Source organism: Protopterus annectens, chromosome 5.part0, assembly GCF_019279795.1.
Source record: "Protopterus annectens isolate FY-2018-M chromosome 5.part0, PAN1.0, whole genome shotgun sequence".
Classification (NCBI taxonomy): domain Eukaryota; kingdom Metazoa; phylum Chordata; order Ceratodontiformes; family Protopteridae; genus Protopterus; species Protopterus annectens.
In genome coordinates, this window is record NC_056735.1 from 949,185,997 (window position 1) to 949,330,175 (window position 144,179).

Consider the following 144,179-nt stretch of genomic DNA (forward strand, 5'->3'; position numbering starts at 1 on the left):
CATATCAGCATCTTCCATTTGTCCCTGACATAAAAAAATTAAATCCTCAATAAATCTCAGGTATAAAATTACACTTGTTTTGTAAAAACTATGTGGGTATATCTTGTCTCTTTCAAATTTAGCCATAACTAAATTTGCGTAGATGGGGGCAAATGCAGCCCCAATGGCTGCACCTTGTAATTGGTGAAAAATTTCACCATTAAAAGTAAAAAAAAATATTTTTTAAACAGAAAGATACAAATTCAATAAGAAAATGTGACATAGGTGAATCCCCCCAAAAATAAAAGAGAGATTGAATGCCTATTTCATGTTTTATGTTTGTATACAAACTTTTGACATCTAGACATAGCCAGAACATAGAATCATTCCACTGCATAGTTTTAATCCTACTCAAAAAGTCCTGGCTATCCCTAACATAAGAGGGTATCCCCAAAACATACTTTTTCAAATATTCATGTAACAAGTTACTAATAGGCCTCAAAAAATATTTTTCCTGCAGATACAATTGGTCTCCCACTCAGTTTTTTAAACCCTTATGTATCTTGGGAACACAATAAAACACTGCAATTGTACTCTTTTCAACTTGAAACTTCCTAGATATATCATGGGTAATAAAATACCCCAATCTATGTCCTTTATCCAATAACAATGTAGATTTTTCTACAGCCTTATGATAGTCCGAGATATCACACCTTTGATAAACATTTGCATCATTAAGATGGAAATAACAAATGTCCAAATACTGTGTATAATGTAAAATTAGAATTTGATTTCCCTTGTCAGATGTTTTAACTACTATATTTCTATTGGCATAAAATTCTTTAAATTCTAACCACTGATCCTTAGTCAGATTGAAACAAACATCAGACCTATTACTTATACAAGAAGAGTAGAAAATGTCCTAGAGCTGGATTAACACTCAGTTTTCACCTCAGAGCAACCAGTAGTAGAACTGAAACAAAATGACTACAGCTGAGGAACGAAGATAAAACTCCCAATTTAATGAAACAAGATAAAAAGTAGTAAGCGCTTTCACGATCTCTTACTGATCGCTTCTTCAGACTCTGTTACAACACAAGTGAGGTCACCATATTTAAACCTTATTAAAACCAGTCACAGGTAACAATCAAATGGTCTAATTAACCTTTAAAGTAACACATTAAATTCTCCAAAAAGAATACTTATGAAAAAAATTCTATAAAAAACAATTAAAATATGGTTTAATAATAGGTACACATAATTCCATAGGTATTACTAGTATCTAAAACTAAATATAAATTCAATGTTTAAGTAGTCTAGCCTTCAGAAAAAGGTTTAAGTGGCATTGCACTATTTAACCCAGGTGGTTTTTCAGCTTGTAATAATAAAATCCATTTCTGTTCAGCTATCTCCACCCTGTTTTTCATATCACCACCCCTAACATTTTCTTCTAGAACTTCCAAAGCCATAAAACTAAAGGTATGTTGTGTTCTTACTACCTGTACATGTCTTGCCAGGGCACTGGTCTCCTTCACATTTGCTATATCCCTTAGATGCTCTAATATATGTTCCTTGAAACTTCTATTTGCCTTTCCTACATAGAATACATAGCAATTTTTGCAAAAGCAAAAATAAACTAAGTGCTGTGTCCTACAGTCAGCATAAAAATTCACTTCTATATTAAAAGCTTGTGTTGGATGTCTAAAAGCAGAATTAGAATAAATATGATTACATGCCATGTAATTCCTGCATGGAAATGTCCCTTTCCTCTGGGAAGTAATCTTATTCCTGCTAAAACTTGATTTATGACATAGTTGCCTTTTTAGTGACTTCTTGTTCATAAAATAATACTGTGGTTTACTATCTATCACACCATCTAATTCATTTACAGATTTTAATATACCCCAATTTTTCTCAAAAATTCTACAAAAAATTTCTATATTGCTTGAATAGGTGATTGGAAACCTAATCTTGCTCTTCGGATCATTCTGTTCAATACGTGTGTTACTTGTATTTCCAGTGAAGAAAGGTCTGCCTTTCAAGCTACATTCTGCATACATTTCCTTAATATTAGTATCTATATCTTTCTCACTGTAACCTCTTTCACTAAGTTCTCTTTCCAGCATGGAGACTGCATTGTCTAGGCCCTCTTTAGTATTATGTAGGTGACTAATTCTCGTAAATTGTCCCTTAATAACATTCTTATTGACATGCCTTGGATGCATACTAGTTTTGTCCTACTTGGTTTCCTAAAAAGACTGGTAACTATATCCATCTGTGAAGTTCTCTGTAATCTAACATCTAAAAAATCAATTACATCTTTTGAATACTGAAATGTAAATCTTAAGAAATCAGTAGTTGTATGTAGGTATTCAATGAATTGTTCCAATCTATTGTGTGCCCCCCAACAGAAGGAAGACGTCATCGACAAAACGTACATACCATAAAACATCATTTAAAAAGTCATTCCCTTGTAACAAGTATTTTGTTTCCCATGAAATAAGTGCTAGGTTGGCGTAGCTATTGGCACATGCCATGCCCATATCCACCCCAACCTTTTGCAGGTAATAGTGGTCATTAAACACAAATACATCTCCTATGAAACACCATATCGTCAGGATTCCCTTCATTGAAAGATCGCCGCTGTCATGGCTTGTTTCATAATGTTGGTTCCCTAAATGATGTTTGTTTACCTGTTGACTCTTGCAATCTAAAGGAGAAGTTAGAAGGGCTCCTTAAAAATAAACTAGTACCCATATTAATCTGCTGTATTTACATCGTTGTATTGAACTGACTATTGCTCCTAGTGGTCTGAGGGCTTCCAAGTTCCCTGCTACACCTTTCGATGAAGGGAATCCTGATGATATGGTGTTTCATAGGAGATGGATAGAGGCAGCCCAGCAATGCTCTATGGAATGGGTCCGTATCTTAATAGATAGGGACCACCTTAAAAAATGGAAGTTGAAGGCAGAAGTTGTTTCTGTGAGTACTGACTTACAAAAACCCATTTCTTCTGTTAAATTAGATGGTATGGTGCAAAATATTAATATGGGGTTAACTGAGTTGGAAAAAGAATTAACTGAGTATAAAAGCCATAAAATTTCTCGTGATGTCAAATATTACAATTTGGATCAGGAGTTTCTGTGGAAATGCAAAAGTAAAAGGTCACACCCTCAAAGAGGGAGGGACCAAAGTTATAACAGCATTTCAGCTTCTGGCTCAGTTTCTTTTTCAGTTTCAGAAGACATACAGGGAGATATGAATGAGGAAGACAGTAACGAACATTTTCCAACTCTACCCAGGGCACAGAATTCAGAAGATTTTGAGAAGCGTTTTCGGAATGAGGGACATGCAAACGCCAATAACAACAATACCAGGAACAGCAAGGGAGCCTTTTCAAACTATGGCAAATGCAGTCAAAACAACTGGGGACAAGAGGAAAAACTCTGGTAGGAATTTTAAAGGACAATATAATAAAAGAACTCGTTGGACTTAATGTATATATTTCTGATAATAATTTTGTGCTTAATGTTTCTAACTGTGATATTTCAAATACAGTATTGTCTGTTCTTAACTTGGGACTTAAGTATATTCCTACAGCCCTACCAAGATTGCATGTATTAAAAACAGAATTTTTTCTGCTTAGTAGAAAGCTACGTTTAATTGATTATTTTTTTTTAAAATGAGAATGCTTTAGGTAAAAATAATATTGTGGATGATAGCACTGATTCAGATGAATCATTTTTTTCATGTTCATCTATGTTGAATATGTCTAATGAACAAGTTTATAATGCATATGATAATTTTGATACAAGTGCTATTACAGCAAAAAGTTATTTCATCTCTCCATTTACAAATAGTAATATACAAGGATACATTTCTCTTGTTAATTATGAAATTGAGCAACTATATAAGGCATGTATAAGTAATAGGTCTGATGTTTGTTTCAGTCTGACTAAGGATCAGTGGTTAGAATTTAAAGAATTTTGTGCCAATAGAAATATAGTAGTTAAATCCATCTGACAAGGGAAATCAAATTGTAATTTTACATTATACACAGTATTTGGACATTTGTTATTTCCATCTTAATGATGCAGATGTTTATCAAAGGTGTGATATCTCGGTAGATTTATTTATTTTATTTTATTTTATTTTACATTTGTTGACCGGGCTAGTCCAACTGGATATATTTCCATTTTCAGCAGAGGCCCGGGGAGAAAAGCTCCGCATTTAGACAAAAGGAGATACATCATGAGCACAAATGTCATAATACACATTATTACCTATATCTAAAACCAGGAAAAGAAAGTGTTAGAACATGGAAAAAGAAATGAAATAAGTTATCAAAAGAAAGAAAAGGACTTAACTTCCTAGAGAATCTAAGTAACATCATGTTGAACATACTAACATGTTTCAATACCAAGAAGAGAGAGTATAAGATCAAGGAAAGAGAAGCAGCAATAGAGAGAGAGCAGATATAAATAGACAAATACTTGTTAGAAGGAGAGTCAGAGCCATAAGGATGAAAGATGAGGAGGAGGAGTCTATAAAGGTAGAGAAAGAAAGGTAAGGGAGGAAGCAGGAGGGACAGAAGAGTAGAGAGAGAAAAGACAGATTCATTGATGGAAATTACTTTAGTCAGGATTGGAGCAGGGACACATCCAATGGCTTTTAAGGTAAATTCTGAGTTTTTGTTTAAACAGAACAGTAGATGCAATGGAAGTAAATTCAGTAGGAAGTTGATTCCAGTGTTTTCCAATGGTATTTGAGAAAAGGGAATCACCTGCTAGGTTTTTAGATTTGGTTAAGTTAACTAGCAGTTTGCTTGATGAACGGAGGGAGTTTAGATTAGAGTAGGGGGTTAAGAGGTTGGAGAGTATAGGTGTGTTGTGAGGTTGGTAGAATGCTCTTTGGACAAATGTGAGTTGGGAAAGAAGCAACATGTTTGATAGTTCAAGCCAGTTAAGTTGCTGCAGATTCAGACAGTGGTGCATTCTGAATGGTTTACCAGTAACAAATCTAGCTATATTATTGTACGTGGTAGATAGTTTAGAGAGAATGTTTTTCTTGAGGTTAGTATAGATTGGTGAAGCGTAGAGAAGAGTAGAAATAAGATAAGAGTGGGCAAGGGTAGCTTTGGCTGGAGAGGTTAAGAAAGTTTTAATTCTATAGAGAGAGCCGAGTTTTCTGTTTACAGATTTAATGGTATTATTGATATGACAATCAAAGGTAAGGTTGTTGTCAATCGTGACACCTAGTAGTTTGGTAGTAAGGTCAGGTGATATAGTAGTTCCATTGTTAGATAGGATAGTAAAGTCTAATGTAGGGGATCTGGTAGTAGGCTTAAAGAGTAAGAGTTTGTTTTTTTTAGCATTTAGGAGTAGGCATCGTTTTGAGAACCAAGTTTCAACTTTGGAGAAAACAGCTTGAGTATTAATTTGAAGTTCAGAGATGGATTTAGCAGAGCAAATTAATGTGGAGTCGTCAGCGTATTGTATACAAGTAGCCTGGGGAATAGCTGCTTGTAAGTCATTTATAAAGAGGGAGAAAAGAAGTGGTCCAAGAATAGAGCCTTGGGGGACCCCAAGTGAGATTGGGAGAAGGGATGAGAGTTTGTTATCCCAGAGAACAGCTTGTTTCCTGTTTGTAAGATAGGAACTAAACCAGTGGACAGCCTTAGATTCTAAGGAGAGAGATTCAAGAATTTTCAAGAGAATGGAGTGGTTAACCATATCAAAGGCCTTAGACAGGTCAATAAAGAGAGCTGGACAGGATGTTGTTATTACGATTCTTGTTAATAAGGTCTGTAAAGGTGAGGAGAGCGGTGGTTGTGCTATGAAAAGGCCTAAATCCATGTTGACAGTTAGTGAGAATGTTGTTCTTTATTAAGTGGTCCATTAACTGATGATGAACACATTTTTCCATGATCTTTGCTAGTGGGGACAAGAGAGCTATGGGCCTATAATTGGAGTATTCATAGGAGTTACCTCCTTCGTGTAAGGGTATGATGTGAGAGATTTTCCAGATGTCAGGTATGGTTTCTTCATTTACAGTTCTGTTAATAAGAATAGATATGGGATAGGCAATTTCAGAGGCTGCTTTTTGAAGGAATTCAGATGGGAGTTGGTCAGCCGGGGGGGTGCAAGGTTTAAGTTTGTGGATACATTTTTTTTATAAAGGCAGTGGAGATGGGTTGTAGCCTAAAGGTTGGTAGTCTGGAGGATGCAGGGTCGGGGATACTAGTATAGTCACTAGAGAGGTGAGAAGCCAAAGAATTAATAGTATCAATAAAGAAAGAGTTGAAAGTGTTGGCAGTATCAAGGGTGGAATTCTTTTCAGATCCGGTAGGGGATGGAGTAGTAGTCTGTCCACGGTGTAGAAGCCTGTTTAGGGTTGACCAGAATTTTTGAGGGTTATTGTGATTAGCTTGCTGGAGATTACTATAATAACTTCTTTTATCAGAGAAGATAGCTTTTTTGGTACTGTTTCTTAGGTGTCTAAAGGTCTGTTGGTCTACAGAAGATTTGCTAGCTCGCCATTTTATCCAAGCTTTGTTTCTAAGTAACATTTTTTGTCTTGTATCTTTAGATAGCCAGGGGGCAGGTTTAGATTTAATTCGGATAGAGCGTGATGGTGCATGATTATCTAGAATAGTTAGGAATGTGGTATTGAAGTATAGCACAGCTTCTTCAAGAGGAAGTGTCTTTAGAGAGTTCCAGTTGCAAGCACTTAATTCAGTTCTAAATTGAATAGGGTTGAAACATTTGAGATTACATAGGGTCCTATAGGTAGGTGTATTGTTAGAGGCATTTCTTTGTCTAATAATATAGGTTAGATTGTGATCACTAAAGTCATCTGGTACTGTTACAGACTGATATTTAAGTAGAGGTTTATTAACGAGAATCCAATCTAGAATGCTTTCTTTGTTGTTAGATTTGTTAGTCCTAGTAGAGGTGTTTATTATTTGAGTAAAGCCATGGAGGTTAATATGAGAAGCTGGGTTATTAGTAATTAAAGAGGACTAGTCCAGGTTGAAGTCTCCGAGAATTATGGTTTCTTGTGGATAGGAGGAGGAGAGCCAACTAAGGTTATTTTCAATAGTAGTGGAATTATTTCCAGGAGGTAGATATATACAGATAATATAGATGGACTTTTTAGGGTTTAGTTGCAGCTTTGAGATGAGAAGTTCAGTCTTGTTACTGTCTAGGTTATCGTAGGGTATTAATGTTACACTAAGTTCTGTTTTGAATAGTAGTGCAACTCCTCCGCCTTTTTTAGTTTTGCGGTCAAGTCTCAAGATGTTATAACCTGGAGGTAAGATTTCATTATCTTTAGTAAAGGGTTTTAACCAGGTTTCAGTTAAACAGAGAATATCAAAGGAGTGGTGTTGAAGAAGGGAGTGGAGATGGGTGATTTTATTATTGACACTTCGTATATTAAGGTGACCTATGAGTAGAGTGTTTGTATTAGAGGTTGGTAGTAGTAGGGAAGAGTATAGTGAAGTGGTTGCCTCACCAGATGGAGTGGTTAAGGGCCCTGGGTTGGGGTGGATGTCCCCGTCTACCAAGGTAGAGTGGCTATGTTCGAGGTAAGCTTTGATGGGGGAGTACAGTAAATATTTTGGTTTCTTAATCAAGAGATTTAGAATTTTAATGTGGGACAGTCTATGATATCTGGCAAGGAGGTAGCTAGGGATAGATGTAATGTTTAAATGAGTAAGTTTTAGGCTTATGAAATCAGAGGCTGTATGTTTGGGAGAGTAGTTAAAGTGGCAATTGGGATTTGATTCATAACAGGTTAGGAAGTAGGGTAGTGTGAGGGCAAGAGAAATAATAAGTAGAAGTGTTAGCTTTTTCAGAGTAGTTCCTGTTACAGGGGTCTTGGATATTGGTTTGTAAGTTTTGGTAGACATGTTAAGGTGAGAGAGAAAGGAATAGAGTGGATATAGGCTAAGAGTATAGAGTGAGTAAATGAAACCAGGTGGATATCAAGGTATGTGTGTAGTTTTGGGAGGGGAGGGGAGAAAGGAGAGGTAATTGAGGGAGGTATAATAAGGAGGGCGGTGCAAGTGAGGTAGGAGCTTAGGGTAGGTGTAGATATAGAGGAGGTGTGGTATGTAGGAGGCTAGGATAGGTGGAGACAAGGAGGGGGTGTGGTATGTCAGGTATAAGGCTAAGGGTACGTGGGGTGGGTGGGATAAGGGGGTAGGGAGGGGAGCGAAGCAGGGCAGAAACAGCCAGAGAGGAGAGCGAAGTCTATCAGCTAAGCAGAGTAGCTGAAACACTACTGTTTCATATGCTACATAGCTTAGCAATATGTAAAGGAGAGTTTGTTAAAGAAAGATGAAAAGGCAGGCAGTAGTTTGCAATAATATAACAGGCACAAGGTAAAATAGTTAGCAGAGGGACAGTGATAGGGGTATTGGAAAGTAGGCAAGTAGAGATATTCAAAATACAGTCAATTGATGAAGGATAGGAAGGAATAAGAGAGAAAAGAAGTGCAACAGGTCAGGAAAGTAAAATAGAGACAGTAAGGAAGCAGAAAAGGCAAGGCAAGTGGGATATTACTGCCATAGTAAGGCTGGCAGATGAGGAAAAGTTAGACAACCAGGGGCAGGGGGGAGTAGCAATAAAAGAGGAAAGGTGTTAGGGGTAACTATCAGAAAGCAGGTGAGGGAAAAACCTTAGATTGTAGAAGAATATACATTGTTATTGGAGAAAGGACATAGATTGGGGTGTTTTATTACCCATGATATATCTAGGAAGTTTCAAGCTGAAAAGAGTACAATTTCAGTGTGTTATTGCGTTCCCAAGACACATAAGGGTTTAGAAAACTTGAATGGGAGACCAGTTGTATCTGCAGAAAAATATTCTTTGAGGCCTATTAGTAACGTGTTACATGTATATTTGAAAAAGTATGTTTTGGGGATCCCCTCTTATGTTAGGGATAGCCAGGGCTTTTTGAGAAGGATTAAAACTATGCAGTGGAATGATTCTATGTTCTGGCTATGCCTAGATGTTAAAAGTTTGTATACAAACATAAAACATGAAATAGGCATTCAGTCTCTCTCTTATTTTTTGGGGGATTCACCTATATCACATTTTCTTATTGAATTGGTATATTTCTGTTTAAATATATATTTTTTTACCTTTAATGCTGAAATGTTTCACCAATTACAGGGTACAGCATGGGGGCTGCATTTGCCCCCATGTACGCAAATTTAGTTATGGATAAATTTGAAAGAGACAATATATACCCACATAGTTTTTTACAAAACAAGTCTAATTTTATACTTGAGATTTATTGATGATTTAATTTTTTATGTCAGGAACAAATTGAAGATGCTGATATGTTTGTAAAAGATTTACAAGTTAACTCAAAGGGCCTAAGATTTGATGGAATAAAATTGGGTTATTGTGTGAATTTTTTGGATATTAAGTTGGATAGACTGAATACGGGTCTATATAATAAATTCACACATATAAATCAGTTTCTGTATGGAAGCAGTTGTCATCCTGGACATTTGTTAGCTGTTTTGCCCTATAATTAATTTTTGAGAATCAATAGATTGTGTAGTACAGAAGAAGTTTTTAGGTCAGAAATAAATATTGCTGAACGAATGTTCCTCAACAGAGGTTATGATGAGCAACAGGTAGTGGAGGCTAAAGTTAAAATTCTTAAACTAAAAGATGGACAAGAGAAAAAAGGCTGATAGATCTTTATTTAGAAATAGGGGAAATTTATATAGTTGAAAATAATGATAATATAATTTTGGGCAGACAAATACATAAGGAAATATATTTTGTTACTAGCTTTAATATACTTACAAATAGAGTTGTACAGTGTGTAAAATAGTTTTGGCCTATGTTATTAAGAGACAAGGAATTATGTTATTTGCTACTTAAGCAAATTAAAATCTCTTATAAGAGGGCCAGAAATTTGAAAGATATGGTAGTACATAATCACTTTTGTCTTCCATATAGTAACATAAATATAGGTGGAATAAAAGAAAAGGGAACTTTTCCTTATAATAGGTGCTCTATTTGTAAATATTTGGTACCCTATTTTACATATATTAATAGAATGCAGTTCACTCCTAGATGCCATTGCATCTGCTGCACAGAGGGAGTTGTTTATGTACTAAAGTGTACTTGCAATTTGTATTACATAGGAGAGACTTATATAAGTTTTATAGTACGTGTACAGGAACATGTTAGGGACATCAAAAATAAGAGATTAGAAAGTCCTTTAGGTGCCCATTTTTTTAATTATCATAATTCTAATACTGATGATTTGAGAGGTTGTGTTTTAGAGAAGGTTGAGGTTTTACTTGGGGAACACAGAAATGTTAAGAATAAATTGCTACAGAAGGAAACATTTCTTATCTTAAAATATGGCACACTGGAGCCCTTTGGGCTTAACAGAGAGTGTAATTGGAAATATGTGATTTAAATAATTGATTGTTTTATTGAGTTGATTACTAATTAGGGTATTTAGTGGATGTATTTAAGTTCATGTATTAGGATTTTTTTACTCCTAGAAGGCACTTTATGCCGAGGTGCTAAGTGAATATTAAATTTTCCTACTTTTGTATCTGTGGTGGTCATTTTCATAGTATTTGGTCCATAATGATATCCTATATTTATGAAAAAATCAAATAAGGAGGCTTAGAACATAGGTTTTGAAATTCTGAGACTCTTCTAGCAGAGGACATGGCTACTGTAAAGATAGTTTTCCAGATCAAAAATTTTAGTTCAACCTTCGCTGATGGTTCAAATGGAGATTGAGTCAAAGCTTGTAAAACTAAATTCAAATCCCACAGTGGAGTTAAATCTGTGAAAGGGAGTTTAAGAAGAAAGGTTCCTTTTATAAAGGGCTTATAAAATCTTGAAGAAGCTAAGGTGGAATTGTTTACTTCTATGTGAAAATTAGAAATGGCAACTAGTTGTACTTTAACAGTCAAAGTGCTAGCCCCTTCATTAAAAATTGTCGCCAAAAAAAAAAATCAAGAACTTTAGGTACTGGTGCTGAAAAAGAGTCAATGTCTTTCTACTGTGCCCAAAAACAAATATTTTCCATTTACTTTGGTAAATCTTCCTAGTGGAAGTTTTATGGGAAGACAAAAGAATGAGACGGACAGGGGAGGACATCCTGGGTTGTCTAGCTATCAATGGAAGTGGAGAAACCATGCAGTCAACTTTAGGCCTAAAATGTCCAGGTGAATCATGTCTGTCAGGTGAAACAGGAAGTCTGGAATTGGATCCAGAATCCATGGTGGGAGAACTAGATGAGGCCAAAGAAAGGGGAACTAAATCTGACAAGGCTAATATACGACACTGAGGATAACTTTGCTCTTCAATCGAGATGTTTTCTGGAGAAATTTGGGGATTAGATAGGTTAGCAGTAAGTGTAGAGTGGAAGGTAAGTGTAGAGGACAGGAGACTGGTGGCCAATCGTGTAGGAGAGTGTCTCTCTGATTCCTCTGGTGGGGGGGATTAGGGCAAAGGACCTGTTGCAATTGTTGTTGGGAGATGCAAAGAGGTCATGGCAAGTTTGGCCCCATTGATGGAAAAATCCTTTCTGCCACTTTCATGTTGAGTGACCACCTGTGAGGCAGTAGAATGGACCTGTTTAACTTGTCTGCTATCACATTGAATTTCCCTGGAATTTGCATTGCTATTAAAATCGATTAGATGAGATTGCCCACTGCCATACTCTCAGAGCTTCTTGACACAGGGGATAAGACTTAGTTCCTCCTTCTTTGTTGATATACCAAACTACTGACATATTGCTTGTTTGAGTCACAATGGTTCCAGAAGGGAGAGTGTCTTGGAAGGCCTTTAATGCTAGGAGGACTGCCCTCATCACCAAGACATTGATATGCATATTGGCCTCTTTGTGGGAACCCTGTGCCTTGGACTGTCTTTCCCAAGAAGTGCCCCCTCACCCAATCTGGGAAGCATCCTTGGTAACTATGGCCTTGGCCAGAGGGAAAATGAAGGGGCAACCTTGCATTATCTGATCAGAGTGAATCCACCAAAGGAGGTAGTTGTTGCAAGCCTGAGTTATCTTGATTTGGGTGGATAAGGGTTGATGGAGAATGGCCACTGAGTCACTAGGATCCACTGAAGGATTCTCATGTGGTATCTTGCTAGTGACACTAAAACTATCACAGCAGACATTGACCCCAAAGCTTGAAGAATCAATTAAGCTGAGAGAGAGAGCAATTTTGAATGATCTTTTTGACCTGGAATAGTATGGTTTGTACCCTTGGTAATGGAAGGGAAGCTGTCAAGGAAACTGTGTTGAACAAAGCTCCGATAAACTCTAATATCTGAGATGGTTCTAACTGAGATTTGCCGAGATTGATAATAATTCCCAGATAGGAGCATAACTGGAGTACATAATCTCATGCTTTGATCAGATGATGCCTAGTCAGTGCGGTTATGAGACAGTCGTCCAAGTACAGAAATACCCAAAATCCCTGCAGTCTCAAGTGTGCTGCTATTACTGCCATGCATCCATTGAATACCACTGGGGCTGTGGTGAGGCCAAAGGACAAACCTCTCAATTGGTAATGACTGGCCCACAGCCAGAAGCATGGGTATCTTCTGTATCATCTGTTCATGTTTATATGAAGTACACATTCTGAAGATCTATTGAACACATCTAGTCATCCTTGTGCAGGAAAAGCAAATTGGACTGAACCATGACCATCTGGAATTTTGTGTACTGAACTGATTTGTTCAGATTGCTGAGATCAAGAATTGTTCTCCAGTCCAATTTCCTTCGGCACTAAAAAGAATCTTGAGTAAGTTCCAAACTCTTTCTGGTCTGGGGGAACCTTTTGGATGACTTTTTTTTCTAGCAGCTTTTTTATTTCTAGTGCTGCTGCTTTTCTCTGACTAGGTGGAACATCAGGAATATTGTTTACTAATAAAGGGGGGTATTATATAACCCTTGGAAATAATACTCTACACCCATATATCTTTAGTAATGTCTAGTCAGGCTCTCTGGTGAAGGGATAAATGACCACTGACTGCCTTCAGAGGTGGACAATCAGGCCTCCTTTCAGGAGCACTGTAGGATCTGTCATAGAATGTGCCCCTAGATCATTGCTTCTGCTGGACTCCTCTGCCACTCGGGCAGCCTCTTCCATTAGAGTTTCCCCCTCTACCCCTGGGGGAACTATCTCCATGTGGATCATGAAACATACCCTGAGACTTTCTGAACCACATTTTTCAACCACCTCATTGATTCCTAGAGAAGGTTCCTTGAGGAGTCGAAAAATGTATGCCCACTGCAAACAGGGTATTACTATCCTCCTCACAACTGGATACTGTGTCTTTAAGCTTGGGGCCAAACAAAGAGGTTTGTCAAAGGGAGTATGGGCAAAGGAAGACTTGAAGGGCTCTGCAGAATCACACAGGCGCATCCAGGCATGCCTTCTAATGGAAATGCCTGAACCTGCTGCCCTTGAGATGCCTTCTGCTGTATGGGACATGAGCCTGTTGTACGAGTTTGAAATAGATTGTAGGGTAGCCAACTGTGAGGCAATCAAGCTTTCTGCCTCTGAGGTAATGGTTCCAGAAAGGGATTTGGTAAGTTCCTTAATCAAATACCTCTGAAGTCTAGTGAAGTGTGCCAAATAATTCAGTGACCAAAGTGCAAAGGTTGCTGAAACATATACATGCTTCCCAAATCTGTCTAGCCCCCTAGACTCCCTGTTAGGGGGATGGGGATGAACAGACCTTTGTTCTGCAAGTTCCTTCTATATGGCCACCGCTATGTCCATGGCATCAACTTGTACTCCCTTGCTCCAGAATTCCCTGTCCTTGGATGGTGCCAAGACTCTGTCTGGTTTCTTGGGAATCAGCTCAATGGAATCAGGTTCCTTCCATGCCCATCCAGAGATCAAATCAATCAGCTCCTTGGCAGGTAGAGTCAACCAGGTGGTAGATGGGCCAGCTCCAAAGGCTTCCAGGAATACTGACCCCTCTTGGGAAGGCTTGTCGGTAGACCAGCCACCCCTTTGCTTTAGGATATCCAGGATATTCTGCAAAAAAAAAATCATCAGGTGGTGATCTTGGGGACCCTTCCTCTCATCAAAATCAGTATCTTTCATGACTGACTCTTGGGAAGAGTCTGTCTCCTTTCTTTTGCACTTTCTCTTCTTAGAGACTTCTTCAGCGGGATATTCCAGAGAAGTATCAGAAGATATGAGTATACCCTGGTTGGGAGCCTGGATATTTTGGACTGGCTGTTCCTCTGGAAAAGAATGTTAAGGCTTAAGACACAAAGACAAATGGGTTTGGGAAGAAGGATCCAAGGAGGGGCATCCTTCCTCTAGAAGCAGAGGAAAACTACCTCAAAAGCAGAATTCCCCAGAAAGAAAGAGGTTGATGGTTCCAAGAAGACTTTTTTCTGGACCATCAACTCCTTCCAACCCAAAGGCAGACCACTCAAGGCAGGGTTCAGAGCCAAGCTTTACAATGCTGGGGCTCCGAGGGGCAGAGATGGCTCTGAAAATTTTGGAGTTGATTCCAAAAACTCGTATCCGGTAAGCACACTATGGCTCCAAGAGTCATCCAGCTCCAACACACACAGAACCGATCCACTCAGAGAAGGTATCAGAGTGGATGACACAATGAACTTTGGATCGGACATGAATGGCTCGGGGATTCTCAGATCCAGACCCAATAGGGTAGGAGCTGGGAGAGCTCCCATTTGAATTTGTGTCAAGAGAAATTTTCTCATTATCCTAGCCACATCTGCTTTGGTCAGACTTCTGGATGAATGAGAAGAGGAAGCAACTGATGAGGTCCTGGAACAGTGACACCTCTCTAGGAAAGGAGACAGAAGGCGGGAGGGTACATGATCCAGAGATGAAGTATATTGGGTCCGAGGGAGCTTCTTCATATCTGAGTGCGTCAGGTCCAATGACACAGATTTGGCATCAGAAGCTATTTAATCTGAGAGTTTCACTTCCAGATCCGATGAAGTTGGATTCAATAATCAAGATGACTTAGGAGTGTGTTCTACACTAGGAGTTGAGCTTGTGCAGAAGATCTGGAAGGGTCAGAAGGACACTTCTTGGCCTTTTTTTTTCTCTATTTTCTTGGAGGTTTGAGCCCCAGATATTGTCTCAGAAAAAAATGGTAAGAAGTAAACCTTTTAAAATAAGTTTATTTTTACACTCCACCAGGGCCCAAGGATTAAAGGCCTTATATCTCACAAAACACATTCAAATGGGCCAGGCCTAGACAGTAAACACAGGAATCCTGTAGTCTGATAAAGGTATTTTTTGGCCACAGACCTTATATTTCTTAAAATCTAGTGGTTTTTTAGCCATTCCAGGATAAGAAAGAGAAAAACTTTTTTTTTTTTGAAAAAGAAAAGAAGAAAGTTAAAATGGAAAGTTACCAACGACGGTTACTGAAAGAGCTACCGCAAGGGTATAAGAAAAGAAGAGAGAATACCAACAATGGTAACAGTAACTTACACCAAAAGGTGTAGAAAGGGTAAGAGAGGACTATTAAAGAGTACAAAAGAAAAGGCTAGATTAACTAACACCAAAGCTCCAGAGCTAACAGCGACCATGTCCACAAGTGAAGGTGGTGAACAAAATCTGAGGTATGGTAAGTGACTAGGGCAATAAGGCTAAGGGAGGAGCTCAAGAGTTTTCAGTATCCACAAGGAGTAAAAAAGCAGCCAAGTCATATCCGAGGGTCGGAATAGAACCCATTTGTTGAGGAATAAATGAAAATTGACAACGTCAGGTTGGAGTAATAACTAACAAGAAGGACAGAATTTTTTAGGCTTTGCTAACATGGTAGTAGTTGTTTGATATAGACTTTACTAATGAGGAAAGATATTGGATATTTATAAATACAGCATGCATGATGATGAAAGAAACTCCTGGAAAACTCAGTAGTCCATTAGAATACTTAGTCCACTAAGATTAGACTTAAGGAAGAAAATAATTACCTTTGAAATTCTGCAAGGTAAGAGCAGCATCAGAAAAATGTTAGTGAGCTTAGAGAAAGGATGGAAGGATGCTTTGCTTAACTGAAAATCAGCACACTTCTGTGCCATTCATAGCAGGGACAGCTTACTCATGAAGCTCTATAGTACTTTTCTTAAATTAATGTTATCTTACATGTTAAAAGGCTTAAATAAAGTCAAATTGCAACTCAACTAATATGATAAGTTTGCTTTCTGTCCTGATTACTCCCATGTTTGTATCCTCTGATGCTGAATGAATTTATACCTGATGTGTGTTTCCTGCTATGGCAACCCAAAAAAAAATCTTCAGTGCAGGTGCACCAGCCCTTACTGTAGCACTTACCAAAGTGCACAGTCATTAAGAACACTCCTGAAACTTCCTTGTAAAGTAAGGACTATAAGAAGTGATCAAAAATAAAATGTTGAGTTCAGTTATGTCTCTCTCTGAGGACCATGTCTTGAAGAACTAGCTGCAATCAAATAATTACTGAGTGCCCTTAGATCTGAGATTTGTAATGTTGCGCATGCAGTAAGAGATCTCAGGAAAGAGGTCCAAGACATAAATATTAAAATACCCACTAGTGACTACTGAATCACAAAATAAGAAGAACAAAATAGACTTCAGTCTAGAGTCAGGAAACTGGAATGTAAAACTGAAAATATAAGTGTTATCCTTCTTGAATTATGGCAAAAAATGCAGGACCCCATCAGACGTTTCTACATAATAAATAAAAAGCTTCATTGCTCCCTGGAAAAACACAACCATTCAAAATTAAATTTCTTAATGTCAGAGATAGTCAAGATGTCTTGGATAAGGGCAAATAACAGCAGGTGCATTTCTCACGTAAACTTTCCCTATATATTTAGAAAGCTTGGAATAAGTTCTCTGTGGAGGTAATGCCCTCGTTTGGGTGAGAATATATCTGCAAGCTTGATGTGTGATCATTTATTGAGTATGCAACAGGGGTTTGAACCTCCTCATAACCTTGCCTCTTTGTTCTTGCCTAAACATGTTTGCCTGATGTTATTTTTGCTTAGAAACAGAAATAGCTTCAAATGTATGTGACTGTATTAGCCTTATTTTCAAAGTGATTATTGCAGAAACTTATGACTTCCTCAGCTACACAGTAAACTGGATATCCAGATGTAGTCACTGTACTTTATTTGATAATTATTTGTTCAGTTTAAATGTATCAATGGTCACTGAATGCAGTCATTGTATTCCTAGTTAGATCACAAGAAGGGGTGAATGATGTTGCCACCTATAACCTTCCATCCAATTCTTCATCCTTGCTAATCATTAGGCAACTTTATGGTTACTAGTTTGACTGAGAAATATCCCCTTTGCTTTGCTTTCTTTCTTTTCTGACCTAATTTCATTATCAGTTTTGATCTATCTTCCTGGTACCTATCATATACTAATTTGGTTATTGCAAATTCTAATTGTCTGTTGTTGCAATTCTAATTGTTCATAAAGTCTTCTCAGAATCTTTTACTACCTTTTAATTACCTGTAATTGGAGAGAAGCTTTGGTGGTTGTCATGGGCTATTTCCTCTTCACAACTTTCATGCAGTATGATAGGCTTTGTTACCTCTGTACTGCCACAACTGTGAATCTCTGTTTTGTTCTTATACATGGCACTGTATTGCTTAGTCTCCAGTTATCTGGAATATGCCTGTCTCTCCCTACCACTATGAGTAGCCTTAAGAGTCATTTCCCTCCAACACTGTTAGCATTTTGATCGCATCTGCTGTGGCTTTATATGAGCCTGCTGTGGCTTTATATGAGCCTTCCAGTTTCACTGGCCTGGTTCCTTTTCCTTGGTGCACTTCATATTTATTCTAAAGTGGGTTATTCTTCCTCTTTCATCATAGTCTGTGCAGTACCTTTGGGGTTTTCTTCCGTCAGAAGCTTCTTGAAGTAGTCCTTGCATCTGTTGTTATTGCCCTCTGAACCAGTGAGCAGATTGTTGCTGGCATCCCTTATGTATGGTATCTGATGACTGTCTTCGTTATCTTTCTGTTCTTGCCTTGTGACATGATAATAGTTCTTCATGTCCTCTGACTCTCTTTCTAAAAGTTGTAAGTTTCTGTTATGCCTTGTTCTTTGCCAGTATGACTGTTCCAGTAACCTCTTTATTAGCTAGCCAGTATTCCTTCTTAGCCTGATCCATCATTTCTGCCACCCACCTCTCCCTGCACTCCTTTTTTCTTTTGATAACATCCTGGACTTCTTCATTCTATCACACTGACTTTCCTTATATACCTTATTGCCATACTTGGCACGGCTGAATACCTGTTCTGTTGTCACACCGCCTGAAAGTGCTGAGGGGTGTGTGATAAATAAATATATGCAGCATTAGGAAGAAATATGAGCAGTTCAGATTCAAATCAGGATATGGTACAGCCACCCAGATGCTTGTACTGAAACAGCTAATGGAAAAAAGATGGATCTGAGGAGAGCAGGGTTCAGGCTGCTAGGGGGCAGATATTTCTTTATGATACATTTAGTTAAGGACGCATGGCTAAAGTGAAATTCAGCAGCCAAGGCATATAGCTGTTGTTAAGTTACCTGGGAGAAAAAGAAGCATGCAATTTCAGGCTTCAATAGCCAAGTGCATAAGTGGACAATTATGTCCATGGCCCCCATATCACCTAGGGACAGCAGGTACTATGTCAGGCATCAACAGCAGGATGTCCAGTGGGCATGTCAGTGCCAGTGAAAATGCAATGTACAATAGGCAGCGCATTTATAGTGTGTGTGTGTGTGTGTGTGTGTGTGTGTGTGTGTGTGTGTGTGTGTGTGTGTGTGTGTGTGTGTGTGTGTGTGATCTACAACACCTGAGGTGTCTCCAGAAAAACAAATTGTAGTCTATTTTTTGCATATCTCTTTTAACACATCTCCATCCTCATTATTCACCCCTTTCTTTCCCTGCTCCCTTATGTGTCAGTAAAACACCTTATCTTACTTCATTGAAAGGTGTCTTTCCTTAGTCTAGGCCTTTGGATTGTTAACTGTTCTCCCCAATTTTTCTTTTATAAGTGATATTGTTCTCAGTCTTGCTCATTCTAATTGTTTTTTTTTTATTCAGTGTTTCATTTATGGTAAAGGTTCTCTTCCCTGTAATGTTCTTATTTTTTACATTTCACAAAAATAAAGACTTGTTGTTTCACTGACGCAAGACTGGATGCATGTCCAGTTTTCCCTCATATCACCACCCCTCTGCTCCTAAAGTATTGCCTGATTTGATCTCCCTGCAGTCCATAGTGCTTTCAGTCAAATACCATGGCTCCAAGGCATTCACTATCTAGTTCACATCCTTATATATAGTCCAACTCTCATAGTGATAGGTTATTAATGGAAACACCACAGTTTGATTATACAGACCTGTGCTGACAATGTGATGTATTTACTTTGGCTCATTACTGTAATTCTGAGACCTGTAATTGCAAGACATGGAATTACGAAAATTAAAAAAAAAAACTAAAAGAAAACAACAGATGCTGACAGTCTTGCAGCCCACTGTTGGGGTCTGTACCACCCTACACCTACACTACACATATATATATAAAACAAACTTCAAACTATCAGTCTTCGAAGAAAACAAAATATTCCAAGAAAATGATGTCAGGCTTAGTATTCGGACATCCCCACTTTTACATACTCAGTCTTGCAAATCTGGGATTTGAATTATGATCGTCAAAATTTAAAACTGTTAATATCTTATTTAAGATTTACCATAGATTTCCTTCTAAGAAGCAAGCATGTTTTACTGATTGTAGTCTCCATCTGCACAGATCTTTGAGCTCAAGAAACTAAAATCTGCCACTGCTTCCACTTTTTTGCCGTTTATTTATTTGCAAAGTATTGATAGAGCTAACTAACATAACCCTTTTGATACTGAAGGCAAGCCAGCTTTTGTACATTGTACTTTCCCATTCGTTATCGGGCTTTTGGACTTCTTGTTTTTAACCATCAGTGTGGTATCATGTACATATCTGTGATTGTTAATATCTCTCCTGGAAAGTTTGATACAATCGTCTGATTCATTTAACCCAGCATTCTGCATGATATAGTCAGCATGTAAATTAATTATGTAGGGTGACAATACACAGCCTTGTCGCACTCGCTTCCCAATCTTAAAATAATGAGTTATTCTGCATGTGGGTCATCTGCATACAGATTCCTGAGAAGAGAAGAAGGTGACCCTGCATCCCCATTTTTCTATGAACTTGTCACAATTTGTTATGGTCCAAACAGTCAAGAGTATTTAGAAGAACCAAAATGGTAAAAATAAATGTGTTTTTTGAACTCCCTTAGTTTCACTTCTATCCATCAAATGTTCACAATTTGATCTCTGCATCTGTCTCTTCTAAAACCAGTTTGTGCATTAGCCTGTTCTCAATCGATATTTTGCTGGAATCTAGCTTACAGGACCTTAAGCGTTACCTTGCTAGCATACGAACAAGTGCAGTGTGATAACTTGAGCAATCTTTAGTATTACTCTTTTGGGACTGGAATTTACATTTTCCAGTATAATTTTGTAAGATAAAAAAAACAATTGGAATGCCATCATTTCTTGTAATCTTAATTTGGCAAGGCTTTCCAGGGCCCATTTAACCTCATTTTCCAGGCTGTAATGCTCTAAATCAGAGAACTTGCCATGGTATATATCAGTGATGTTGGAGTCCTTCTTTATAGTTTTTCTGTATATTCCTGCCAACTCTGCTAGCTCCCTGTCAACTTTGTCTTTTATCATATCTATTTTAACGTAGGTTCATAGGTGTATACTAGGCAAAAGATCACTGGGGTATTTACAAGTCTAGTTATGCAACCCAAATGCCTCCCATGATTTACTGTGTTTTAGAAGTTATTTTAAGGAGAATATGTTAGCTAGGGTACAATTTAACTACTGCCTCTATCAGAGACACAGATCAGGTGTGAATTTCTGGATTCCCATCCACTGTACCAGGTTTTACATGAGTAGTGTTACAAAAGAGCTTTGCTTCACATGGACGGGAAGCCTATTCCAGAGAATGGAAATTCTCTGAGATACATACCTGTCCCCCAACATGTGAATTTACTAAGCTATTGGCCCTGAGGCCCTTACAAGCCTAGCCAACAATTTAGCCCATGTTCCAACAAGTCAGCACCCTATGCCACTGTCAAGCAGGGGCACAGGTGGAATCCCAGGGGTGTATTTTCTGTTCCCCATCCAGTTATCCAGGTCGTACTTTAAAAAGGTTTAATGAGGTACTCTGCTTTATGTGGAGATGGAGTCTATTCCACAAATGGGGGGAGTCTCTGGGACACAAATCTGTCCTGCCAATAAGTCCTATTAATGTCTCAGACTAGGTTAAGGTCACATTTGCGAGTTACTCGAGTGGAGCTTAACTTGCGGATTTGTAAGCAAAATTTAAATCCTTGAATCTAGTAGTTCTGATGCTGTTCATTTTGTGAATATGCAAACGTCCATCAGACTGGAGTCCAAGGATACCTTGTATGTCAGGCACAGATCACATCTCAACATCTGTAGGAAACAGAGTACAAAGTTAGGGCTTTGAGACAATCTGCCTAGGATATTTTGTTTATGTCCTGTATTCTTTTTGGGATGAACGTCTGTGGATGTTCCAGTTGTTACATGTGTCTGGTCAAGTACATATCAAAGGGGGAAATATGCTCAGTAATGGGTCTGATGAGGGCTGAATAAAGTGGCATGATGACATCCCATGCTGATTGAAAGCCAGAAAACTATATACATGTGACCCCAAGTCTCTGATTACTAGGTCTACTCTTCAGGATGTTTTATTGATGAAGTAGTTTCCTGGGGTGGCTGACTTCCCAAAAGGTATTATTATGCATTCCATGGCATTGAGTCTTAAGTCATGGCTTTGACATCAGTCATTTTTCTGTGGTACACCTTCTTGGTTTGTTTGTGTCTTGGGGGATTCAATCATGGCTCCTAATCTGCAATCATCTGCAAAGTTGGTCTGTCAGAGGCCCATGACATTGGCTTTGACTTCCAAGAAGTAGATGCCAAAGAGGATAGGACCTAGCATGGAGCCCTGAGGGACTCAGTGACAGGCCTCTTAGTGGAAGTGATCTCCGTATCCTAACTGGATCCTATCTATAAGCCACTTGGCTATCCAGGGCATTACATATAGGTTTATGCCTAATTCCATGAGTTTATTAGCAATACCCAAGTGGAGTATTGTATCAAATGATTAGCCAGGTCAAGATAGGCAGTGTGCACCATTTTGCCCTCATCCATTACCTTGGTGACCTTCTCAAAGTCCACCTAGTTGAGTAAGCATGACCTGCCCGCCCTTGATAAAACCAGACTAGTTGGATCCAGTGTCTGAAGTTTTCCTGTGTTATGATCAATCATTTGCATGATAATTCTTTCCAGGGCTTTGCAGATAAGACTAGTCAGACAAATAGGTCTGTAGTTCCCAGGATCCATGGATAGTCCACCCTTGTGCATATGGATAACTGTTGCAGTCCTCCATTTGCATGGCACAAAACCTGTTTGGAGGTTATGGATGAAAAGTAACTCTCCTGATAGGCCATACTCCAGACTGTTTAGGTGGCATATTGGGAGATTACTGTAGCCCATTGAGGCTTTGTTTATGGCCTTAGAGAGCACATTTAGGACCTGCTCTCTATTGATACCTGCCGAGGTTATGTTTGGTGGTATTTCCAGGGGACAGTTGGGGTGGGGGGGTGGAATAGAATCTGTTAGCCAGTAGATTTGCTATCTCTTCTGGCTCTGTGAATATGACTCCATTTGCAATCAGTTCAACTTACTGTTGTGTGTTGTCTTTAAGGTTTCAGACATGGCTAAATAAGCCTCATGGGTGTCCTTGGCCAGGGAAGCTATCTTAACCTCAACATTGGCTTTATTGGTCTAAATTTGTCCTCGTGGTTGTCTACTCAGCTTGATGAGGGAGGTTTTTTTTATCTTTTTGAGTGTTGCACTTCCAAAGTTTAGCCTTGAGGTATTCTTTGTTATTTATGTAGCTTGAGACACCTCCACTTTTGGTCACTGCCTGGGCAATTGCTGGTTTAAATGTGTGGAAGGCATTGAAGTCTTGCACCACTGGAGTACTGTCCTCAGCTTTAAACCATGTCTTGGTAACTGCACAGACGTCTGCATTTTCCAAGGTGAGGCGAGCTTGGAAGGAATGGAGCTTCTTGTTTAGACTCCTGCCATTAAGCAGTAACACCCTTAGATTGTTTTGGATAGATTTTGCTATGTTGGAAGGTTTTTCAGTTTGTCTTTGCCTAAAAACGGCTCAGTAGGGAAGACTATGTTTTTGTCAATATTCAAAAGCCTAGAGGAGACAGGTGTAGACATTCCTTGACAAAGCAACATGGTCTGTTGACAATATCCTTCCATGCTAACAAATATTGTATCCCCCCCTAGAATGACACCAAAAACTAAGCCAATTATTCAAGTCAGTCATCTTCTGTTCACATTGTGGCATCATCCTTCCTGAAGGTAGAATGCTACTCAATGCTAGGCACATACCAGCTTGTGACACATACTCCAAGAGCTCCATAATGTGTCTCTTCATATAGTCTAGGGAGGTACATTTCAGGTCATTTACACCTACATGGACTATCACTGAATCATACTGGTACATGTGGTCCAGTGACTTGAGTATGCGTGTAACTTGTTGCATCCAGGTTCCTGATAGGCAAATGACCGTTATTTTCTTCTTATTCAGCCTGGTGGGGGGTATCAGTATGTTGCAAATGGAATCCCCTAAGATGAGAGTTCTAGGTAATGGTTGGCTTGCTTTATGAACTTAGTAAATGAGGCTCCACTTGGTATGGCTGTATCTATAGGGTTGGGTGTTATTTTGGTAGAGGGCTTGTCTGGGAGGTGTTTAAACTTTGGGAAGATTGCAATTAAGTGTCTCAGCATATGCTAGTCTATGTGTGGGGTGCATATTATGTGAGGTGGATGTAGCATGTGTGTTTCTGACAACCTGGGTGTTATTATGACTGCCTGCATGTGAGAGTTTTGCCTCCAGTGACAATGTGCATGTACATCTATCACACACTGTCTTTTCTTTAAGGATTAAATGGCTGTCAGTGAACATGAGACAATTGTTACATTGTTACAGGATGCCAATATCTACCAAACTGGCTACAGAGAAATTGGGAAAGTGCATCTCCATTATGACAGGTCCTTCATTATTTGAGCTACAACCATGCTATCACTTACTGCCAGTAGATGGACAATTCTCAGTCTTTATAATGTAAAAACACAGAAAAGAGCTTGCTGGAGTGTAAAGATATACTAATTTATCCAACAACTAGCTAGGTAATGAATTCAGAAGAATGGACAATTTCAGGCAAAATTAACTTTTTTTTCAAACTAGGCACAAGGGAAGGAAATAAATAATTTTAGATATTAACAGTAGTGTACTTTAAACAGCTTATTGAAGTGTCATTATTCAATAAAAGTGCTTAGCTTTTTCTGGATGGCACCAGGTGTAAGACAAATGCTTCTGAGGCACAAGTGAGGACACCAACTATTGCTGAGCTCTGTGGAAATGAGCCAACAGCTGAGCAAATTTGCTAAATTTATATATTCACTAAAAACAGGGTAAGCTGCCTTTACTGAAAAGGCTCACCCAGACTCTACTGCACTTTGCTGTGAGGGAAAGGTTGGTTTGCTTTTTATTTGTTGTATTCTGTATTGCTTTATTGCCTTTTTCTATTTTGTATACTGTGCTTTGTTTTATTTACACTGTGTTTTACTTGTATTCTGCTTTTAACTGCATATTAAAACTTGAAAAGACACCACGGCTCTCCACCCTCTCACCTGGTTACTTTTGTGTTCTTAAACAGCACTGTCTTTCTAGTTGCCTGCCCCTTAGGTTAATTTGACTATATATCTCATTTCCTCTCTGATTTCACTGGTCGGTGTGAGTAAGCACAAAATTATTATTTTGTGAAATCACTTCCCTTCAACTATTTAAATTCATTGGCCATCCTACTGTATTCCATAGTACCAGAATAAAAAAGTGGCCACCCCCTTTCAATCTATCTAGCTGTTTTAAAAATAGTGACTCTCCACTAAAACTTAACTTTTTAGATAGGTAAAACTTAAGTTACCTATGTTCACATCTAACTCCTCTAGTGCACACTGCAGTGTTTAGGATAAACCATTTTTTTTCATCTTACCTTTAAGCATCTATTGCAAGAACACCAGTTATTGGAGAGCCCACATTCTGCCTCTCAGTAGTCATCTTGGGGTTAGTGCTTCTGTTTACTCCTGGTGAGAGAAGGAGTACAGGGACATTATTTCCTGGAAACTGCTGATCACCAGAAAGCTTAATAGTTGCTTTATAGGTGACAGCTTGGAATCTGTGCTTATATTCTGATCCTGGTGAGAGTAGGAGCAGAGTGCATTGATTCCTGACTCTTCTGGTTGGAGAGTGAGTGTCTGTGCTTAACGTACCTGATTGGTCTGGTTGCTATTCGAGGCATCTACCAGAAAAAGACTACAAGCCTGCAGACCCTTGCAACATCTGGAACAAGACTGTGGATCACCAAACAGGCCGTGGCCTGCTTCTCTTCTTGGGATTGGTGCTAACATTTTGCTTCTGGTGAGAGAAGAAGCAAAGGAGTATTGTATCCCAACAGAGTGAAGCTGTGCTGAAACCAGCATTAGTAGTAGCCAGGCAGTAGCCATTCATGCGACTCCCCTCTTTTCATCATTCTTGACAAGCTAATTCTTTATTTTCAGTAAGTACTGCTTGATTTCTTCCTAACTTTAGAATATCTGCCTAAATACTTCATCATTAAATTTTCAGGGTCTATGTATTAGTTTCCTCTCGAGTGTTTGGCAGTGCTCTGTACAGACTCAGACACTTTGAGTGACATTTTTCCTGTAAAAGGCTTCAGTACTTAATATATTGAGCTCATATCCAGGCATGTCTAAAGGTCAGTTCCCTGTGATTTTTCCTGTTAACCTGGTGAACTTGGGCATCCTAAGGCAATGTAGTAACTGCCTCATGTACACAGACAACCCTCTCCTCTTACCTCCCAACACTATGACTTGTGAGAGATGCACATATATAGCCAAACTGGAAGCCAAGCACTCTCCAGCCATGACTGGATTAGCCAGTCAAGAGGAGAAGGTTAACACCTGCACCACACCACATTCAACACACAGCCCTCCAGAAGTTACACCACCACAGCCCTCACATAGTAACACAAAACACACACCTGCTTTTGCTGAGGTTCCCAATAAAAATCTGCCCAAATAACAGAGACGTCTGAGGCAGAAACGCAAACAACCACCACATCCCAGCACAAACCATGAGACACATATCTCACATAAACAGTGTGCCACTCAGCCAAAGCCCATAAAGCAAAACAACTTACCCAATACACTTGTCATAGGTGACTGAATAGTAAAACACACTGATGTCCCACTCACTAGGCTGAATAAGGAGAAAGTTATGGTCAGCTGCCTGTCAGGTGCCAGGATCCACCACATAATGCATGCACTTAGGTCACTCCACAATAGGTACAAATATGACTCTATCATTCTCCAAGTTGGTGTGAATGACCTGAGATGTACCTCCCTGGACTGCATGAAAAGAGACATAGAGGAGCTCTCAGATCTTGTAGCCCAGGCAGGTATGACCCTAGCTCTGAGTAGCATCCTACAGTCACCCAGAATTATACCACAGTACAAGCAGAAAATGATTGACTACAACAATTGGCTAAGTTTCTGGTGTCATTCTAAGGGGATCCAGTATCTGTCTGCCTGGGATAACATAATTGACAGACCTTGATGCTTCACCAGAGATGGCCTGCACCTGTCACCCCAGGGATTCCAGATACTGGCTAAGGCTCTCGCCACCCCTATAGTGATTTTTTAGGCAATGTCTTGAAGGCAAAATTACCACCATAACAGCTACAAGCAAATGAAATCTGAGGGTTATGCTACTCAATGCTAGAAGTCTAAATCTCAAAATGCACTCGCTCGAAGCTCTCCTTAAAATGGTGCAGTGACCGAGACCTGGTTCAAGGCTCTGGAGAGCATCCCGGCACTACCAGGCTATAATTCATACCACACCTTTCAGCCCCTAAACCTGGTCCGAAGCACCAAAGGAGGTGGTGTCTCCATATTCATAAATGATATGCACACCTCCAGACTAATAGCCCAACATAACGCATCAGAGATACTTCAGGTACAACTAACACTGGGTAAAACTGCAATCCAGGTTGTAGCCTGCTATAGATCCCCTACCATGTCCCAAGACTCCCACTCCACATTCCTAAACACACTGGAAAATATTAGAGTACAACCCAATACCCTTATACTGAGAGACTATAATTACACCCCCCCCCCCCATTAACTGAGAAAATTACTCATGTACCAACACAATTGCTCAACATTTTCTGGAATGCATTAATTCTAGTGCTCTGGACCAACTCATTCTTACACCCACCAAGGTTAGAAACATCCTTGACCTGGTCATTGCTAACTTGGGTGACCATTGCTCTACACCAGTAATCAACTCCTCCCTGGTCAGATCTGACCACAAGCTAATCACCATGGATATCCACATCCCACCCTCATCCTCCCCCCAAAAGAAACCATCGTAAAAAACTTCTCCAAAGCCAGTTTTGGGCTTCTAAAAACAGAGGTGGCTAACTTCACGACACCCATGCAAATGGAAAATAGGTGCATGACTGCTAAATCATACACCAATGCACTGTATGAACACATACACAAGTGCATGGAATGGGCCATACCAAACAGAACCAAGATGCTCTCCTCCAAAAAAAGGAAGCCAATCTGGTAGTCCCCCACCATAAACAAACTCTACAACAGAAGGAAAAACTGTTGCAGAAAAGGGTGAATTCCCAAGACTGGAAAAACTCGCTTGTTAGCCTCAGCAAAAAACTGCGATCCATCATCAAATCCTCTAAAGCTAGCCACAAAAACATAATTGCTGCAGATTCTAAAGATAACCACAAGGCATTCTATAGTTATAAAAGTAGAAAATGTCTCCGCTCCCAACCTGTCTAAGCAATATAGAAATCAGATAAAGAAAATTTCACGACATCAAAGCGAGAATTCAAAGAATATATTTAAACAAAAAGAGTTACATCGATAAAAAACAACGCTATTTCATTTCATCGCGCTTATAAAATGAATTAAAACCAATAGCAAATTAAAATGCACAGCCCAATTTAAAATGCATTACCAAGGCAGGCGTAATAAATCAATCGTTTTTTTAATCAATTGTGTTGCCGCCCCTGGACCTCGTATATTGCAACATAAAAATGTAGAGCTGTTGCAATGTATGTTGCAATATAAAATGTTAAAAAGTAGAATTATTAAAAAAATAAAAATTAAACAATCAATCACGTTTCACGTTTCTACAGTATTTACTACATTTATTATCATTGCTATTTTTAATTCATTTTAAAAGCTTTATGGCATTGAATGAGATCTGATGAATGCTGCGTCGTTTTGCACGAGCGAAATGGCTTATCTTTTTATTGTTTTTATGTTCTTTGAATAAAATAGATTTATATCTTCTCGTGGTGTGTCCTGAGGTTTTTCTACGTCATTCTATAGTTATGTCAGGAATCTACATGGCAATACTCAGATCTGCTCTGAGTTACAGCACAATGGCAATATATGTACAGAACCAACTGATATTTCCAACATGTTGGCTGACAAGTTCAGTGCGAACTTTACCCCCCTTTCACCCCCTAAAGGGCCTATAACAATACCTGAGGAATGCCAAGTCCCTATTATCACAGCTACACAGGTAAAAAACCGCACTGTACAAAGCCAAGAATACAGCTTCCATGGGACCTGATAATATCCCTGGCTGTGTTCTAAATGAATTACAAAGTGAACTGGCACCACACCTGAGTACCCTGTTCAATCACAGCCTAATTTCAGGCTTTGTTCTTACTGAATGGTGCACTGCTACAGTCATCCCACTCCACAAACGGGGAGCAACTACATATCCTGGGAACTACCGCCCCATTAGTCTGTCGAGTCTGATATGTAAGGCTATGGAGCGCATCATCACGGACCTTATAAATAAGGACATTGGGAATCTCCAAACTCTGGACCCCACACAGTTTGGATATGTGAAAGGTAGATCATGCCTGCTCAACCTGATAGACTTCTTCGAGTCTGCCACCAGAGCTGTGGATGACGGCAAAGTAGTTCACACAGCCTACCTAGATCTTGCCAAAGCCTTCGACACCATCCCTCACTCAGGAATTATAGACTCACTAAACTAGGTATAAACCCCTGTGTCATAAGATAGGTTGCCAACTGGCTGACTGACAGAACCCCAATGTGAAAGTAATGGACTCCAAATCTGACTACTGACCAATTACCAGTGGTGTCCCACAGGGATCGGTCCTATGTCCTTTCCTGTTTGGCATCTACTTCTCTGAAGTTCAAGCTAACACAAAGGGACTCTGGCTGACCAAGTTCACAGATGATTGCAAACTAGGAGTCATTATTGATTCTCCCACTGATGTATACATTCTACAAAAAGGCCTCACTGACACGAATAACTGGTGCCAAAACCATGGCCTTAAGCTCAATGCCAAAAAGTGCATTGTCATTCCCTTTGCGAAAAATTGGTGTGATAAGAGACCTGGAGACATAGGTTGACAGCAACCTCTCCTTTGAAAACCACATTGCCACTCTAGTTAGAAAGTCCTTCTATGTGGCACATCTCATTACAAAAGGTTTCTCATCCAGGAAGAAAGAGGTCTTAATCCCTCTCTACTCATCCCTCATTAGATCTATTATAGAATAGAATGCCCCATTTTATATGTACCTCACTAGACACCTATAACAACTGGAAAGGTCACAAAAATACCTCACTAAGAGGATCTTAGGCCTTAGACACATACCCTATACGGACAGACTAAAAAAACTCCAGCTATACTCTGTCTTTTATCACCTACTTAGAGGGGATTTCTGCTTGACCTACAAAGCCACGTCTGACCCAGAGCTGCTAGATATGCTACACCTAACAAAATACCAATCCCTCCGGGTCACATGCTCCAGGGACCTAAACCTCATTACCACAATAAACAGAACATGCTGGAGGGACATTTTCCTAACCCAGAGACTTCCCATACTCTGGAACAAACTTCCCATTCATGTCAAGCAGAGCACTTCACTGGCCCTCTTTAAGAGAAATCTTGATGAGTGGCTGGGCAATAGGAAGTTCACCCCAGGGATCACTTCAGTGGCCTTGCTTGACAGGGGCACTGGGAACTAACTTTGGGCGGCATGATGCCAGGGAATCTTCTTGGGCTAGGTTTATATAGGCTTCAGGGCTGGTAGCCTAGTACACACCTATGAACCTATGAAACTAATAAGCACTTTGGCCAATAAAACAAAAACACTCAGGGTCCTCTACTGTGTTTCCCAACTTGTGTAGACAACGATACCACTCACTGCCACTAGATGCAAAATCCTCAGTGTTCCTAATGTCAAAACACAGAAAAGAGCTTGCTGGAGTGTAAAAATACACTAATTTATCCATCATCTAGCTAGATAACAAATTCAGAGCAAGTAAATCAGCAGAAAGGACAATGAGAGATAAAGTGCATTTTTTTTTCAAAATAAGCACAAGGAAAGGCAATAGATAATTTAAGATACCAACATCAGTGTATTTTAAATTGCTTATAGAAGTACTGTTATCCCATAAAAGTACTCCACATTGGCTGAATTGTACCAGATGCAAGACAAACATTTCTGAGGCACAGGCAAGGCTACCAATCATCACTGACCTCTGTGGAAATGAGCCAAGAGCTGCTCTATTGAGCTAAATTTATACTGGCACAAAAAACAAGGTAAGCTGACTACTATTCTCTGGGACTAATAAAACATTTACACTCAGGGCTCTTTAGGGTTTTCCCTACTTGAATAGATTAGGCTACCACCTACTGCCACTAGATGGAAAATCCTCAGTCCTCTTACTGTCAAAACACAGAAAAGAGTTTACTGGAGTGTAAAAATACACTAATTTATCCAACAACTAGCTACATAACAAATTCAGAAAAACTAAATCAGCAGAAAATATAATGACAGGTAAAATGTTTTTTTTTTCGAAATAAGCACAAGAATGGCGATAAATAATTCAGCAGCTTTCAAAGCTCAATTTACTGTAAGAGCGGGCAGGTCAAAAATCATCAGATTTAAAAACAGAGCAAGGAATGGGAGGGTGGGTTTGTGGAAACAGTCACCAGCAGGAAGGGAAACACAGCTTGTAGCTGTTGCAGGCCTTGAGTGTTACCAGAGAAGACAAGGTCATAGATATAGTCTGTGTATTTAGGTATCACTCAAGAAAAAAATAATCAATGAAAAAACAAAAGAAATGTGAAGCCTGGGTAATTTAAATGCCTATCTGCCACATAGTACAAATTCACCAGGTCAGACAATTTTCTCAGAACAGAAAACAACGCAACAGGAACAGGTAATAAAAAAATCAGCTCTGTCAGATTAAGCAACCAAACTTCAAACAAAAAAGAAATTAGATTACTTTCCTTTATTCTTTGTTTTAAATCACCAGCTGTGGATCAAACACTGCTTGTAGATGTTGTAGAACTTGAGTCTTATCAGAGAAGACAAGGCCACAGATATATTCTGTGTATTTAAATATCAGTCAAGAAATAAAATAACCAATGGAAAAAATTGAAATGTGAAGCTTAGGTAATTTGCCTAGCTGCTTCATAGAACAAAATCACGAGGCCAAACAGATTTCTCAGAACAGAAACAAAATCCAAACAGGAAAGTTTCCTTTCATATTTCCATTTTTCTTGAAGAGGTCTCGTGTTTCCCTCTGCTATTTTGCACTGTCCGTTTATCTATTTTAGCTATTCTGTGGAGCTTTACATCCAGTTTTATATATTTTCCTTATCTCCATTGCCTTTTGCTCTCATTTCCTCAACCACTTTTAAAGTTGCCACAAAAGACAGACATTTTGCATTTTTAATCTTTCTATTTGGAATCTCTTTGTTGCCACCCCCTGTACAATATCATGAACTTCAATCCATTGTTCTTCAGGCACGTTACAAGTGCCATTCCTTAAGCCTATTCTTCACCTCTGTTATATATTTATATGAAATATCATTCAGCTAATTTCTAGTTGACCTGGTGGCTTTTCCTGTTTTCTTTAATTTGGTTCTAAAGTTTGCAATAAACAGCTGGTAATCTGAACCATAGTCAGCTCGCCTCCAGGTCTTGTTTTTGCTCAAAGTACAGTTATATTCCCTCTCTAACTGCAATGTATGCAGAAGGTCCAGTTGCAGTACTGACTCTGTGATGATATTTATATGTAAAACCATCCTTTGGGCTATTAAAAAGTGTCTTTACTATGATTAGTAAATTATCCTGACAGCCTTCTACTAGTATATACTGTGCTTTATTTCATATACTAAAGCCAAACTTGCCTGCTACTCTAGATATTCTTTGGCTACCAGATTTAACAGTCTAGTCATCTATGATGAAAGTAATGCAATTTTTTTGGTGCTATCTCCAGACGGTGTCACAAATCTTCATAAAACCGATTGGCTTCCCTCTCCTCTGCATCTCTAGTTGAAGCATAAACTTCTGTCATTTTAATGTTGAATGGTTTGCCCTGGAGTCTTAGGGAAGCCATTCTAACATTTTTTGGTTTGCAAGCAAATATTAATTTTGACAACCTGACTAGTAACCGAAATAAACTGGCCCATTCTGATCCATTTTTATTCACCAATGCCCAAGGAGTCTGTATTTATTAGTCATCTTGTTTAAAGCATTATCAAATTGCCTTTACCCTGGAACTCTCTTCCAGCTGATATTACCTTACTTTCTATGTTAGGTCAATTTAAAACTCGACTCAAACAACATTTGGCACTTAACTGGCTAGGTCAATGTATCAAGCCTGGCTAACTCTCTCTAGAATGTGTAAAAATCTGTTAACCAGTTTACTGTGTAATTTAATTTAATCCTGATTTACACTCGGGATTAACTCTAACCTGTGGAACTTGTTTAACTTACTTACTTATGTAATCACTGTAAATAGTCTGTTTGTAATATGTAATGCTGGTATTATGTAATGCTGTATCTGCTTACCCTTGGAGCTTTTCTCTCCGGGCCTCCACTGAAAATGGACATGCATCCAGTCGGACTATCCCGGTCAACAAATGTAAAATAAAATAAAAATAAATAAATAAAATGTTACGTTCCAAGTTGTAATGGTGTATATTTCTTTACAGCATCAGCTTTTTCTTTTCATTTCTGAGCACCTCAGCAAGTGGATCTCTTCTGGGCTTTACCCAAGCAGTACCATAACCTCCAAACTACTTATGCTTGTCCTCTGATCTTCCCCAGTAGTAAGCTGGGAATCTTTGCAACGGAGGCGGTCATATCTTCTGAAGTGACTTCAACATGTCTCTGTTTGCTTTTGTCCATGGGGATTTCTTGGCACACAATACTACTGCCATTACTTTCTTCCATGGATAGTTAAATGATAACCAAGCGTGCTCTCATCACATCTGATAACCAAGCGTGCTCTCATCACATCTGATAACCAAGCGTGCTCTCATCTCATCTGATAACCAAGCGTGCTCTCATCACATCTGATAACCAAGCGTGCTCTCATCACATCTGATAACCAAGCGTGCTCTCATCACATCTGATAACCAAGCGTGCTCTCATCACATCTGATAACCAAGCATGCTGTCATCACATCTGATAATCAAGCGTGCTCTCATCACATCTGATAACCAAGTGTGCTCTCATCACATCTGATAACCAAGCGTGCTCTCATCACATCTGATAACCAAGCGTACTCTCATCACTTCTGATAACCAAGCGTGCTCCCATCACATCTGATAACCAAGCGTGCTCTCATCACATCTGATAACCAAGCGTGCTCTCATCTCATCTGATTCTTATACAGAGTACAAATTAAAGCCAAGGCTGTCATCTCAAACCTCATCTAAAGCAAAGAGTCTGTCATTGTCAATGGCTTATTGGGTAGCACACTCACCTTTCATGCAGCAGTAATCAGAATAATGTAGGTTTTGTTCCCACAACAGATATTTGCAGTTACTATTTATTTGATACCATGTAGCCAGTACCATCCACAGACCATATTTAGTGGCCCCATCTACAGAGCTGAGAGACAAACCACATAAGTAATTGTTGCCTTTTATACAGCTCTTATCAGACAAACTACAGAATACTGCACCCTGCTCTGTTACCTAGTAATACACTATCTGATGCAGTTGGAGAAGGTACAAAGATTCCTAACATAGAGAATCAAAAAGGCTTCAAGGCTTGTTGTTTGTTTGTCTTTTCAGCTTTTCCTGGTTAGGGGTCGCCACAGCGGAACTCCCGTCTGCTAATGATAGGCAGTAGATTTTTTTTATGGTGCCGAGTTGCCAGCCCAACGCCCAACCTTCAGCGAAGGCACGCCCATTCACGTATGTCTTTCAGAGGCCACTCGACCGCGGGGAGGACATGCAGACTCCACACAGAAGGCACTCCAGCTGGGAATCGAACAGGAGAACCTCTTCCTCTTACTGTGAGGCAACAACGCTACCGCTGTACCACCGCGGCTTCAAGACTTGTCATATAACAAAAGACCACAAAAACTCTCTCAACTTCTCTCTATCTTATGACCTTATTAGAGGACACTTATGGTTGACATACAGACCATTAATAGACCCCTTCATATTTGAAAGCCTTTGTTTGTGTCAAAGGAAAAAACTTCAAAGACCAATACATGTAAGGTTCAGGTTAAGGCACTTTAATTCTTGCGGCAAGGAGACAAAAACATGCATGCAAAAATGCAGAGTTTGCCTGATTAGTAACAGGAAGTAAAACCATTATTATACTGTTTTACAAAGCATTGCCTTCTAAAGCTGACGTAATTAAATACAAGCCTACTATATTGTTTTTCACAGCAGATGTTGTTCAATATTTTCTGCTGACATGACATTACATTTCTAGATTTGTGAGAAACTTTTCAGAAAATAACATGACCTTGGATACCACTAGCTAGTTGCAATTATTCCTCCAGTGCTGTGTTACATTTCAAGGTACTCTGCCTATTCAAGCACAAAGCAAACACTGATTATAGTTCATATTCTTCAAGCAGTCTTTGTTCTACTTATCTATTCTTCCTGCAGCTGTGTATGTTCTCATAACACAGACAGGGTTAATTGTCTAAGTTTAATAACATTATAGAAAGCAGTATTGTTCTATTCATTATTTTCCTAACCTAGCAGAAAATCATCTACTTCTCAGTTAATTTCCTAAGACATAAACAAGATTTTTAGCTGTGCTGACAAAATACAAGGTCAGAAAGCATTCGCAGTTTATATGGATTTATGCAGCATGAAATAGAATAAATGTGTTAACCCCTTTGGGCCTTTAAAAGCACTAATACACACATTAATATATAGTTTTCTAACATTTTGGAATACGTCCAGTGGTAGCCTTAGGCACACAAAAACACTCATCCTATCAAAAATTAGCATCAACAGTAGCATGAAAAATGGCAACTTTATATCTCAAAGACTCTCACACTTATGGAATAAACTCAACCCGTTAATTCATATCTTAAAGAAGAAACAGGATGACTACATGGGCACCTGCAAGCTCTAATATGGGATCGAGGGAATCATCCTCCTTAGTGGTCACTAAAACTATGAATCTATGAACTGCACTCATGATATTCTTATCTGATATAGCATAATGCGGAATGATGATGGCCACTATTATTTCATTTAGCAATCAAAGCTTCTTCTCATTTTACAGCATGGGTCACTGTGAGATATCGTTTGACAGTCATTATATTATCTGTGGCGCTAAATTTTGATTCACTTGCTTTGGTCAAATCTCAATAGAACAAGAACTGTTTGCTTTCTTTCTTTCATTCTTTGATTACGATAACTGTCTCTAACAGTTACCTGTTTATCTTTTTCAAGGAACATGTATGTATTTTTTCAGTATCATCACATCTCCAAAATAGTGTTTTTAATGGTACATTTAAATGTTAGGCTTGCAGAAGAAATTAATTTGACTGATTGTATTAAACCTTTGTATTACAGATTCTAGTATCCATTCCCCAAAGTACTTTGCAACTGCAGTCTGAAGTTGGCAATTTCTTACTCACAGTTCACACTTAGAATGATTTGGAAATATTTGCAGGAAATCAGGAAGTCTCATTACAGTTCAAGCTTGTAAACATATTTTACTGAGCTCTTAGAAACAGTGGTATAATTAATTTATTGTGTTAAAACAGTAAATGTCTTATATATGTTCTTTAAATGTATTGTTTACCATAATTCTTAATGATCACTTGCTCCCAAATGGCTATTGAATTCTAATCTGAAATGCTTTCCCCGTCTCCAGTTGTTACCTGGTCTTTTTCTCTTTCTGCCATGTAGGTTCTGGTAGTAACTGTTGGTGTAATTAATCTATAGTGAGTGGCTGTAACTCAGCCAACATACATTCCATTTCAAAATATCATTTTAAGTCCCATCTTCCATCATTCCAAATCAAATAAGCCAGCATACACAAAGTAGCAAGTATACTAATGTAAGCATTATTTGCTATGAATTTCTTTTTTCACATCTTTTGCTCATTGTTAGATATAGCATCAACATCACATCACGTGTCACAATCAATACTGCTGAAATGATGCAATATAAAATGGACATTGTCAGACATCCCAGCTCAAAAACAGCTGAAGACCTCTAAAATTTATGTTTCACAGAATTAAAAGTATAATGGAATGCATTTATTTAAGGCAAGATGTACCAGTTTGCTGGAGTGAAGTAAGATTAAAAATACATCTGGCCAGGGGCTGCTTCCAAATGCTTGCTATTGGTGAGCTGAAACCTGCTCCCAGTATGATCTGTACAGTAGCACTCTCATCCATAGTATAATTTTGCATCCCTGCTACACCCATTCCTATCCCTGTTCAGGATTAATATATCCATCCTCCTCCTGTCAGAGCTGTCAAGCATCTAAGCCACTAATCAAACTCAGGTCTCTATACTCATAGTCAGAATTTTAGCCCTATGTGTCAGCAGCACTTTCAAGCAATGTTTTCCCAGAATGCTTTTCTGTTCTTCTGCTATTGCCTAGATAAAATGTCTGCTCAGGAAACAGATACAGCTATCATTTAGGATTCTTATTCTCCTAATAAGCTGATGCAGATTATTTATCTGGTATAGGTGCACATCATTCTAATTAAATCCCAAGCCTCCAGTGAAGTTAAAACCTTGTACCAGCTGTTAAATTATTTTTAACCCTATGAAGTAGAGCACTTCAGTTTTATTTGTTTGTTTGTGTCTTTCGGCTTTTCCCGGTTAGGGGTCGCCACAGTGGAACTCCGGTCCACTAATTTGTGCTATTGTAAAGACCCCTGCCCAGTTCCTCAAACTTCTGCACTGCCCAGATCCCATTTCTGTACAGACAATTTCATCCTGTATGAATAATGGTTTCCAGTTCTCTATAATGTATAATTGTTTCTATAGTCCTGAGTTTTCAAACCTTTTTCATCACAGCCATGACTCCATTTGGGATCCTTACCTCATTGACAAGGAAAATAAGTTAATTAACTGTAAACGGTCACTAAATAATGAATACAAAAAAAACTTTATAGTCCCATCCCCAGTGGCAACATACCTAGAGGGTTTGTGTAAGCATGTGAGCACATAAATCTTTACATTTATGTGCATTGCTTATGACTCAGTGACAGGCAACCATATTTGAAGTGCTAGATAGATGCTAGTGAAAATAAGGATTACACTCACCTGATTTTCGATTACATTCACCTGATTTTCTTGAGTACTTTTGAAATTATATGTGCACTCCAGCTTTGCAGTTTGTTAGATGATGACAAGCCAGGATCTGACCTAGTAAAAGTAAAAAAAATATAGATTTGTCATGCACTTAACATATGTCTGTTTACAAGTAAATGAAAGGCATCATTCTGATGCAAAATGGAATCCTCCTTCAGATTTGTATAACAAACATAGATGGTCTTACTGGATCTTATCATTTTTCTAGTCAGGAGATGTGATTTAGTGTGTGCCTATGAGTCTAAAGCCAGCATTGCTGTAAAACACCATACTTCATTCCGCATTTGTCTTTGTCTTCATCCTGTAGTAACCTATAATCTTGTACATATTGATTCAGTACAGATTCTTGTGTGAAAATAAGGTAAGTTAAGGTAAAGTTATCAGAATTTAGCTCTGTAGCTCTTCTGACCCTTCATATTTTCCTTTATCCAACAACTGCATAATTGTATGGCAAATTAAATGCACAATTTTGCTGAAACCAAGAGAAAGGGAAGGCAAATGTCTGCACTGTCACAGATATCAGTTAGTGCAATAGAAATCCAAAAATCTCCAAACAGATCTCACACAGTATAGCCCCCTCCATATGCAGCATTATTCTGCGGACAGAGTAAAGACCTTAAGAGGTTAATGACTAGAAGTAATTAATGTTCTCTGTCAGTGTTTTGCACATCAGACAGTCCAAAGAAATTTATAATTAAAATTTCCAGCAGTGGGAGTAGAGTGATTTCATTTGAACTTCTTCTCTTGACGTCTCATAATGCACTTGTAATTCTGCTTCTGTTTCTTTTTGGCTCTTCTTGCGCTCTTTATTTCTTTCTGTCACTAAAAATATTTTTAATGACTGCAATTACTAAGGAAAATGTTAATTGAAAATAATAAGTGTATTTTTAACTGTATGCAGAACAATTATGAATATTTTGCTTTCAATTAATAAATCTTAGTCTGAGAGCTCTTGCAGCAAGTAATGCAATGGCAGCTTCAGCTTGACATTGATGGGTTTGTAGGAGTGTTTACCTTTGGTCTTTGAGCAGCAATTTGGCTAAATGCCTTCCACTCTCCAGTATCTTCAGGCAGTTTCAGTGTCTCAGTAGGCTGTACACTAGCTGCTGATGCCAGGAAGGGCAGAAGGCTATACGTTTTATTCCTACATCCAGCACCTCAATGAATAACTAGTAGTGGTATGGCAATGCATCATGGGGCAGGTGGTTATTTTCCTGAGATGTCATGCTTTGGATTTTGTGTAACAAAAGGTTCTATCTGCCTAAAGTGGTGGTAATTAAGACAGATACTAAAGATCCACAACACTTGCTGATGAACTTCAGTGAAAATGCCTTGGTTTCCTGTTCAGATTTCTGCCAGTCATTTTAAACACCATATTGATTTTTTCCCTAAAAAAGGGCTGTAGGTTCAAACAAAGTCAATAAAATGAGGTAAATAATACACCTTCTGTGGGAGACAACAGAAGAAGTGGTACAACTTACCAACCCTTACTTCAGGTGCAGTTTTAAGAAAAGTTTGTTATTGTCAGACAAAGGGCTTCTGTAGTCTAAAGACATGGGCAGGTTTTTGTTCAAGTATCATATGACTGATTTTAGTCTTCTTTGTGGGTGTATGAAGCTGTACACATAACCCCAAAACAAACCTGTCACATTTCATTTAACAAACTGTGAATGCCAGACAAATGATAGGCAATAACAACTTTAAATTCACCTGCTATAATAATAGCTGTTGACAAAAGCTGGGATTCAGAGACATGCATTATTTTACAACATAAACATTACATGGTAAGGAGTCAGATGTGCAGTGGGCAGAGCCATCATTTAAATCTAGTATGGAGGTAGAGTTAAACAGTAACCAATCCGAGCAGTGCAGTAAGGCTGAATATGTGAAAGGATATAGAGTAAAGACCTGTGCAAGTGGCAGGGTATGAGTCAAAGTTTGCAAGAATAAATGTAGTGAGTGGGATGTACACAGGTGTGTGTAGGTGATGCATATGCACTAAATATGCCATCTATAATAGCCTGCACCATTAATGTCTATCTAATCTATCTCTCTATCTATCTATATATCTATCTATCAATACATGTGTGTGTGTGTGTGTGTGTGTGTGTGTGTGTGTGTGTGTGTGTGTGTGTGTGTGTGTGTGTGTGTGAAAATTTGAAAAGGAGCATGATGAATATATATATATATATATATATATATATATATATATATATATATTAGATAAAAATGCTCAGGAGCAACCCAGCACAGAGCAAAGTCTCCAGCATATAAATGTCCGCATAAAATGCAGTCTCCAGCAATAAAAGTCAGTCTCTAGCAATAAAAGTTGTAGAATATAAAGGTATACCAGACAAATACGTTCCAAGCAAAATAAAAATCCTTTAATCCAGACACATGTGAAGGTGAGCGCTTTGCCAAAAGGCTTTATCAAACCATTAACAAACAGAATACAGAATCAACTACTATCTGTTATATAGCCAGCTGTTAATTAGATAATTAATACCAATGATGTCATCACTCATCTTAAAGTCACACACTAAATAAAATAAATAATACTAATGTATTCTAAAAAAATACATTATTATATACTCACATAATGAAACTTTATAAACATATAAATATATTACACTTACACACATCATAATTAAGTGCATAAAATATATAAAATATGTATAGCAATGAATAATACACAAAATACATTATTTCCCAATTCTATTTAACTACGAACTTCCTATTTTTCAAAACTGGTTTCAATGCAATTTTATCGTTCAACCCTGGACTAACATGTGCTTTGAACTGAATTATCCATTTGATTTCTGTTCTTTCTGTGTAATTCCTAACATCTCCACCCTAATGCTGGGATTATTTATCTGAAGTACCATAAAACGAAATGTGTGTTTTATACCTGACTCAAGAGTATGTTTAGATAAGGCATTAGAGCTAGATCGGATACGTATATGATATAGGTGTTCTCTTATCCGATCTTTAAGCCTTCTATCGGTTTTGCCTACATAAAATGCAGGACAACATGTGCACAATGCCAAATAAACTATATGTTCTGAGTTACAATTAGCCACTACATTAAACTGGTAACAGTGTGTTGTAACTGGATGAACAAACATATTATGCTTATAAATATAGGGACAGAAATTGCAGTTATTACATGGAAATGTACCAGTTTTGCAGGAATGTTTAAGGACTGTATGCTCATTGGGATAACATAGCATTCTATGTAAATGTTTCTTATTTTTAAAAAGAAATTGTGGGTTCTCTCCCACTATTTCTTTAATTTCTTTATCAGTCATCAAAACTTGCCAATGTCTATAAATAATTTCTCTAATATCTGTGAATTCATAAGTATAGAACATCGAAAATGTCTGTATTGTCTTTGCTCCATTGCCTGGAATAACAGGACTAGATGATGCAACATACCATTTACTACCAGAGTCAGAAAAATAAGGACTCGCTCTCTCATTTCTATGTTTCTCAATACTCTGATAGATGTCATCTATTTCTTGTTCATTATATGATCTATGTAGCAACCTTCTTTTCAGGTCTTTGAGTTCTTCATTATATCTTTCTTGTGTTGGATTAAGCCTAGATGCTCTAATGGCCTGTCCCTTAATAATATTATTAAAGACAAAGCTTGGATGCATGCTTCGTATATGTAGAAGGGTATTCCTATAAAAAGACTTCCTATAAACACCGGTATTGAGCTTACCATTGCTCAGACTCTTTATATAGACGTCCAGATAATTAATGCTACAAATGGATTCTTCCATTGTAAATCTTAGGTAGTCTGTCAGTGAATTGATTTCATCATAAAATATGTACAATTCTCTCTTACTTCCTGTCCATAAAAAGAAGAGGTCATCTACAAACCGTTTATAGAAAATCACATACTTCTGATACCTAGGTAATAGAAAAAGATGTTCACTCTCCCACATAGCCATAACCAAGTTGGCGTAGCTATTGGCACAAGATGTGCCCATAGCTACACCATCTTTCTGTTTAAATATGTCATTCTTAAAAGCAAAAAGGTTATTTTCCAACACTATTTTTAATAATGAACATATCAGCTCGATCCTAGAGGGAGTAAACTCAGAATATTGCGTAATGTATATTTGTATTTTCTGTATACCTATTAAATTAGGGATGACCGTAAATAATGATTTGACATCTAATGTCACTCAGAAATACAAGAGATTATCATCTACTGAATTCATTCTATCACAGAGGTCTAATAAAAATAGTTTTGTATCTCTTAAGTATCGTTGTGTTCTTATCTATTAAGGGCCTCTAGGACGTCTCAATAAAAACTGAGATAGGTTCGGTGACCCAACCTTTACCTGCAACTATTGGCCTCATCGGAGGGTGTATTGGATCCTTATGTACCTTGGGTAAAACTTGGATGATAGGTAGCAAAGGATGTTCTACCCAGAAAAAATTAAATAATTCTCCACTGATGACTTCAATCTCCCTTAAATCTTCTAAGGTCTCATTTACCCTTTGAATATGAACTTGAACCTCTCATGAAGAAATAGGCATATAAAATTTCCTCTCTTCCAACATTCCTTGCATAAGTTTATCATATTCCACCATATCCATAACTACTGCGGGACCGCCTTTATCGGCTGGTCTAATAATAATATTTCTGTCATTTTTTAAGCCATCTAGTGCTATTCTCTGTCTGTGAGTTAAATTCCCTTTCTTTGTTGTATGTCTATGTGTGCACAAATTATAAACATCCTCTTCAACTATCTTACAGAAAGCATCAAGTAAAGGGTGACAATTAGGAATAAATAAACTGGGTTTTGAGAAACAAGAACTTGGTGCTTTAGTATTAACATTCTTAAACATTAGTCTTAATTGTACATTACGTACAAATAACTTAGTATCCAAAATAATATCTGTCAGGTCACTATATGTAGTAGGTATATATGATAACCCTTTATTCAACAATTCTATTTCATCTTCATCTAGTGACCTGTGGAAGATATTCCACACTGTGTTGGTGTTAATCTCTCCCACATTTTCTTCAGAGTGGGTCCTCTCTGTTCCTCTCTGAATGCCTTCCTTTTCTGTCTTCCTCTGCTCATATAGCGACTCCTTCCCCTTCGAGAAAGATTGGTAATGGGGAAAGGGGGTGGGTGTCTCAAATTCTGCCCACTTGTAGATGGTAATACTTTACTTCTAACTACTGGTACAGTATTAGCTGATGTAAGTGGATGTGATCTAAAATGTACACTGTCCATACCTAAATCAAGGTGTTAATTATCTAATTAACAGCTGGCTATATAACAGATAGTAGTTTATTCTGTATTCTGTTTGTTAATGGTTTGATAAAGCCTTTTGGCAAAAGCGCTCACCTTCACACGTGTCTGGATTAAAGGATTTTTATTTTGCTTGGAACGTATTTGTCTGGTATACCTTTATATTCTACAACTTTTATTGTTGGAGACTGACTTTTATTGTTGGAGACTGCATTTTATGCAGACACTTATATGCTGGAGACTTTGCTCCATGCTGGGTTGCTCCTGAGCGTTTTTATCTATTACATTTACTTCTTGCTTAATTATAATATATATGGGTTCACTACATATGACCGAAAGTATATATTTATATATATAGAAGCACTTTACTATCTCAAAATCTCAAAATACTGAAATCTCAAATTTCAGTATCTCGAGATGAAAGTACCAAAAGTGCAGTTGAGCGAAACTGCACTTGCTTGAATTCAGAATGTTGAATCCGCGGTTGTGGTTGCGCGCGACGTGGGATTTACTGTGTTGGTAAGGTGCAGTGTGCTATGGGATATGGTTTGCATGCCATTGTGTGGATATGTATGGAGATTCAGGTAAGTGCTGTTTTTTTGATGTCATTCAAAGGGGATCCATTTTCTATCAGCCTGGAAAGCCACAGTTGACAAACCTCGCTGCTTTGCCAGAGACAGTTTGCAATTGGTGCCACTAGACTTTCGGCTGCTGGCAAAGGCTCTTGCCTCCCCATAGTGCCTTTTTAGGCAAGGTCTCAAAAACAAAATTGCTGACATGAAAATTGCCAACCATAACAGAATAAGGGCTATGCTGCTACATGCTAGGAGCTTAAACCAAAAACTGCACCCTCTGGAAGCACTCCTATCACTGGAGGATGACGATGTCTGTGCAGTCATAGAAACCTGGTTCAAGGTCTCAGAGAGTACCCTGCCCTTACAAGGCTACAATGCCTTCCACACCTTCAGACCACAAAACAAAAGTGTGAGAACCGATTTACCTTCATGTGTGCGTACTGCACACGGGCGAACAGCAATTGTCCAAAAGGCAGTTTGCAAAGTTTGAAAACGCTGAACAAAAAAAGGTTTGAATGTGCAATGAGTGAATGCACAGTGACATTCATTCATTACACATTCGACCTTTGGGGCAGATTGCACTATAGTGGAGATTGGAAAATGGTCCCTTTCCCCACTGTATTGCGATCTCGGAGTTAGAATATTAAAGTGGGGGGTGCACCCCCCACATGGGGGGTTCAGGGGGGCTTGCCCCCCTGCTTTACACTTAATTAGATTTTTTTTTTACATTAATGTTCGAAAATCAGCGAATCTGCTTTTCGATTTGCTGATTTTCGAACATTTAAAACTGTCGCTGTTTTTATTTTCATGGTTAAGATTCGCACCACTGTGATTCAGCTTTGTAAAGGTAAACTGTGAGAACCAAAGGAAGCAGTGTTTTTATCTATATTAGAGATAAATTCACCTCCCGACTAATTAGACTGGACAACCCCATAAAGTTACTCCAAGTTCAGATTACTGTGTGTAAGACCCCTAGTTAAGTCATAGCTAGTTATGGATGCCCCTCTATGGATCATGATGTGCATGATGCCTACTTGACCAAACAGGAGTCAATCCAGATATTGCCAAACACTCTGGTCATGGGAGATTTCAATTATCCCACCATCAACTGGGAAACCTACTCTAGCCCTAACTCACTGGCTCAAAAGTTCCTTGACTTTGTGAACTGAAATGCCCTTGACCAAATTATTCAAACCCCAACAACAGGAACAAACATACTACATCTAGTCCTCATTAACATGACAAACAGATGCACCACCACAACTGTTGGACCCTCATTAGTTAAATCTGACCACAAATCAGTCACCTTCAAATTGGCACTAACACCAGAACTTACAAAGGGTGAAGTCAGACTAAAAAACTTCACCAAAGCAAACTATACCCTACTAGGGGAAGGTATAAATGCATTCCAAGCCCCAGCCCCAGCTGGAAGTGGTAACTACATGAAAGTTTACACTAAAGCCCTGTACAGTCACTTGTATGAGTGTATAGACTCAGCTGTTTCAAAGAGAATCAAACCCAAAGCCCCAAGTAAAAAAAGCCACCCTGGTGGACATCCAACATCGACAAACTTTGCAACAAACACAAAACATTGCTAAGAAAACTAAGGCGAGGCCCCAACAATGGACAAGCACCCTCCTCAGCCTCAACAGGCAAATAAGACAATATGTCAAATCCTGTAAGGGTAACTTTGAGAAAAACTTAGCAATCACAGCCAAGGATAATCATAAGGCCTTTTACAGCTACGTATGTATCTTAAAAGGTAGGACCCAAGCATGTGTCGAATACTGACTAATAGTATCACATACACTAATCCCGCAGAGATAGCAAACCTGCTAGAGGACAGATTTGGTGAAAATTTCACTCCCTTATTCCCTCCAAATGTATTACAAACCTTGCCCTCAACTTCCCCCTCCCTACATATCTGAAGAGCAGGTCATTAAAGCCTTGTCTAAGGCAAAAAAACACAGTCTCTATTTATTTATTTACTGTGGTGGTGCTGCTGTAGCGTTATCGCCTCACAGTAAGATGTTGTCCTGTTCGATTCTCAGCTAGAGCGTCTTCTGTGTGGAGACATGCGTGAATGGGTGTACCTTCGTTGAAGATTGTGCGTCAGGGCTGGCAACTTGGCACGTAAAAATCTACTGCCAATCATTAGCGGACCAGAGTTCCGCTGTGGCGACCCCTAACCGGGAAAAGCCAAAAGACACAACAACATTTATTGACATTTGTTAACCGGGTTGGTCCAGCTGGGTTTGAGGCCCATTTTCAGTGGAGACCTGAGGAGAAAAGCTCCATACAGAGACAGTTTACAGTAATTAAAGAAATTTGACTTGAGAGTAAGACATAAAAATAATCGATTAGACAAAAAGTTAAATATACAATGCAGTAATGCATGCAAAAGTACTGTACATATCATGTTCTACAGAGTAACAATATATATACATATATACATCATTTTTTTTTTTCAGCAGTAATGGTTTGATAGAGTTTAGTAAGTATTGGCCTGATGACTTACTTGAGTGAAAGGGGAGAGATTGGTAATGGTTTGTGAGTGGGGGGTTAATTTGGGGCATGGCAGGGGCAACTTTTGGAGTTAAGTAAATGAAGTTTGAGTTTTTCTTTGAAGTATGCTGGGTGGATGACCAGACGGCATCCCAGGCTGTCTTCTAAATAAATTAAAACATGAACTAGCATCACCATTAAGTACCCTATTTAGTCACATCCTAACCACTGGCTTTGTTCCTGTGGAATGGAGAACAGCAACAGTCATTCCCCTCCACAAAGGTGGCTTAGCAACAGACCCAGAGAATTATAGACCCATAAGTCTAACCAGTCTCATCTGTAATGCCATGGAACGTATCATCATGGACCTCATAAATAAAGACATAGGGACCTCCAAACCCTAAACCTGACCCAATTCAGCCTTGTCAAGGATAGCATCTGCCTGTTAAACCTGGTGGATTTCTTCAAAAATGTGACCAAGGCCATTGGCAAGGACACATCTGTGCACACAGCAAACCTCAACTTGGCAAAGGCCTTTGACGCATTCACACACTCAGGCATTACCAATAAACTTAGCAAACTTAATGTAAACCCCTTTGTTGTAAGACAGGTTGCCATCTGGCTCACAAACTGGTCACACACACTATCAAAGTGGGTGACTCCACATCAGCCAGCAGACCTGTCACCAGTGAGGTTCCACAATGGTCAGTGCTGGGCCCCCTACTGTTTGGTATATACTTCTCAGAAGTTCAGTACAAAACTGAGGCTGACCAAGTTTGCAGACGACTGCAAACTTGGTGCAATTATTAAATCCCCAAATGATGTCAGTGTACTTCAGGAGGGTCTTACGCAGACCAAAGACTGGTGTCTTAGTCACAGTCTCAAACTGAATGCAAATAAATGTCATCATTCCCTTTGGTAAAAACAATGGCCCTTCACACTATCAAATTAACAACAATACCCTATGTACCTACAAGTCGTAAGAGATCTGGGATCACAAGTAGGCTGCGACCTTAACTTTGACCACCATGTGTCTACTGTAGAAAAGAAGGCTTTCTATGTAGAACACTTGATTAGCAAAGGCATCGCCTCTAGAGCAAAGGAAGTTATAACCCCTCTATACTCATCACTAATCAGGCCCATAATTGAGTATAACACCCCTTTTGGCATGTACCGTACAAAGCATCTGCAACAATTGAAGAGACCTCAGAGGTTTCTAATTAAGAAGATCAAGGGACTCCAGCACGTATCTTACACAGACCGACTAAAGTCCCTGTCACTATTCTCAGTATTATATAGACTTCTTAGGGGAGACTTATGTCTGGCTTACACAGCAATCTCCGACCCAAACCTGAAAGTGAAAGTGCCAGGTAAGTAAAACTGGTAAGTTTTGGGTGTATATGCAGGGCAGCAAGGTGCCCTGCATGTTGTGTGTGTGTGTGTGTGTGTGTGTGTGTGTGTGTGTGTGTGTGTGTGTGTGTGTGTGTGTGTGTGTGTGTGTGTGTGTGTGTGTGTGTGTGTGTGTGTGTGTGTATGCCATCTGAGTGTTGGCATTGCAGGTAGGGTATGGGAAATCTCCGCATATAGCGGTAAACGGGAGATTTCCCTTACCCCACTGTAGTGTGATCTTGGAGTTGGAATATTAAAGTCGGGGGTGTGGGGGGCACAGCCCCCCTGCATAAAATAGTTTTGACTGTTTATTTGCTTTTCTGTGGTTCACTTTGAACCTTCGATGTTCTGAACATCGATGTTCTGGTCTTGATAATTAGAACTTCGATGTTCTGAACATTCAATGGTTTCAAGTGGAACAGATCCAAATACCCAATTTTCAAGATCTGCTAATGCATTAGTATCTTTTATACTGTAATAGTTTGTCTTTATTTCATGAGCATGTAATCTCATTAACAAATGAATGTATAACTGTTAATGTATATTTCTTAATATCTGTTTAAAATATTTGTAACATGTTAGAGCTTTCCACCCTGGGCTTCCTCTGAAAAGGTTTTTTTTTTTTACCAAACTCAGTCAAACAAACCTGGTAAACAAAAGCAAACAAAAATAATCGTAAAATAAGTGAGGAATGTTAACAGTATCACAAAGGACTTAAAGGACTTATCTTTACTATGGAATTGGCTTGCTGTAAACCTAATGAATTTGCTGTTTGTAAACATTACTAAAACCAACATTATGCTATTTTGCTCACCACAACATTTACTAAAAGATAATCAAATTACTATCACTGACCCTAACAATTTACCTCTCCCTATCACTACATCACAAAGATAATGTGGGTCTTACATTAGATCAGGGTTTTGACGTTTACCCCATACACAAGCAATTCTGAAGAAAGTATTTTCACAAATTAAACTCTCCTACAAAAATTCAAACTTTTTTACTGTAAAAGCAAAATGAGCCATAGTCATCAACATCTTGCTACCTAGACTTCGGTGTGCCCCACTAATCATTTCACTAACTTTTGCCAACAGCACTACATTTACTCAAAACAGAGACTGAAATTCTTAGATATGTCCTTTTCCCAATCAGAAAATGAACATAATTGTACAAACATAATAGCATGCAAATGGCTAAAAAAGTGCAAGCCAGAGCTACCTTATTATTAAACATACTTACAAGCAAATTACTTAATAATAGTTATTGCCCACCATTAAAAACACTGCTTTTTAAGAGACAACTGAACTACTGCCTTAGCAGTACTGACATAGTGCAGCTGGCAAGGCCACTATTTAAATAAGCAATCACCAAAGGAGCTTTTGCTAAAATGGCAGTAACTATTTGATATTACAAAACTCATTGCTTTGACTCCCAGAATAGAGAGACTAAATGAGCTAAAATATAAACTTGCATAACTAAGTCTGAGATTGCCATTTCACAGATTATAACCTTTCCTTCAAGGTAAGGGGATGTTGGAGTAAGCAAGCATTTGAAGGTGTGGGGGCAACAAGCCTCCCTGTATCAAGGTGTGCAAGGGCCTTGTTCCCCTGTAGAAACAACTTTAAAAGAGAACAGTGATGTTCAGCATTTACTGTTTTCCTATATTTTTATACTTTTTTTTGTAATTCCATAGCTCACTTTTACAGGTCTAAGAATTACAAGTGGGAGCCCAAAATGGCTTCTGCTTACTTGAATGACATTCCAGTAAACATACAGAGGACTGATAATGTGAAAACATTCAATTACTTTCTCCAGGCCAGGATCAGTTTATACTTTGCTTTCATATCCACTGCTATTTTGCTAAATGTTCTACTCATTAGAATATATTTTCACTTGTGTGTGTATGCTGAACTTTTGTGATCATGAACATGGAATTTGATCCATTATACTGTATTTTAATTTATTTGGGCCCAGGCCACGCCCGAAGAGTCCTTGCACCAATGTACCATCCTAGTTAATAAATAAAAATACATGCATGCATGCATACATATATAATAATTAAAGATGCATGCTAATAAATGCTTTTTTCTACTACTCTGTAATATAAAATGGTCACAATTGCCTGCTTAACCTGTGAAATATTTGTTTCTTCCTTTTTTTAACTCAGTTCTAGTCTTTGATACTTAAATTTAACCTTGACACTTTCGCACAACTCATGTCTCACCCAGTTGTCTACTCATCTTCCAGTTACCAGTGCACCATGTCAACTGTAAATATATAAATAGACTTTATAAACTGGACTACTAATTTTTTACTACATTTTACACCTTGTGCTATGTAAATCTCATTATTTCAGCTCCTGTGGCTATTGAATATGCATTGACGCTTAACAGCTATAAACCATGATTTCATGCCTTAATCATATATGTAGATATTCATACTTTATTTTATATATGTATGCCTATAGGCTGGATTACAAAAGAAAGCTGTGGACAACACAGCTTGCTGAAGGAATATATCAGCACATCAGCAGCAGACACAGTTCCATAACAGACAATAAAACAGGAGCAAGTAATAATGTAGTCAGCATAAGATAATTGTGGGTTACATGCATGCCCGCCAGATTACACAACACAACAGGTGTGTCCAACACAAATAAAATGCGCCAGACTAGTGCACCAACAATTTCATGAAAGCAGTCAGAAGAGGCCATATGTGCTTACCCTTAATGCTACATTATTATTATACTTTGTACTTTACTAAGCAATCCTGTGGAATCAACAAAATATAACTAAAAAACTACGCAAGCAGCATTTAATGCACTACAGCAGGCTGGGATATTAGAAGCCACAACAGAGGACAATCTGCAAATGCATCCTAGAAGATAGCCAGCAAGGCACTGAGCCAAGATGCAGTTAAACCAGCTCTCTGAACAGAAAATAATAGATAGATACAGATTAGATAGAGAACTGGTGCAGAGTGTGTATAAGATGTATTTACCCCAAATGTACACTCTCAGTCTGTGGAGTAACCCAGTACTGGTAGAAATAAAAGACTGAATCTGGATATACTGACCTTTGTGACATTCCAGAGGCATATGGGCTATGCTGTAGGAGTGTCCCAGACAGCTGCTAATCACATTCTAGCACAGCTCCTGTCAGTAATGTGCACCAAAGTGGATGAATATTTCCGCTTTTCAACAATAACCATGGAGTGCAGAACTGTCATGCAACAGTTCTATGCCACTGCCAACTTCCCCATGTAACTGGTGCAAATTACTGCCCCCACATCCCAATCAAAATTCCAGTGGTACCCAATACTGAACAGTCCATCAATAGAAAGGGGTGGCCATTGTTCAGTTGTCAGGTGGTGTGCTCCACAGATGGTATCATTACCATTATAATGGCAACACATTCTGGTAATGTACATGATGCAGCAATTTGGAGAGAAAGTGCTCTGTGGGCTCCTTTCCAACATGGTGGAACACCAGAGAGTCTCCTACTAGGTGAATACATGACCACTGCTATATTGTAAGCAGTAGCCAAACACTTCAACAGGAAGCAAGATGAACAAATATTCTTTTTCATCCCCTTAAAAACAGATGCTTGTGGTTATCCACTAGAGTCTAGGCTTATGACACCATACATAGTCCCATCAACATCTGCTGAGGATACATGCAGCAGAGCACACACTGCAATATAGAACACCACCAAGCATGTGTTTGGCATGCTGAAAGCAAGATTCAGATGTCTAGGCACATCCAGGGGTGCACTGCAATATACACCAGAAAAGGCATCACAGATGGTCACTGTGTGTGCCATGCTGCACAATATGATAACATCAAAACATGGTGACCTACCAGCTGCAGGTGTGGGTGACCTACTCCAAGAACCCCAGATGTCAGACATGGAGCTGCCAGAGCTGTCATAGAATGATCAAGAGGACACAGAGGTGAGAAGAAACAGGCATGAACAATGGAGGATGCAGCCATATGCCCTAGCTCATGTAACATAGCAGCATCTGGTTCACACCTTTGAGTCATGACAAGTCACACATACAGAAGTACACAGATAAAACAGTAATGTTCATACAGTGATGGCCCACAACAGCATCACAGAGCACAATTAATATAAAGAGCCCATTAGTTGTCTTGGCTCACATTGAGCATCATACACAACATAAGCATATCATTCACCTGTAATACCTGATACACATACAAGTGACATAGCAAGGAACACATCTGGATGTTTACAGAGAAAATATCACCACAGGAATATTACATATGTGTGTCACGCTTGAGATACACAAAATAAAAGGTGTTGTTGTCCAGATAAGATATCATCTTACAGAAAAGTAACATGTGAAGTTAGCTGTACAACTAGTACCATAACAAATCTAGGCCCATGCAGTGTATAGGAATGTATCAGTACAAATATAACCTAACTACAGGGATTGTACACAAACACCTATGCATCACACATAACAAAAGTGATGTGTAACAATGTCAGACAACACACTATGCAGCATACAGCAGCATGAGTATTGACAACATGTCAAGGACCAGCCAAAATGAAACATACCTATGTCACAAACAAGTCTTAAGTTACATGCCTTACGCTGAATGTCACACATAAGGCAACACTAAATTGCACATGTCATTTCTGCAATATAAGTCATTTAGATTTAAAAATATGTTCAGTCATGCACAGCAACAATAACTGGCAGTACACATGAGCCATGGAACATGTATCATTGTTTGGGATACAGAAATATATGTATATAAGGTAGATATGGGAAGGCACACATGGGAAGTACATGTCAGCAAGAGGATAACAAAGGGAAACATGTCAACACCAAGTGCAAGTAGTGCTGAGGGCGAGGCATGTGCAGTACCTAAATAAAATGCCATATGTAACGCTGGCATATATACAGAGGCATGCCTATGCATGCAGGGATGGCAAACAAGAATGAAATATGTAAAGTAACAATCAATGCAGGAAGAATAAGGTTCATAGGTTAGTACTAGGCTAACTGCCCTTGTGAGCCATTTTTAGCCTAGCCAATTGTCCCCTGCGAGATTCAAACCCTGTACCTTGTGTTTGTAAGGCAAACACCTTAACTATTAGGCCACCCTCCCAACCAAAAAAGTAACATGCTGATGATCATGAGAAATGCTTGTTATACGTCAGTTATCAAGAGATGCAAACATGGAAGCAAGGAAATTGTCACATATTGGATTACAGTCATCAATATCCAAATGAACATATAAAAATGACAATTAAGTATGATATAACACATCTTAAAAGCAGTCACTTAAGTCAGACAAATGATCAGAAAAGCTTGTGTAATCAGACATTTGCGAAATCACTCACAGATTAATTAGACAGTGGTCATACAGTTAGAATTACACAACGGGCACACACTGAATCAACTCTCAGCATTTCTCTAATTCAATCTAGTGCACTCATTCTGGCAGCTCACACCATGGTGCTATACTGAAGAGCTGGTTGTGGTGACTCACTAGCAGTGTGGGACATGGTGTGGGTGGGAGGAGAGTAGTGCAATCTGTTTCTCTGGACATGACTGTTGGGTTCAAAGTAGATTGTCCAACAGCAAAAGTGCATGTATGTTGCAGCATAATGATGTATGAGGGCCATATTTGAGTCTTGTGAGATGGGGTCTGGCTCTCCCTACTGGAGATAATCTGCTCAGTGCAGTCATGGCATGTAACACCCATTTCATTCTACAGCACTGATCTAGCACCGCCAAAACAAGGCTTTCAACACAGCATGCAACAGATACCAAACTATCATGCTGCACAGCCAGTGCTGCCATGACCCATCCATGTCTGTGCACCTAACCATCATGTAGCACACATAGCTGGTGTGCTACATGGTCAGTGGCATGGACAAGTGTGTACAGGTCTGAGCTATGACATCGCTGTGAACATTTAAGCGCATGTAACAGTAAGAGTACACTGCCTGACACACGTCCACGCACATTAGCTACATTCCCACATGTAGTACAACAGACAGGATCAGTCTGTCAAGAGAAATAGTCACCATCAGTACCAAACTCAACATGAGACAGAGGTTCAGGGTCATAATCATGTCCATAATCTGAAGTCCCCACATAATCAGAATTGCCAACTACATTTGTCCTCCCATCAGTGGCTACACCATGATGCACAGGACTGTCCCCTTCTAGGCCAGGCAATGAAACCAGTGCAGTGGCTCATGTGCCATTGGCCATACTATCATATTCAGCCACATTACATCCCACCGCTGGATCAATAGATGGGCTACTGGAGGAGGCAGGTAGTGGATGTACTGCAAAATAGAGACAAATGACACGTCATATTCATTCACAGAAGTTGAATTAGGCAGGAAATGACTGACATAACTGGACAACTGTCTAACTACAATGAATACCCATGGGGATATGGACGTACAGGCTTTGTGTTGTGGAGGGGTCCTGTTCAGCAGAGATATGCCATCTGAGTCACATATCAAGCAAATATTATGGACAATGTATAAAAAAACTATTGAAGGCATACCTAACATGTTCTCCTCTGACTCCGACACTGGTGGTTAAAGTTGAAAGGACACTGTCATGTAAAAAGAGATACATGCACAACATGTCAGTAGGAAGCACATGCAGAGCATCATGTAGCATTTAAAATGATGTATAACACATAGCAAATAAGATATACACATATTGAATGGGTGCCGATGTTAAGCAGATTGCAAGCGTCATCTGCATGTAAATAAGACCACATTAGTCATAAAGGTCATAGATATACTTAACATTATTGCATTATAGCAACCATATGGACCACCATACCAGATATGTCCTCCCTGTTTGGGCAGCAAAGCATCCAACATAAAGCAGAACTTGTAAGTTAAAGCAGAATACAAACAGTAGATGAGTATTCACCTCAGTCATTACACCAGGCAAAGGCACACAAAGGCTACTGATCTCACTAATAGAATATGTTGACACTTACATAACAAGTGGTGCTGGTGCCCAGAGGAGGTACCTGGGAAAGGAAACAAGCCAACATATCAAAGGTCACAGCTGTGCTAAACAGTGTTGCACTATAGCAACTTTTATCAGGTCTGTCTGCATTTGTTGGCATATGCATCATCTGGTTCAAGGATGTACCTGTAGGTTAAAATGGAGTACAAATAACATGTGACTATACAACTCAGGCATAACAAGAGGCAAAGGCACCCAAAGAATACTGATCACATTAGCACATTACACAGGCACCCAGGTCATCTGACCACAACTACCAATATGACTCAGTCATAATCCATGTGGGAGTAAATTACCTCAGCCGTATCTCCCTAGACTATATGAAGACAGACATCATGGAGCTCTCAAAATATGTGTCTCAGGCTGGTATGAACCTAGCATTGAGCAGCATTTTACTTTCTCCAAAGGATGATGCTACAATATGAACAAAAGATGATTGACTTTAATAACTGGCTTAGTTTCTGGTGTCATTCTTACGGGGTGCAATATTTGTCAGCATGGAAGGAAATGGTCAACAGACCATGCTACTTTGCCAGGGATGGTCTGCACCTCTCCCCACTAGGCTTTCTAATATTAGCTAAACCATTGTCTTCCCCCACAGTGCCTTTTTTAGGCAATGCCAAACTGAAAGTAGTTCCAACATAGCAAATCAAAACCAAGAAAAACTAAAGGTATTACTGCTCAATGCTAGGAGTCTAAACAAAAAACTCCACTCCCTAGAAGCTCTCTTTACCCTAGAGAATGCTGACATCTGTGCGGTCAATGAAACATTGTTTAAAGCCACTGAGAGCACACCAACAGTGCTAGGTTATAATGCCTTCCACACATTTAGGCCAGCTACTTCACAGGCAAGGACTAAAGATGAAGATGTCTCTATTTACATCAAAGATAAATATACTTCAAGGCTGGTCAAACAGGACAATGCACTTGAGTTGCTCCATGTTCAAATTACCATAGGTAAAATCCAATACCACTTCCTTGCAAGCTATAGGCACCCCTCTATGACCCAGGAAGCTCATACCATGTATTTAAATTTATTAGAAGGACTAACCATCCAACCCAATACCATATTCATGGGTGACTTTAATTATCCCACTATTAACTGGGAATCTTATATGACACCAGACATACACCCACAGAGATTCCCAGATTTTGTAAACACAAACTCCCTGGACCAGATAGTCAATACACCAGTCAGTACAACCATACTGGATGTGGTCCTCACTAATATGGGAGAGTGCTGCACACCCCCTACTGTAAATCCTTCCCTGGTAAAATAAGACCACAAAATGGTCTCCTTTGATGTAAAAATAAAACCTGAAACCCTAGCTAAACCTGGAATATTCAAAAACTATCTAAAGCTAACCTCCTGCGATTAAGTGAGAAACTGGCAAAATTTCAAGCCCCCATAAATCTTGAGAACGCTACTGCCTATGCAGAATTGTTAACAGAAACCCTGTACAAGCATTTTACTAGCTGCATAGAAGTAGCTGTACCCACCAGGAAGAAGTACAGAACTAACTCAAAAAAACAAGCCACCCTGGTGGAATCACAAAATCAGTAGACTGTATAATAGGAGGAAGAAAATCATGGCAAAAATTAGGAGATGCAGCACCCAGCAGGATAAAAAAACTCTCGTCAAACTAAACAAATAACTCAGAGGACAAATAAAGTCTACCAAAGACAAATTTGTGGTAGGTTTGGCTTCCCAGGCCAAGGACAACCACAAAGATTTCTTTAGCTAAGTTAGCAACCAAAGAAGCAATACATAGTTGTGTGCAGAGCTCATTGTAAATGGAGCCATCTATACTGAGCCAGAAGACATAGCAAACCTCCTGACTGATAAATTCATCTCCAACTTTACCCCTCTCTCCCCCTCAACCTTCCCTCAGGAAATATCATCAAATATAACTCCCCCTAGTATCACTAGGGAACATGTCCTTAATGCTGTCTCTAAGACCAAGAACACTGCATCAATGTGCCCAGATAATATCTCAGGATGCCTTCTAAATAGCATGAAACATGACCTATCAGGGCCTCTGGAATTAGTATTTAACTGTACCTTCCAAACAGGTTTCGTGCCTCATGAATGGAGAAAAGCATCACTCATCCATCTTCAAAAAGGTAGGCCATCTGCAGACCCTGGAAACTACAGACACATAAGTCTCACTAGTCTTATATGTAAAGCCATGGAAAGACCAAAAAACACTGGAAGTCCAACGCCCAATAACTGCTTTATTAAAACGCAAACCTTTCAAGTATAATTCTTCGTCAGTGCATAAAAAACAACAGCCCAGTTCATCTATTTAAGTAGTAATACAGCCAATCATATGCTCTAATTAATTAATTAATTAATTAATTAATTAATTAATTAATTAATTAACTTACTCAAATTTAAAATGCCCATAAGTGCATTCTTAGCAACAACATTTACATATGAAAAATACATATATTTATACATAACAAAATGTATATACATATATATTTTTATAGAAGAATGCATATATAAAAAGCTTTTAAAACATATCATATCTTAAACCAAATTATGCCTATCCTTTAGGACAGGTTTAATACTAACACTGATGTTTAATCCTGGGAACCTATCAGCACGAAAATAGCTGCTCCATTTGTATTCCATTAATTCAGTTTTATTGACAATATCCCCTCCACTAATACTAACATGTATAACCTGTAATATCCTAAATTTAAAAGTATGTTGTGGACCACTAATGGATATATGTTTTGCTAGTGCATTAGTTAACACATTCCTACAAATGTTAGATAGATGTGCACTTATTCTTTCTTTTAGTTTTTTATTCGTCTTTCCAACAGAAAAACAGTTACACTGTGTGCAGTAAGCAAGGTAAACAATATTTTCTGTATTACATGCACCTCTAGCTGTAAATTTGAATAATTAATAAATTATTATTCAATGGATGTTCAAAAGTTAAATCTGTATTAATATCTACACAATGCGCACAGTTATAACATGGTATAGTTCCTGGCTTTTGAGTCTGTTATCTTAGTTCTATATATGTCCTTATAGCAGAGTAACTGTTTAAGATTATTCTCTCTTTTGTATGTAAAATGAGGTTTCTTTCCTATAATGACATACATTTCATGAGCTGATGACAAAATAGCCTAATTTTCCTTATAATGCTCTGAATAATATCAGTATGCCTATTGTATTTCATTATATAATTAATGCCATCTGTATACTTAGAGCTAGTTTCATATGCATTACCTGTGTCAATAGCTCCCCCTATAAGATAGGGTTTAACCAAACTATGTCTCAGATGACTAACCTCAATTTTGGACTATTCATTAATGGTCATATCATAACCCCTATCCTTAAATTGACTTGCCATTCTTTCCACTTCTGAATCAAACATATTTCCCTGGATTTACTAATCTTCCATGCAGGACTAGCTTAGTCCTGCACAGAAGTGTACGTTTAGGAGCAAGATGGCAGCGCGCGATACATATTAATGAAGACGCGCTGCCTGAGCTCCAAATCTTACATGGAGCATGTAAGAGTTCAGGGGGCGTGTCTGAGAGCAGAGCTCTCAGAATATACATGCTCCTGCAATGAAGAACAGCAGAAAGGCCAAAGAAATGAGTAAGACCACTCATAGGTGTCCGCATATCCCCAGCAACATTCCCCCATGTGTACAGCAATAGTAAATACAAATAATATGAACAAACCTTTTTTTTTTTAATTAAGAATCCAATTAAAGCTAACCGTAGGTGTGTGGGTGTGCCCATCGCTTAGTTACGGTTAATGCAGCTTAAATGGCTGAAGAGGATAACAAGGAAGATATATGCAAATGAAGCAGTATAGCAATAGTGTAGTGGGCAGTGCATTCGCCTTACTAGCAGGCATTCCTGGCTCGAGTCCCACTGCAGCACATCCCATTTTCCATGGCAAATCACATTATAACCAATATTTTAGTTGCATAACCCACTAAATAACATACATTTCTGAACTGGAGTACTGAATTAAATGCACATGTGAGGTGCCAGTGTCATAATGTTGCAAAGTCCCCAGGTAAGCACATGTGCCCCATACAGTATATGTACACAGGAATCATGGATACAAATGGAAGGTAAAATGTGTAATGAATGACAACTCCATACAGCTACCAAATCACCCACCTTCTCAAGAACCATTAGACATTACTGTCTAAATCAGTGCAATTGTAAGCAGGAGTAAGGACTAGTAAGCAAGAGTAAGCACCAATAAGCAGAAGTAAGCATATTTAAGCACTAGTAAGCAGGTTTAAGCCCGTTTGCATGGGGGTAAGCAATGCCCACACAATTTAAGCAATTTTGCGGCTAACTCTCTGTAAGCATATTCAGCCAGAGGTTAGCATTGCTTACCCTCACGCAAACCCTCACAAACCACTTACAACTGCTCAAAAGTGACTTAATTACTCTGTATCCCACAGCCCTTGTTCTGCTCATCAACAAAATAAACAGCCTTGCAGGTCCTGAACCCAGGGCCCTATACACTATAGTCACCATAGTTAACCACCAAGCCATCACAGCAGTACAAAAGAATGAGGTATCAACAAACAAGTCCTCACTATAGTAAAATCAAACTGAACCTGTGAAAGGAATCAGTATACAGTCATATGTTCTATAACCCACTACATAACATAAATATGTGAACTGGAGTACAGCAGTAAGCCCAGACATGAGATATAATTGTAACAGAGTGCTGAAGTCCCCAATAAAACACAAGGACCTCATACAGTGTATGTACACATGAATCATGGATACCAGGCATATATATATATATAATATATATATATATATATATATATATAATATATGTAATGAATAAGAAATCAATGCCAAAAAGAAAATATAATGCAAAGTCTAATGTAAGCAATGCTAAGCATTGCACAGGCCAGCTTAGGAGGTGTAAGCAATGTGTAGGCCAGCTAACTCAATGTGCCCAGTGTTATACCCCTTTAAACAATGCCAACCTTAGGTAAGCAGGTTTACCCATAGCCTAGCCTTTTCAAAACTGGCCAATCATGGAAAAATGTGGGAAATCAGCCTACTTAAACCCAACAGGTGGGACTACATCTCATAACTGGTTGTAGCTTCCCCTTGCAGGCACAATGGCAGTAAGGGTCATGGCAGAACTCCTTATAAAAGACCATGAGCAGAGACTGCTGCAGGGCCAGTACCAGGGTTCCCAATATAAGGCGGAAGCCTGGATTCAGGCCTGCTGAATCTAGCTTTGTTTATATGCTTGTTGTTTGTTTGCTTGTTATTTCCCTGGAACACTAATTCCACCTAATACGTGGCTTCTCAGCGCTTCTGTGGATCACTAGTGATATCTGCATTGCTTACTGCACTTATTTCCTTGTTTCACTTGAAAGAAAGTTACTGTTTGTCGTTTTTGCATTTAAGTTACCTGTAACACATTGCACTTAAGTTACCTGGCACTTGCTCACTAAAGCAATTATATAAGTCAGCACTAAACATTAAAAGCACTACACCCTCACTCCCCACTGGCCCTTGTTTTCAATTATAAAGGAATTCCCAATATTATTCTAGCATGTCCAAAGGTCAGTTGTCAATCTCCTCTCCGGTCCAGCTGGTGAATCTGGGAATCTTGAGGCAATGTTACAACTGCCTCATGTACACAGACAACCCTCTCCTCCTCCCAACAAATTCCAACACATGTGAGAGATGCAATCATATAGCCAAACTGGAGGCTAAGCTCTCTCATCTCAGTACTGGCATAACCAGTCAGGAGGAAAAGAAAACCACACTCACTACAATTCCAGTCTCACATAGACCTACCACGACAGCAAACCAAACACATAATCACACAAAAACATACTCGGAAGCTCTAAATAAAGATCTGCCTAAGCAGCAGAGACCTCCAAAGCAGACACCCAAGCAACCACTACCCCAAAACAAAACACGTGCAACACATATCTCACAAAGCCAGTGTGCCAAATAGTCACAGCCCTTAAGACTAAATAACACACCTGATACACTTGTAATAGGTGACTCTATCGTCAGGCACACTGACGTCCCGCTCACCAGGCTGAACAAGAAGAGGGTCATGGTAAGCAGCCTGTCAGGCGCTAGGATCCGCCACATAACACAAGCACTCAGGTCACTCCAAGGCAAGTACAAATATGACTCAGTCATTGTCCATGCTGGTGTGAATGACCTGAGATGTACCTCCCTGGACTACATGAAAAGAGACATAGAGGAGCTCTCTGAGCATGTAGCCCTGGCCGGTATGACCCTGACCTTGAGTAGCATCTTACCCTCACCAAGAATGATGCCACAATATGAAGACAAGATGATCAATTTCAACAATTGGCTTAAGTACTGGTGTCATTCAAAGGGGATCCAATGCCTGTCAGCTTGGAATGATGTGCTCGACAAGCCAAGATGCTTCGCTAGGGACGGCTTGCACCTGTCACCCCAGGGCTTTCGGATATTGGCAAAGGCTCTTGCTACCCTCATAGTGCCTTTTTTAGGCAAGGCTCAAAAGACAAACCCACCTCCATAGGTATCACAAGGGATAAGAAACTAAGAGTAATGCTACTCAACGCCAGAAGTCTAAACCTCAAGATGCACACACTCGAAACTCTCCTTAGCATGGAGAACATTGATATCTGTGCAGTAACAGAAACCTGGTTTAGGGCTCCCGAGAGCACCCCAGCACTACCAGGTTATACCTCATACCATGCTTTTCGGCCCCAAAACTTGGACCGAACCACAAAGGAGGAGTATCGATATTCATCAAAGATACCCACACCTCCAGGTTGGTGGCAAAGCACAAAGCATCAGAGACTATCCATGTGCAACTAACAGTGGGTAAAACTGCCTTCCAGTTTATAGCCTGCTACAGACCACCCTCCCAAACCCAGGAACCCCACTCGGCCTTCCTGAGAACACTGGAAAATATGAAGGTCTCGCCAAACACCATTATATTGGGTGACTTCAACTACCCAAACATAGACTGGGAGCATTACTCTAGCTCCAACACCAAAGGTTCCTAGAATTTATAAACTCAAATGCTATGGAACAACTTGTTACCACTCCCACAAGAGGGGAAAACATACTGGACCTGATCATCACCAACATGGGGACTGTATGCTCCAGACCAGAAGTGTATCCCTCACTGGTAAGATCAGACCATAAACTAATCTCACTGGATATTCACATCCCGACCCCAGCCCCTGCCCAGAAAACCACAGTGAAAAACTTCTCTAAAACAAATTTCATACTCCTCAAAACTGAGGTGGAATCCTTCAAAGCCCCGGCCTGTGGAAAATATAAATGCATTCTATGAACACCTTCAGGAATGCATGGATCATGCGATCCCAAATAAAACCAAGACCCAATCCTCCAAAGGCAGACGTCCTGTCTGGTGGACCCCAGCCATAAACAAACTATACAATAGAAGGAGGAAGCTACTAAATGATAGAGCAAAATCCCAAAAGGGAAGGCATCACTGATCAGTATTAGCAAAACTACGGGCACTCATAAAATTGTCTAAGGCCAGCTTGAGAGAAAAATTGCACAGGACACTAAGGATAATCACAAGGCTTTCTTTAGTTATGTTAAGAACCTGGGTGGTAATTCCCAGATATGCTCAGAATTAGTCCAAAATGACAAAAATACACGAACCCACAGACATTGCCAACATCCTAGCTGACAGGTTCAGCGCAAACTTCCCTCCCCCCACCAAAGGGCAAATATCTATCCCAGCAGAGTGCTGCCCCACTGACATCTCAGATGCTCAGGAAGAGCCGCCTCCAAAGCAAAAACACAGCATCAATGGGACCAGATGGTGTCCGCGCCCTACGTCTGCGTCCTACATGAACTCCAAGAAGAGCTAAACCTAAACATAAAACTACTGTTCAATCTCAGCCTTACTACAGGATATGTGCCCAAAGAGTGGCGTACAGCAACAGTGGTCCCTCTCCATAAAGGTGGTGCCTCAATGGATCCTGGAAACTATCGCCCCATAAGCCTGACTATCTTGGTCTGCAAAGCTACGGAAAGGATCATCATGGACCTCATAAATAAAGATATTGGGGACCTACAGACACTGGATCCTACCCAGTTCGGCTTTGTTAAGGGCAGATCCTGCCTCTTAAACCTGGTTGATTTCTTTGAAACAGTCACCAAGGCCATTGACGGGGAAGGTGGTCCACACAGCCTACCTGGACCTCAGCAAAAGCGAAAATAACCCCACACGGGCATTATAGATAAGCTCACCAGCTTAAATATAAACCCTATGTCACTAGATGCCTTGCAAACTGGCTCAACCACAGAACCCACATGGTTAGAATTGCTGGAGCCATGTCAGACTCCAAACCAGTTACAAGTGGTGTCCCACAAGGCTCAGTCCTGGGACCTCTCTTGTTCAGTATATATTAGTCGGAGGAAGAGGCCAACACGGAAGGACAGGGGCGGACCAAGTCCGCAGATGACTGCTAACGGTGGGCCATAATCGACTCTCCAGCTGACACAAGCATCCTCCAAAAGGGCCTCATAGAAACAGACAACTGGTGCCAGAGCCATGGCCTCAAGCTAAATGCCAAAAAGTGTATAGTCATCCCCTTTGGCAAAAACAAAGTGCCCACAAATTACCACATAGGTGGTAATCCATTAAGTACAGAAGAAGTAATTAGGGACCTGGAGACCCAAGTTGATCGCAATCTCTCATGTGGCCAAAGTGGTTAGAAACACATTTTATATAGCCCACCTAATCATGAAGGGATTCACATCTAGATCAGGGGAGGTCATCGTGCCTCTTTACTCATCCCTCATCAGGCCCATAATTGAGTACAATGCCCCTTTTGGGATGTACCTTACCAGACACCTGCAGCAACTGGAAAGACCCAAAAAGTACCTAACCAAGAGGATCAAAGCGCTCAAACAGATGCCATATGCTGCCCGGTTAAAGAAACTCCAGCTCTACTCAGTGGCATACCGCCTGTTCAGAGGCGATCTGTGCCTGACGTATAAAGCCATGTCCAACCCGGAATTAATGGACATGCTGCACCTCAGAAAATCCAAATCCCATTGAGCTATGCGCTCAAGAGACTTGAACCTCAGCACTGAAATAAATAGGACATGCTGGAGGGACAGATTCATAACCCTTCACTCTGGAATAAAATCCCAGTAAAGGTTAGGCAGAGTTCCTCATTGACTCTATTCAAGAGGAATCTTGATGAGTGGATGGGAGATCGTAGGTTTACCCCGGTTATCACTTCTGTGTCACTGTTAGACAGAGGCACAGTATACTAACCTCGAAAAAGGGCATAGCAAAATAAATTTAAAATGGGTGGCGAAAGCCAAACACATTCTGGCTAGGCTTATAAATGTCCTAGGGCAGATAGCCTAGTATGAACCTATGAACCTATGAACCATCTCGCCCATGACCACACCAGTGCCACTGGCATACCCCGAACAGGTGAACAAGTCAGGCATCACTATGCCGACCTGAAGTGGTGTAAGGGGACCTCTTGGAGCAGTGGATCCAAGAGGCTAGAATGGCAGGGGCTGTCCCAGCTCTGTGTAAGTATCACTCCACTATGTGTGTAATAATTGCCAGTTCATGTATATCATGGATAGGTATGGCTAAATATTCCTCTTATGTCCTCCACAGCTGCAAGTGAGCGGGTCATGAACCAGGAGGCCCATGGAAGTTGCCTGGAGAGGTTGTGATGCGAGGCAGGTCAGTAATATCTTGCATGTACTGTCATAGAAAATAAATCTAAAAGTATTAGTAAATTAATTGCCTGTATAAAACCTGTATTGTTTAAGGCAAGTACTGCATACACCAGAGAATATGGCTGGAAGAGTCTCATAAAGTTTGTATGTAAATAAAAGCATAACAGCCTGACAATAAATGTCTAACTGCTGGACTGCATATGTATACTCTGGTATCATATGGTAATGTAGATTTGCAATCACGTAATAGTACTGCTGTATTAAGCACTGTTACCCTCACTTTGCACCATAAATATAATGTGTAGGAATGCCTGTATATGACTGGTGTAATCCCCAGAGGCCATTTAGTACAACTGAGAGACACATGCACAGAAAACAGGGAAAAAGGCAGAAAACAAAACCCAAATAGTACATGCAATTGAGACGTGAACTGTTGTATTTTTAGCATACACAGCCACGATTCGAATCCTGGCAGTGGTAGTAGTCTGCATACAGAATCATACCCCACAACTGTAATGATATGTCCAGAATGTCCAGTAAAGTGGCCCATATCTGTTGCCTGTCAACCTGTCCCCCTGGGAAGTCAGTGGGATGATTCCAGATGTATAGGCAGCAAACAAGAAATACAATTGATTGACACACATCTATGAGAACGAAGCTGGCACACTAGCAACTCCCCAAAATCTTATGAGAGTAAGAAGCCACGTATGTCCCATTTACACCCCCATGTTGTCAAGCTGTGGCCAGAGTGTGTACAGTAACAGAGTGAGATGTATGTGCATAATAATAATGTAGAATCTGGTACTGCATGTAGCAACATTCAGTTAGTGCTAACAAACATTTTTCCCACAGGTCTGTCAGATACCAACACTGTGCCCAGAAATACAAGAATAATACCCTGTACTGGTACTGTTTACTTTGGTATTGTATGGCATTGTGACTGATGCAGTTGCTCTGAATAATATGGTATTACTCATCACTGTCACCCACACTGTCCTACAAAATATAACTGTGTAGGAAATCCTGTATAAGAGTGTTGTAATACAAGGTCAGAATTATAAGACAGAAAGCAGATAAGAGATATACAGCAATATCTATATAACACACACAGCTCTGATGAACAGTGTTTAAGTTGTAGCAGACACAGACATGGTCTGAATCCTGGGAGTGGAAGTAGGCTGCATACAGAATCATACCCCACAACTGTACAGATAATACCAGAATGTCCACTATATGGGTCCATATCTTCTTCCTGTCACCCTGTCCCCCTGGGAAGTCTGTGGGATGATCCCAGATGTTTAGGCAGCAAACAGGCAATACAAGTGATTGTCAAACACCTATGAGAACAAACCTGTCACTGTAGCAACCCCCTAAACTGTTAGGAGAGTAATATTTCAAGTATGTCCTATCTACACCCCCATGTTGTCAAGCTGTGACCAGAGTGTTACAGTAACAGAGTGAGATATATGTGCATAATACTAATGTGTAATCTGGAACTTTGTGTGGCAACATTCAGGTAGTGCTAACAAACATTGCTCCCACAGGTACGTCGGATACAAACACTGTGCTGAGAAATAAAAACCTTGATACCCTGTACTGGTACTATTTACTCTGGTATTGTATGGAATTGTGAGTGTTGCAGTTGCTCTGAATAATAAAGTATCACTGATCACTGTCACCCACACTGTGCTACATAATATGACTGTGTAGGAAAGCATGTATATGTGTGTGGTAAGTGACTAAAGGTTGAAGAGGGCGATAGTCTAGATATGCACACCTGCATGTGGTCAAGACATGGCCAGAGTCTGTACAGAAAGAGATGGACAACTATGTGCACAACATCAACCCGGAATCTGGGAGTATATGTAGAAACAGTTAGTGTTAACAAACATTACCTCCACAGGTATACCAGGTAAGATGTGTATACTACAGGTAAAACCAGTTCATGTATAACGATGACGTCAGCCATATCACTGTCCATACTAAGGCTATAGGGTAGTGTAGTAATACTTGTAAGGTACAGATAACAGCACTGACTAGGAAAGTAATGCGGACTACAGGAATATACTAGTTGTTAATTGAAATCTTTCTCCCCCCCCCCCACCATATCGCCAACAATAAACTACATACCCACCCAAACTGGTATGTAATGACTTCACTGTTCTGATTATGTCCTACTGGATGATAAATATTTAAATCTGTTTCCATGCATGTGCTATATTGAAATATCAAACAGTGGTGGCATGGTGCCATCAATGTACCTGCATGCTGTTGTTATTGCCACTGTGGTCTCATATATGGATGTATTCCATTTGCTATGCAACTGTTCCATATCTGGTGTCTGGGTTGATGGGAATATCTATGCATGCTGTTATACCTAACCCTGGAATGTGTTGACTATTACTAACCCACATATGTTGATAAAATTTAAATACTATAGCACGTTTGGGAAGGCCGGTCCCAGCGGACCAACCTGTCCCACCTCAGCTGGCCGTGGCACCGGGCACCATCATGTCCACTGGTCCTGCACCACCTCTGGGTGGAACCGCCTCAGGGGATGGGACTCATCCCCCCGGGAGCGGGTGTGGACAGGAACCTGTCAGCCGTCACCAGGTCTGGGTCGTGGTGTGTAGCAAGCTCTGCAGGGAGGTCAGAGATCTGCTAAGCTAGCTCGAGAGCCATGTGTCACAACTAGAGGGTCAGCCTGGCTCTGCAACTCAGCACAGCCACCTTAGAGGCTCTGAAGGTGCAGTGGTGACTGCCCATGGGTGGGGATCTCAGTCCCACTGTTTCCAGTAGGGGGCTCATGGGCTTCTGATGTCCCAACAACCCTCCCCATCAAGGTGTCTACCCCCTACATGTGTCATATACCACCCCTGTATGTGTCTTGTTTGTCTTGTCTGTTAATTTACACAGCCTATCTCCCCAAATATACTTACTATCCCTCCCCAACATCCCACTCTCACCTGAAAAAAAAAGGGCAATCTGTTCCCCAAAAAAAAATATCTTGCCCCATACATAGCTGTCCATTTCGCACACGTGTCCACTGGACACATGTAATCTGGTCTAATTGGCATCACAACATATTATTGTTGTCCTCATCCCTCTCTCAGGGGTTTGAATGTCCAAATCTACCTCCAAATTCAGTGTATATGTACAGCTGTTGCTGTAGAAGAAATGGGCAGCTATGGACCTTCCCTGCACTCTTCCTGCATATCCCTAGCTATTTCCCTACTGTCTTTCCTTCTTTATGCCCCTTTTTCACCACTTTTCTATCAACCCTTTTTTCTTTTCTTTAAAGAAATTAGCACAGGGGTAAGTGGGAGTAAGCACTTTTAAGCAGCAGTAAGCGGGTTTAAGCCTGTTTGTGCGAGGGTCAGCAATGCCTACACAGGTTAAGCAATTGAAAAGCTGAGTATAAAAACCTGTAACCAGAAGTTAGCAGTGATTACCTCCATGCAAACATGCTTACAACTGCTTAAAAGTGCCTTAATCACTCTGTATCCAACTGCCTTTGTTCTGCCCAGCAACAAAATAAACAGCCTCTGCAAGGCTAAAACCCAGGACCCTGCACACCCTAGCCAAAGTAATTTACCACTAAGCCATGCCAGATATACATAACCCTGATGTTTTCACAAACATATCATCCAGCCCAGTCATTCAACAGTACAGGGAATGTATTTCAACATGTAGATGTATCTGTGTGTGTATATAAATTAATATCTAAATAGATATAACATATCTATATATGCAGATATAGCTATACACACATATATATATATATATATATATATATATATATATATATATATATATATATATATATACATATATACATACATATGCATACATCTATATATATATATATATATATATGTAAATATATATATATATATATATATATATATCTACATCTATATGTCTATATATACAGCAAGTTATATATATGTTAGTAGATATATATATCTATATAGGTATATACGGACATACATCTGTAGATAAAAATGGGAACATAAAAACATATATGTCCACATGCACTGTTAATGGGGTTGAGAGGCCCCAAACAACATACTTCCTGTACGAATAGGTATTCGCCCCCCCCCCACACACACAGCCAAACACGTCTGCCCTGCAATACACTACCAATTGTTGCAGATCCCATAACCAGGACCTGACACGACATGGGCACAAGATGTTAACAGTACTCCATCCCACCTGTATGATGTCAGGCTGGTATCAGTAACATATCATGCAGTACAGTCTGGCTCCCATAGGGAATGTACAATGTGGAAGCAATCAACATCCCTAGGATACATATACATAGACACATATATGCAGATACAGATATACATATATATAGACATATATGTAACTACACATACACACGCAGAGATATGTATAGAAGATACATATGTAGAAGGTGGACGCAATATGGAATAGCCACTATGCCTAAAGTTACCACCTTACCAACTGGTCACTGTATGAACCACCCATACAAATGACAATCATTGCCTGCAACATATACCCACAGAGAGGTCAAAGGATATAATACCACACAGGTTTGCATACATGGGAAAACTTTATTTGTGTACTATTACAGTTGTATATGCCATGTCATATAACTGTTTAAACACTGACATCCCATATAAACAGAGTAATGCAACTGTGTAACAGTTATACTAATACAGTACCGTTTATATTTTGAAGTATGATACCATGATCCTGAATGGGTTAAATGCAGAAATGAATTGGAGATGTCTATTGAATGATGTTAAGTAATTGATTAATTGTTTTATTAATTTATTGATGTGGATATATAGGCAGGTGGATTGTTTTGTAATGTTATACTCCTTGAAAGCTGATTTTGCTGAGACGTCAGAGTAATAAAGTGTGTGGATTATTCGCCTGGTGGTCTTCTTATCTGGTTTGGTGCTTCATCTACTTGTGGTTATATACTAATACAGTAGTCTGGAAAGATTTACATATGTTAGTGTCCAGGCCGATGCCTTCAAGTAGTACAATAGTAAAGACAGACTGGGCCACAAGATACGAAATAATCAACAGTAAGTAATGCAGATGTATAGTTCAGCAGCCTCTATCTACACTCTCTACACAATCTCTAGGGGGTAAAGACCTCAGTTGACACAATTGGATGTAACGGTTACATAACAAGGCATAACTAACACCATCACAAGCACACTGATAAACAGAACAGTCTGTATGGCAGGAGACAGTAGGCCTGAATTTACCCAAGGTGGATTGTATGGTAAAGTACATCCAGATACCTTAAAGGCAGCTTACCCCTGATATCCCCACATGTTGTAACAGCCTAGGTTAGTTATGATGCATCCCCCCCTAGACTCAATAATACAGGGCCACATTCCACTGTTACATACACTGGCCTCTGGAGTGCATAATGGCACACATGTATTGTATAGGTGAATCCCACACATATATGGCCCCAACCCCAAAGTATGTGTGGGGGACACAACAGCAGTGGACTGATGGCAGGAATGGCAGCATGACATACTCACAGCCCACTAAAGAACAACCCCTGACAGCATGTCATATGTGCAGAGCCTGGTATGTAGGTGGAGGACAGAGAACACAGGCCCATATGTGTAAAACTGTTGTCATACACTAAGCAAGTCACTGGTGTTACAGAATAGTCTGCAACATATCCTTAGTCAGGAATATGAAGTTAGAAATAGAAATGGATGTAGCCATGTACTGATAGCATTCAATACACACACTGGTAGTGATATATCTGACACAAGACCTGCGTGGTGGACAGACAAAACATAATAGGTACACCTCTGCCATCAAGAGGATAAGCCCACAGTTGAGAGCTATGCAGACAGACTGCATTCCAAGTTAAACTAGTATGTACACAAAAACCCTGTAACACCAGTTCTATACAATGCATACAACAACTCTACTCACACTCTGTCTGTAGTTCTGGAACCTCCTACAAATATGTAGCTGGCTTGAGTGTGCAGGTTCTCCTGTAAGAGGTATTGCTACCTGCTTTCTGTAACACTGATGCCCACACACAGGAAGGATGTCCATCATACAGGAAAGGTAAAGGGAATATGCCCACATAATGTAGGGATTTATAGTAGGTGGTTGCCATGACAGTGGCAATTGGAAGTACTACACAGCAAGCTGCATGCAGGTAGCAAGTGGAGGACACTGACTGGTGCAGAGGCCATCACCTGATCATGTGCATCACCTACAAAATCCATGCTGCAATCTATTCAAAGCAGCTCAATCCATTTACTGGAGAGAGACCGAGATAGAGAGTAAGAGAGGGAGAGTGAAAGCCAAAGGCAAAGCCAAAGCCACAGCAAAAAAAAAAAAAACAAAGAAAATAATTACATCCAGCAAACTATCCAGAGCAGACATCATTCCCACAACAGGTATGTGAAGTATATATGCATGTAATTGAATGTAGTACTTGGTCCATAATAATGGGATTGATGTGGAACGATTTATATGTGCCAGCAGGTGTTGTTGTAATGATGCTCAGCTGAACAACTGCTATGGACAATAGTGTCTGTCCCTGTGGGTAGTGGGCCATAGCTGTCAACTGTGCAGATCAGCACTGACTGACAAGATGTAAGCCATCATAGTGTGTGTTGTGTAATGGGAAGTATGTACATTACGTGGCCAATAGCAGGTGGTGAAAGTAATGCCATTATGATGAACACGTGCGATGCACAGACCACCCCTTGCAGGATACTCAGGTCAATCTGTAATTTTGCATGCAGGAATGCCATAGGTGTGTAATAGGGTTACCTGCAATCTGGTCCTACATATACCCCCCTAATGTCAGGCTGTGTCCATATGTGGCACCTGTCTGTGTTGTAGCAAGGCAGAACAGTGCAGCTGTGCATGAAGTTGTTGTGAGATTGTGGACCTGATATCTGAATATACCCCAAATATAAGTATGCATATGTGTACATATGTACACATATATAATATATATAAATATATATACATATATATATGTATGCCCACAAATATACAGATACCCATGTGTAGACATATATATGAACACATATATACAACATCACATATATCTACACATATATAGATATATACCTATATGCACATGTCTACATACATACAAACACACACACAAACATATATGTATGTAAATACATGTCCCCAGTATGACTAACACAGTGCTGCATGCTGTGTGTGAGGAAACAACACACATAGCAATACACACAGATATCTACAGCTGGCAGTGTGTGCAACATGGACAGGTATGTCACATGTGAACCCCTTGTTGGGACCACATAGCCCTCATCTGTGAAGTATGGAATGGGAATATGGGGAAGTATGGCAGGTATAGTTGTGGAGGTGGTCAGGGTTGGTAGATATAGAGGACAGTCTACAGGGGTGGTATGTGACACATGTGGTGGGTAAACCCCCTGGATGGTGTGTGTGGTCTGTGATGTGGTTGCCCCATGGGCCCCAATATGGACACAATGGGAACAAGCCCCCCACCCACTGCTACTCACAACAGCAGTCCACGTCCTGAAGGTGCCTAGCCAGGAGGCTGAGCAGGAGGAGCATGTCGGCCCTGTGAATGTGTACTGGGCACCTGAGAGTGATGTAGCACATCCCGCATGTGTCTGTGGAACCCATTATGGAACAGACCCTGGACCTGACCTCAGGGGACAGGAACATGTCTGTGTGTGCCACCAGGGGGGGACAACATCCCCTGGGTTGGTTCCACCTGACAGTATTGCTGGACCAGTACACAAGGAGGCCCCAGGGTGGGACACACATGTGATATGGCCGGGTAACATGGGCATATGGGTTTGGAGAGGTGGTTCTGCTGGGCAGTAGTACATATACATGCTATTGTGTCACTGTTATAGAACATAAAAGTATCTGGAGCATTTCTCTCTCCCGCCTGAAAAAACACAGCTCTGTGGAACCTAGTCGGACTTTCCCGGTCAACAAATCATAAATAAAAATAAAAATGAAAAATATGTTAGTAGTAATAGTCTACACAATCCAGAAACATGTCCAGCAGCATGCATAGATATCCCCAATAACACAGCATGACAGATGTGCAGCAATCACAAAGCAGCCATACCACAGGCATATATGGAACCATAGTGGCCCTGACAATAGCATGCAGGTTAATAGTCTGTAACAGGCCAGCAATGATAGTGTCCACACAGGGAACATGGCTACAAACGCATACCAGAAAGTGTGGTACAATACAATATCTGTCCCACTGGTAGGTACGTTATAGCAATACCTAATGAGTTGTGTGTACAGTTTGTTGTCACTGATATGGTGGGGGTGACAGAGATGTGTATTAAGAACTGTGGTAACCTTGCTGTATGAGTTGCTCAGACCTGTTTCCATTTTTATGTCTTTCAGCCAAGATGTCACATGCACGGCTACCATCTGATTCAGCTGCTGAAAATGAAGTACTGCCACATATTTAATCCAGCACTACCCTGTCCTGTTTGGCCGGGCCACCCATGAGCAGCAGGAGTGGACTGCCCTGTGAAATGACCTAGTCCACAGGGTCAATGATGTCAGACTGCACAACTACAGTTATGAGCAGGTCCGGCATCATTGTTCTGACCTGCTTCGCAATGCCCGTTGGCATACTGCTGCAGTCTGGGGGGATCAACTTGCCACAGGGGGTCATGCCATCCATCCCCCCCTGACATGTGTGGAGGAGCTCCTGGCCAGCCTTGTGGCACTTGCCTGTCCGGCCAGCCACCAACCGCCAGACACCTTTGTGGAGGTAGGTGCCACCCACACACCGGCCGAGGATCGTGCAGGTAAGGCCACAGGGCACATCAGTAGACCACTGTTGCATATACATCTGCATCGGTACAGGTGGATCATGCATATCTGACATGTCATAGATATATTGTGTTGCTGCATAGTAGTGATAAACAAATGTCCATATGTGGAAGTATTGTGGAAATGTACCGTTGATGTATTGTAATACTGCACCCACCCTGTAGCACTGCCACAGGTGTGGCCACTGACATTGCATCTCTCACCCTTTTATGCGGGTCCCTCCACAATACTATCAAGGCAGCAGCCTGTAGCTGGTGAGTATGGTTTATGTGGATGCTTGCCAACACACTGGGCATGTAATGGTGATGGTATATTCCATGCACACATCTAATATACCTACCCAGAATGCATGCTATACATGTGCACGTATTGTTGCTGTGAAATGCACAGCATCACATGGCTGACCATGATGGGGTATTGGAAGGGTATGTCAGACACCTGCATGATAACTAACATCCTATCATTGTGTAATGTATCCACAGGGAGTAACATAATGGTTGGAGACATGGCCTACAGTAGGGACATGTTTGAAACAACACCAATATACACTGCAACACCATTGCATATACCTGTATGACATTGGCAACTGCTGCAGAGATACACTATGGCATAAGGCATTACAGTAGTCCACATTATCAGCTGGGACTAGGCTGTAACGTGGTGTTCAGTGTATGGGACACTGCAAAGTGACACACATGTGTAGGGCTTACTTGTCATGCATCTGCAAAAAAGGCTGAAGGAGGGAGGTGTCAGCACTGCAGCAGGGATCCTAAGGATGCTAAAAATGGCTGTATCTGCACATAGTCATGTTCAGGACCTGTGGCAGACGTAACCCTACCCCCACAGCAATAGTGACAGTAGTGTGTGAACACCAAGGGATGTGTACATGCATAGACCTTGCAATCATGCAGATTAGGGGGATGTGTAGGGCAGACTGAACATACACTGGCAATTGCAGATGGCCCATGCTGGTATACCCCCGACAGGAGTAGTGACTGCTGTAGTACACACAAGAGGTGCAACAAACTGTCATAGCACTCATATGCCCGCACGGAGTGTATGCATCTCGGTCAGCATCCACACACCTAACACATTCCATAGACACTGCATGCAAAAGTACAGGACATATGTCACATATCGGGCTCATAGGTTCATAGGTAGGTACTAGGCTATCTGCCTGAAGGCATTTATAAGCCTAGCCAGAGTGTGTCGGCTTTTGCCGCCCCATTGATTAATTAACTGATCCTCTGTCAAGCAGAGCCAATTAAGTGATCCCAGGGGTGTATTTTCTGTTACCCATCCACTCGTCAAGGTTTCTCTTGAAGAGTGTTAGTGAGGGTCTCTGCCTGATGTAATTTAGAATTTTGTTCCAAAGCATGAGGAGTCTCTGTGACAGGAATCTATCCCTCCAGCATGTTCTATTTATTGTTGTGGCAAGGTTCAGCTCACTAGAGTGCGTGGCTTGCAGCGACTTGGATTTCTTTAGATGGAGCGTGTCCATCAATTCTGAATTGGACATGGCTTTGTAAGTCAGGCAGAGATCATCTCTGAGTAAGCGATATGCCACTGATTACAGCCAGAGTTTTTTCGGTCAGGCTGCATAGGACATATGTTTGAGGCCAGTAATCCTCTTGGTGAGGTACTTTTGTGGTCTTTCCAGCTGTTGGAAGTGTCTTGTGAGGTACTTCCCAAATGGGGCATTGTACTCTATGATGGTTTTAATGAGTGATGAGTAGAGGGGCATTATAACCTCTTTATTTCTAGATGTGGACCCTTTAGTAATTAGATGGGCCACATAGAAGAATTTCCTAACTACTTTGGCATTATGATTGTCAAAGGAGACATTACTATCTACCTGGGTCCCCAGATCTCTTATTACCTCTTCTGTATTAAGGGGGCTGCCACCTATGTTGTAATTCGTGGGTGTTTTGTTTTTCCCAAATGGGATGACTATGCATTTTTTGGCATTTAGCTTGAGGCCATGACTTTGACACCAGGTGTCCATCTCAGTAAGGCCCTTTTGGAGGATGTCCGTGTCAGCCGGAGAGTCAATTATGGTTCCCAGTTTGCAGTCATGTGAACTTGGTTAGCCATAGTCCTCCTGTGCTTGCCTGTACTTCTGAGAAGTATACGCCAAACAGTTGGGGTCCCAGGACTGAGCCTTGTGAGACACCACTTGTGACTGGTTTAGAGTTGGACCTGGAGCCTGCTATTCTTACCATGTGAGTTCTATCTGTAAGCCAGTTGTCAACCCATCTCATGCCGTAGGGGTTTATGTTCAGGTTGGTGAGTTTTTCTGTAATACCTGGGTGAGGAATAGTGTCAAAAGCCTTGGCAAGGTCAAGGTAGGCTGTGTGAACCACCTTTCCCTTGTCAATGGCCTTGGTGACTGTCTCAAAGAAGTCAACCAGGTTTAGTAGGCATGATCTACCCTTAACAAAGCCAAACTGGATCGGGTCAAGTGTTTGGAGGTTCCCAATGTCTTTGTTAATGAGTTCCATGATGATGTGCTCCATAGCCTTGCAGACCAGGCTTGTCAGGCTTATGGGGAGATAGTTACCAGGGTCAGTTGTAGCCCCTCCTTTGTGGAGAGGAATAATCATTGCTGTATGTCATTCTATGGGAACGTAGCCTGTGGAGAGGCTGAGGTTGAAAAGCGTGTTTAGGTGGAGGGGGTTAGTTTGTTCTGTAGTTCATGCAAGACACAGCCTGGGACACCATCTGGTCCCATTGACGCTGTGTTTTTGGCTTTTGAAAGGACTGTTTTCACCTGTGCGTATGTGATTTTTGGGACACTACACTTTTCCGTTATTGTTGTGGGCCTTTTTGGATGTGAGAGGGGGGTGAAGTTTGCACTGAATCTATCTGCCAGGATGTTAGCAATATCAGTAGGTTCAGTATATTGTGTGCTATTTTGCACTAGTTCAGTGCATATCTGTGAGTTGCCACTTAGATTCTTAACATTGCTAAAGAAGGCTTTGTGGTTATCTTTTGAATCCTTGGCTATTTTTCTTTCGAAGTTAGCCTTGGATGATTTCATGAGGGACCTTAGTTTCTTATTGATACTGATCAGGGATGTCTTTCTTTCTTGGGATTTGCTTATTTTCTGAACTAGTTTCCTCCTTCTATTGTATAGCTTGTTTATTGCAGGGGTCCACCAAACTGGTTTCCTTTTCTTAGAGGAGTGAGTCTTGGTTTTGCTAGGGATGGCACGATCCATGCATCCTTGTAGGTGCTTATAGAGTGCATTTGTAAAGGTTTCTGCATCTTGGGCAGGGTTATCCTTTAGCATGGGGACTGTGAAACTTACCACCTCTGTCTTAAGTAAGGTGAAGTTTGCTTTAGAAAAGTTTTTTACTGTGGTTTCCTTAGTTGGGGGTGGTGGTGGGGTGTGGACATCCAGAGTGATTAGTTTATGGTCTGATCTAACCAGTGACAGGTTGACCTCCGGTGTGGAACACCTGTCACCCATGTTGGTGATGACCAGGTCCAATATGTTTTCACCTCTGGAAGGGGAGTTTACCAGCTGATCCAGGGCATTTGAGTTGATGAATTCCAGGAAAAGCTGGGCCTGGGAATTTGTACTCAAGTAGTTTTCCCAGTGAATGGTTGGGTAATTGAAATTGTCCAATATCAGGGTGCTCGGTAGGACCTTCATATTTTCCAGTGTTTCCAGAAAGGTGGAGTGGTGGTCTTGGGTCATGGAGGGTGATCTGTAGCAGGCCACAATTTGCATTGCAGATTTGCCCGATGTTAGTTGCACATGGATGATCTCAGAGGTATCATGCTGCACCACTAACCTGGAGGTGTAGGTATCCTTGATGAATATGGATACACCCCCTCCTTTTGTGTTTCAGTCCATGTTCTGTGGCTGAAACATGTGGTATGAATTGTAGCCCAGTAGTGCTGGGCTGCTCTCTGGAGCCTTGAACCAGGTTTCAGTTACTGCACAGATGTCAACGTTCTCCATACTGAGGAGTGCTTCGAGTGCATGCATTTTGAGATTTAAACTCCTGGCATTGAGTAGCATAACCCTCAGTTTTTTGTTACTTGTGCTGTTTACTGAGGTGGTTTTGACTTTTGAACCTTGCCTAAAAAAGGCACTATCGGGGCAGCAAGAGCCTTGGCCAGTATTCGAAAGCCTAGGGGTGATAGGTGCAAGCCATCTCTTGCGAAGCAACGTGGCTTATTGAGCATGTCCCAGGCTGACAGACACTGGATCCCCTTTGAATGACACCAGAAGCTTAGCTAATTGTTGAAATTGATCATTTTTTTCTTTATACTGAGGTATCATTCTTCATGAGGGCAGGATGCTACTCAGGGTCAGGGTCATACCAGCCTAGGCTGCATGATTAGAGAGCTCTTCCATGTCTCTTTTCATGTAGTCCAGGGAGGTACGTCTCAGGTCATTCACACCAACATGAACAATGACAGAGTCATATTTGTACTTGTTCTAGCATGACCTGAGTGCTTGTGTTATGTGGTGGATTCTGGCTCCCGACAGGCAGCTAATAGTAACCTTCTGCTTGTCCAGCCTAGTGAGTGGGACGTCAGTGTGCCTGATTATAGAGTCACCTATTACTAGTGTGTTAGGTATGTTATTCCGCCTTAAGGGCTGTGATTGTGTGGCACACTGATTTTGTGTTTTATGTGTTGTCTGGTTTGTGACGGGAAGTGCAGGTTGTTTGGGTGTCTGCTTTGGAGGTCCCTGATGCTTTTGTAGGTTTTTATTTAAAGCCTCCGAGTATGATTTTGTATATTTATGTGTATTTTTTGCCAGTGCTGTTTTAGTAGGTCTGTGTGTGGCTGGAGGTGTGGTGCAAGTGTTATCCTTCTCCTCTTGACTGTCTGTTCCAGTCTTGGGTAGAGACAGCTTAGCTTCCAGTTTGGCTGTATAATTGAATCTCTTGCGTATGTTAGTGTTTTGTGGTAGGAGGAGAGGGCTGTCTGTGTACATGAGGCAGTTGTAACATTGCCTCAGGATATTGAGTGCACCTGAAGTTGCCCCTTGGTCATGCTTGAATAGTAGGGTGAACTGCTTAGTCGCTTGGTTGGTGAGGGGTGAATAAAGAGCCTTGCCCTGCTGGGCAATCAGTGTCAGGGTATATTAGTGCTTGCTATTAGGTCTGAGCAAGTGCTAGGCTGTAAGATGCTTTTTGAGTGCTTAGGTTGACAGATAGACTAGTTTCAAGGGAAAAACTGAAGAGGAGACTTAGTGGAGCCAGGAATAATTTAACCGTAGCTAACCGGCACTGCACAGTGCGCAAAACTGTGCAAACGCGGTTTTTCAAGTAGGGAAATGAAAGAGATAGAAATTAGCCCAAAATGGCCAATAACTCCTGTGCTGGAACCACTCCTCCAGGGACAGATAGGTTGCTCAAAGCTCTCCTCTCTCACAGGTGAACAGAGAAACTTCCTTCTATCCAAGTAAGGTATGGGCAACTCAGAAACTAGTATCACAGCCCTGAATTCAGCACTAGCCTGAAAACTGGACTATACTAGCTTAGAAAGGCAGGAAACAAGGAATTATTTTGTTTTTTTTATTGTTTTTTTGAAAAGATAAGGCAAAAACAGTAAAAAATACACTTAAAACAGCTTTAAACAACTACAAACGATCAGAAAAGGCTATCGCACTTTAGTGTGTAGCCTACAACAGTTAAACAAATTATTTAAACAAAAAACAACTTTTTAAAAGTGCAGACAGTCAAATAAGTACAATATGTCAAAAAACAAGCTTTTAAATCACAATAAATGCTGCAAAATGTGCGTTTAGGTGGAAAACAGTTAAGTACAGCAAGAAAGTACAGAAAATTGATACTCCAAAGTCTCTCTTCTAAGCTAGAAGGCTTGTATCAGTTTAAGGCTTTCTAGTGCTACCCAGTAGGTTAGTTACAGGAAAGATGGGAAACAAGTGCAGATGTGGTCTTTTAAACCAGAAAGTTGAAAGAGATGGACAAACTGTCCAAATGGTCAATAAACTACAATTTCTGGGCCAAGAACCTCTCCTCTCATGGTAGACAGGCTACCTAGTGCTTACCAGTCCCACTGATAAGCCAGAAGGCTTTCTTCCAACACAGAAAGGCTTGCGGGGCTCAGAAGCTTACCAACAGTCCTGGATACAGCAACTCTGTATCTGGACTAGGCTAGTTACAGGAAAGGTGGGAAACAAGTGCAAGTGCAGCTTTTAAACCAGAACATTGAAAGAGATGAAAAAAACTGCCCAAACGGCCAGTAGCTACAATTTCTGGGCCAGGAACCACTCCTCTTGTGGTAGATAGGCTACCTAATGCTTACCACTCCCACTGATAAGCTAAAAGGCTTCCCTCCAACACAAAAAGGCTTGGGGGGGCTCAGAAGCTTACAAAGAGTCCTGGATACAGCAAATCTGTACCTGGACTAGACTAGTTACAGGAAAGGCGGAGAACAAGTACAACTGTAGGCTTTTAAGCCAGCAAGTAGAAAGAGATGGAAAACTGCCACAAACGGCCAAATAAACTACAATTTCTGGGCCAAAACTCACTCTTCCCGTGGAGGATAGGCTACCTAGTGCTTACCACTCCCTCTGATAAGCTAGAAGGCTTCCCTCCAACACAGAAAGGCTTGTGGGGCTCAGAGGCTTACTAACAATCCTGGATACAGCAACTCTGTAACTGGACTAGGCTAGTTATAGGAAAGGTGGGAAACAGGCACAAGTGTAGCTTTCAAACCAGAAAGTTGAAAGAGATGGAAAAAAAACTGCTCAAACAGCCAGTACCTACAATTTCTGGGCCAGGGACCACTCCTCTTGTGGTAGATAGGCTACCTGATGCTTACCACTCCCACTGATAAGCTAGAAGGCTTCCTACCAACATGGAAATGCTTGGGGGGTTCAGAAGCTTACAAAGAGTCCTGGATACAGCAAATCTGTACCTGGACTAGACTAGTAACAGGAAAGGCAGGAAACAAGCGCAACCACATACTTTTAAATCAGAAGGTTGAAAGAGATGTAAAAGCTTCCCAAACAGCCAATAAACTATAATTTCTGGGCCAGAAACCACTCTTCCTGTGGTAGATAGGTTACCTAGTGCTTACCACTCCCACTGATAAGCTAGAAGGCTTCTCTCTGACACAGAAGGGCTTGGGGGGGTCTCAGAAGCTTACCATCAGTCCTGGATACAGCAAATCTGTACCTGGACTACACTAGTTATAGGAAAGGCAGGGTCCAAACGCAAAATGGGCTTTTAACCAGAAAGTAGAAAGAGATGGAAAAACTGCCCAAATGGCCAGTGAACTACAATTTCAGGGCCAAAACCCACTCTTCCCATGGTAGATAGGCTATCTTGTGCTTACCACTCCCACTGATAAGCTAGAAGGCTTCCCTCCAACACAGAAAGGCTTGGAGGGCTCAGAAGCTTACCAACAGTCTTGGATACAGCAAGTCTGTATCTGCACTTGACTAGTTACAGGAAAGGCAGGAAACAAGCTTAGATTTTTTTTTTGTTACAGAAAAGCAGCTAAAACAGCAGTAAATACAATTCAAATTGTAGTGCAGGCCAGCACACCCGAGTGTGTAGCAACACCACGGCAAATACAGTTCAAATAAATGCAATTAAATTAACAAATGACTAAAAAACAAGTGCAGAAGGCAGTAAATTAGAAGGCTACTAACAAGCAGTAATAAGTGCAGAGTAAGAGCGACTGAACAGATAGCACGCAGAAAAGCAACTAAGACAGTTAAAGTAAGAGCAGCTGAATAAATATATATATATATATATATATATATATATATATATATATATATATATATATATATATATATATATTTTTTTTTTTTTTTTCAGGGTAGGAGGGGACAGAGCAGGATTAAGAGGCTACAGGGGTTGTCCTTCCCAAATGCTCTCTTTGTACACAGTAGGAGTGCCTGAAATCAGAATATGATCTCACTGCACTCAGTTGAGTGAGCAAATGAGATGGGCCCAGAAGGAGTATCCAAATACAAATCTACAAGAGGGGCGGCCAATTTCAAAGCCACCAACATTAGCACCAAAACAAAAACAGGGAGGGTGAGTGGGAAACTAACTGTAGAGAGACAGCCACAACTTCAGTTGAGTGAATATTCAGTGAAAAACACAAATAAATAAATTAAATACAGTACTATATGCAAAAGAGCAGATAAGTGTACTTAAATTCACTTATACGTCCAGCTGATTTCAAGATGTTAGCCAGCCAAATTTCTGATATTAAGCAGAGATAACTCAAAATGTACCACTTATATATGGCAAGACAGAATGTCAGTGATGAGCTGAAACTACCCCCACTGCTATCAATGGCTACACAGAAATTCTAAAAAGTACTCTGTAAAGAGACAGCCATAACTTCAGTTGAGTTAATATTAAATGAAAAACACAAGTAAATAAATTAAATACAGTACTATATGCAAAAGAGCAGATAAAAGTGTACTTAAACTCACTTATATGTGCAGCTGATTTCAGGTAGATGCTAGCCGACCAAAGCTCTGATATTAAGCAGAGATAACTCAAAATGTACCACTTATATATGGCAAGACAGAATGTCAGTGATGAGCTGAAACTACCCCCATTGCTATCAATGGCTACACAGAAATTCTAAAAAGTACTCTGTAAAGAGACAGCCATAACTTCAGTTGAGTTAATATTCAGTGAAAAACACAAATAAATAAATTAAATACAGTACTATATGCAAAAGAGCAGATAAAAGTGTACTTAAATTCACTTATACGTGCAGCTGATTTCAGGTAGATGTTAGCCGGCCAAAGTTCTGATCATGTACTGTTAAGATATGCAGTGATGTGGTCCCAATGCAGATCACGGATGGGTACGTCATATCAAGAAGGGTGTGTACACCCCCCATAGCCACGGTATGCTCTGATGGTTGTTAGTTGAAGAGTATTGGATTGGTCATACATGGTCTGTTGATGTTGAGAGCTGTAAATCAGACATCAGGCATTCACAAATGACATCTGTCCACATATCATCCCAGGTATGTGTTGCTGAAAAACATAGGGGCTGTGGACATTAAAGTTGACATAATGGGTTGTACACCTGTGAGGTGTGGTGCACAGTACATGCCAGGGTGCAGAACAGGTGCACAGCAATACTGTGTACATGGGTGCAGTGGTATCCAGGGGAAGGGGCATCACCTAGTGACACAGCACATGAATCACACACCTGTATACTGTTGCTAGCATGGATTGACTTAAGGACTCATACATAAGAAAGAAGATGTCACTTAAGGTTAATCATTTGTGAACTGAGGGGAGGAGCTAGGAACTAAACCTTCTATTTAAGGGGTAAAATAAAACATTTCAGAGCTTTATTGGAAAGGCTCAACCAGACTCTGCTGCACTTTGCTGTGAGGGAAAGGTTGGTTTGCTTTTTATTTGCTGTATTTTGTATTGGTTTATTGCCTTTTTTTATTTTGAGAGCCTTGATTTGTTTTCTTTACCTTGTGTTTTGCTTGTGTTCTGCTTTTAACTGCATATTGAACTTCAAAAGACACCCCAGCTCTGTTTCTTGTGAGTCAGGCAGAAATTAGAACTGATCAATTAAGGACTCATACATAAGATAGAAGAGGTCACTTAAGGTTAATCATTTGTGAACTGAGAGGGTGGAGCTAGGAACTAAACCTTTTATTTAAGGGATAAAATAAAACATTTCAGAGCTTTATTGGAAAGGCTCACCCAGACTCTGCTACACTTTGCTTTGAGGGAAAGGTTGGTTTGCTTTTTATTTGTTGTATTTTGTATTGCTTTATTGCCTTTTTATATTTTGAGTGCTGTGATTTGTTTTCTTTACCTTGTGTTTTGCTTTTAACTGCATATTAAAACTTCAAAAGACACCACAGCTCTGTTTCTTGTGAATCAGGCAGAAATGTTTCCCCACCCCCCACCTTGTCACTGTTGTGTTCTTAAATACCACTGTCTTTCTAGTTGCCTGCCTCTTATGTTAATTTGACCATATATCTCATTTCCTCTTTGCTTTCACTGGCTTCTGTGAGTAAGCACAAAATTATCATTTTGTGAAATCACTCCCCTTCAACTATTTAAATTTATTGGCCATTCTACTGTATTCCATAGTACCAGAATACAAAAGTGATCACCCCCTTTCAATCTATCTTGCTGTTTTAAAAATAGCGACTCTCCACTAAAACTTAACTTTTTAGACAGGTAAAACTTAAGTTACCTACTTTCACATCTAACTTCTCTAGTGCACACTGCAGTGTTTAGGAGAAACCATTTTTTTTTCTTCTTACCTTTAAGCATCCCTGAGACTAGCACTTGCTCTAATACCTGCTTGAAAGCACTAGGAAGCCCTAAACTGATACAAGCACTCAACTCTCCTTATTAATAAGGAGAAATTAATCATAGGCACTAAACAGCCTATAATTGCAAAGTACCTTGCTAAGGTAAGGGAAAACAGCTCCTGTACTTTAAAAAAAACAGCAGCAAACCAGGCATGTCCAAGGGTCAGCTTCCATTGATTTCTCCTGTCCACCTGGTGCATACTGGAGCAATGCAGCAATTGCCTCGTGTACACAGATAACCCTCTCCTCCTACCACCAACACTACAACCTGTGAGAGATGCACTTACATAGCCAAACCTGAAGCAACGCTCTCTCCACCCAAGACTGTGCTAGACAGTCAAGAGGAGAAGGTTAACAACCGCACTACACCTCAAGCAACACATAGCCCTTCTAAACTCACACCACCAATGCCCACACATAGCAACACCAAATCCACATATGCAGAGGCCCTTAACTGTAACCTGCCAAAGCAACAAGGACCTCCAAAGCAGAAGCGCAAACAAACACCAATCACAACCAAAGTATCATATAGCTCACAACACCAGTGTGCAACCCAGCAACAGCCCATAAGGCAAGACAACATGCCTAACACTTTAGTCATAGGTGACTCTATAGTCAGGCACACTGATGTCCCACTCACCAGGCTGAACAAGGAGAAAATTACAGTGAGCTGCCTGTCGGGTGCCAGGATCCACCACATAACTCATGCACTCAAGTCACTCCACAAGTACAAATATGACTGTCATTGTCCATGTTGGTGTGAATGACTTTAGATGTACCTCCCTGGACTACATGAAAAGAGACATGGAAGAGCTCTCAGATCATGTGGCCCAGGCAGGTATGACCCTAGCCCTGAGTAGCATCCTGCCTTCACCCAGAATGATACCACAATATAAGGACAAAATGATTGACTTCGACAATTGGCTAAGCTTCTGGTGTCATTCAAAGGGGATCCAGTATCTGTCTGCCTGGGATGACATGATCGACAGACCACGATGCTTTGCCAGAGATGGTCTGCACCTGTCATCCCTGGGATTCAGGTTACTGGCTAAGGCTCTTGCCACCTCTATAGTGCCTTTTTTAGGCAAAGTTCAAAGGACAAAACCACCACCGTAACAGGTACAAGCATGCAAAATCTGAAGGTAATGCTACTCAATGCTAGAAGTCTAAACCTCAAAATGCACTCTCTTGAGGCACTCCTAAAAATGGAGAACATCGATATCTGTGCAGTAACTGAAACCTGGTTCAAGGCTCCAGAGAGCACCCCAGCAATACAAAGCTACAACTCTTACCAGACTTTTCAGCTACCAAACCAGGATTGAAACATTAAAGGTGGAGGAGTGTCCATATTCACCAAGGATATTCACACCACCAGGTTAGTTGCCCAACACAATGCATCTGAAATTATCCAGGTGCAACTAACACTAGGTAAGACTGCAATCTAAATTGTAGCTAGCTACAGATCCCCCACCATGCCCCAAGATTCTCACTACACCTTTCTAAACATACTGGAAATATTAATATACAACCAAACACCCTAATACTGGGTGATTTCAACTACCTTGCTATTAACTGGGAAAACTACTTGTGCACCAACACCTTTGCCCAACAGTTCTTGGAATTCATAAATTCCAATGCCCTGGATCAACTAATCCATAGTCCCACCAGGGGCTCCAATATCCTAGACCTGGTCATTACCAACATGGGAAATCGATGCTCCACACCTATGGTCACCCCCCTCGTTGGTCAGGTCAGACCATGCACTAATCACCCTTAACATCTTGCCCAGTAGAGAGTCAGTTGCCAGTCCCAGATTTTTTGGTCTCATCTGCGTTGCCTGTACCCTGATCAAATATACTGAACAAGAGGTCCCAGGAAATAGGACTTAGTGGAGACCACTGTTGGAGTGGTTTGGAGTCTGACATGGCTCCTGCAATTGTAACTGATGTGGTTCTGTCCTTGTCTAAGTTTGGTTTGGATCCAGTGTGATAGGGTTGCAATTTAGTGAGGGCTTAGACATAGGGGTTTATAGGCTGGTGAGCTGTATCGAAGGCTGGGGTGGGTCAGGTAGTGCTGAGGGCTTTGTCCAGCCTGGAGGCACTGTGGACCACCTTCCCCCAAAGTCATCTTTGGTGACTGTTTCAAAGAAAACAAACAGAACTTAGGCAGGATCTGCCTAACAGGGCGAAATGGGTAGGATCCAGTGTGTTTTATGTCCTCATCTTTGAGTCCTTTTTCCATGATGATGATTTCCGCTGGCTTGCTGGATGCAGGCGTCAGCTTTATAGAGGATAGTTTGAGGATGCACTGACCACTGTTTAGAGGCACCACCACACTGGGGACGCCCACTCTTTGGGCACATATCCTGTAGTAAGGTTGAAGTTGAACAGTAGTTTGTTTGGGTTTGGCTCTTCTTGGAGTTTCTGTAGGGGGCAGACCTAGGACACCATCTGGTCCCATTGATGCTGTGTTTGCTTTTTTTCTTTTTTGATGGCAGACTGAGACCTGAGCTGAGATGATGTCAGGGGGCATGCTGGGATGAATATTTGCCCTTTTGGTTGGGGAGAGTTTTTGCTGAACCTGTCAGCTAGGATGTTGGCAATGTCTGTGGGTTCGGTGTATTTTTTGTCATTTTCATCCACATCCCACCCCCACCCCCACCCCCCAGTAAGGAAACCTCCATAAAAAACTTCTCCAAGGCCAACTTCATGCTACTCAAGTCAGAAGTTACAAACTTCATGACACCCATACAGACGGGAACTGAAAGTTTGACTGCTGAATCCTACACTAAGGCACTGCACGAGCACATCCACTCATGCATGAATCGTGCCATCCCAAATGGAACCAAGATGCTCTCCTCCAAAAAAAGGAAGCCAATCTGGAGGTCCCCTGCCATAAACAAACTTTACAACAAAAGGAAAAAACTGTTGCAGAAAAGAGGAAAATCCCAGGATGCAAAAAAGTCCCTTACCAGCCTCAGTAAGAAGCTGAGATCCCTCATAAAATCCTCCAAAGCTAGTCATGAAAATAAAATTGCCAAAGATTCCAAAGACAACCACAGAATCTAAATGGCAATGCTCAGATCTGCTCTGAGCTACAACAGAATGGCATTAAATATACTGATCCCAAGGATATTACCAATATCCTGGCAGATCGATTCAGTGCCAACTTCACCCCCTTCTCACCCCCTAAATGACCCATCTCAATACTAGAAGATTGCCAAATTCCAGTAATAATGGCCACACAGGTAAAAAACGCACTCTCCAAAGCTAAGAATACAGCATCTATGGGACCGGATGACATCCCGCGCTGTGTACTATATGAATTACAAAATGAACTGGCACCTCACCTAAGTGTCATGTTTAATCATACCCTCACCTCAGGCTTTGTGCCCACTGAGTGGCACACAGCTACAGTTATCCCACTCCACAAGGGGGGATCCACCTTGGATCCCAGGAACTACCGCCCTATAAGTCTGACGAGCCTGATCTGCAAGGCCATGGAATGTATTATCATGGAACTTATAAACAAAGACATTGGCAACCTTAAAACTCTGGACCCCACCCAGTTTGGGTTCGTGAAGGGCCGAACTTGTCTCCTGAACCTTATTGACGTCTTTGAATCAGTCTCCAGAGCCATGGACGAGGGTAAGGCAGTCCACACAGCCTATCTGGTCCTCGCCAAGACCTTTGACACCATCCCCCACTCTGGAATCATAGATAAACTTACTAAGCTGGGCATTAATTCCTACATCACTCGATGGGTTGCCAACTGTCTTACTGACAGAACCCACACTGTAAAAGTAGCTAACTCCAAATCCAGCTCCAGACAAATGACAAGTGGAGTACCTCAGTGTTCAGTCCTGGGACCTCTCTTGTTTGGCATCTACTTCTCTGAAGTACAGGCCGACACTAAGGGACTCTGGCTAACAAAGTTCGCAGATGACTGCAAACTGGGAGCCATTATTGAATCCCCAAATTATGTGGATACTCTACAAAAGGGCCTTACAGTAACAGATGTTTGGTGCCAGAGCCATGGGCTCAAGCTCAATGCCAAGAAATGTATAGTTATCCCCTTTGGGAAAAACATGTACCCGTGAATTATCACATAGGTGGTAGTACACTAAACACTGAAAGTGTGATAAGAGACTTAGGGACACAGGTGGACAGTGGTCTCACCTTCAATAACCACATCACCACAACAGTCAGAAAATCCTTCTATGTGAGACACCTCATCACTAAGGGCTTTTCATCCAGAAAAAAGGAGGTCATTGTCCCACTGTACTCATCCCTCATTAGACCCATTATAGAATACAACACCCCATTTAGTATGTACCTCTCAAGACATCTGCAACAACTGGAAAGGCCACAGAAATACCTCACTAAAAGAATCACAGGCCTAAAGCAGATGCCCTATGCTGACCACCTTAAAAAACTCCAGCTATACTCTATCGTCTACTCCGAGGTGATCTCTGCTTAACATACAAAGCCATGTCAAACCCAGAGCTGCTGGACATGCTACACTTAAAGAAATCCCAATGCCTCAGAGCCACATGCTCCAGGGATCTAAATCTTGTCATCACAATAAACAAAACATGCTGGAGGGATAAGTTTCTGACCCAGAGACTCCCCAGACTCTGGAATAGACTACCCATACATGTCAAGCAGAGCGCCTCTTTGGCCCTCTTCAAAAGGAACTTTGATGATTGGATGGGAGAAAGGAAATTCACCCCGGGGATCACGTCAGTCACCCTGCCAGACAGGGGACCAGGGAAGTAAATAGTGTGGGAAAAAATAGCCAGGGAATTGTTATGGCTAGGCTTGTATAGGCCCTAGGGCCGATAGCCTAGTACCAACCTATGAACCTATAGGTGCACTGCATGCTGTTGTGTACCATATGTTCTGCATGTTGACAGATGGATAATAGGAGGACTGTGTGTACTATCATTGTGCAACCTCATCTGTATATGTGTGTGTGTGTGTGTGTGTGTGTGTGTGTGTGTGTGTGTGTGTGTGTGTGTGTGTGTGTGTGTGTGTGTGTGTGTGTGTGTGTGTGTGTGTGTGTGTGTGTGTGTGTGTGTGTGTGTGTGTGTGTGTGTGCATCCTGGTGGTTAGTTAGTTTGTCTATAGGGTCACTCTTGTGAAGTGGAGGGAGGTTGATGCATGTAGGATGCATGTGTGCATGTGTGTGTGTTTGTGTAGGTGGCCAAGTATGCACATGTGTGATTGTGGGGTGCTCATACAGCAGTACCTCCCTTTGGGACCATGCAGTACATGGACATGGACTGCCACATTACACACCAGGAATACCTGTCATGTGTGTAATCACAAGACAGCTGACAGTATAATATGGTCTGTAACATGGAACAGGCATCGAGAGGGAAGGTAGACATCAGGTACACCCTTAGTATCGCATTCAGCAGAGAGGTTACCTACAACCCACATATGCAGCACTACAGCTGCATTGGGGAAGTGCTAATCAACACCAGGGAGCATATTCAAATAGTACAGTTGTCACATGATAGTCTGAATGAGCAGCATATCTGGCATGTACTGAGCATTACATACACATGCCACACCAGTGTATGATATTATGGATAGTACATAGTAGCCCACACATATAGGGGCCATGCTCATGATGTCCGGACATACAGAGGGTGCATACTGAATGACAGCAGTGTGGCCATGTAAAACCTCTACACACAGGTCTGGCTGGTAATATAGTAACAGGTCTTGTGTTGTGACTGCTTGTGTAGGCATGTAGAGGACTGATATGTTAATGAGTGGTATCAGTGTGTGTATGTTAACAAGTGTGATGCAGGATGGGGTACCACATGGACATATACATGGGACTGTCTGTAAAGCCATGGACAGGTAGGTATTACGGAGGTGTGTGTGTGTGTGTGTGTGTGTGTGTGTGTGTGTGTGTGTGTGTGTGTGTGTGTGTGTGTGTGTGTGTGTGTGTGTGTGTGTGTGTGTGTGTGTGTGTGTGTGTGTGTGTGTGTGTGTGTGTGTGTACTGTTAGGCAATGCTGTACAGGTTTTAAAGTGCATTTATTGTTTTCTCCCACAGGTGGCGAGGTGGGTCAGGGTCCCTCCTGCATGTAATCTGATGTTGGTGTCCATACAGACACCAAAGATGATGATAGTACTATTGAGGCACAGGTGGGGTTGTCAGGGGCTGACACTGTGCCAACATTTGACATCCCCCTTTTAGCCACCCCAAACCCACACACAGTTTCAGTGCCTATACATACCCCATCAACAGTGGCCATAGCAGAGGGACAGCTGGCATTTGGTGGCAGTGCACAGGAAAGTGTGGTAACCATACCTACTGTGTCCAGTTGCAGCAGGCATATATAGATGTCTGGTAGGCCACCACATAGGTGGATGTCCTAGGGTGCTCGTGGTAGGGCCGCTGGACATCATGCTTCTGGCAGCAGCGACATAGCTGGTACCAGCAGGTGCATGTTTCAGGCTGTCATGGTGCAGACAAATATGGAACATTACACCAGACAGGGCCTGAGGCTGCAGAGGGCTGCACTCACATCTGTAAGTGACAACATCCATGAACTGTATGGTGCCATCCGTGCTTATACCGCACTCATGGATAGACAACATGGTGAGATGATGGCCCTCATCGGCTGTGGTGTGTCCGTGCTTCAACGTGTGGTGGGGATGCGGCGATGGCCACATGGATGTGGGCCAGCAACACCAACAGCTGGCAGTCAACGTGGACATGCTAGGACACCAAGGGGCTCCTATAGTGCAGTACCAGCCCTGGCACTGTGGGGGGTACTGTGCACACCACACTACTGCAGGCCATGAGCATGTGGTCCTGGCCAGTCCCAGGAGGGGTCTGATACCAGTGGACATTTGTCATCAGCAGATGAGAGTAGCACATCAAGGCATGTACCTGGACATGCCCATGGAACCCCTGGCAGGCACAGTCCACATGTCTGTGGCCAGAGGCAGTGAACTGCACAACCTGCCAGGTGTAGTCTGCAGCTGTCCATAAACACCTGTGTAGGGCAGCCACATGGCAGAACTGTGTGCATGCATAGCCACACACAATACAAACACACCTAGGACAACCCCATACCTACACACACCACAGCACCACAATCAGCTCTCCACAGTACACCCCTCACACACATGGTGTCAAATGCATGGCCCACCCTTGGTCTCTGGCAAACCAACATCACACCCTGTGCATATGATGATACCTGTGTCACATCCCTGTCATCCATACCATCAATGCAGGGACAGACTAATATGGTTCTGATGCACATGGTGACTGCACTACAGTGTACCACAGTACTGCAATGTAACATGTTGTAAGGAGTAAAGTGTAATGCATATATGGCAGGTAGTGTGACCATTCAGCAATGATGCATTATAGCTGTTAGTAACACTGGTTGGTTGTGGTCTCCATAATGTTATCCATTTGTGTTGTAGGTGTACATGTGTCAGGATGAGGATGGACTGCAGTCATATTCCACAATGGGGTATGGCACTGTGGTGACACCATATCTGTGACATATCTGGGGTACAGTTGAACACATGTCACAGGTTACTAAAACAGTTATTGCCTGTGCCACATGGACAGGTGACCCACTGAGGCATGTATACCCTGCAACCTGATGTAGACCCATCCACATACACACACACTGTTACTTGGCAACACTGGGACTAGACCCCTACCTAGCTATGTAGTGATACTGAAGTGTGTGGCTTACATTGCACACACCACACAGGGTTTAGGGTGAAGTGTGTCCCAGGCATACCTCTCAACCTTACCAAATTCCTCGGTATTTACCTGTTTTGAGGGCAACATATTGGGGTGCCATGAATTTCTGAGTGGCCCCCTTAATTTCCGAATTTCCTAGTCTTTTTTTTTTGTATTACCAGTTTTACGTTTACCACTTTAAATTTATGGCTGATGTCATCCCTAGCCTACAGGGGCGTGTGTGATGACATCAGCTACTGCCCGTTGGACAGGAGAAAGATAGGGAATATAAATAGCAATGGTGGCAAATTGTGCAGATGTGCAGTTTTGCAGAGTCAGACCACATGTCCCAGCCACCAAGTAAGAAAACTGTTATCTAACAGTGCAATTAATTCATTTTATCATAATTTATTTTACAAGTCCGTTTAGTCCCATTTCAGTTTATCTGCTCATTTATTTCTTTATTTTATCTACCGGGCAAGTGTGCACTGCAAGTTTTATCTGCTCGTTAATTTAAAGCTCCAGCTAAAGAAATAATCTGTTGACTAAGTGTGCAGTTTTATCCGCTGGCACCTGGAAGGTATATATCTGCTCATTTATTTCTGTCTGTGGCATTAACTGTTGTTGGGCTCATTTATTTCTTTAGTTGCTGTGTGAAGTGTGCAGTTTTATCTTGAGCTGAAAGAGAGTTGCTGGGCTCATTTATTTCTTTAGTATCTGCCATTGTGCTCAGCTCATTTATTTCTTTAGCTGTGAAGTGTGCAGTTTTATCTTGAGATGGTATCTGTTGGTTTAAAGTCTCCAGCTCGTGCCATTTCAGAAGATATTCTGCCCAGAAATGTGCAAGTTTATCTGTGTGCTGGATCATTTAGTTTAGTTGCTGTTTCAGAACATATTCTGCCTGGAATGTGCAAGTTTATTTGTGTGCTAGATCATTTAATTTGCTGTTTCAGTTTTGTATCTGCTCCTTTCATATCAGCTGGTGTGCTGGATCATTTACTTGCCATTTCAGTTTTGTATCTGCTCATTTATCTGTGTGCTAGATCATTTAGTTTAGCCATTTCAGTTTTGTATCTGCTCCTTTCATATCAGCTGGTGTGCCGGATTATTTACTTGCTGTTTCAGTTTTGTATCTTCTAGTTTCATATCAGCTGGCCTTAGTGTGTGTGTGTGTGTGTGTGTGTGTGTGTGTGTGTGTGTGTGTGTGTGTGTGTGTGTACAATGCCCCATTTAAGCAAACTGGCTGGTTAGAATAAGTCAGGCTCAAACCCTATACCTTGGGTACAGGTAGCAAGAGCCTACATTCCCTACCCACACCAGGTCTTTGGCCTTTAACTGTCCCTCTTAAAATATTTGGTTTTCTAGCAAATTACTGAGAGGCTGAGAACTGACTTCACTAAATGATAGATTGAAACTTAAATGTCTATCTTTCAGGAAATGCATGGCATTGGTAACACAACATTTTATTCTAGCTGGTAGTAAATTTTCTATGATTGTACAAGCAATGTTTAAAATGTGTCCCTGGTTTTGGGCCTTTGTCCCCCCCCAAAACAAATGTTGGCTTTTTCCAGATTTCTTAAGTTGTGCTGCATAGTTCCTCAGAGGGAGAGAAGTTTAGTGCTGTTAACATGAAGTCTGTTTGTGTTAGTAGCACAAGTAGAATGCTTGCTTTTGATGTAGAAGTCTGTGGGTTCTACTCCCACAGTATGTAGATGGATTGCTGATGAAGTATTGTGTTGTACTTTTAAAGGGGGTGGATGCTGCAGTCCTGAGAATGTCCTCTTTGGCAGAGATACATAGTAGCTATGAACCTGCTTTCAGTTTGCCATCCATTCCCTACTGCAATATTAGTAGCTTTATGTAACAGAAGTGTATCCTTCAAGGGCAACATGTACTTTATTTGTAGATGAAACAATGAAATATAAAGTTGTTTGCTAGCGGCAATCTCTTCATTAGTTACAGATCTCTTTAATGTGGATTATTTAGATGACTGACTTTTGCAGAGATTGTGCATATTTACTGATACTGGTGGATTGTATAAGTTTGTGTAGACTTTTATGATGGAAATGTTCTGAAATGAGCAGTTTTGTCATTATTGGTTCATGCATTTTGGTTCATTGCTTACTGGAAAAATGTTAAAAACAATAAATTTAAAACTCGCTCTAACAAGTGTGCTGTATTATACAAGGAATATAATTTAATACAATGGGGAAGGTGTATCAAAGAAAACAAATACATATTTTTCATGTACAAGGGGCCTATGATTTGAAAACAACCCAAAGGTAATCTTTATCTGCCACTTGCCAGATCCATTTTCTTTGAATGTGGATTTCAATGCTGTTTCAATGAATGCAAGTTTCAAGGGCAGAGAAGCTTTAATGCTAAGTCTGTTTTCACTGTGAGACTGTACTGCTTTGTTTAACAGTATGCACATTATAGTGTTTATGGTAAATGGGGCAAAATAGCCAAGTAATGGGACATTGGAATGGCTGCAGGGAGGAGGGCTTTCTATGGGGGGCCCTATTCAACCATGCTTTTGTGAGGTTGGAAGGCCGGCAAACTCAGACAGCCCTGGATGGCACAAACTCTAGCTATGCCACTGATCAGTAGGCCATGAACAATGAGTTTTGGAGGTCCTAGCAAACTACAATATTCTTTTGCTAATATTAGAATATTGCCTACCATTAAATGCCCTACTTTTACCACAAAATCTATATAGTCCAAGTCACCAAATGTAAAATCCTAAGGTCCATCATCTTTTCCCTTCCCAATGAACATTATTGCTTTACTACACATTTAAAAAAAATGGTTATTTACTACAGGGTCTGGGCCGTGGGGCCATATTTTGTTTGTCTGTTCAGCTTGTGTTTGAAAGTTGGTATCCCACAATCCCACTGAAGTGGGTGGGGTTACATAATTATGTATGTAAATTTGATGTTAATCAGCGTACAGACATGTACCTATTTTTCATGGGCCTTTGTCCAGATTTTTGATGTTTCCAGATTGAGAGGTATGGTCCCAGGTTACATGTTACATGCAGAACAACCCCAGACATGTACAGTATGCTAATGGGGAATGTAATGGGTACATATGGACAATAGGTAGTGTGACATACCTTCATATACACATTAACAGACACATAACAGGCAGACACACAACTGAATGCCAGGGCCTATCGGTGCTAACTAACTTGACAATGTGTCCAATGTGCAGCAGGCAATCTATCGACAGACACTACTGTGGTGACCCTCAGGGTGAGAATGACATGCATCAGCCAATCCTCCAGGTGCCTCCTGCACATGGCCACTGAAGTGATCAGGTTGACATGTATGCAACATGCATTACAACACATGGTTAGTGTCTGTGATGGAGACCTGTACCCAAGCATGTTCTGTTGACTGTGGTAGTGTAGTGGAGGTACCCGTGGCATGTGGTGCATACAGGGTGACATCTCCTATATGTGCCAGTTCTTACACAGCTGGGCAGATATGTCAGTGTCAATCAGGCTTAGGTTGCCTGTACATATCCCAGCTGGACACCTGCCATCTGCACATCTGTACAGGGACTGATAGTCATCAGCTTGGCAAGTAGCTATGAAGTAGGATAAGTGTGTTGACAGATAGATGTCTGACAACAATATGTATGCCATAACTACATGTCAGAAGCCCTCACTAGCATGTGCTGTATAGACTGTAGTCTACAGTTACATTCCACATGTCGGATCATTACCCAGTAAGGGGTATATACTGTGACACATCTCACACACCAGGGACACAACAGGGAGGCCTCAGTGTCCAGCTATGCCTGCAGGTGTGCCTGTTGTCAGTACTACATTTAGCACTCTGCTCTTGCCTGGGTAAGCAATGTCAACAGTAGTACTGCCATGATACACTACATGCCAGTGTGACAGTATGTACCCTGGCCTAATACCCCTGCATGTAACACATTCACATGGATAACAGTGCTGTACAGGTCTCATATATGTCTGTGTCTCACACATGACACTCGCACCCCTTGCTACTCTAATGACAGCACATAGGTGCATGTATTGTACATGGCATTACATAGACTTATTACAGACGTCAGTACCCTGCTATGTTATCAGACTGGGTGGTGTGACCTGGTTACCAGGACTAAGCAATGCTTAGCAAATATCAACATTGCTAAGATATAACAGCTGAGGTGATTTGCAAACTGGTAAGCAAAGCCTACACTGTATAAGCACCCGTACATTTACCCATAGCATAGCACCACTTAGCTTCGCACAAGCCCATGCAAACACACTTAAAGCTGCTCAAAACTGCCTTAACCACTCTATATCCAACAGCCCTTGTTCTGCCCAGCAACAAAATGAACAGCCCTTGCAGGTCTTGAACCCAGGACTCTATACACTACAGTTACAACACTTAACCACTACTCCATGACCACTGTGAAGACAGCTATTGTTTTACCAATATAGCGTCAATAAACATATTGAGTAGTATTGAACAATTGCCTTTACATCCTAAATTTTGTAGTCCTTGTTATTAATATGACTGTTGCATCACATATGTTGTGTTATCATAATGTACATATAGCAGATACATACGGTAAGATACATCTGGGAGGGTATACACAACCGTGAGGTTTACACATGACAGAAATATGGTTATATAGATATAATAGGTCTATACATGTCTCCATGTACATACACATGTATACCCATACATATGTCTGTATACACATCTGTATAGTGCAACATATATATAGCCATGTGTACATCTCTTCGTATGCACACATATATATATATATATATATATATATATATATATATATATATATATATAGATATATGTATATATAGATATATGTATATATAGATATACGTATATGTATATATAGATATATGTATATATAGCTATATATGTATGCACATCCTATGTGTAATGATATGCCTAGCTATGTTGGTATATATGTAGATATCTATAACTATATGTGCATACATATCTATTCTTTTATACCTACTACTGTCAATATATATGTAGATATCCATAAGTATATGTGCATATGTATCTCTATCTGTATATGTGTAGACATATATTGCTCTGTATATGTATATATCTGAGTGTTTATATGCATATCTATGTACATATACATATCCATCTATGTATGTCGGTATGTATATGTGTATATATTTATATAGATATCTGGATAATTATATATATATGCATATATGTTCACCATATGTCCTGAACATGGAGTGGAGCCCTACCTCAGCCCCTATAGTCCCAACTTCGTAGTGCAAGGGGATGTCAGGTATGTATTGCAGGTATATTTGTAGACTATTGCTACTGTAATAGGGATTGTCTTCAGAGACATGGTGTATGTGGTAGGTCACATCTGCTTTTAACATGTGCACCATTGGCTACTGACAGACTCCTAAGGACATCATACTACAATACCACTGCTATCACAGTAATGCTCCTGTGGACTACAGCAGGGATATTGGCCAATATATGTGGACAGTCTGACACACTCTGAACAGTCCAGAGGTATACACAGAACCCCTTACTGCAAGACATGTGGACCAAGCCTGACAATGTTGATGTTAACAGCCATGTAGATGGGTATAACACGTAACTACTGGTATACATTTGCCCCATAGATTATGCATTCACCCACCCCTGTCTGTCCTGACACATTAGAACCGCTGGAACAGAGGTGCCATGGCCACATACTACCCATTAGTTATTGACATACATCTGTACAGCATCTCACTGCTTTGTCTGACATACATGGCTGTTATGGTGGCCCGGCAGCAGTACATTTGGCAAGTATCTGGACATGACATCTCACTGGGTAAGTACACTAAGCTGCTAGTCATGTAACAGAGCACTGTGCAGGCTACAGGCAGACTGGCTCAACACTGGCCTACATTTCCTATGGTGGAATGCACATATACCTGCATATATAGCAGGCTCCACAGGCATGTCCCAGCACAGAGTAACGGACATCTGTGTGACAGTGCATAACCACAACCAATGTGAACACAGTTACAGCCACATATGGTAAGCTAGCGTAATATTACAGTATATGGACTATCTGTTCAACACCATCCTCATATGTGCCACTCACACACTAACCTTACATATACTGGGCCACTACACAGTGTGGTCCAATGCCTGTCTTTGGTAGGGACATGTGTGTGTTTGGCCCTACAAACATGTAAGCTGATAGGGTAACATATAGTGGAGCAGCATGTAACATCAGAAAAAACAGGACCAAGAACAATGACATCTACCACAGGCTGTACACAGGCCAATATACATATTAACAATACACACACTGTCAACAATCACCATATGTACACAGACCTCAGTATTGTACACACAACCACAGAATGTCCAGGTTATGCCATCAAATATAACCCCTACTATACATAACATGTGTAGCAGTTTGATATATCACTGGCTTGTTATCAGATATGATGTCACTAAATATGGTGTACAGCACATATGCACCTCTTACTTCATGACATATGTACAAAGGTTGACAGAGTTGTGGCTGGAGACACAAACACACAGCCAATATTGACATGTTGCTGTGATAACCTCATACATTTACTGTTGTAACATGGTTTGTTGCAACATATGTCCTATGAGGGATATGAAGTCAGTAACTCTCACAGCTGTCACTATCTATAGACTGCAATCCTCACACTACATTCTGAAGTTCACAGATAGGTGCTCTGTGGGTAACACATGAAACAGAAGGCACCACACACTGCCCAGTCTGCAGATGACCCTGCAGATTTCCTCAAAAACATAGCACTGACATGACAGGTATTAAAACATGTAGGACAGCCATATCCACACACACCCTGTTAAACCAACATTACTCCAAATGCAGTATAGCAGCACTTACAGTCTGTAGTCAGGTCAGGAACACCCCCCTCCTACGTGTTGGCCTCTTTCCACAGTGTATGTTGTTAGAGGTAAATCCCCAATCCAGCTGTGATGCTGTTTGCCAAACAACAGATGGAGTTCCTGCACACAGTAAATGAAAAGGCCTAACACCAACATGATGTTCCTAGATATTGCAGTGTGTTTCCATGCAATTGGCTATGGGAATGTTACCACAGCTGTTCCACATGCAATCAGCTAGGGGAAGACTGCAATTCATGCAGAGGCCATCAGCAGATTATGAGCATCACTTAAAATACACATGCTGCTACCTAAGCAAAGAAGGTATATGTCTCCACATCCACCAGAGAGGGAGTGAGAGAGGCAGACAGAGGCAAAGATAAGTCAGGGAGGGGTGGGAGAGTAAAAGTTAAGAATGTTTGTGTCACACACCTACCAGTACAGGGTATCAAACCCCTGATGAATATGTAGTGCTATCTCATGTCTGTGCAGTTATTGGATGCACCACATAGGTTACATGTTGAGGAGCCCTCCAAACATATATGTGATGGTGAGTGACATCTGCAACAGTGATATGGTAGCTATACGGTAGGGCTAGAACACATGCCTGTCCGCATGAACAGGTGTCAGCATTAACACAGCCACACTCTCACAGGGATGCACACACATTGACACACTTGGCAGGGCCAGGAATATAACTCATCACTAGTGAGATTGCCACAACACAGTACTGTGCAGGTGTCACATGCACCACAGGGGTCATACGGAGGTTTTATGGGCAAAGGGTTTGTGGAGGTGTCTGACATCAGACAGCATGCTTCAGTATGCCAGTGGGGGTTGTAGTGAGTGTGAATGTGGTCATAGGCATCATACAACATACACACAGACACAGGGTGCCAGTACTGGAATGCATGGGTGCATTGCTTCATGGGTGTCTAGTGGTCAACTGTGCCAGACGGCTATACAAGGCTAGGTGATGGGTATACCTTGGCATCAGGCCACATGACAATAGTCTGCAGTGTGGCTCAGGTGTGTAGTGTCTGGATTTGCCCACACAGGTAGGTATTGTATTCATCATCCAGTCACCTGGGTAACTATTGAGTGTGGACAATGCTGTGCATTGCTTGCCATGTATGTGTTCCTCAGTCCATGACATGGACAATGTCTGGGATGTGCACACCTTCCACATGCATGTATAGTGACATGTGGAACTGTACCTGGGGTGTCTGGCCATGTTGTGTACACAGATTGTTATCATCAGATGTGCCAGTCCTGGCATCATGTGGTGGGAACTGTTAATGGACAGCAGGTTGACCCTGCACCTACATTGATAGCATCATACCGGTATTCCCTAGTGTCAGTGGCATCTGTTCATACAAGGCATGTTTTTTAGGCATGGTATGTCCTTTGTGGGTCACATTTGATGGCACCACATGTGTTGCAGGTGTCCAGTGAGGAACATAGGGAAGGTGCACTGTCGGCATGTACGTGCCTATTGGACTGATGGACAGGGTGTCATGGCCTATGTAGCCCACTGCAATCATACCATGGTTACTATCAATGGGCAATATGCAGGGTACTACCAACAGAGCAGTTGTTGCCTAGGCAAGTGTGTGTGTATGAGACATGGGTTGAGAGTGTTCTCTGGGTAATACAAAGGTCACTAACTTTGTTCACCTGGCCTTGATGTCACATGTAGGGGTATGGATTTGCACCCCAGACTCTCGGTTATTTCCCATCTGTTATCCCTGTATGGTGGACATTGTGATATATACTAGGGCCACCATATAAGAAATTTGCAAAACCCACTCCACATTGAATCCAGTTGGTACACATACCCAATCACTTCCACACAGGATATGAATGACAAACACAAACACACACACACGCACACACACACACACACACACACACACACACACACACACACGTGCACATCATGTGTGGGATTAGAACTCCTACCTAACTAGTTTATTACACTACAGCACTACACAGTTATAAAACGCGCCACAGAGATTACTGAAGTACTCCTTTCCCAAAGGTGTATTTCACAGTGAATGACATCAGCAGGATTGCCAAAGTAGAGCATTTGAATTGTAGTGAGTATAAGTAGCCTAAAATGCATTGCTTCCTACACAGACATAGAAACATACACAAAAACATCCCCAACCGCCATGTGTGGGAATAGAACCACTACCATAGTTCTAAATCACACGACAGTATGAAGCTGCTATAGGACATGCCATGGGGATTACGGGTGTACTCCTTCCCCAAAAGTGTATTTCACAGTGAATGACATCAGCAGGATTGCCAAAGTAGGGCATATGAATTGTAGTGAGTGTGACTAGCCTAAAATGCATTGCTCCCTACACAGACATAAAAGCATACACAAAAACATCCACAACCACCATGTGTGGGAATAGAACCCCTATCAGAGGTCTATAGCACACTACAGCATTAAGCTGTTATAGGACGTGCCACAGGGATTACTGGTGTACTCTTTCCCCAAAGGTGTATTTCACAGTGAATGACATCAGCAGGATTGCCAAAGTAGGGCATATGAATTGTAGTGAGTGGGACTAGCCTAAAATGCATTGCTCCCTACACAGACAGAGAGACACACACACAGTTGTCATGTCTGGGATTAGAACTCCTACCTAACTAGCTTCTCATACTATAGCAGTACGCAGTTATAGGATGTGCCATGGAGATTACTGAGCTACAGCTTTCTGAAAGGTGTATTTCAAAGTGAATGACATCAGCAGCCTTGCCAAAGTAGGGCATTTGAATTGTAGTGCATGTGACTAGCCTAAAAAGGCATTGCTCTCTACACAGACAGAGACACACACATAAACACAGTTGTCATGTCTGGGATTAGAACTCTTACCTAACTAGTTTATTACACTACAGCACTACACAGTTATAAAATGTGCCACATAGATTACTGGAGTACTCCTTTCCCAAAGGTGTATTTCACAGTGAATGACATCAGCAGGATTGCCAAAGTAGGGCATTTGAATTGTAGTGAGTGTGAGTAGCCTAAAATGCATTGCTCCCTACACAGACATAGAAACACACACAAAAAGTTCCACAACTGCCATGTGTGGGAATAGAACCTCTAACAGAGTTCTATATCACACTACAGTATGAAGCTGCTATAGGACATGCCACAGGGATTACTGGTGTACTTCTTCCCCAAATGTGTATTTCACAGTGAATGACATCAGCAGGATTGCCAAAGTAGGGCATATGAATTGTAATGAGTGTGACTAGCCTAAAATGCATTGCTCCCTACACGGACATAGAAACACACACAAAAACATCCACAACTGCCATGTGTGGGAATACAACCTCTATCAGAGGTCTATATTACACTACAGCATTAAGCTATTATAGGACACGCCATGGGGATTACTGGTGTACTCCTTCCCCAAAGGTGTATTTCACAGTGAATGACATCAGCAGGATTGCCAAAGTAGGGCATATGAATTGTAGTGAGTGTGACTAGCCTAAAATGCATTGCTTCCTACACAGACACATACAGTTGTCATGTCTGGAATTAGAACTCCTACCTAACTAGCTTCTCACACTACAGCAGCATGCAGTTATAGGACATGCCATAGAGATTACTGAGCTACAGCTTTCTGAAAGGTGTATTTCACAGTGAATGACATCAGCAGCCTTGCCAAAGTAGGGCATTTGAATTGTAGTGCGTGTGACTATCCTAAAAAGACATTGCTCTCTACACAGACAGAGACACACATACACACACACACACACACGCACACACACGCACACACACACACACACACACACACACACATACATACACATACACACACAATTGCCATATCTGGGATTAGAACTCCTACCTAACTAGTTTATCACACTACAGCAGTACGCAGTTATAGGATGCACCACAAAGATTACTGGGCTACACTTTTCCCAAAGGTGTATTTCAAAGTGAATGACCTTGGCGGGCTTGTCATAGTAGAACTATGGGCAGGGCAGTGTGTGTGCATGCGCCATAACCCATTCCTCTAGAGGTTGACACATCACATGCAGGCACATGCAGAGTTATATTCCACATGTACGTGTATATAGCTGCTAGATGACTACTTCCTTGTACAGTCATGTTGCACAGCTAGAACTCGCACCACATAGTCTGTAATTCTGATGGATCCCGGTGACTAATGTCTACAGTGAGTGACATTTACACCTCATGTGGTTGTAGCCATTTGGCTGTGTGCTGGGTGGAACAGGCATCATAATGGATGGCTCCTTGTCACAGTCACTCTCTTCCACACATCTATGTAGATCTACTTTTGGCTTATTATAGTGTGTTGTCCTTGGATATGTGTCTGTATTCCTATCCACTCTGTGTGCAAGGCATGACTGGTGCATACTGAGGTGTGTATGCACTAACATCTGCAAATGCCAGATATGTATGGTCCATTGTTGTTTGCAGACATGGGCTTCATTTGTTTACGTGTGTGAGCATGCCCAGTATGACCTTTCAGTATGTTGTTGTCTGATATTGCCATCATTTCTCTAAGTGTGTGGGCATGCCTAGTATGCCCTTCTGTATTGAATGTGTGGATCGATTCCAAGTAGTTTGTACTCCAGTGCAGACCTTTGTGTTGTACACCTACAGGTAGCAAACTGTTTCTGCAGAGTATCCATCGATCATTTGGCAACATGGGGACAAACTGTGCAGGGGGTAGTGTGTACTGTAGGTGATTCTGTCTGTGCTGCTTCAGCTGCATGATACTGCTGTTAGCAGAGATATTCAGACATGTGTACTGTTATACACTGTGATGTTTTCTGTCCTCATGTACTGTCAAGTGGACATTATTGCTCGCAGTGATGTCTTGGAGGACAAGGGTGACTGCAGATGTGTCTGGTATTGTGGGCAGACACCCACATATTCATGTTAAGTTATGTCATTCTGGAGGGGGAGCTGCAGACACTTGCTGCTGGGTCTGTGTATCCAGTTCAGCACCTTGGTACAGTGCTGGCAGAGGATCCCATACTTGTACATCCATCGACATGATAGCATGGCCTTATCTTGCTGTGGCAATGCCTCACAGCTGTGCAGATTCACACAGATTACCCAGAGGCAGGGGCCATGGGTCAGTTCATTACCCCTATTGTGGTATACGGGCCAGTGTGTAGCCACCCATTTATGTGTTTGCAGCCAGGGATAGTGTTTACACACACAGCTTGGTGTTGCACCCTGCACATTCAATGCTGCCCATAATCCCACCCCCCCTATTATTCTAACTTCTTCCATACATTATGCATACATTCTCTGATACTTTCCCTAAGGGTATCACCCCATCACAGCTGTGTGTTAATGTTGATCCACAGTTCATGCAGTGGGACATGGCGGACATGTTACTGTGGTTTGTCAACATGGCCTTGCATATGGCTTATGACATAACATGCATTGGCAGTACATGTGAGACACAGGCCTTTGGCAGAAGCCTGTGAGTCATTAGGTGTTGCTGCAGGACAGATGTGGCAGGCCGTTGCATTCTGTTAGTCCTACAGTCTCAGACCACCATACAGTATATTCCCCTGGGGTGACAGGGTAGGTGTGATAGGTGTTCATGCCAATACCTTCTATCAGTTTTGATCAGGTGGTATGGATGCTGGCAGGGTGCTACCTACAGCTAGGGGCACACCTGCATGGGATACCTGCACTACATGCTGAATTCATCCACTATTGACATATACAGGTGAGGTCATATTTTACCCATTCCCCACAGCAGGAATATGACCAAAGAGGTACCTGTGGGTGGTGTTTGCATGAGCTGGGTGCATGTATGGACACTACTTGCATCTGACACACAGATGTGCATGGGGCATTCCAGTTATGCTGGCATGTGCAGGTACATCAGCTGTTTCCCAATACATCAGCCCTACCACCTTTGTGATCTGCAAGTGTTCGGACAGACATCACCGGTATCCCCTACTACAGGACCAGTTAATGTGATGCATACCTGTATGTACAATTCTAAGGGTGTCTCCATTTCACAGTGACACAATATATACTGTATGTCTGGGGTACATTCCCCTGTGTACTGCTTGTATATCTAGCCCAACAGCCATGCCATGTCAGTCTTTCAGATGGTGACACATATTACCACCATACATTTACAATGGCTTACTGCTAGCATGTGTTATACTGGTGGGAATTGTCTTTGGGACTGCAGCTGTGAGGGTTTGTCCCTGTGATCAGCAGTAGTGGGCAATGGCCAGCAGGTCTTACCTCAACATGCATACATACTGACCACTCTCACACAATATGAAACACACACCAACCTAACACACACAGACCTGCATATTGTGCAAATGCTACAACCTATCCTGCTACCTTGGCCACCTCTGGGCATCTGTGCTCCACTGGTATTATACCTACACATACATGTTACTACATTTCTACATGGGACTGGGGGCACACCTGACTGTTGCTACATTTCTACCCTGGATTGGAGGAAGGGGCACATCTGACTGTTTCTACATGTCTACATAGGAGTGGGGGGCACACCTGACTGTTACTACAGTTCTACATAGGATTGTGGGGGGGGACACCTGACTGTTTCTACATTTCTACACAGGATTGGGGGGACACACCTGACTGTTTCTACATTTCTACACAGGATTGGGTGAGCACACCTGATTGTTACTACATTTCTATGCTGTATTGGGGGAAGGGGCACACCTGACTGTTTCTACATGTCTACACAGGATTGGGGGACACACCTTACTGTTTCTACATTTCTACACAGGATTGGGGAGCACATCTGACTGTTTCTACATTTCTACATAGGATGGGGGGGCACACCTGGCACTTGTACACATTTGCTATGACTGTACTGGTATGTCAGGTACTCCATTTCATTCTGTATTCTAACCTATCATGCTGACTAGAGGCTTATCAGTGTACTACAGGTCTTAGCTTTGGTTGACCTATATATTAGTGTCTGACATACTACCCTTCAGAACTAACATCCCACTGCCTGACCTGCTGTAGTCTGTCTGTGTAGGCCTGGGGGGGTACCCATAATCATCATTCAGAAGCCATAGCACAGCCTCTGTTTGTGTTTGTCTACACCTGTCCTGCTGGCTGAGACTGTTGTTGGGTATGTGAACCTCCCTGACTGGCATGTGAGAGTCATATGGACACACATGTCGCCCAGCACATTTCCTGCAGAGGGTTTTGTCATCCTGTGTAGTACTAGCTACTGTGGTGACACCAGTATTTGTTATAGATCTCATGGTGCCACTATGGGTGTCTGCTATCTGCTGGCATACCATTCAGTCATCTGATTCCCTTGCATGCTCACATCCATACCATAGACACAGGTGATGACACATTCTACTCCATTCGGCAATTGGTAGGTTAATTGACTTACCTTGTGGGTGTGCCAGTAATGAGGATGGTGCTGGAGGGCTGCCTATGTCGGATGCACATAGTACACTCCCTATACATGGTTGAGCACAGGTAGTGTCATGTTTGGCATCCCTTTTACTGTATGTGCGAGTCAGAGAGAGGTGTCATTCCCTGGGTCACTACAGTGTCAGTGTACTACAGGTCTTAGCTTTGGTTGACCTACATATTAGTGTCTGACATCCTACCCTTCAGAACTAACATCTCACTGCCTGACCTGCTGTAGTCTGTCTATGTAGGCCTGGGGGGAGGTTACCCATAGGCAAAATTCAGAGGCCATAGCACAGCCTCTGTTTGTGTTTGTCTATATCTGTCCTGCTGGCTGAGACTGTTGGGTATGTAAACCTCCCTGACTGGCATGTGTGAGTCATATGGACACACATGTCACCCAGCACATCTCCTGCAGTGGATTTTGTCATCCTGTGTAGTACTAGCTACTGTGGTGATTTCAGTATTTGTTACAGATCTCATGGTGCCACTATGGGTGTCTGCTATCTGCTGGCATACTATTCAGCCACCCGATTCCCTTGCATGCTCATATCCATACCATAGATACAGGTAAAGACACATTCTACTCCATTCGGCAATTGGTAAGTTCATTGACTTACCTTGTGGGTGTGGCAGTACTGATGATGGTGCTGGAGAGCTGCCTATGTCAGATGCACATAGTACACTCCCTATACATGGTTGAGCACAGGTAGTGTCATGTTTGGCATCTCTTTTACTATATGTGTGAGTCAGAGAGAGGTGTCATTCCCTGGGTCCCTACTGTAGTCAGTGTATATGCTATGCATTGCCTCTTTGCCAAGGCCAGGGTATACTGGGCATGCCTCCATCTGCATACTGGGGCAGGCTCATTTTGTTCCTCCTCCGAGTCACTCTGTGCCTGTGTAGGCATTTGTAATGGAGGGTGGCTGTGTGGCCCTGCCCTGTGCTGTTCCTGCTGCAGCTGTTTCCACAGGACCATATTGTGTAGCATGGCACATACCATAACAATTTGAGTACATGTAGCTGATGAGTACTGCAAAGCTCCACTGGATGTGTCCAGGCACTGGAACCGTGACTTGAGCATCCCAAAAACATGCTCTATTATAAGTCTGGTCTGTGCGTGTGCCTCATTATGGCATTTTTGTTCGGGTGTTTGTGCATTTCTGATGGATGTCATCAGCCATGGCTCCAGTGTGTAACCAGCATCCCCTACTAGTTGACCGTAAGGGATGTCCCCATTGGCAAATCTCTGGTACAGCTGCGTCAGATGCCAGATGTGAGAATCATGATAGCTTCCAGGGCAGCCAGCACACACATTCATTATAATGCCCTGGGCATCGCACACGACCTGGCAGTTGATGGAGGAGAAGCCCTTGTGGTTGATGTAGACCCTACCCTGATCACCAGGTGGTGCTTTGATGTGTATGTGCATGCAGTCTAAAGCACCCACTACCTCAGGGTATTCTGCTATTTGGTGGAAGAGCACATATTGCTGGCCATCACCTCATGGGTGTTGAGGAAATATATGTGCTCACTGGCATTTGCTGACATGGCATCCAGGAACTGGTGGAATACTCTGGATGCTGATGCCTGTGAGATCCCCATGATATCCCCAGTTGAGCTTTGGGAGGTACCTGTGGCTAGTATTCCTAGCCCTACACATACCTTGGTATCCACTGGGATGGGTTCCACTCTGTTAGTTCGGTGTGTCAGACATGGCCAGCACAGCTCAACAATTTGCTGTAGTAGGTCCCTGTCCACCCTATAGCGTGCCACTATCTCCAGCTCATGTAGCCCCTGGTAGGTTACTCTGGGTCTGTACACTCTTCTCCGTCTCCTCACTGTGGGTTGGTCGACAGCATTCACATCCCCACCATCCTCTAGGAGAAAACCTGAGCCACAGGGATCCAATCCACTTACAGTATGCCTGACACACACCCCTATGATGTCAGCTAACTCCTAGGCTTGCACCAAGCTATTCCTGCTCTTACACTGTTGGGAACTGACTAGCATGCAGGGGAAATCTGGGATTCACTATCATTCCCCTCATTTGCATAGCACTGCCTGCTAATGCATAGTTACATGTCCCACACTGAGCCTCTCCCCTTAGCAACCACTATTCACTGGTCATGTTGTCTTCTGCCTGCCATTGGGTATAATGGCAGAATAGTGATTTTAGTTAGAATGCTTATTTTAGGTTTATTTTCTTATTTTCCCCTCCAATCCCATTTCTGCACCACTGCCATAAAAGTTGATTTTTTTTCTTTTCAAGTGTTTTCCATGCCGATGGCCTTATACTTGGCCACTGGCATGCTTTCTACATGATATCCACCCTTTATTTGGAGCTGTCATGGCTCTGTTTTTGTAATTTGCAGAAATGTACTCCGTTACTGGTGGAGTACATTTTTGCAGATTACATTAGTCCTGCACGGCCGGTTTCCAGCTTCCTGGATCGCAAATTCACCTCATTTGCATGGCTTTCTCCTGCAAATGGGATAATTTGCATACAGGGTCTGAATCCATGCAAGACTATTGCAAGAGCACTCCTGCGCCCCCTTACAGGTTATTCCTGGATTGTATGGCAGACATATTGCCTGCTGGAGCTCCTGCACTAATCCTGCACACCGTGCAAGGCTTGCAGAATCTGGGGGATTGTCTTTAGTGGTTAAGCAGCTAGGTCTCATGAATTGGCTTTTTACTACACCTCTAAATATATGTTTAGGGTGCATGCTTTGTGAATGACATATTTTACAGCATGTACATTTTTCCTATGAATTGTAGTAAACATAGCCCTTTCTTTGGTTATGGTTATATCTAAAAATTGTATAGATTCCATTGACCACTTTACATCAAATTGGAGAAAATCAGTTGTGGAATGTAAATTTACCCTTCCAGAGCAGTAATATATCATCTACAAAGCGTTTATAAAATTTTACATTGTACTTAAATATTCTCATACCGTTAGAGCAAATATACTGTTCTTTCCATCTGGCCAATACTAAATTTGCGTACATATTGGCCACGGGCATGTCCATTGCAATGCCTTGTTTTTGATGATAGTATTCATTATTGAAAGTAAAGATGTTGCTTTCCAAAGTATATTCTAACATTAAACATAATAGTTCAATTTTAGATGTATCATATACACTATGTTTATGTAAGTTCTCTCACACTGTCTCAACTCCATAGCAATTCGGAATAACAGTTAATAAAGATTTTATGTCCATTGTCACAAGCATAACATTATCTAATTTACTATTTAAACACCATTCTTTAAGATTCAGCAGAAAGTCACGAGTATCTTTAACCCATGCAGATGGGCAATACAGTTACAACTGCTGAATCCTACACAAATGCACTCTATAAGCACTTACACGAGTGCATGGATTGTGCTATCCCAAACAGAACCAAGACACTATCCTCCAAAAAAAGAAGCCAATCTGGTGGTCTCCTGCCATAAACAAACTGTACAACAGAAGGAAGAAACTGTTGCAAAAGAGAGTAAAATCCCATGAGTGGAGGAGCTCCCTGGTCAGCCTCAGTAAGAAGCTGAGATCCCTTATAAGATCCTCCAAAGCTAGCTATGAAAACAAAATCGCTACTAAATCCAAGGACAACCACAAAGCATTCTATAGCTATGTCAAGAATCTAGATGGCAACACCCAGATGTGCTCTGAGTTACAGCACAAAGGCACGAAAATTACAGACCCAACTGATATTGCCAACATCCTGGCAGATCGGTTCAGTGCTAACTTTACCCCCTCTCACCCCCTAAAGGGCCCATATCTATACAGGAAGAATGCAGAGTCCTTGTAATCACAACTAAGCAGGTAAAAGCTGCACTCTCTAAAGCCAAAAACACAGCATCCATGGGACCGGACAACATCCCTTGCTGCATTTTACACAAACTTCAGAACAAACTGGCTCCCCACTTAAGCACCATGTTCAATAATAGCCTCGCATCAGGCTTTGTGCCCACTGAATGGCACACAGCAACAGTTATCCCACTCCACAAAGGGGGACCCACCTCTGATCCCGGGAACTATCGACCTATTAGCCTGATGAGCCTGGTCTGCAAGGCCATGGAACGTATCATCATGGAACTCATAAACAAAGACATTGGTAACCTCCAAACTCTGGATCCCACCCAGTTCGGGTTTGTGAAAGGCAGATCATACCTTCTGAACCTGATCGACTTCTTTGAGGCAGTCACCAAAGCCATGGATGAGGGTAAGGTGGTTCACACAGCCTATCTTGACCTTGCCAAGGCTTTCGACACCATCCCCCTTTCTGGAATTATAGCTAAACTCACTAAACTAGGTCTAAATCCCTACGTCACAAGATGGGTTGCCAACTGGCTCACTGACAGAACCCACACTGTAAAAGTTGCAGACTCCAAATCTGACCTCAAGGCAGTGACAAGTGGAGTGCCACCGAGTTCCATTCTGGGACCTCTCCTGTTTGGTATTTACTTTTCTGAAGTACAGGCTAACACAGAAGGCCTCTGGATGATGAAGTTCACAGATGACTGCAAACTAGGAGCCATAGTCAAGTCCCCAAATGATGTGGACATCCTACAGAAGGGCCTCACTGAGACAGATGCCTGGTGTCAGAGCCATGGTCTCAAGCTCAATGCCAAAAAGTGCAGTGCCACCCCCTTTGGTAAAAACTCTGTACCCATGAACTACCACATAGGCAGCAATCTACTTAACACCAAATGCGTGATAAGAGACCTTGGGACCCAGGTGGATAGTAGTCTCTCCTTTGATAGTCACATCCCCACAATAGTCAGGAAGTCCTTCAACATGGCACACCTCATCATAAAAGGGTTCTCATCCAGGAAAAAAGAGGTCATTGTTCCCCACTACTTGTCACTCATTAGACCCATTATAGAGTACAACACCCCTTTTGGAATGTACCTCACAAGACATCTGCAACAGCTGGAAAGGCCACAGAAGTACCTCACAAAGAGGATTACTGGCCTCAAACAAATGCCCTACACTGGCCGCCTCAAAAAACTCCAGCTTTACTCCATAGCATATCGCCTACTCCGAGGTGATCTCTGCCTAACATATAAAACTATGTCAAACCCAGAGCTGTTGGACATGCTCCACCTAAAGAAATCCCAATCCCTCCAAGCTACACACTCTAGGGATCTAAACCTTGTCACCACAATAAACAGGACACTCTGGAGGGATAGATTCCTGTCCCAGAGACTTCCTATACTCTGGAATAAGCTACCCATCTATGTCAAGCAAAGTTCTTCATTAGCACTCTTCAAGAAAAATCTTGATGAAGGGATGGGATATAGGAAATACACCCCTGGGACACTTCTGTGTCTCTGCTGGACAGTGGCACAGGAAAATAACTTTTTTGGGTGGCATAAGCTACGGTACCTTGCTGGCTAGGCTTACATAGGCCCTTGGGCCGATAGCCTAGTACCTACCTATGAACCTATGAAACTATGAAACTCAAACAATGTTGCAACAAAGGTGCTGTTTGCCAATATACTTTGACATTGCAGTAGTGACCCATTTTCTGCCAGAAACTATGGGTCTCATCGGAGGTGTATTGATGGACTTATGAATTTTTGGTAACCCATAAATAAAAGGGATAGTGGGGTTAGCTAGCTTGATATAAGTAATTATAAACATCTGGAGTGACTCTGCTTTCCATTAAAAGTTCATACAGGAAACTTTTCACTTTATTAATGATTATATTGACATCTGTAGCACTAATACATACAAATGTATCACAATCTGATAAAACACTTGTCATCCAATCAAAATATTGTAGTTTACCCATCACAAAAATCATTCCACCTTTATCGGCTGGCTTAATAATGATGTTTTCATTCATACTTAATAAAGCTAATGCTTGTTGTTCCTCTCTAGTCAGGTTGTAAAATGTTTTACTCTTATGCTTAAAAAAGCATCATAAATTTTTTGCTCACACATATTAGCAAAAGCTTGCACAACTGGAGTACTGTGAGGGACAAACATACTAGCATGTTTCAAAACCATGTCCATATTAGGTTGATTCTTGAACAACAGTTTTAGGTCCAAACATCTTATAAAAGTTCTTAAATCAGTCAGTAAGTTTGTTATATCACCATTCCCAGAAGGAATAAATGAATGACCCTTAGCTAACAATCTTAATTCATTATTGTTTAAAACATAGTCTGAAAGATCTAGTACATTACTGCAACCAGTCATTTTTTCATCAGTTTGCATTGTTGCACTCGGCCTACCTTGGCAGGTAACCTCCATGGACTCTCCTCATCTTCTATTGCTTTGCATGGTTGCTTTCTGCTTGCACTACTCCCTCGACTTCTTTCTCTCAGCAGAATTGGCTGTTGTAACAAAAAATGCTTCTCTGCCGAGGAAACAGCTGGTATGTTTGAAGAAGTGCTATTATTAATCTCATGGAGGTTAACCTCCAAAACTGCTGTCTCAGCATTTTGTTCTATTAATGTGGAACGTCCAAAATCATCGAGTTCCGAGGCAGCCTTTCCGCATTTTGCTGGTACTAAGCCAGTAGGTGGGGCTGTCTCAATATCATTTAAAGATTGAATTTCCTGATGTGAAATACAGCCATTCCGATTGGATGATTCCCTGCTCATTCTCAACATGTCAGAGGGAGTAGGCTGACTCAACTCAGAAAAATCAGTAAATGAATAAGTATTATTAGGTTTTCTAAGAGATTCAGGAGCCTCTGTCTTCAGCCAAGAAAAAATGTTTCTATTATCAAAGTCATTTTAAGTCTCAAGCTAACTTTTTTTAGTGGTAATCAAGCCATCTTCAAATATTTTCAACTGTTGCAGTAGCTTATCATAGTCTCTAGATACGGTGGCAAACTCAGATGACTGAAGTACACTGTTCTGAAGCAACTGAATTTCTGCTGCCGATTCTTTTTCAACTTTCTTAAAGAAATATTTCATTAGAGTCATATATTGTGCTCTCAGTTGTAAATTTAACTCTTGCCACTTCAACAACAGTTGTTCATACTTATTCCCATAGGTGGGCATTTTGGTTATTCTTAGCCCCCTTGGGACAATACCTAATTCCAAATAAACATCAAAGCTAAGTCTTTGCCACTGGTAAGAATTATCATGGAGATGATCAACAGAGATATAGTAAACCTCCAGACACTGGACCCAACCCAGTTTGGTTTCATCAAGAGCAGATCATGCCTACACAACCTAGTGGACTTCTTTGACAAGGTAACCAAAGCAATGGATGAGGGCAAAATCATTCACACTGCCTATCTTGACCTTGCCAAGGTATTTGACACCATATCCCACTTGGGCATTGTTGACAAACTCAAGAGGTTAGGTAAAAACCCATATGTCACCCGGTGGATAACCAACTGGCTCACAGACAGGACCCAGGAAGTTAGAATGGGGGAGTCCACCTCTACAAAGAGGCCAGTCACAAGTAGAGTCCCTCAGGGATCAGTCCCTGGACCGCTCCTTTTTGGCATTTACTTCTCAGAAGTCAAGGCCAATGTCAGTGCTCTCTGGCTGACTAACTTTGCAGATGATTGTAAATTAGGAGCGGTTATTAAATCTCAAGCTGGCACAAATGTTCTCCAGGAGGGGCTGATACAGGCAAACAACTGGTGTCAGAGCCATGGGCTAAAATTAAATACCAAGAAATGTATAGTAGTATCCTTTGGGAAGTCATCCATCCCTGGTAACTATCATATTGACAACACACCCCTTAGAGCTGACCCAGTAGTCAGGGACTTAAGGACACACATAGATAGTAATCTAGCCTTTGACCATCATGTGTCTACAGTTGTGAGAAAATCATTTTATGTTGCTCAACTTATAAACAAAGATATGGCATCTAAGTATAAGGAAGTCATTGTTCCACTGTATTTGACATTCATCAGACCTATCATTGAGTACAATTCCCCCTTTGGTATGTACCTAACCAGGCATATCCAACAATTGGATCTTCCACAGAGGTTCCTTCCTAAAAGAATACAGGCCATAAAAATGTCCTATGCAGACCATCTGAGGGCCCTATCCCTATATTCCATCTCCTACAGGCTTTTGTGGGGAGGGCTATGCCTGATATACAGGGCATTGTCAGACCCCGCTCTGATGGACTTCCTGCATATCCACAAAACAAACAGCACCAGAATCACACATTTTAAAGACTTAAACCTTGCCTGTGATATAAATAGTACATGCTGGAGAGATAGGTATGTATCCCAGAGACAACCATGTCTATGGAACAGGCTCCCCATCCATGTGAAGCAGAGTTCCTCCCTAACCCAATTCAAGTGCAACTTGGACAATTGGATGGGAAACCAGAAATTCATCCCTGGTTTGGCACCTATGTCTCTAATAGGCACAGTTAACCTGTAAATGGTTCATCTCCCAGGGCCATGCTTACACTTATCAAGGGTATCAAAACTTGTCAGAGATTTGGGATGCATGGCTAGGCTTAAAAAGGCCCTTGTGGTTGTTAGCCTAGTAAATACCTATAAACATATGAACCTATGAAGAGACTAAGAAGACACTTATGTGACAAGTGGTGCTGTTGTCCTGATGTCAATTGGCCTATGCAATTAAAACACACAACAGTATACATGGTGCTGATAGTGTTATCTATCCATTGTTTAGTTAATATAACATGCTATAACACATATTGTGTATTATATTATGTTATAACACATAATGTGTGCCCATATCTGGAGTGTTTTTACAAAGGTAACATGTTTTTTCTGCTGCAACAGTAATAAAAAAAGAAGAAGATAAAATGTGTGAATGAATGAATGAATGAATGAATGAATGAATGAATGAATGAATGAATGAATGACATTGAATATCAACTGGATTATGCTTCAGTGTTTATGAATGTTAAAAACTTCAAGAAAAATCTAGCCAAGTAAGAGTTTCCACTGTGTGATTCCTTAAATCTCTTGTATTAGAGGCACATGGGATATATGCAAATGACCCCTTAAGGATATTTTGCAGACACTCTAATGGACATCAGCTCAGTATGGCAACCTTGTGTTTCTAAAGGTTAGCCAAAGAGTTCACTTACATTGTGCTGATGAGGCCATAAGAAGGCTGAAACATGCATGTCCACAGCTAGTGGGGTTTGGCTTTATTGGCCTGAATTTGTCCAAAACAGACTTAAAAAGAAAAAAGTCATGGGAATTCAGAACTGCAGTAGCTGAAGCACCTGATATTCTTAAGCGGTCATTTGCATATATCCTATGTGACTCTACTACAAGAGGTTTAAGGAATCACACAGTGGAAACTCTAGCTTGGCTAGACTTTTCTTGTAAGTAAAAACAGTTCCCAACTAATAACAATAAATAAAAAACAGAACGACCCAAACACGGGCAGAAAACTCCAATTTAATGACACAACTGGATATAAACAATAAATCCCATAAACTAAATACTTTCATCATTAGTAAATGGCATCTCCAGAGTTAAATGGGATGCAAACAACTTGATTTAAATAACAAACACATGTACCGAAACCAGTAAAGTGGACCGTTTATTTTCAGATTCAAACAACTAAGCGCTTTCGCCAAAATAACCAAAGGCTTCTTCAGAGTTGTTCAAGCATTCTACCCATACTGCTTTTATATTACAAATAAGATTTAAAATACAAACACCTACCCTCCATATTAAACTTGTATACTTTCTTAAAAAAACAGTACCTTAATACATGACCAAATACTTACTAACATAGCAATCAATGAATAACATTTGTAAAAAGATATTATATAAAAAAGAATTATTATAAATTGATGAACTGATAAATTCATTCAAAATGTTAATATACTATTTGATATGTTTAAACGATTTGATTATGCCTGATTTTAAAAATGGCTTAATAGAAATAAAATCATTTTTAAAAAGTTTGTATTTTTTGTGATAGACAGGGTTTCCACTGATGAGCGAGGAGGTGACCTGAATTTAAAGTTGGAAAGTAAAGAATCCCTCTGGCAATTAAGGTTAAATGCATCCGTGGACCCTGGTTTGAATGATTTTATTTCTATTAAGCCATTTTTGAAAATCAGGCATAATCAAATTGTTTCAATAATAATCAAATGGCTCAATGCCTCATCCCCCAGGTCTGAATGACAATATAGCAGTTTTACCAATATTAAAAGAAAGAGCAAAGGTTATATAAGTTAGTTAATCAGTTGTATTATTTACTTAATTTAAATGTTATATATATTTCTTAATATTCATATGGTTATACAATTTGTCTAGTTGCTATGTGGTGTATTTGTGTGTAAAACTTATAGGTCTATCTGTTTTTTTTTTTTTTGGTTTTATGTGTCTTTTAATTAATTGAACACAATGTCATTTTACATGATTGGTCAGTTCTGTTAACATCAAGCTATTTAAATCAAGTTGTTTGTATCCCATTTAACTATGAAGAAGCCATTTACTAATGGTGAATGCGCTTAATTTATGGGATTTATTGTTTATATCCTGTTGTGTCATTAAACTGGAGTTTTCTGCCCGTGTTTGGGTCGTTCTGTTTTTTTATTTTTTGTTATTAGTTTTTTGCTTTATTGGGAGCTGTTTTTACTTATTTGGTGTTTTTACCCAACCGTCAGTTTGCTCCAGTTTTGGTGACATGAGTATGGAGGTGGTTATTAGTGAGCTTACCTTGTCGGTACAGAAATTAACTGTACTGTTATCAAGAGAAGGAACTGTTAACCCAGTTCCCTCTATTTCAGCCACATTAACCAGCACTCAGGCTGAACCTTTTACTTTACATACACCACAATTGGAAGAGGGGACCAGCACTGATCAATCAAATTAACAGGCAGTGTCCAAGGGGCATGATTTTAGTCAATGGTTGTGTATGCCTGTGGATTGTTTCTGGGACTTGAATGAGGAGAGAAATGACAGGCCAGCACTGAAATGACAGTTGGAAATGTTCGAAAGAACATGCAAAAAATAACAGACCCTCCAACTTGATAATGCCTTCCTGAATAAGTCACTTTTACTTAAGCAGGTACCAAAAGGACTCCGAATATGGAAGTTGCCCATGGAAATCGATATTGGTTCTTCTTCATTTCATGAGTTGGTGGATTTGTTCAACAAAACTGGATCATAAGGAGCAACACAAGTAAGTTGGCTAAGATGGATAAAGAAATTATTACTTTAAATCAGAATATAGTCAACAGTCTTTTTTTCTGAATATTTGCATAATTACAACCAAGTACTCAAAGATTTAGACAATTTTGTCAAAAATAACATTAATACCAAATGTAAAAAGCTTATTAGAGACAATAATGACTATCAAAATGATCAGGCCTGCCCGGTAGGCTACAAGGAAACCAGCAAGCAGGGTGAATTTGGTTCATATTGATGGTGCACGATATCATGATACCAATAATGCTGATTTTGTTAACAATTTGGATGCACCATATGTGGATAGTGACAGTTTTTTAGATCAGAACCTCGAACCCAGGAGGTCAGAGCGTTTGAAGAATATGGGGAGGGGGAGCCCATGCAATCAGCACAATATGGGTCATTACCATCGCAATGTGTATTACTACAACAGAGTCCAAGGGGGGAAAAAGAAGAAACGTTAATTGTTAGTGATTACTCATTAACTGTTTTGATTTGGACTACGATACAATCTCAAATGGTGACACACTAGCTGAACATTTGGTGTGTGACATTTTTAAGACAGATGACTTTACAAATTATAATTTTAGTGATTTAACACTCAATGACACATAGTTTATTTAGTAAATGTTTTACTTTTATTCCTCGGTTTCGTTTAGATGTGGCAAATGTTCTTACTAGTTTGAAACTGTTCACTAGGCCACTGAATCTCAAATTGTTTTTTAATGGTCACACTGATAATCGAGGGGTTGTTAAATTACAGAGGAAAAGTCTGTTTACTCCCCCAAACATTGTGGATGTTATGTTGATTGAAAGATTATGTGAGAGTGAGTTAAGAAGAATATTAAAGAACAATAAGTGTGAACATGACAATCTTAGCAATGAGGAGAGAAAGGCGCTGTATTACTTGGCAAGGAACAGTGATTTGCGCATAATGAAACCTGATAAAGGAGGGGCCCTAGTCTTTATGTCTCAATATGACTATGTGTTTAAGATGTATGAGATTCTTAATGACTCCCTCACTTACAATAGAGTCACTAAGAATGAAATCAACAGGGCCTACGCTAAAATTGATCTGTACCTTCTTGATGCACTATTTCAGGGTGCCTTAAATGAGAATGAGTTTAAGTTCCTTTCTGTAGAACATCCCATTACAACGGTTATTTCTGGGATTCCCAAAATTCATAAGTGTTTTAGTAATCTACCATTTAGACATATTGCTGCAGCAAGGGGATACAAAATGGAACCATAGCTGCTTCTGTGGATGAGATGACTAATAAGGTGTTGGGTGAGGCAGAACACATACTAAGGGACTCATGGCACTGTTAGATCGTCTTAGAGCTATTAGCACATCTGACACTTTTCTTAGCATTGATGTGATTAATTTATTTTCTATTATACCCCATGAGGAGGGGTTACATTTTTTCGTGAAAGTTTATTGAGAAGTAAAGTGATTGATAAATCAAGGATTAATATCCTGGTGGAACTCATACTTCAGAACAATTTTCTTAGTTTTGAGGGTGAAATTTACCATCAAATTTCTGGAGTGGCCATGGGAATGAAATGTTCTCCCATGTTTGCCAACTTAGTACTTCTGCATTGGGAAGAAATTTTCATTTTCCCCTCTTATTTTATGTCCAAGATCCTGTTGTATAACAGGTTTTTGGACGATATTATGATTTTGTGGAAAGGCAACAAACTTCAGGCAATGAACTTTGTTGAATTTCTGAATAACGGTACCTCATTCCTTAAGTTTACCAGCTCATGGCATCCCATTGAAACTAACTTTCTTGACATCCATCTGACCACAGAAAGGGGTGTTTTACTTAGTAATATATATAGGAAGAAAACCTTTTCTAATTTTGTGTTACACTTTGAAAGTTGTCACCCCTTTCATCAAAAGAAGGGAATTATCAAGGGTCAGATGGTCAGATTGTCCAGACTTCTGAGTGATAATGACATCTTAAAAGATGAGCTATACAAGCTGGTAGGGATGTTTTTGGAAAGGGGTTATCCCCTAAAACTGTTATTGAAAGTTAGGCATGAGGTACTGAATAAGAGAAACACTGTATTTCAGCCTATATTATGTTTTGAACCACAAACAAGGAAACAAATAATGTGAGTGATTGGTCCTGACGTACAACTATCTTGCCCCACCCTTATTGATAGCTATTAACAACACTTGGCAGATGGGTCTCAATGAAACAAGAAAAATATTTTGGGACACAAGCCAATGGTTGTTTTTAGCAGGGGTAGAAATATCAAAAACATTCTTGAAGATTTAAAACTGAATAAACGAGGATCCACCATGTATAAGTGTGGAGCATGCAAATTTTGCAAATATATTAATGATGGTCCCTATGTTTCTATCTATGGATATGACCATACCTTATTGTGCCCAGGAAGGTGCAGTTGTAACACTACTATGTTAGTGTACATTGCTACATGCACCAGTTGCCATAGTTTCGATATGGGCAAGACTATACGCAGATTAAGAGATAGAATAGGGGAACATGTGAAGGCAATAAAATCTAAAAATTTGCATAATGCCCTGTATATACACAGTACAACATGTACTAATTTCAACAAATTCATCTCTTTTATGATAGACAGGGCATTACCAGGTGAAAGGGGAGGTGATGATAAATTAAAAGTTGAAAATATGGAGATTAAATGGCAACTTAGGCTCAATGCCACATCCCCCCTGAGTCTGAATGACAATATAGCAGTTTTACCAATATTAAAATAAAGAGCAAAGATTATATAAGTTAGTTAACTGACTGTATTATTTACTTAATTTAAATGTTATATATATTTCTTAATATTCATATGGTTATAAAATTTGCCTAGTTGTTATGTGGGATATTTGTGTGGAAAACTTATAGGTCTATCTGTTTTTTTTTGGTTTTATGTGTCTTTTCATTAACTGAACATGATGTCATTTTACCTGATTGGTCAGTTCTGTTAACCTCAAGCTATTTAAATCAAGTTGTTTGTATCCCATTTAACTCTGAAGAAGCCATTTACTAATGGTGAAAGCGCTTAGTTTATGGGATTTATTGTTTATATCCTGTTGTGTCATTAAATTGGAGTTTTCTGCCAGTGTTTGGGTTGTTCTGTTTTTTATTTTTTATTAGGTTTTTCTTATAATTTTTACTGATTGGTTTGTCTGTTTGTGAATATTGGATATATCTGTACATCCTGGAACACCTGCCTCAATACCCACCCACCCCGTGTATACAACAATCCTGGCAGCTGTTATGATGGAAGGCCAAGAACATCGTTATCTCATCCAGGGTAGGTAATGCTGCCCCACCTCCAGTGGCATTCCTCTCCTTCTCATGGTGATGGAGTCTTTTGTTTTCATGGAAGATCATATTGGAGCAATGTCACTGGCAGGCCTCATTAAAACAGTTGTGTCCACCCACAGCATCAATCATATTAGTAATATTCCTCCACACATAATGTCTTCACACAGTATTGTCCATCCACCTTAGTGCACACATCCTCTATAATAATTTCATTTTTCCTTGCGGAAAAATTTTCCTGCCTTTTATAGCTGGAAGTATGATATACATATTTCAGATTTTAAACAGGAGTTCACATATAGGCATGTCAAAATTCAAATCATATGTCAATTGAATGCCATCCCTCTTATGTGCAGTGCACTGTTATGCAAAATGTTCTGTATAATCTATATTGCTGTCATGTACAGATAAGCATAAAGAACACAGGAAACATGTTTGAAGAGCAGATCCATATGAATTGGATATCATCAGCATACATTTGCACTGTCATTAATCTATTCAGTCAGCCAAATTCAATAAACCCTACATGGTAGCACAAAGTTTTAGATTGAGTAAGCGCCATATAGAGGTGCACACCACCACACAAACAAGGTAAACACCATGGCATGCTAATTACAACATAAGCAGCTGAAATGCATGCTATCAACCAATCCAACATGGTGGAGCTATTCAACAAGCTATAAAGCAACTCCACAGACTCAGTGCTGGTTTTCCTTGTAAATTCCAAAACCAATTGGAATACAGCCACAGAAAGGAGTCCACCAAAAGAATACTGGGGGCTGCTGCTGCTTTAATTCATTTGTAAGTTCCAGAAGCTGAAGCTTATGCTGCTGCTGCTGCAAATAGACCTAGGCTAAGAAGGAAAAGAGTTTTCTGGCACTGTTTAACTTTTCACAACCTACATAATCATCGATGTGGAAATTTACAGTGCTACAGGGTGGATAGGGGCACACTGCAGGAACTCTGCAACCTCTGTCATCCTCAACTCAGAGCCAGGACCAACCAGGGGAACCTATGCCAGTGAAGACAAATATGTGTAGTACTTAGAATCTTAGCTACAGGTACCATTCAGAGACCAATGGGGGACATGCTGGGGGTGTCACAGGCATCCACATCCAGAATCCTCCATCAATTCCTGAATGCTATGCTCCAACATGTCAGTGACCACATATATTTTCCCTGTACTCCTGAGGAGAGGGCCAGAAATATGCAGGAATTCTACTGTGTAGCACACCACCCTGAAGAACTGGGTGCCTTAGATTGTACACATATAGAAATCAAGGCACCCCCTTGGGAACAGAGTAGGCTCTACATAAACAGAAAGGGCTGTCACTCTATTAACTGCCAAGTCTTGTGTAATGCCAAGGGAATCATCTTGAATGTATGTGCTGGCAACCCTGACAGTTACCACGACTCACAAATCTGCCACACCTCCCAACTGTACAAGATGTTCTCTAGGGGGGATATCCCACAGGGTCATTTAATGGCGATGCAGGTTATGCACTGCAACCATGGCTGATGACACCGACACCCATTAAAGGACACAATAATGAGGCATACACTCAAACCAGAAATATATCAGACTGTGTGTTTGGGCTGCTGAAGTCACAGTTCCAGTACCTAGATACATCTGGGGGAGCCCTGCAGTACAATCCATGGACATGTAATGAAATATTCACAGCATGTGCCATGCTGCACAACATCATCCTGAAAAAACAACTTCAGCAAGATCAGCAAGGGGAAGGACCACACATCCCACCGCCGATGCCAAGGTCACCACAGCCACAGGCAGATGAGAAGTCAGAGGGGGAACCACCAGCTGCTGTGGATGTAGGCAGATGTAGACATGCTCAGTATGCCCTTGTATTGGCTAAGAGACAACGAATAGCACACTCACTTACCACCTAGGGGCCTAAAACCTTACTCCTACACACATACATATAGTAAAATTGATGTCAGGCAACTCTCTCAATCTTTACCTCCCCATGTATTGGCTGTGTACTGATTGCATCAGACAGAGTCAGTCCTGAACTAACACTGTGGCAATTGCTGCAGTTAAAAGCTAAGCTTTGAATCTAGAGTGTGTTTTGTAATAACATGAATGAGTGGTATGAATGAGTGGCATATCCTTGTATTTCATTACTTGGTACTGTAAGCAAGTAAATGGTGGAATATTTGTACAGAAATTACCTTACCATGTGACAGCAGAGACTTATTTGACTTATATGTGCCCATTACTAAGGAGTAGGCCTCGGGCATTAAAGATTAACACAGTCATACCTCTCAAAATTACTGATGATCACTGCATGCTCTCAGTTTAACACCATATGTTTGTACTGGAAAACCATTAAAGAGAAAAGTTAGAAAGTAATGATACATATTGCAGTTTCTGATTTCCCAACCCTCACAAGATCATTCACAATAAAGTTGGGAAATTTTGATGCTATTAATTGTTTAACTTTCCAAGGCCAATATAAGTCAAAGGAACAAATACCAGTTCAACATTGCAAATGCAGAAATGCTAAGCACTAAGTCAGCTATGCACCCTGAGCATCAGAGACAGCCTGTGTATCCCTGAATCCAAAAGATAGAAAACAGGTATATGGCACAGTTATCATCACTTTCACAGGGTGTTGGTGTGGCAGGAAGCCTAGGCTGACAAAAAAGGTCAGTGAGTGTGTGTGAGTAAAAAAAGAGAAGCAGGCAGACATTTGGATAAACCAACAAATGGCCAATAAGACAAAATGAGTTTAAGCTGCATGGCTGAACCATGTAACTGTTGTGTGTGTCTGTAGGGGTCCCCCAGGTGAAATTTGTGTGTGTCTCTGCATGAACACAGCCAAGCTCTGTGCTAGCTCTACATCTTGGTATGTCAGACAGGTGTGAACCATGCAGGGTAGAGGTGGCAGTTCATCATTGTCATCCCTGACCACGAGAACTTTGCACTGGTACATCCACACCCATGGTCAGATGCACTGCTGCTACCTGAACATGACTGATGTCTGCTGGATGAGCTCCCTTCACAGGGACACCCTGGATCATGACCCAATGGCATGCCACATCTGGGTGTGGACAGCTCACTCACTGATGCAGCAGTGGAAGTACAGCCACTATGGGAGCATGATCGGGCATGGCCATGTTGGCTAACAGCAGATGATGTGGCTGACCTATGCCCATGAGGATGCCACTCCCCTCCCAGTAGACATTCCATCACAGACATTGCTTGTTCCATCATAGACTCTCCACATTCAAGTGCATCATTCATCCAATCCATTGAATGGGCAATATGATGGAGGCAGTCACGCATATCAGCCTATGCCACATCTAGAACCCTGACCATTTGTCTGGAGCACCTATGGGAATGTGCCTGTGCCTCCATGATGGCTCTAAACATACATTTAATTGGACAGGATGAGACACCTGTATCAGGTGGAAGAGGGACAGCAAGCTTCCTCAGAGCACCCATAACAACCCTTCTGCCTGGCTCCTTGCCCATACTTTGGTTATGGCCAGAGTCATCAGGCACTGCAGCCACAGTAACCACACTTCCCTGATTGATTGTCTTACTCTCCACCTCTGTTTGGCCACCATCATCATCAGAGTCTGCTGATACACTAACATCAGCTGGCAGACACTTCCACTGTCATAATCACCTGTAATGAAAAGCAATAAACAAAAGGAAAAACTTAATACCTATACTACTATGCTTCAGTATATGCTGACAAACTAACAGTGGTGTCACTATTACAGACAGTACAGCAATACACACAACATGCCTGACATCAACATCACACACTATTTATTTAAATTGCTCAGCAGTACTGACATAAAAATGGTTGGCTTACCATCCACATATGTTATTCTCCCCTGCAAGACAGATGGTCCTGGAAGAAGTTAAGCAAAAGGTAAGGGCATCATCTTCACAAGAAACAGTAACACAGGGGCTATACTTTCAACAAGAGCTTGGCTGACAACTGCAACCTAAACTAATCAATCAGAATGTGTTGTTATTTGTAGCAATCTTCAACCCCCCCAAAAAAATAGTCTTGTGATACAGAATAGTGTATTGATTTCAATTGTTCTTGTATACAATAGTATTCAACTGTTGAGCTACCAAAGCATACCTGGAAGTTCCTCCTGGGACATATTTGCAGTCCCCGACACTGTGGCACCAATGGACAGCACATACTGTTCTGCACTCTTCTGGGAGATGTCTGGATCCATGACAGTGGCCAGGAACTCTTCATTCAGTGCTAGTGGTGGCTCAATAGCAGGCCCTCCCTGGTAACCATCTGGTCATGGCCCACTGCAGCTGGTCTTCTCCATGCAGATGTGATCATATCAGTGGCCCTGTGATGCACCTGCTCATATGTCCTGCATTCGCCACCCATGGAATTCACATCATCCACAACCTGGCATCAAATTTGCATTCTGCATGCCATGTCTCCCCATCCCCTTTCAAACAGGAAGGCACCATGTTGCCTAAAGGCATCCACTATCACCTGTTTCTCAGCATTTGTGAAGCAGTTCTCCGAGAATTGACACACCTGGGTGGCATACTCCTAGGTTTCCTAAAAGACAATAGAAAGATAATACACATAAGTATCACATAACTAGAAAATAACTGTTCCCAGATTAAACAGTAAAGGTAACCTCTCCGTATTACCCACTGGAGCAACATAAAACAGTCTATAGATGTGAAATACAACCAACAGGCTGGATGCAAAAAAGGAGAGTAACAATAGCAATATGTGCTTGTTTGTGCCACAACAGTAACTCCGCTTTGCGCCCTCCAAAAACAACAGGCAAATGACACATTTTGCTAACACATCGTATCTGAAATGCTAAAAGTGTTATCAAAGGAACTATCCCAAAATATTTGTACATATTTATCATAAAGTATTCCATTTTAAGGTATTGGCAATCATGTTACCTGTGAAATACATCAACAAACATGCCCATGGCATCAGTACACTTCTAAGTTATGCATACAGATAAAAGTGTAACAGTCTTTGCTCCAATTTTTTCTTAAGTACATTCCAGCATATGTAGTATGTAGCTGACAAAATCCAAGCATACCTTCTGAAAAGCAGTAATCCTCTGTGCAGATATATCCCAAATAAATAACGTATGTTCAATCTTCAACACATAAACAAGTCTCCTCACCATCAGTTTGGCTATGTACATGGTTGCCTTTTTATAATGGTGTAGATTCAGGGCTGTTAGCACAGTGAAGATGCAAATGAGGTGTGAACTGATTAGAATTGCTGAATTCCAAATACCTACATCCATGTAGGAGGTGTAAACATAGTGCAGGCACTCCCTCTGTGTTTCTTTTTAATGGATTGCAACTGTTAATGATTACCAGTTGGGAGAAGAAAAACACAACAGCAATGCAGGCTGCCTTACATCCAGTGGGTGAGTCAGGATAGATCTGCAAAGTGTTAGATGTAAGGTTGGAAATGTACATAAGCAGCACACAATTCACAGGCTGTATTCCTTAACATCCAACCTACCCTTCACTTGTTGGCAAATGCATATGTTATTTCCAGTTAACATCCTCAGACATTTTAAGGCCAGTGATATAGAATGGCTTACAGACTGCATATCTCAGATTACTGTTCAGATAACTAAAGAATGGGCCAACAAACACACAGAGGTAAGGCAGAGCTATATATTTGCAAGCAATAATCATAACAGATTGTGTGGTCACTTAGTGCACTACATCCAAAAATAATAACTGTACTAATAACAGTTGTATGGTTTCATATTACTGTAGATGATGTTGCAGCTGGTTGTGTGCAGAATGATTTCAGTTCCTTGCTGCAAAGCTGTTTGTGTGGCAAAGAGGGATAAGGTACCCATCTTGTGTTCTGAAGGTTCATTGGAGTGAAAGTTCAAATCCAGATTTATGTAGACATATCTCATGTGAACCATCATTTTCTAGTGTGCACGTCAAATATTGTTTCCTCACTTCAACTACTTGTCCCTGTTTTCCTTTTCTGCCTTGTTTTTTTTTTTTAAATTATTGTTCTTTTTTTAGCGGCCAGTATTTGTGCAATGTGGCTCATAGCACAATCGCGGGAAAGGAAGAAATGAATGGCAGGTTTGGCTCTGCTTATCTCATCTGTGTGAAGTGTGGCAGTGAGAAAACTGGACAACTGGACCACACAGGAAGCAGATAGGATCCAGACTAACAAAAATAGAAAACAGATACATTTAATTAATTCTAATAAGCTCTGTGCAAACCCACTAAGCAGCATTGTGGAGTGGCTAACAGAGAGACCTTAAGAATGATTATTAAATTATGCTATGTCATATAACTAGTCCTTTGGCAGTAGGGCTAGAGTACATATGTTTCTGGGTTCTAGTATAGGGTGTGCAAACTTTTAGTTACTGTTGTGAAACTGCAGGTGATACCAATGAACTGAAACATGAACTACTGTTATTTTAACTTTCTTGTAGTAACAGGTGTAAGTGTAGGACTGACATACACATGATCCAGGCTTTTAATACAGGATATTCCATACACTTTTACTGTTGTTCCACTTCCCATTATATACACTCTCAGGTATAACACTTTAGATAGTGGAGCTGATCTTAATTATATGTATGAGGGATGAAACAGTATTATTGTGTTATCAGATTAATCTTCCAGTTGCAATTATTTCATTCCTCACTGCTTGGCATTGCTGTTTTCCACACACCATCATGCAAATGTATTTCTCGGCTGTGCACACTCCAGTAAACGCGATGATTGGTGGAAAAGCATCAGTCTCCATTACTCTAGATCTTCTTGTAGACATGGCTGGCATAAGGGGGGAGGTGCCAGGTTTAGGGCAGAGAGGTGGGATGTCCAGGACTCCAGGATATTTACTGGACTCCTAGTTAAGCACCACAGCCACAGGCTTCTACAGGGGGACTATTCTGGCTCCAAGTACAAGTCCGAGGCATGGAATAGTTTAGCCCAGGCTGTATTCAGTGCCACTGGTATCCTACACACTGGAGAGCAATGTAGGCATCATTTCTGTTTTTTCCCCAGCTGCCAGTGATTGGGAGTTCAATGTCTGGGCCCACAGGGCTAGATTAGAGAGACTGAGGGGAAGCAAGTGGTATGTATGCAGAAGAGAAGTGTTATTGTAGCACTAAAAGTTAAAGATAGCTTTTTTGGTATTTTATAGAGTTTTCCAATTTTTGCATGCATATACCAACTGTAAAAGCAAGTATGCATGCATTAGTCTGTAGCGCAAATTAATTGTAAGAGTTCAATATTAGACTTTTGTAAGTGGTTGTGTTGTCAAACACCACAATTCACAACTATACCATACTATTATTTCCTTCAACAGTAATTACATTAAATTAAATCCTCTATACCATGGGTTCATAGGTTCATATGTAGGTACTAGGCTATCGGCTCTAAGGCCTATGTAAGCCTAGCCAACAAGGTTTCCTGGCTTTCACCACCCTGGATGCTATTTACCTCCAATCCTGTCTAGCAGGGCCACTGATGTGATGCCCAGGATGAATTTCCTATTTCCTATCCATTCATCAAGATTTTTCTTGAAGTATTCTAGTGACAAACTCTGCTTGACATCACCGACAGCCTCTGGGGGGGGTGGGCCAGATGCACGCCTGCTGCCTCCCATCCTCGGATGGGTTTCCCAGCTCAGGGTGGTGGGGGCTCCTCTCCTCCATCGATGTCTCTCCCTGGGGGACGGGGGTCCACGGTGGGCTCCCTCAACTCCCTGGCTGCACCCTTGATGGGGGCCTAACAGGCGATGGAAGGCACGACAACCCTCAGGCAGGCATAGCCCTGGGAGTAACCCAGGGCCACAAAGTGAGTTCTAAGTGTCGATGATCAACGTGTCCTCCAATTCACATTAGTTCTCACAGCTAGCTGCGTTCTTCGTCGACGCATGAGCTGAGTGATCCATCACTCAGTCATACGAGTTCTCTCTTCTCATTCACTGAGGGCACCGCTGCCAGTGTGGTGTCTCTGGTTGTCATGAGCATGCGAGGTTTTAGGGCACAAATGCCCTGCTGTAAACTGTAATCTGTATAACTGGAACATGCATATGTGCAATATATGCACATTTTAAGGATTACCTGCAGCAATCTGTAGTATTGTGTGTATCTTAAAGGTGGTAGAAGTAAATGTAAAACTTAGAGTTGTATAATTGTATTAATGCATTATATGTCACATATGATGGTACTAATCTTATCTCTTTATTTCTCTTACCCAAATCCTTATATCTTTTTTTATTTTCTTTATTTTTATTTTATTTTATTTTTAAACATATTTTTTATTTTATTTTTATTTTATTTTATAAATATTTTATTTATTTTATTTTATTTAATTTTATTGTTAAAAATAATTTTTATTGTATTTGTATTTTATTTTTCATTTTTATTATGTGTTGTCAAAATGTGTCCATGTTGTCCATGTGTACCACATCACTAAATGCTCACCAGCACAGCAAGGTGGGCCATCCCCATTGAATAAGCCTGCCCCCACTCTACCGGCTGTAGCACCGATGCCCAGCACATCTGGGAGCCAACCTGGCAGCATTGCCTCTGCTGCCCTGCACTACCTGCACCCTCAGGTAATTCTGCCCTGGAGAATGGTCTAGCTGTACCCTCCAGGAGCAGTTTCAGAAGTGGTGATTTCATCACCTGCAGCGAGTTGCCAGGAATGGTGCGCAGGATGGTGCACCGCACCATTGGTGCATGCCTACACCAGATAGAGAGCCTGCATGTTCTGAAGGAGGAGGAGGTGATGTCAAGCACTCCAGCCACCTATAGAGTAAGAAGACAGTGATGACAGTCCAGTAGGTGAGGATTTGATTCACACTGTCTCCAAAGCTTGACATCCGTGGCCTGGGTTGTCACCATCCTGACCCCAATCTTGGTGTCACCCAGCCTTTTGTGTACATCACCTTCCCTGTCTCTTGTCTTGTTTGTCTTGTCTGTCTGCAATTGCTTCCTCACCTACCTAACTTACCTGACCCAGACATACCTACGTCCCTTCCCCAACATTTCTCTCTCTCTCCCTCTCTCTCTTTCAAATAAAAAAAAAAATGGGCACCTGTCCCACAAAAATTTGTCCCATACATAGCTCTCCATTTTGCATACATGTCTTCTTGGCACACTTGAATTGACGTTGTGATCACCCCACTGTCTGGAGGTGACAGTCTAAATTCAGTTAATATTCTGCACATATTTTCAATTTACACTGTTAAAGAAATGGATATCTATGGTTCTTTCCTACCTCTCTCCTGCACATTTATGTCTTGCTTTCCCTTTGTTCTTCCCCTGCTTGCTCATTTCATCACTTTCCTATCAACCCTATTTTAACACCTTTATTCTGGTCAAAAAATAGAATCACACACAACACACATAAGTTGCTGCAAAAGCAATGAATCCCTTCACTTTTTAGGCTCCATGTTTGCACAGAGGTGTGTATCACACACCAGCCCACAGCAATGGTGAGCAGCAGAAAAATGATGCAGTTACCTCCAAGCAATTATGTTTAACCCCTGTATCCCAACACATAGCAACACATGTACTATACAGAATTAATGTCTTGCATTATCAATGTTTAAATAAAAGTATTTAAAAGTATTAGATAGATCTGAATTTGAACCCAGTTTCTTCTAGGCCCAAATAGGTATGTTTCAGTGCATTACCACATGCTGCCACAGAGTCATGTAAGTGGCAGGTGTGTTGCATAGACTCAGTATTAACTGTCAGACTTTAGCACTGCAGCTCGCATTTGCGCACTGCTTTGCTACATGCAACCATGTGTGTCTCGCATATGCATACACTTTGCCAACTATCACACAAGTCCGCTGCTTAACATGTTATGGAAAAGTAAATATTATTATATATTACTGCTTACTGTCTATTTCTTGTTTATGACATAAAATGACATGTATAATCACTACAAACTGAAGGCCCTGTCTAACAATATGTCACATATTTATAAAACAGTCATGTGTTGCCACCCTCCCCCAACACTGCAACCCTGCTGTCTCAGTACTATTTCCACAAATATATCACACTACTACAGAAAGTAATATCATATGTTGTGTGATATGCAATGCACATCTAATCTGGTAACTTAGAGAACTACAGCTATTGACTCATAAGTCTAAAATACTTAATTCAAGGCTAGGGAAGGAATCAACATGGACCTTATTCACAGGGACATAGGTGACTTTCAACACACTTGACTCAACCCATTCTGTTTTTGTCAAGGGTAGATATTGATTATTGAACCTTGTGAACTTCTTTGATACTGGCCCCAAAGAACTGGATGAGGGATAACAAGACATACCACCTATGTTGAGTTATCCAAGGCTTTTGACAATATCCCCTTTCATGTCTCATAGTGAATATCACCCATCTGGGAATTAAGTATACAGTAGCAGATGGTTAGCCAGCTGGCTCACTGACAGAACATACACTCTCAAAGTTGGGGATGGCATGTCCACTACTAGCCCACTTATGAGGGGAATACCACAAGAAACTGTGCTGGGACCTCAACTGTTTAGAAACCACTTCCCTGAAATGCAGGCAACAGTACATGGTCTGTAATTTACCAAGTTTGCAGATGACTGTTAACTGGACACAATCATAGAGCCACCAATGATGGTAACATATTACAGAAGGGACTGACACAGACAAATGATTGGTGTCAATCTCATGGACTAAACCTTAAAGCAAACAATGCCTCATTGTCCCCTTTGGCAATGAAGTACCCCTTATAATTATGCTATATATAGCACTCCTCTAAGCTCAAACACAGTGTTGTGACACTTGGGAACATATGTTGATAGCAATCTACACGTTCATCACTATGTGTCCATAGTGGTGAGACACACATACTGCATTGCGCACTACATACATATGGACATCACATCTGAGACCCAGGGAGGTCATAGCTCTGCTATACCCTACCCTTATCAGACCACTAATTGAGGACAATGCTCGCACCAATAACTGAGTATAATGCACCCTTCTTCATGTACCTCCCTACACATCTTCCAGTGATGTGTAACTGAAGCATACCACCTTTGTCACAATGAGCTGTCACACAGGTTATTGGCCATACGTAGGTATTATTTTTGTGGAATATACATGACTGCCTGATGGTGTGGAATATCAATCAAGTTGTTACATCAGATGCATGTGTGCTACCTGTTCTGCTGTTGCACACACCACATACATAGGTGTTTGACAACATTAATGACATGTATATCATTCATAACAATGTGGATTGTGCCATATATATATATATATATATATATATATATATATATATATATATATATATATATATATATATGCCATGCCTAGCCTGTATTGATCATAATGTTCCATACAGGTATACCATTGTCCCTTCTAACACCTCCAGCAAATGTTACAGTGCCAGGACAGTATGCGTGGTTACTCTCTTAGAGTGTGGATATCTCATAATAGTTGTTCAAGTGTGTTTGTGTAGACTCATCTCTTATCACTCTAAATCACATATGTTATGTCAGAGGCATGGGATTACTGGTGGTGTTACTCTGATATTGTCAATGGCTGTGGTTGGTTCTTTTAATGATTTACATGAACCTTTGCCTGTGTCCCATTTGCTGGAGACCTCTTCTGAGATTACAAATATATTCAAGCATATCAGTTTGCACAGTTTCACAATATGCACCCTACCCCAATTGTATGTCAGATCTCTGATAGATATCCTTTGCATTATTCATGTAGGGGTGCTTATCTCACACAGACATCCTCCCCATTGTTGTGTCACCTTGTGTGACAGTCACATAAAACACATTTTCACTGTACTGTCTCTACTGTACCATATAGATATGTGATCAGTGTTGCTGCTACAACCATCTTCCATTGACATGCCCTCATCTGCTGCACATTAGGTTGTTTCATCTGTCCTCTTTCCCTATGTTTATTTTTATTCTTCATCTGTGTGTCCTTATTCAATGCACGCACGTCCCGAGTGTTCGTTTTACATGGCAGTTGATGCACCATTACAGATCACTTACACAGCTCCAGTGCAAAATGCCAGGAATGGAATATCACAGGTTTATAGGTGTTTTCTAGGCTAACAACCAAAGGGGCCTTCTTAAGCCTAGCCATGCATCCAAAATCTCTAACAAGTTCTAATACCCTTGATAAGTGTAAGCATGGGCCTGGGAGATGAACCATTTACCAGTTACTTGTGTCCATTAGAGACATAGGTGCCAAACCAGCGATGAATTTCCAGTTTCCCATCCAATTGTTCAAGTTGCACTTGAATTGCTTTAGGGAGGAACTCTGTTTCACATGGATGGAAGCCTGTTCCATAGACAGGATAGTCTCTGGGATACATACTTATCTCTCCAGCAGGTCCTATTTATATCACAGGCAATGTTTAAGTCTTTAGAACGGGTAACTCTGGTGTTGTTTGTTTTCTGGATATGTAGGAGGTTCATTAGAGTGGGGTCTGATAATGCCCTGTATGCCAGGCATAGTTCTCCCCTCAAAGTCTGTAGGAGACAGAATACAGGGATAGGATCCTGAGACAGTCTGTATAGAACATTTTACTTATGCCCTGTATTCTTGCTCTGCACTGTAGATATACTTTCCTGTACAGTGTTTGCAACATATACGTCACATTTTATACTTCTCACCTGTCCAGATATTCCCAGGATGTCCAGATGTGTTCCTTATCAAATTTGTGGCTTTCTGTCATATCACTGGGATGATCTCAGGAGAGTCAGGACTGATGTGATTCAATATTGCATACATTCAGTTCTTACCTCTCAGCTGTCTTGATTTTTGCAGAATGTCCTGTTTTTGTCTCATATTTTTGACATTTTCTTTTCTGGCAAATCATTGGCATGTCATTGCAGATTGAAGTCAGAAAATAATGACAGACATTTGAGTTTCAAACTTCATGCTCTTCAGTAAATTTATGCTACTGTGAAACCCTTTTCTATCAACATTTTAAGTTTCTAAGATAAATGTTAAAATCTGTGCCTATTTTTGAGTCTTTATCCCACTATTATTTATGGCTTTGTCCAGATTCCTTGCTCAAAGAAGTTGAGAGGTATGTTTGAGTTTCACTCTACCACATTTCTATGACACATCTGTCTTAAATATCTCCAAATTTCTGGTTACTTGTCCCCACATTATGTTGGTCTTTGTGCAGATGTGTTGAACTAACAGACTGAGAGCTATTTGTGAAGCCCTGGTGATTGGGGGGGGAGGGGGGAGGGGGTAGGAGGGGAGGGAGACTAGTGAGAGCAGAGCGAGGGCTGACGAAAAAAAAAAACCAAAAGAAAAAAAAAACAATCAAAAAAAGAAAAAGAAAAGGAAAGAAAAGGGAGTAGGAGGTTGTAGCAAAAGAAGAAAGACCTGAGGGAGGAAGTTAGGACAGGAGGTAGGAAGCAAAGCACAAGTCATTGTGGCATCCTGTGCAAAACTGCGGACCATGCATGTGACTGCGGACTGTACATGGTCTGCTTTCAACAGTATTGCTATCCATGTTTGCTTAAACAGTTTCCTAGCCAGCAACACTGTTGACAGCCACAAAACCTACTTTGACTTGCTGAGCGGCATGAATATGCATTGCACAATGGTGCACACTGCCACTTGGCAGGAATCACCTTGCAAATATGTAAACTCTGTGTAAGCTTGAGTTTATTGAATCCCAGGGAATATCTTAAGATATGTCATCTATGCAGAAGTGGGATTTGAACATCTGTCATTGGATACTTTGACAAATAAAGACCTATAACTTCTGTAATGCAAAAATAGTGTTGTCACATTTACATGCACATCCAGCTACAACTACCAATTCTACATCAAGCATGTTGGATTCTTCATAAAAATCATTGTAGTTCATAGGTTCATAAGTGTGTACCAGGCTAATGGCCCTGGAGCCTTTACAAGCCTAGCCCAATAGGATTACCCTGGCATCATGCCACCCGACCTTAGTTCCCACTGCCTCTGTCGAGTAGAGCCACTGGAGTAATCTCTGGGGTGAATTTTCTATTTCCCATCCACTTATCAAGATTTCTCTTGAAGAGGGCCAGTGAGGTGCTCTGTTAGACATGTATGGCAACTCTATTCCTTAGCATGGGCAGTCTCTGGGTTATGAACCTGTCCTCCAGCATGTTCTGTTGATTGTGGTAATGAGGTTGAGGTCTCTGAAGCATGCCGTGCGGAGGGATTGGGATTTCCTGAGATGTAGCATTTCTAACAGAGCTGGGCCAGACATGACTTTGTAAGCCAAGCAGAGATCACCTCTAAGTAGGTGATATGAGACAAAATTGTTGGAGTTTTTTGAGTCTGTCCATATAGGAGAAGTGATTAAGGCCTAGGATCCTCTTTGTGAGGTACTTTTGCGGCCTCTCCAGTTGTTGCAGGTGTCTAGTGAGGTACGTGCCAAATGGGGCATTGTACTTGATGACTGGCCTAATGAGGGAAGAATAGAGGGAGACAATGACCTCTTTCTTCCTGGACGCAAAACCCTTAGTAATGAGATGTGCCACATAGAATGACTTTCTGACCACAGTGGCAATGTGGTGGTTAAAAGAGAGGTTGCTGTCAACCTGTGTTCCCAGATCTCTTATAATGCTTTCTGTATTCAGTAGGCTACCATCGATGTGGTAATTCATGGGAACTAGGTTTTTCTGAAAGGGGATGATGACACATTTTTTGTCATTGAGCTTAAGGCCATGGTTCTGACATCAGTCGTTGGTCTCAGTGAGGCCTTTCTGTAGAATATCAGCATCATTTGGGGAGTTAATAATGGCTCCCAAATTGCAATTGTCTGTGAACTTTGTTAGCCAGAGTCCCTTTGTGTTGGCCTGGACTTCTGAGAAGTAGATACCAAACAGGAGAGGACCCAGGACCGATCCCTGTGGGACTCCATTTGTGACTGGTCGGCAGTCTGACTTGGAGTCAGCTACTTTCACACTGTGGGTTCTATCTGTGAGTCAGTTTGCAACCCATGTAGTGATATAGGGCTTGATGCCTAGCTTAGTAAGTTTTTCTATGGTTCCTGAGTGGGGAATGGTATCAAAGGCCTTGGCCAGATAAAGGTAGGCTGTATGAACCACCTTGCCTTCATCCACAGCTCTGGTGACTGACTCAAAGAAGTCGACCAAGTTGAGCAGGCATGATCTACCCTTCACAAAACCAAACTGTGTGAGATCCAGAGATTGGAGATTCCCTATATCCTTGTTTATTAGGTCCATGATGATGCGTTCCATAGCTTTACATATCAAACTTGTCAGACTAATGAGGTGATAGTTCCCAGGGTCTGTAGTTTCTCCTCCATTGTAAAGAGGGATGACTATAGCAGTGCACCATTCGGTAGGGACAAAGTCTGCGGTGAGGCTGTGATTGAACAGGCCACATAGGTGAGGTGCCAGTTCACTCTGTAGTTCATGTAGAACACAGCTAAGGATATTGTCAGGTCCCATAGAAGCTGTATTCTTGGCCTTGGACAGTGCTGTTTTAACCTGTGCAGCAGTAATACTGAGTGCCTGTCAATCTACTGGTATTGTGTATGGTCCTTTGGGGGAGGGGTAAAGTTGGCATAGAATCTGTCAGCCAGTATATTGGCAATATCTGTTGGCTCGGTATAGGAGGTACCATTGTGCAGCAGCTGAGAGCAAATCTGGATATTGCTGTGGGGATTCTTTACATAACTATAGAAGGCCTTGTAGTTGTCTTTACTATCTGATGCAATTCTGTTTTCATAGCTAGCTTTAGAGGATTTGATGAGGGATCTCAACTTTTTGTTGAAGCTGACAAGGGAGTTTTTCCAGTCTTGTGACTTCACCTTATTCTACATTAGTTTCCTCCTTCTGTTGTAGAGTTTGTTTATGGCAGGGGAATCACCAGATTGACTTCCTTTTTTTGGAGGAGAGCATCTAGGTTCTATTGGGTATGGTGAGATTCATGCATTTGTGTACATGTTCGTACAGTGCATTGGTGTATGATTCAGCAGTCATGCAACTATTATCCATTTGCATGGGTGCCATGAATTTAGCCACCTCTGCTTTTAGGACCCCAAAGTTAGCTTTGGAGATGTTTTTCATGGTGGTTACCTTTGCTGGGGGTGGGTGGGAGGGATGTGGATTTCCAAGGTGATTAGCTTGTGGTCAAATCCTACCAGGGAGGAGTTGACTATTGTTGTAGACCAACCGTCGCCCATGTTAGCAATGACCAGTTCCAGGATGTTGCTACCTCTAGTGGCTGGTCCATGGCATTGTAATTAATGAATTCCAGGAAACGTTGGGCAAGTGTATTGGTATATGAGTAGTTTTCCCAGTTAATGGAGGGGTAGTTGAAGTTGCCCAGTATGAGAATATTAGGTTGGACCCTAATATTCTCCAGGGGCTTAGGAATGTGGCGTGTGAGTCTTGGGACATAGTTGGGGTCCTATAACAGGCTATAACCTGAATTGCTGTCTTACCCAATGTTAGCTGCACCTGAAGTATCTCTGATGCATTATGTTGGGCTACCAGTCTGTAGTGAGTGATAAAGATCAGTACAAATGTGATCTTCATGATATGTTAAACAATATATCTATAGGAATGTGTTAAAACACCAAGGCAGAGCAAAATCAGTTTATGTCAAATGAACAGTTATGCTGTCTTGGCTAGATGTGATTATAACCAAGTTAAATACTAAGCCATCCTGAGATTTCTCCTGTCACACTGAATGTCATAATGGCTACCACTGTATGATTACGCTTTATTGAATATCTTTAAATCAGACGTCAAACATACAATTTACAGACAACCCCATGAATCATTGTTATCCACAAATCTACTACAAGCATACAAGTGAGTCTGCATTACCGACAGAGTGTATTCCATCCATATCCAAAGATCAGGAGGATCGGTGTAAGTTTACAGTGCTCATTGCAAATGCCCAATAGTAATCATTTAGTGAGAGCATCTGTAGCATGTGCTCAATGTCCACCAATAGTCTGCTGCCACCTTATATGCTCCATTTTTAAAATGTGATATTAATACATTTTCCTGTCATACCATGGCTACCTGTGAACTGAGTGGGACCTCAGTGAGCAGGTTTTTGGAGGAATTTTTCATCAACCTTCCAGAAGTCACAAGAAAATGTCGACTGAGAGGGGGCTGTGACACATGCAGGTGCCCAACTGGACTGATGAAGAAATCTTCCACATGCTGGCCATCTACAATGGAGATGACTGGAGGATTCAAGCACACCAAAGGAAAGTCACACAGATCAACATTTGGAACTGGATTGCAAGGGAGCGCCAAGGATGTACAGGGATCTTTAGGATAGGTATGCAGGTCTGTCATCGATATGACAACCTTTACTGGAGGGACCACGATGACCTGCAGAACAGGATTGCACAGGTTCAGTGCCAGCCCCTGGATACCTACAGTAAGTGCAAAATCCATAACTTAACACCTGCTACTTATTGTTAGCATTTACTGACTATGTATGATTAGATGAAGTAGGGTCTACAGCTATTCCACATAGAGTATGTTTATGAATATGACTGGAGAACTCTTAATGGAATTAAATTGTTATATTTAAATATTGATGGGCATCTAACTGTGAATATCGAGGGCCAAACAAGAATAGGTGCAGGATATTTAAGAAACATCAGGTATTATGAAGGAATGCACTTATTGTACAGTTATAAATGAAAGTGCTAGTCATTCACAGAAGCTGTTCAGGCATGAAATGATGTGATGTGTATTAGCACAACTGGCTGAGCAATATATGTGGAGGCTAATTGTCCATAGGTTCAAATCCCATTATTTCCTTGATACACAAAATGTGTGGAGAAAGCATTTTGATTTTTTTTACTTGATATGTGTATGTTGCAAGATTGTGTACTGACTCAAGGATTTTTTTCACATGGGTTTGGGATGTCACTTCAACAGTAACAATCATCTACAGCCAAGTTTTACATGCTATATGATCTTTCCCTTTTTTAATTTCTCCAAATCTTTTGGGTTTCTAATACCATGATGGGAATGAAACCCATTCCTAAGTCAAAGTACGATTAAAGTTCATGAAATTAGTATTGTTTCATTCTTTGAGGTCAGCCAAAAGTGCTCTTCACAGCACCCACAATGTGCCCAGTAATGACTCCTTCTGCAGTTTGTATGGAGTTACATGTATTGGTAACATATCTAAATACAATTGTAGACTCTTTTTTTTATAAGACCCGCTGCTCCTTCTACTATTGGAACTCTCTGTATGCAGGACACTGTAGTCACTAGGTGTGGCGATTTCAATGACCAATGCTACTTTTGTCTTCTTTACTTGGACCACTCTATCTGGTTTTCTTGCATCTATCTTTTGAACTGTTGGTAATGAGTGATGCCATGTGATGTAGACTTCATCATTTTTATGATGCTTTGTGGCTCATGTTTCCAGTGTTTTTCAGCCACTTCAATACCATAACGTTTGCACAATCCCCAGTGCAACAGTCTCGCCATTTTATTATGCCTTTCAGTATACAGTCCTTCTGCCATTTGTATGTTGCAACCAGCAACTGTTTCCAATTCTGTTTTACAAAACCTACATTTGTCTGTTTCTCCCACATGTTCAATGGACTTTGTAAACCAATGTGTACATAGCCCACTATCTTGTGCCGCCAATATTAACCTTTCATCTCTTGGTTTGAATTTGCTTCTCCTTAACAATTCCTGCATTGATTCCTGATCAACATGAGGTTTTTCCAGAAGTTTTCTATTCTTGCAACTATTTTTATGCATTTTCCATATTTCTTACCTTCTCATCTGGTCCTTCACCTTATATCCTTTCTTTTGGTTTTTGGCACATTCAGTTGCTGCCTGGTTTTTACCCACTTGTGGTTTTACTTCCATTCCTGCTTGATGCCGATATGCTTCTGCTAGCCTAAGCAGAGAAGTCATCTTAGATTTATTCTCCTCATGTTTCCAAACTTTCACTAGATTTGGGTCTTGTGAGGTCAGCAGATATGTGTGGAGTCCCACACTTGCAGATCTGTACATATAATCAATTTCAAGGAGGCCCATCCCTCCTTTGGAACGGGGAACATATAATCTTGATATGCACTGATTTTTATAAATCATCTGGTGAGCATGAAGCATCCTTCTTGTTTTCCTGTCTACTCTATCCAACATGTTTTGGGGCAGGTCAGTCACTCCAAAACTGTAAGTGAAGACAGAAGGAGCAAACTGGTTTATAGCTTGGACTTTGTTCCTAGATGTCAATGCTGTTTTCATGATTAAATTAAGTATTTTAAAGTATTCCTTACTAAGTTTTATTTGCATTTGTTTATGTTTTATTGTTGATCCTTCATCAATTCCCAAATATTTATACACTCCCTCTTGCTCAAGTTCTTTTATATCACATTCTTGTCCCAAACTTATGTTTTCTTGGTACTGTGGTTTTCCTGCTTTAAAGGTTGCTTTTGAACATTTATCAAGACCAAATGACATTCTTATATCATCTGAAAAAAGTTTTGAAGACTTGCAGTTGTGCTTTCAGTTCCTCATCTGATGAGCTATACAGTTTCAGATCATCGACAAAGAGAAGATGAGAAGCCTTTACTCTTTGTTGTTTTCTAGGAGCCAAATTATAGCCATGGCCTAAGCTGTTAAGTAGACAGCTCAATGGGTTAATAGCAAGTCAGAATAGCAGCAGTGACAGACCCCGGGATTCACAAAGCTCCATGCAAGAATAGGTTCATGTCCATTTAGAATAGCAGCATGCCTTGCATATGCATGAAGGTGCGCTGCTATTTAGTCTAAACGGACACGAACCAGGAGCAAGTGCAGGGGGTGTGTGCCAGCAGTGCCTGCACATGTAACACCCCCCTTCGCTCAGAAAGTGCCATACATGTGATACAGATGAGTGTCAAGTTATATAATATTAGAGCCCGGCTCTAATATTATATAGTAAACAAGTGTCCGCAGACAGTGAAATGTAAGTAGCTAACATTTCAGTGTCCGCGGACACTGAAAAAAAAATACAAACACCTAAAAGGCAGCAGCCTTCAAGTGCACACCCCAAATGTATGCACTCTTGCCCTACATGCATGGAAGCAGTAGGGCAAGAGGAAAACAATAAAAATTTAAAAATGTAAGTTTTTTTTTCATGAAAGAAATCCGAAATTTAAGTGGTGGGCAGCTTGTTTACATGGCGTGCCGCTATGCTTAGCCTGGCTGAAATCCTGAAAATGATAGACAAGTGCTACTGTGATAGAAAATGTCATCAAGCTGCTGTAGTGTAGTGGTACTGCCATGGTATAGCATGTAAAACATGCTCGATTCGAATCCCCCCTCTACAAAATCATATGGCTCGCGTATAGCACTGTAGGGGTGGGAATATGTAAAATATAAATGTAAAAAATAATTTATAAATTTAATGAAAAAAAAATAGATTTAAGCAATGCTTTGCTAGTGTAAATATTGCTTACCTGCTGCCAGCTCTGCTTAGCTGGTGTAAGCATTGCTAAGCAGGTACGTCACCACCATAATGACTGGAAGTGGGGGAAGGGTGCACCTTTTTACCAGTGGATCCAAGAAGCCCGAGCACAGGATGTCCCACCTGTCTGTAAATATATAGTCTTATGTATCTCTAACTAAGTATGGAAAAAGTTCAACTTGTGACTGTGCAGGTATGATTAATGTGTGATGTCTCCCCATACAGCTGCTGTGGAGAGGTCCCAGAATGTTGAGCCTCATGCCCAGCAACTGGCCCAGCTGCATTGGCAGTATGGTGAGTACAGAATACCCCCTACTATTAGCAGTAAGAAATCAAAATTATAGTAAAAGTAGTACGGCCTGTATATATATCTGTGCTGTAAAAGTAAGGAATAAATGCCTGTGTTAGGCTGCCAGTATTACAATGGAGTATTCCCAGCTGCTGTGTAATACAGATGTCAGTAGCAAACAAGGTACAATATGCATGAGAAGAATATTAGAATATGTATGAGTGTGTCTGAGTGAACCTGCCAAGAAAGTGCCATGTCAGGGCTACTGTAACAGTTAGAAATGAAAAGCATTCCCCTGTGCAGATCATGCAGGAATAGTAATTGTGGATTTATGAGTTGTGCACAGATATGTATGTCAAAACTAATAAAGGTGATCCCAGACGGTGGTGTGTGTCATCTCACTTGTACCTGAAAAATAGAAATGTGCATGTCCTGCAGAATGCATTAACTGAGGTGAACTGAGTTAGCACTGCTTGTCTGCAAACTTTAGAATGGGCATCTTCAAATAACTGAAAAAAGCAACAGTACATATTGCCATCAGAATGTGTTTTACTTGTTTGTCTGCCAGCAGTGTCTTGTGTTAACCTTTCAATTTCAGCTGTATGTAGCTGTGAATGTACTGAAACATCTATACTAAAAGTACTGTGCACAAAAATATGTACTAGATAGAAATGTCACAAGCAACACACAACACCTCCTCAGTAGCTCAGTCTGATAAGGACTAGGTCTGTAGTTTAATTTTGCACACACACACACCATGGTTCGAATCCAGGGACCACCACTAACATCTCACAGTCTGGTTCTACAGTTGTAAACTGCAATCTGGATAGAAAAAGTGATTTACTGCAACACATAACATTTTCCATACAGGGCACACAGCTAAAAAAATCTGAATAGAAATACTAGTATGATGTGTATAACTACTAAAGAACTGCTGTGTTGATCAGCCCCAGTCTTACAAATAGATGCAAGCTAGACATCCACACTCTGCAGTCTGGCCCAGACAAGCTCCTCACGTGTCAAGCTGTCACAGATAGTTTCCCCAGTCGCCAAGAAACTTGCACACAGAGAATGTCACAGTAGATGTATGTGAAAGGCACAACACACACTCCAGGGCCTGCAACTAGTATGTGAATCTAAACTAAAAAAAGGGTACAGTTGCTCTATTGATATCTACAGGTGTTTGGTGTGCTGTAGCAACCCCATGGCCCAGGTAGAGTGTAAATGTGGTCAGAATGTAGAATAGTAAATAATAGTGTACTGACAAATATACTTGATAGCAGTTGTCAATTGAATCTGTTCCCTTCCCCCACCACTCAAATGATCCAAAAATCACACTGAAACCAACATGGGTATGTTCCTAAACAAACCTCTACTGTTGGGACCTTTTGTTCCATTTGGTTTATCATTGTTTAAACTGTGTGCATACTAATATTCCCTGTTGAATAATCATTTTATTGCCTGCCTGACATAACACTAACTGGCATGCTGTTGCAACTCTGAATAACATTCCATATATGCATGGGTTCTGTTTGCTATGGCACTGTTATAATTGCACTGTTTTGGGCAAATGGGAATATCCATGCATGCTGTTTTGACTAATGTTGTAATGTGTTGTGCATGACTAACCAATATTCATTGTTAATTTCCACACCATAGCACATATGGGAAGGCAGATCCCAGCAGATCTGCCTCTCCTGCCCCACCTGGCCGAGGCACCAGGTCCCGGCACGTCTGGGACCCAACCCAGACCTCCCTCATCTGCTGGTCCTGTACCACCCTTAGGTGGAACCACTGCGGAGGATGGGGCTTGCCCCCCCTGCAAGTGGGCATGGTGAGGATTTTGTCACTTGGGATGAGGTCTATGGCATGGTGCGCAGTGTCCTCCAGAAGAAGCTGGATGACCACCTGCACCAGTTGGAGGGCAGGCTATTGCAGCTAGAGGGGCAGGTGGCTCCTCCAGCCCAGCCCCCAGCACAGCCACATTCAGGACTGTGAAGGAGTAGTGGTAACTGCCACCAGGTGAGGACATCAGTGCCACTACTACCATCTAGGGGGCTCATGAGCCTCAAATTTCCAACCACCCTCCCCATCAAGGTGTTTACCCCCCCAATGTGTCATACACTGCCTCATCTGCTGTCTTGTTTGTCTGCAAATACAACCTCTCCTACCAAACCACCCTCACCATACTTACCGATAATCCTTCCTTAACATTCCACTCTCACCTTAAAAAAAAGGGCATCTGTCCCACAAAAAAATCATGTCCCACACATAGCTCTGCATTTCGCACAGAGACATGCACACATCACACAATCTAACCCTACCAATCATCCGTATTGTATGATGCCCACAAAACACCCTGTAGGGTGTGAGGATCCAAATTCTAAACGACCACATCACTTACTCAGAGGTGATCTCTACCTGATGTACAAAGCCATGTCCAACTCACAATTGATGGACATGCTCCACCTAAAGAAATCCAAGTCACTGCGAGCCATGCACTCTAGTGAGCTAAACTTTGCCACAACAATAAATAGAGCATGCTGGAGGGATAGATTCCTGTCACAGAGACTCCCCATGTTTTGGAACAAAATTCCTAACTACATTAGGCAGAGCCCCTCACTAACACTCTTCAAGAGAAGCCTTGATGAGTAGGTTCATAGGTTCATAGGTTGGTACTGGGCTATCTGCCCGAAGGCATATATTAGCCCAGCCACATTGTGCGGTATTCACCACCCCTTTAGTAGTTCCCTAGACCCTTGTACTAGCAGCTAGTACCCTTGGCCCCTATCTAGTAGTGCTGTTGGTGTGATCCCCGGTGTGAACTTTCTGTTACCCATCCACTCATCAAGGTTCCTCTTGAAGAGTGATAGTGAGGGGCTCTGTCTTATGTAGATTGGGACCCTGTTCCATAGTAAGGGAAGTCTCTGCGAAGGGAATCTATCCCTCCAGCATGTTCTATTCATTGTTGTGTTGAGGTTTATATCCCTAGAGCTTGTAGCTCGAGTAGATTTAGTTTTGCTAAGATGGAGCATGTTCAACAATTCTGGGTTGGACATGGCTCTGTACGTTAGACAGAGATCGCCTCTGAGAAAGCGGTATGCAACAGAGAACAGTTTTAGCTTTTTCAATCGTGCTGCATAGGGCAACTGTTTGAGGCCAGTAATCCTCTTGGTTAGGTACCTCTGTGGTCTCTCCAGCTGCTGGAGATGTCTAGCCAGGTACATTCCATTTGGTGCATTGTACTCAATAATGGGTCTGATGAGGGAAGAGTAGAGGGGCACCATTACATCCTTAGATCTTGATGCAAACCCTTTCATGATCAGATGGGTCACATAGAAGGATTTTC

The 144,179-nt window shown here is 41.0% G+C and overlaps 1 non-coding gene across 1 annotated transcript; it reads right to left on the reverse strand.

Annotated features, from left to right (window-relative positions):
- Nucleotides 1–127,848: 127,848 nt before the first annotated feature.
- LOC122802936 lies at nt 127,849–128,002 on the reverse strand. The gene has a single exon (XR_006365015.1). It is a non-coding gene; the product is annotated as a 5.8S ribosomal RNA (ribosomal RNA).
- Between the last annotated feature and the right edge of the window lie 16,177 nt (nt 128,003–144,179).